The sequence below is a fragment of the Pelobates fuscus genome, chromosome 7 (assembly GCF_036172605.1).
Source record: "Pelobates fuscus isolate aPelFus1 chromosome 7, aPelFus1.pri, whole genome shotgun sequence".
Lineage (NCBI taxonomy): Eukaryota > Metazoa > Chordata > Amphibia > Anura > Pelobatidae > Pelobates > Pelobates fuscus.
In genome coordinates, this window is record NC_086323.1 from 176,843,171 (window position 1) to 176,987,349 (window position 144,179).

A 144,179-nucleotide genomic window follows, 5' to 3' on the forward strand; every position below is an offset into this window, starting at 1 on the left:
ACTGGTGTTAGGCCCATTTTGGACACGCCCCCTGAGTCCGAGATCCCTTTGCCGCCCCCTTACTTTCCGTTAAGAGGAAGTGACGCAAATGCAGGAAGTCCTGCAACCCTCCCCTCATTACCCTCATCCACTTCCGCTTCCTCCTCCAGTACAGGATCCACCCCCCCTCGTACTAAATCTCCCCTTCCGGAATCAGAACCAACCCCCATTAAAAACGAATATCCTGATTTGGCGCCACTTCAGACTTCCGGTCAAGCTTCATCTAGCTCGGCTCGAAGTGTTTTATTTACAACCTTTTCCCAAAACCAAGCTCCCACCTCCCCATACCCTATTTCTCCCCGACTGGAACCTATGACTGACGCCCCTCCACGTAGCTCCATACAGACCCGACAGCTGACCGGTGCCCAACAATTAAAACACTATCAGATGCCTCTTCGTCTGAATCCTGGGTCAGCCTATATCGATGCCGCAGGCCAAATGGCACATGCTGACCCAGTCTTTGTATATGTCCCATTCACGACAACCGATCTTTTAAATTGGAAGACCCACAATTCCTCGTATACTGAGAAACCACAAGCTATGACTGATCTGTTCACCTCAATAGTACAGACACATAACCCGACATGGGCTGATTGCCAGCAGTTATTAGTGACTTTATTCAACAATGAGGAAAGGACAAGGATTAACCAAGCGGCCATTAAAGCACTAGAGGATAAAGCCCGTACTTTAAACCAAGCTAATCCATCAGCATGGGCCGCAACACATTATCCCAACACTGATCCCGATTGGAATGTAAATGGTGCTGATATGGTTCAACTCAGAGCCTATAGAGACGCTATAATTGCTGGCATGAAAGCCGGAGGAAAGAAAGCTATTAACATGTCGAAGACAGTTGAGGTGATTCAGAAAAGTGATGAAGCGCCCAGTGTCTTTTATGACCGATTATTGGAGGCATACCGCTTGTATACCCCCTTTAATCCGGAAGACGCAGACAATTCCCGAATGGTGAACTCCGCCTTTGTCAGCCAAGCTTACGGAGATATTAAGCGCAAGCTACAAAAGTTAGAAGGGTTTGCAGGTATGTCAATCACCCAACTAATGGAGGTAGCGAATAAGGTTTATATGAATAGGGAAACAGAAAGTAAGAAAGAGGAAGAGCGCAAGATGCGTAGAAAGGCAGACATGCTAGCGGTAGCGATCGCAGGCGTAGATAGACGGGGCCCAGATAGAGGCGATAGTAGATGGAATGAGGAACCTCTAAGTAGAAATCAGTGCGCATACTGTAGGGAAGAAGGGCATTGGAGAAATGAGTGTCCTCGAAGAGAACAGTGTGAGAAAGACAGACCTAGGATAGGTTATGGAAACTTTAGAGGCAGAGCGAGAGGTAGAGGAGGCCCCGGAGGGAGTAATGGTAATAGAGGGAGTAATGGGAACAGAGGAAGTGTTAGGGAAGACAGGTATATTCCAGCAGCGCAAAGGTCCCGCGATAGAGAAGGTAGGGACTTTGTGGGATTGGCTGACACGGTCATGGAGGACTATTGATACCGACCGGGCTCCATCCCCCTTGGTCGAGCGGAGCCTATGGTCGATGTATCAATAGGGGGAAAAAGGAGTGCGTTCATGATCGACACTGGTGCTGAACATTCAGTGGTGACTAATCTAGTTGCTCCTCCATCTGGAAGGACTATTACTGTGATAGGAGCAACTGGAAGAAGTGCTGAAAAACCGGTTCTTAAAAGTCGACTCTGTACATTGGGAGGCCACGTAGTAAGACATCAATTCCTTTATATGCCTGAATGTCCAGTCCAATTGCTGGGACGTGATATGCTATCAAAATTACAAGCGCAGATTACGTTCCTACCAAATGGAACAACATCCTTAAAGTTTAATGGACCTTCAGGTATCATGACATTATCCGTACCAAAGGAAGAAGAGTGGCGACTTTATACAGTGTTGACTAGCCAAAACCCTAGGAGTGATGAGACATTATTTAACATACCAGGAGTTTGGGCAGAGAACAACCCACCAGGACTGGCCCGCAATATTCCACCTATAAAAATTGAACTAAAACTTGGGGTTTATCCAGTGAGCCTAAGACAATACCACATCCCGCAGAAGGCTATGAAGAACATCCAATCCTATCTGGATAAGTTCATACGGTATGGTATCCTAAAATTCTGTACTTCCCCCTGGAACACCCCATTGCTGCCTGTTCAAAAGCCCGGTACAGATGAGTATCGACCTGTGCAGGACTTGAGAGCAGTCAATGATGCGGTTGTTAGTATACATCCAGTTGTACCCAATCCATATAACCTGCTTGCTTTAATTCCGGGCGGGGTTACCTACTTTACAGTCTTAGACCTCAAAGATGCCTTCTTTTGCCTCCGAATTGCCGCAGAAAGTCAATGTATTTTCGCTTTCCAATGGGAGAACGCTGTAACGGGCTCAAAACGCCAAATGACTTGGACAAGACTGCCCCAAGGGTTTAAAAATTCACCTACCCTATTTGGTTCAGCCCTAAGTCAAGATCTACTGGATTTCGAGTCCATCCCAGGAGAGTGTGTATTGTTACAATATGTAGATGACTTGTTGATAGCAGCAGTTACAAAAGAAATCTGTCAGCAAGCAACGCACGATCTACTACACATTCTCTGGAAGGCAGGATACAAGGTGTCTAGAAAGAAGGCTCAGTTGTGTTTGCCAACTGTCAAATATATGGAATTCCATATCTCTGAAGGTCAAAGAATTATGGGGCCAGAGAGAAAAGAAGCTGTGTGCCAAATACCAATACCCAAGAATAGAAGACAAGTGCGAGAATTCTTGGGGGCAGCAGGCTTCTGTAGGATATGGATTCCCAGCTATGCGATACTGGCAAAACCTCTGTACGCAGCTATCAAAGGTACAGAGCACGACCCCTTCTTATGGACCCAAGAACAGCAAACGGCATTTGAAGATGTGAAGAAGGCTTTGATGAGTGCCCCAGCATTAGGTCTACCTGATCACACACGACCATTCTACCTGTATGTACACGAGCAAAGAAGAATGGCTGTGGGAGTATTGACACAGTACTTGGGATCATGGCAAAGACCTGTTGCCTACATGTCTAAGCAATTGGATGCAGTGGCCAGCGGACTTCCACCTTGTCTAAGAGCCGTAGCTGCAGCCGCCCTGCTAGTAGCTGAAGCCGATAAACTCACTCTGGGTCAAGAACTTTATGTACGAGTCCCACATGCAGTACAGACGTTGTTGGATTACAAATGAAATCATTGGTTTAGTAACAGCCGTATGACCAAGTATCAAGCAATGTTGTGTGAAAATCCCAGAGTGCATTTAGAGACTGTAAACACCTTAAATCCAGCTACCCTTTTGCCACAACCTACTGAAAGTCAACATGATTGTTTGGAAGTAATGGATGAAGTATTCTCAAGTAGACCAGATCTTCGTGATTTTCCCATCCAGAACCCCGATGTTCAATATTATACCGACGGCAGTAGTTATGTGAAAGAAGGGATCCGCTATGCAGGATATGCAGTAACAACAATAGACAAGGTGATAGAAGCTCGGCCACTGGCGAAAGGAACATCAGCACAAAAGGCAGAATTGATAGCACTGACACGAGCATTACAATTGGCTGAAGGTTTAAGAGTAAACATCTACACGGACTCCAAATATGCGTTTTTAACCACTCATGCCCACGGAGCTTTGTATAAAGAAAGAGGACTACTGAATTCAGAAGGCAAAGAAATCAAATACGCAGCTGAAATCTTACAACTATTGGAAGCAGTGTGGGAACCGAAAGAAGTCGGTATCATACATTGTCGAGCGCATCTGAGAGGAGATGGTGATGTAACCAAGGGAAATCGGATGGCAGATAGTGCAGCTAAGCGTGCTGCTGAATCAGGAAGACAGGAGTATGTGGGGCATATAGCTGCTCTTATACCAACTCCACTGTCCCAATGGACTCCAGCTTATACAGCTCAAGAAGAGGAGTGGTTAAAGACTGAACCAGGAAAGTATTTGGAGAACAAGTGGTATCAGCTAGAAGATGGAAGAATAGTCATACCAGCATCACTAGCGGTAGAAATTGTCCAAAATTATCACAACGGGACACATTCTGGGAGAGACAGTACTGAAGAATCTCTCAGAAAACATTTCTACATACCAAGATTGTCCAACTTGACTCAGGCCATTGTACGAAGATGTGTAACGTGTGCTAAAAATAATGCAAGACAAGGACCAGTAAAGCCACCAGGAGTCCAGTTTATGGGGGGACTCCCCATGTCCGATCTACAAATAGACTTTACAGTGATGCCTAAATCGGGTGGACATCGTTACCTGCTGGTAATTGTGTGCACCTATTCAGGCTGGGTAGAAGCATGTCCTACTCGTACAGAGAAAGCAGGAGAAGTTGTGAGATTCCTGCTACGAGAAATAATACCCCGATATGGACTACCCTGTTCTATAGGATCGGACAATGGTCCAGCTTTTGTTCATCAGTGCCTACAACAACTGACTCATATGCTTGGTATAAAGTGGAGGCTTCATACTGCATATAGACCCCAGAGTTCTGGTAAGGTAGAGAGAATGAATAGAACTATTAAGAATCAGTTGGCTAAAATGTGTCAGGAAACCCAACTTAAGTGGAACGTTCTCTTACCCATAGCAATATTGCGAATCCGCAGTACCCCTACCAGAAGGATGGGTCTCTCTCCTTTTGAAATCATGTATGGGCGACCACCTCCCGTACTTGGTAACTTAAGGGGGGATTTGAGTCAGTTGGGAGAAGGAATTACCCGGCAGCAGGTTGTAGAGTTGGGTAAGACTATGGAGGAGGTACAGAAATGGGTACAAGATAGATTACCTGTGAATATTTATCCCCCTGTTCATAGTTATCATCCAGGAGATCAAGTGTGGATTAAAGAGTGGAATAATGTACCGTTAGGGCCCAAGTGGAGAGGTCCTTATGTTGTTCTTTTGTCTACCCCTACAGCGATAAAAGTAGCCGAAGTGACTCCATGGATACATCACTCCAGGGTTAAACCAGCAGCAGTCGATTCTTGGCAAGTTACAGCAGATCCAGAGAATCCCTGCAAGATCCGGTTAAAATGCACTACTCAGTCGGAGTAACGAGGAACTATTGTGGATTACAAATGTTATTATTTTTGGGATTTGGTGCGTGAGTGAGAAGGCCATAATAAAGCCTGTCCGCCCACCGACGTATAGTTTATAAGCCAGGGAAAGTCTCGAAGGGACTCCTGTGAAGACGAGCAGAACTCCATTCCCTGCAGCCCTTACATCCTGGAAGCTGAGGTGCCTTCGCACGGACGAAGACTGAGGATGACGGCGAAAGATGTGTTTTTGATAGTGTTTATTTATATGTGTTTTTATATTCAGGAAGGTAGAGGTACCGACACTCCTAGCTGTGAGGTATGCATTAAGACTACGAGAACAGGTAACCATATTTCCCAAACCCTAATTTGGCATTCACAATACGAGTGTAAAGGAGATGTATCGAGATGTAGATACCTAAATATAGACTATAGTGTGTGCCATTTAGGAGTAGGAGAACCTAAGTGCTTCAGTCCGGAGTATCAACCTCGTACAATTTGGTTGACTCTCAGGAATGGAGATCCTCAGGGGACCCTAATTAATAAGACGGTGTTAGAATCCGTACATTCTTCGGGTGTTCTGCTATTTGATGCGTGTAAAGCGATATCGAGTGGTAGAAAGCCGTGGAATGTATGTGGGGATCTTAGATGGGAGAGGACGTATGGGTCTAATGATAAATATATTTGTCCCAGTAGCAAAAATAAATATGTGAGTCCTAGATGCCCAAATAAAGACTATAACTTCTGCCCATATTGGTCTTGTGTGGGGTGGGCGACTTGGGGACAGACAGTAGACAAAGACATGATAGTGACTAAGTTGCCTACCAGCCCATATTGTAAGTCTATGGAATGTAATCCCATCCATATACTTATAAATAACCCCGATAAGTTCTTAGACAAATATGGCAATTTATGTGGGTTTCAGATATACGGGACGGGTTTAGATCCTGGGACAGTATTGTTTATAGGGATTGAGACTGATACGGTATCCTCCCAAACTCATCAAGTATACCATTCCTTTTATGAAGAGATGAGTATAGATAATAAGATCCCCCATAATGCTAAAAACCTGTTCATTGACTTAGCTGAAAGTATTGCCGGTAGTCTTAATGTTACCAACTGCTATGTGTGTGGAGGTACTAACATGGGAGACCAATGGCCTTGGGAAGCAAAGGAGGTAATGTCCGGTTCTGAGGCAGTTGACCAACTAATATCTACACAAGCCGATTATCATATGAGTGTTAGAGGTAAATCTGAGTGGAGATTAAAGACCTCCATCATAGGTTATGTTTGCATAGCAAGGAAAGGAATAATGTATAACACTTCTGTAGGAGAATTAACTTGTCTAGGGCAAAAAGCTTATGATGATGATACAAAGAATACAACTTGGTGGTCGGCTTCAAATGTCTCAGAACCATCTAACCCGTTTGCTAGATACGCCAATTTAAAGGATGTGTGGTTTGATTTATCCATCACATCTACCTGGAGAGCCCCAGCAAATTTGTACTGGATCTGTGGTAAGAAAGCCTATTCGGAGTTGCCACAGGACTGGGAAGGGGCATGTGTGTTGGGTATGCTCAAACCATCCTTCTTCTTGTTACCGATTGAAACAGGTGAGACTTTAGGTGTTAAAGTGTATGATGTGAATCATAGGAAGAAAAGGGGACCCATAGAGATAGGCACCTGGGAAGATAATGAATGGCCTCCCCAGCGTATCATAGATTATTATGGGCCAGCCACATGGGCTGAGGATGGTACCTTTGGTTACAGAACCCCTATTTATATGCTCAACCGTATTATAAGATTACAGGCGGTGGTTGAGATTATCACCAACGAGACATCACAAGCGCTCAATCTTCTAGCGAAGCATAACACCAGGATGAGGACGGCAGTCTACCAAAATAGATTAGCCTTGGATTACCTTTTGGCAGTAGAGGGAGGTGTATGTGGGAAGTTTAACCTGAGCAATTGCTGTCTTCAAATAGATGACGAAGGGCAGGCAATAGCTGAGCTTACTAGCCATATGGTTAAACTAGCGCATGTGCCTACTCAGGTATGGAAAGGGTATAATCCAAGTAGTTGGTTTGGTAGCTGGTATGAGTGGTTTGGAGGGCTTAAGGCAGTGGTAGGTGGAGTCCTACTGATTTTAATGTTGTGTCTACTCCTGCCGTGTCTTATACCCTTAGTAGTTAGGTCTGTGCAAAGCCTGATAGAAAATATAGCAGAGAGGAAGGCTGCTGCACAGATAATGGCGATTTATAAGTATAAGGCTCTAGATCAGGGAGAACCAATGCAGGAAGATGAGTGTTGAAGATTCACATCATAAGATAAGTCTGGTCTGGTTCATGGTAACTTGCGGTGTATGCAAACCAAGGTTAAGTGATGCCTCAAGTAATTGTGAAATATCAAGAGGCATCAAAGGGGGGAATGTGGTGGAATCTCGGTAAAAATAAATTTAGTAGGCCGAGATTACCACGTGGCATGTGTACGTGCATATGCTGACGTATCGATCAGTTGGTTGCACGAGGCAAGATACGATCAGTAGTGTACGGAGCATGTGCAAGAATACAGGATGTAGTATTCCCCCTCCTCCATTGTGCTGGACAAGCCATGCGGTCAAGCAGGAAGTTAATTCTTATTTGTGTTGATTGGTTAAGAGAATGTGCGGGTGGAGCTTAATATGGGAGGAGTTATGTGCCTATATAAGGAGCCTGCACTATTGTCCGGGGCTCAGAACTTGCTGTATTTTGGTGACGCTAGTCCCTCTGAGTCCCGATCGGTGATCCAATAAAGAATCTCTTCCTTCCTGAAGAAACTTGTGTCCATCTCTCTGTGCTTGGCTTCCGTCAGTTTCTCCGGTATCATTAGGAGGGTGAATGGGCAGTGACGGGGGTAGGAGGGTGAATGGGCAGTGACAGGGGGTAGAGGGGATGGAGGAGCAGTGACAGAGGTTAGAGTGGGTTCATAAATACCTTACCTGCCCTAAGGCGATTTAGACAGTGCGAGGCCTTAGGCGGCCACCTAAATTGCCTAATTAGAGAGCCGCTTCTGCCTTCCAACATGTGTCCTCAACAAGTTGGGACACATGTGTGGAGTCCAAAAGAGTGACAGTACCGCTTTAATAAAAATCTGCATGTTCAACTAAAGTTTACCGGCATCATGAGCATGATTATACACCTCATATAAGAGCATAAATATTGCAGTAAGGAAGCGCTAAGGACCTCCTGGAGACATAACAGCTTTATTTTGATGAAGCTGATATGGTGCCCTAACAGTTTAGTTTTCTAATCTAAATTCCTTCTTCCCAGTTTACTTTAGAGAATGTATCTGTACTACTCCTATCCTCTCCCCCAACACCTGCCTCTTCATACCCATTCTCTTACTGGTTATCCAGTCTTTTCTTTTTTTTTTTTTTTTCTTTTGTGTGAGACAAAATGATGATAATCGTCTACTTCTGGACCCATCTTCTCTGTTTAACCACAACCCAAGATCCCTACTATTCTATAATAAGAGGGAAATTCTGATGGAAAGAAGGGACAGAGGGATAAGCTACATCTATAATACTGTCCCTTTACATTTAAAATTCACACGTTTTCTCTTTAGTAAATAACCTCATGTGAATTCCAAACAATGCTCACTTGGAGCAGATTTTCTAGCCGTTTTAACAGGACTGCTCCATTGACTCCTGTAAAACACAGAGAGAGAGTGGAGCCCAGTCCACAATACCCGGTACTAACTCTCACTTCAGTTTAAAAATAAATATATTTAATAAATAAAAGTGAATACAAGCCTAGCAAAGCGCTTGGGGAAAGCACTAACACTACGCATGTTGGGTGACATTCCCAGCGCACATGCGCTCCCCGGCCGAGCACACTGCGCACGCGCAGAGTCTTCCAGCTCCCTCACCGCTCCCCTTCACGGGTCGGAGCTACTGTCGCGATACAGAGCGAAACAAAGTACGACTGGGTTTTATATCGGAATAGCCGGACCTCGCCGCCCATTCGGGACGAGAGTTGGCGACAGCTGTAACGGGGCGCTGTGAGTATCCCCTTCTCGGTAGCCGGTTTACGAATTCAGTGCGGGCGGTGACGGCTAGAGCCCGGGGACTTGTTTGTGTGGAGGTGAAGATTCGGGCAGGGAGAGCGTGTTTATAAACCAAAACATTGCCGATTGGGAGGGAGCTAGTTACTTTTATTGTTTGCTTTCCAAGTGATGGAGGCCCAGTGTATTGCTGAACAGCCGTGTGTGGTGGGGGAAACCCTGACATGATGAAATCGGTAACATTGATAAACCTAACATGACGTGACGGCTGAGAGAGGCGTGCCATTACCTGAGTGACTGATCTGGAGGGAGGGGGTACCCTACACTGGGACCTGCCTTCCCCCCCATGTGGATCTAAATGGAAGAATAGTGGTAAAAAATATATTGTGTGTGTGTATATGTATATAATTTAGAACAATATATCATTATACACATTTTAGTTTTTTTTTTTTTTTTAGTATGCTTATCCTCTAAACTCTAAAGTTGTAACAATGTCATCTGAGAGGCTACATTTTGGTTAAGTAGCAGGTTTGGAAACATTTGTACAGAGTTCTAGCTTCCATTTCATCATTTTGATTTCTATTGTCCTAGCCTTGAAGTTTAGTGAATAGCCTAGTCCTCTCCGAATTGTCCATAATTACAATTAAAATTGCAAAATGTAAACTAGAATGGCAATTCATTCTTCATGTAACTTCTATTGGCTTTAAAGGGACACTATAGTCACCAAAACAACTTTAGCTTAGTGAGCAGTTTGGGTTTATAGATCATGCCTCTGCAATTCTCACTGCACAACTCTCTGCCATTTAGGAGTTAAATCACTGTTTATTCAGCCCTAGTCTCGTCTCCCTGCATTTTACTTACACAGCCTACCTAAATACTTCCTGTAAAGACTTGTAAAGTAAGTTAACAACCCATTGAAAATGAAACCTTTTTATCTCCATGCAGGCTGTGCTAGTCACAACCGGGGATGTATGGCCAGGGCTACATAAACCAACGGGATTTAACACCTAAATAGCAAAGAACTGAGCAGTGACCTATAAGAAGCATGATCTATATACAAAAACTGCTTCATTAAAGAGTGACACTATAGTCTACAGAACTACTAAAGCTTAATTTAGTGTTTCAGGAGTTTTCTATAGCCTGTCCCTGCATGCTTTTCAATGTACCGTATATACTCGAGTATAAGCCGACCCGAATATAAGCCGAGGCCCCTAATTTTACCCCAAAAAACTGGGAAAACTTATTGACTCGAGTATAAGACTAGGGTGGAAAATGCAGCAGCTACTGGTAAATTTCTAAATAAAATTAGATCCTAAAAAAGTTATATTAACTGAATATTTATTTACAGTGTGTGTATATAATGAATGCAGTGTGTGTGAATGAATGCAGTGTGTGTGTATGAATGCAGTGTGTGTGTATGAATGCAGTGTGTGTGTATGAATGCAGTGTGTGTGTATGAATGCTGTGTGTGTATGCAGTGTGTGTATGAATGCAGTGTGTGTATGAATGCAGTGTGTATATAATGAATGGAGTGCAGTGTGTGTATGAGTGCAGTGTGTGAGTGCAGTGTGTATATAATGAATGCAGTGTGTGTATATGAGTGCAGTGTGTATATAATGAATGCAGTGTAGTGTGTGTATGTATGAATGCAGTGTGTGTATGAATGCAGTGTGTATGCAGTGTATGTATGAATGCAGTGTGTATGAATGCAGTGTGTATATAATGAATGGAGTGCAGTGTGTGTATATGAGTGCAGTGTGTGTGTATGAGTGCAGTGTGTGTATGAGTGCAGTGTGTATATAATGAATGCAGTGCAGTGTGTGTATGAGTGCAGTGTTAATGCAGTGTGTATGTATGAATGCAGTGTGTGTATGAATGCAGTGTGTGTATATAATGAATGGAGTGCAGTGTGTGTGTGTGTGAGTGCAGAGCATTGGTGGGGGTGGGCATTTTATTAATTATTATTATTGTAATATATATATATATATTTGTTATGTTATTATTTTTTTTTGATTTTATTATTTTTATTTATTTATTTTTTCGTCCCCCCTCCCTGCTTGTTAGCTGGCCAGGGAGGGGGGCTCTCACTCCCTGGTGGTCCAGTGGATGGGCTGTAGGAGGGGGGCTGTCAGGAAGCTGTAACTTACCTTCACCGCAGCTCCTGTCAGCTCCCTTCTCTCTCCTCCGTCCGTGCAGCTCCCAGGTCAGCTTCCTCTGCAACTCTCGCGGCCGCGCGGAGTGTTGCCACGGTAACCCGTGGCAACGCTCTGACCCCGCGGCTCTCGCGAGAGTTGCAGAGGAAGCTGACCTGGGAGCTGCACGGACGGAGGAGAGAGAAGGGAGCTGACAGGAGCTGCGGTGAAGGTAAGTTACAGCTTCCTGACAGCCCCCGGTCCTTGTCTGTATTATGGCAATGAAAATTGCCATAATACAGACAACTGACTCGAGTATAAGACGAGTGAGTGTTTTTCAGCACAAAAAATGTGCTGAAAAACTCGTCTTATACTCGAGTATATACGGTAAATGCTGCCTTTATATAGAAACACAGAATTTAAATTGCTGCCTAGTAACACCTCTAAGGCAGTAACTCAGCCACTAGAGGTGCATCCTATTTTAGTGCTGCAGTGTCCAACACCTACGTTCAGCGTCTCCACACATGCAGTCGCTGAGAACTCCCCAGACAGATGCATTGATTCAATAGATCTCCATAAGGAGATGCTGATTGGCGCAGCACAGGGTTTTGCTACGCATGCCTTCCACTGCTTTCATATGAGAGCATCTGACTGAATGAGATTATCAAGATTAATGATCTTAGCCATGTAGGGAGGGATCAGCTTCTACGAGACCTGCGTGACGGTGGAGAAACGTTAAATAAACTACCTTTTTTCTCATACCTGAGAGGGGCCAATCACCTAAACAGCCACTCCAGGGTTATAGTGTTAGGAGTACATGTTTGCATTCCTAACACTAAAATGTTCCTTCAGCTAAAGCTGTTTTGGTGGCTACAGTGTCCCTTTAACCCCTTAAGACCGGAGGGCGTACTATTACGTCCTTTTAAAAGCGGCTCTAAACGCCGCAGGGCGTAATAGTACGCCCTCCGGTTTTTAGTAACTTACCCGGTCGCCGGCGGTCCCACGCCGGCGATCGCGGTTGGGGGGACTCCCAGGGAGCCCCCCCGCGGCACATCTTCCTCCTCCGGTCCCTCCCGGTCATGTGACAGTGAGGTCCTTGCGAGGACCTCACAATCACATGGCCGGTATAGCTGGCTGCAGCAATGCCAGCAGGGGGACCAACTGTAATGACAGTTGGTCCACCTGCTGGCTGAAATCAAATAAAATAAATGTTAAATAAGTGTAAAAAAAAAAATTTATACTTAGATCATATATATATTATATATATATATATATATATATATATGATCTAAGTATATATATACACATATACATACACACACATACACCGTCTAGGTGTATTTTAATATTAATATAATATATATTAATATCAAATTACACGTAGACTGATACTGATTAAATATATATATAATTATTGTTATATATATATTTATAAATAATATAAAAAAATAAATATGTAAATACGTAAAAAATAATTAAAAATAAAATATTAAAAAATATATAGATGTGTTTTATTTCCTTCTAACTGTATTGTGATATTAATATATATATATTTATATCAAAATACACGTAGAACGAAATAATATATATATCTATATACATAAATATATACGTATATATCACTATATACCTATATATAAATAAAAATATTAAAAGAAAAATATATATATATATATACGTATATATACACATATGTATATATATATACATATATTAATTCTACACATATATTTATGTAATAATTTTACATAATTAGGTATCCTAATTAATTACAATTAGCGGGACCTGCCTGACCACCCATGCCGAAAGTATAGGGAATTTAATTTGCTAGCACTATATTTAACCCTATAACTTTCCAAGACACCATAAAACCTGTACATGGGGGGTACTGTTTTACTCGGGAGACTTCGCTGAACACAAATATTAGTGTTTCAAAACAGTAAAATGTATTACAACCATGATATCGCCAGTAAAAGTGAAGTTTTTTGCATTTTTCACGCACAAACCGCACTTACAGGGACAATATTATTGCTGCAATACTTTTTACTGTTTTGAAACACAAATATTTGTGTTCAGCGAAGTCTCCTGAGTACAACAGTACCCTCATGTACATGTACTCATGTACAGGTTTTATGGTGTTTTCAAAAATTACAGCGTCAAATATAAGGCTTGTGTTTAATTTTTTTCACATTAAAATTCGCCAGATTGCTTACGTTGCCTTTATGACCCTATGGTAGCCCAAGAATGAAAATTACCCCTATGATGGCATACCATTTGCAATAGTAGACAACCAAAGGTATTGCAAATTGGGTATGTCCAGTCTTTTTTAGTAGCCACTTTTCACAAACACTGGCCAAAATTGGCGTTTTTTTGCATTTTTCACACACAAACAAATACGAACGCTAACTTTGGCCAGTGTTTGTGACCAAATGGCTACTAAAAAAGACTGGACATCGCTTATTTGCAATACCTTGGGTCGTCTACTATTGCAAATGGCATGCCATTATGGGTGTAAATTTATTTCCTGGGCTACTATACAGTCTCAAAGGCAACGTAACCAATCTGGCGAATTTCAATTTCAAATGTAACACGCTATATTTGACCCTGTAACTTCCCAAAACACCATAAAACCTGTACATAGGGGGTACTGTTTTACACGTGAGACTTTGCTGAATACAAATATGTGTATTTTATTGCAGTAAAAGCAAACAGTATTATGACATTGACAGTTAAAATGTCATGTAGAACGAAAAAAATCAAAGAAAAACTTATTTTCTCCCATTTTTTTCATATTAAATTATGTTTCATAGCTAAATGTTTGATATTAAATGAAAGCCCTGTTTCCCCTGAATAAAATGATATATAATAAGGGGGGGTGCATTTAATATGAAAGAGGTGAATTATGGTTGGACAGACATATAGCGCAAATGCCAGGTTTTGTTTACGTTTTGTTTCGTTCACAACTTGTACATTTGGCTGCAGTGTTAAGGGGTTAAGCAGGGCCGGACTGGCCCACCTGGAAATTTCCTGGTGGGCCGGCATACTATTGGGTCGCACAACTCTATTACACAGTGACCGGCAGGAGGGGATGCATGGAGCTCTGGGTGCTAATGCGACAAATGGGGGGGGGGGGGGGCCTCATGGGACACGTGGGGATGCTGCTGAGACACATGGGAGGCCTAATAAGACTGGGCTGGGAGAGGGCTAATGGGATGCCTGGAGGGCAGGAACCTCTTACTCTCACTTCCTGCTAGGAGTGTTGCCTTTGAACCTCAGGGAAAAGGTTAAGCTGTTACTAAAGGACCACTCTAGGCACCCAGACCACTTCAGCTTAATGAAGTGGTATGGGTGCCAGGTCCAGCTAGGGTTAACTAATTTTTTTATAAACATAGCAGTTTCAGAGAAACTGCTATGTTTATCAATTAGTTAAGCCTTCCCCTTTTTCCTCTAGTGGCTGTCTCACTGACAGCCGCTAGAGGCGCTTGCGTGCTTCTCACTGTGAAAATCACAGTGAGAGCACGCAAGCGTCCATAGGAAAGCATTATGAATGCTTTCCTATGCGACCGGCTGAATGCGCGCGCAGCTCTTGCCGCGCGTGCGCATTCAGCCGACGGGGAGGAACGGAGGCGGAGAGGAGGAGGAGAGCTCTCCGCCCAGCGCTGGAAAAAGGTAAGTTTTTACCCTTTTCCCCTTTCCAGAGCCGGGCGGGAGGGGGTCCCTGAGGGTGGGGGCACCCTCAGGGCACTCTAGTGCCAGGAAAACGAGTATGCTTTCCTGGCACTAGAGTGGTCCTTAACTGGTTTGGCTACTTACATTGGTAGATGCACCAGGACAATCCTGGCACCATAACAACTGGCAGTGGCTATGGTACTTGGAGTGTTCCTGTAGCATTTTGTTTCTGCCTAATTTTCAAGAGCTAGTTGAGCATATAGTTTTTGTTTTCTTCATTAAATTACTGCCAGTTTAGTTTGAAAAGAGCCAGAATGTGTAATGTGCTGTTTGAACCAGGTGGTTTGCAGGTTTACATAACAAAGTAATAAAGCCAGGCTTCTAGACTGCCTAGTTTTCAAGACTTCACTAGTTAGTACCAGTAGTGTGAATGCTGTGTTCTCCCAGAAATGGTTGGTTAAGAGTTGTAAGAATGAATAGGGAACGAGTTCACAAATAAAACTGGTATGGAAAATTATTATATAACCTAAGCAGTATAGCATATGTAATGGATATCGGCACTGAACAAATTTCCCAAACCTTAGGAAGCATATCTTTGTTACAAACCCACTGGCATATGTCCAAAATCAGGGCAGTGCACTTCAGTTATTGTGGGTACTATGGTAACTCACAGATAATTGTGATTACAAAGGCACTGTGTTAAAGGACCACTATCGGCTCCCAGCCCACTTCAGCTTAATGAAGTGGTCTGGGTGCCAGGTCCATCTAGGATTAACCCTTTCTGCTGTAAACATAGCAGTTTCTGAGAAACTGCTATGTTTACCTATGGGTGAATCTAGCCTCTAGTGGCTGTCTCATTGACAGCCGCTAGAGGCGCTTCCGCGCTTCTCACTGTGATTTTCACAGTGAGAAGACGCCAGCGTCCATAGGAAAGCATTGAGAATGCTTTCCTATGGACTGGCTGAATGTACGCTGGGCTCTTGCCGCGCATTCAGCCGGTGACGGCGAAAAGGAGGAGGAGCCCGGCGGGGGAAAACAGGTAAGAATTAACTCCTTCCACCTCCTAGAGCCTGGCAGGAGGGGGGCCCTGAGGGTGGGGGGGGACCTAGAGACCCTATAGTGCCAGGAAAACGAGTATGTTTTTCTGGCACTATAGTGGTCCTTTAAGATTAAGATTTTCTTTTGTTTCTTCTATTTTTTTTTTTTTTTACTAATTGCCAGATACAATGTTTAGCAACAAATATTAGTAAGGTTCAAACATAGGCATGGACACTTTATTCTGTTTTAATGGGACCTTTGTCCAAAATGTATGTACTTCATCTAGAAAAAGTCCCATCTTTTTGAATAGGAGTACAGCAATAGTTTTCAGATCATACATTTTTGGTTGTTAAATTCAAGAAAAAAAATAGCAAGCTCATTCTCTGTGGGCTTGGCTTCATAGACACTTTTCTTGTTTTTAAAGCATATAAAAGATAGTCATCTGTTTAATTCATTAGTGATCGTTTTGAAAGAGGTGGATTTCTTGGAAGTGTTTCATTTTTACTTATGTAAGTAGTGCTTGCATTGCTGTATTAGTGCTAAACAATAATCTATACATTGTGCTAGCACAGGGATGTGGAATTTATATCGCCTGAAACATGCAGTTCTGGGCAAGCATTTTTTATATCCTTTCACCTCTGGCGTGGACAAGAAACAGGGATGTGTATGAGTGGGGGATTTGTGCTGTAGAAGAACTGGACGCAGTATTTCAGAGGTGGCTGTGGGGCCCCCAGGAGACCACCAGTCAATGCACAGAGCTTATGGCCGCCAGTATGCAGCATGACGTCATAACCCAGTAGCCGACAAAGTGCATGGAGGAAAGAGAAGTGAAGAGGACAAGCTCCAGCCCGAGCGCTGGATCTTGAAAGCAGCTGGCAATATGAAAGATGCAGTGGGACTGTACTGTAGGTGTGTCAGATGTAGTTTGTGTGTAAATGGGTCAGTGTATGTCAGTTTGGAGTGTGACGTGTGTATTTGTGGTTATGTGTGTCAGTGTGTGTGTGTCTGAATGCACATTGTGTGTTAAAAAAAAAAAAAAGCGTGTGTAGGTCAGTCAGGACAAGTTTGATAAAAAAAAAAAAAAAAAAATGATACTTACATTTTTGAGAGTATTATACATATGTAGTTGCTTCAATGCTCCGAGGTCTGTAAGTTTTGCACTATTTGGTCCTGCCTCCTTGCCTGTCCCTCTGAACCGCGATTGTCCCCAAGAAGAGCAGTCCTCCATCACACAGACCTGCTGGCTTCACTGCCTGCACACCAGAGTTAAAGTCCTGTCTTAGTACTGCAATGTTAACATTGTTTTACATTGCAAGACTGAGAGGGACAGGGACACGTCATTAAGTCCACTTCAATGAGATGAAGTGGTCTGGGTGCCTATAATGTCCTTTAACCCCTTAAGACCACAGCCAAATGTACAAGTTGTGATCCAAAAAAAATGTAAACAAACCACAGAATTTTACTATATGTCTGTTCAACAATAATTTACCTCTTTCATACTAAGTGCACCCACACTTATTATATATAATTTTGTTCAGGGGAAACAGAGCTTTCATTTAATATCAAACATTCATATATGGAACTCCATTTTATATGAATAAAATCTAAAAAACTTGAAAAAATTATGAAATCTTATTTTTCAATTTCAGCATGGCAATTTAACTGTTAATGTCAGAATACTGTTCGGTTTTCCTGCAATAAAACATACATATTTTTATTCAGAAATGTCTCACGAGTAAAACAGTACCCCCCATGTATAGGTTTTATGGGGTTTTGGAAAGTTACAGGGTCAAATATACGGCTTGTCCATTATTTTATTTTCTGCATAGAAATTTGACAGATTGGTTTGAGTGACCTAGGTTGCCTTTGAGACCGTATGGCAGCCCAGAAATGAAAATTACCCCCATCATGGCATACCATTTGAAAAATTAGACATCCCAGGGTATTCAAAATGGGGTATGGCCAGTCTTTTGTAGTAGCCACCTGGGCACAAACCCTAGCCAAAGTTAGCGTTTTTTTTTTTTAACACATAAAATCTGTACTTTCACTGATAATATTATTGTTAGTATATCGTTTACTGCCCTGAAACACTCCTAGTTCTGTTCAGTGATGTCTCACGAACACCATGGTACCTCCCGTGTATAGGTTTTATGAGGTTTTGGATAGTTACAGGGTCATATATACGGCTTATCCATTTATGCTTTTTCACCTTGAAATTTGTTAGATTAGTTTGCAGTGTCAAGGCTGCCTTTGAGACCGTATGGCAGGCAAGAAATGAAAATTACCCCCATCATGGCATACCATTTGAAAAAGTAGACATCCCAGGGTATTCAAAATGGGGTATGCCCAGCCTTTAGTAGTAGCCACTTGGGCACAAACCCTAGCCAAAGTTAGCGTTTTTTTTTTTTTTGCATTTTTCACATAAAATCTGTACTTTTACCCTCCCTTGGTTTTCGACCTTTAGCTTAAAATAGTTTGTTGGTTTATAATTTCTTAAAGGTTTGATGCCAGGGTTGCCTTCTCCCAGATAGTGCAGACCGTCGCCCTATGATAGGCGCACAATACATACACATACGTTGACATTTCTTATTGCACTGGAACACTGCCTAACAGTACATGGTAGTGGACACTAAGGCAGGGAGTTTCGCACGACTATCTCTCATCGTGCTTTGCAGTCAAGACAGTAACTATGGAAGAGACACGGCACAGTTAATGTTTTCTCACTCGACACCTACACTGTGTACATCATGCCTGATACTGAGTGGGACCCTAATCCACTGTTATCTGTTATACGTAATATGAAGCTGAGACCTCTAGCTCGATGACCCATCAATCTCCTCACTATGTTTTTCAGACACTCATGCCGCACTACATACAAGCCACAATGACTTAACCTTAAGCGTGCCTAGCTTTGCTTAACCCGTAGTTAATGTCACATGTTATCTAAACGTTGTTTTAGCTTGTTAATTTTAATTTTGTAAATATAAAAAATGTGCCGACTTTACTGCCACAATGTGAAATGTTTTTAAAATATGCCGGTAGAAGCTGTTGTGGCTCTACCTGCTTGCTGTAACCATCTGCACAAGAAAAATAAAGAATACAATTTTTTTTATTTTTTTTTAAATCTGTACTTTTACTGATAATATTATTGTTAGTATATAGTTTACTGCCCTGAAACACTCCTAGTTCTGCTCAATGATGTCACATGAGTGCCATGGTACCCCCCATGTATAGGTTTTATGGGGTTTTGGAAAGTTTCAGGGTCATATATACGGCTTATCCATTTATGCTTTTTCACCTTTACATTTGTCAGATTAGTTTGCAGTGTCCAGGCTGCCTTTGAGACCGTATGGCAGCCAAGAAATGAAAGTTACCCCCATCATGGCATACCATTTAAAAAAGTAGACATCCCAGGGTATTCAAAATGGGGTATGCCCAGTCTTTTGTAGTAGCCACTTGGGCACAAACCCTAGCCAAATGTAGTGTTTTTTTTTTTTTTTTTTAATTTTTCACATAACATCTGTACTTTCACTGATAATATTATTGTTAGTATATGGTTTACTGCCCTGAAACACTCCTAGTTCTGTTCAGTGATGTCTCACGAGCGCCATGGTACCCCCCATGTATAGGTTTTATGGTGTTTTGGAAAGTTACACGGTCATATATACGGCTTATCCATTTAGGCTTTATTACATTGAAATTTGGCAAAGTGATTTTCTGGGCCTATATCTCATTTGAGAGAGCATGGCAGCCTGGGTAATAAAATTTCCACTATTATGGCAAACCATTTTCAAAAGTAGGCAACCCAGAGTATAAGAAATGGTGCATTGCAAGATGTTTGGTCTAACCACTTTATCAGAAATGAAAGGCCCACATAGCGGTTATAGCTTTATTTGTGCTTTTTCACACACATTAACTCAATTTTCACAAGACATTTCATATTCCTGATATGAGTTATTGCAACAAAGCCTCACTATTTGTATTTAACATTTTATTTTTAAATTAAAAGAAGAAAAAAGATACATCAAGGTAAAATACTTTGGTGCCTGCTAACAAATAATGGAAGGAAGCTTGCAAAGTACCCCCATGTACTAGATTTTCTGTTTTGGGGGGGAAGTCACGGGGACAAAAATATTAGATGTCCTTTTCAAAGTTGGCAATTTGACGAAGTGATTTTCTGGGTCTTTCTCGCCTTTGAGAGATCATGGCAGCCTGGGTAATAACATTCCCACCGTTATGGCAAACCATTTTCAAAAGTAGGCACCCCAGAGTATAACAAATGGCATAATTTGAGATGTTTGGTCTAGCCATTTTAACAGAAATGCTGGGCCCATGTTGCGATTTCTACTTTGATTTTTGTCTTTTTAATCAGATAAATAGCATTTTCACTGGAAATGTCATAATACATAATATTTTGATTTAACACTGTCTTCTGAATATAACGGTACCCCCACGTATTATTATTTCAGATTTTACTGATAAGTCACAGGGCGAAATATATTAGATGCCCTTTCAGCTTGTAAGTTTGCCAAAATAATTTTCTGGGCCTAGTTAGTGCACTAGAGACTTAGTATTTTGACTTAAGACTGTCTTTGGAATATAACAGTACCTACATGTACCATGTTTCCAGGTTTTTATTATATCACATGAATAGAACAGTACCCCACATACACTTTGATCTGAAGGCAGAGAGAGGCAGATAGATCTTTGATATCACATAGAGAGTCACTGTGTGAAAAGTTTGAGAAGTAAAAAAAAAAAAAAAAAAACCTATTTTTTGTAACCCTTTCAGTGCTAATCACAGCATTAAAGGGACACTCTAGGCACCCAGACCACTTCTGCTCATTGGAGTGGTCTGGGTGCCAACTCCCACTACTCTTAACCCTGCAAATGTAATTATTGCAGTTTTTTATAAACTGCAATAATTACCTTGCAGGGTTAACTCCACTTCTAGTGGCTGTCTATTAGCCACTAGAGGTCACTTCCTGGTTTCTAGCACAGGAAACCTGTGCTAGAGTGTCGCTGGACGTCCTCACGCTGTGTGAGGACCTCCAGCGTCGCTCAAAACCCCATAGGAAAGCATTGAAATGATTTTTCAATGCTTTCCTATGGGGAGACGTAATGCGCATGCGCATTAGGTCCCCTCGGCCGGTGGGCGAGATCAGTCTCGCCCACCGGCCGTCGCAATGGATAGGAGGAGCGTCGCGGAGGTGGAGACAGCGGCGAGGGACATCGCCGCTGCTTCAGGTAAGTCACTGAAGGGTTTTTTACCTTCAGTAACCGGGGATTGGGGGGTGGGAGGGAGAGGGACCCTCCAGTGCCAGGAAAACGGATCGTTTTCCTGGCACTGGAAATTCCCTTTAACCCTGTGATTAGTTTTTTATTGGGAAGTCACATTTCAAGTACTACAAATGTAGTATTTTGAGTTGTTTGGTGTAGCCACTTTAGAATGGCTAGCGTAAACAGGGACAGGCCAAGGTCAGGGGAATCCAGAATTCAGAGTAGTCGGTAAAACAAGCCAATGGGTCGGTATAGGCAGCTAACAAAGCGTAATCAGGACAAGCCGAGGTCAGAAATCCAGGTAAATCAAGCAAACAAACTGCCAAAGTCCCATACAGAGTGATTCAGAAGTTCAGCTCTGTATGGTAGACTTTGAAACAGTCTGTTATGCAGAGGGCGGGTAGAGATGGGCAGGTTGGACAATAATAACTGGAGTCCTTTCGGACTCCTTTCTTGTAGCAAACACGGCACTTTCTTTGGGGAGCTTTTTTACTAGGGGTGGGTGGGATTCGGCAAGGGAAGTGTTTGCCACAAAGTCTTTGGAGATCTCCTGATTCCAAAGTGGGATTGGGGGGCTGGGTAAATAACATACGGGACAAAAGGCTTAATGTGAATTCGAGGAAAGGGCAGGGCCTACCTATGACCTCTTTTGTATAGAGGACATAGGCATTGAAAATTGCAATCTGGCTCACGTAGATTGCAATTTTCTTGTACCAGGTCCTAGTTTTTCGGTTCACCGGATAGGGATGTATGCATTGGTCAGCCAAGTCTACTCCCCCCATAAACTTGCTATAGTCTACAATGCACTTCGGCTTTTCCAGATGCTCAGTGCTACCTCTCACAGACACTGTACTTTCGTCATGCATTGTAGACAGCATGTATACATCTTTCCTATCTCTGAAGCGAAGAGCAAGCAACTCATCCTGGCGGAGAGCTGAAGAGGAACCTCTACTGCTTCTGCCTATTGCCAGGGCTTGGGGGAAACCCCTGTGATTCTTACTCACTGTGCCACAGGCTAGGGTTTCAAAACAATATACATTTTTAAATAATTCTATAATGGTATAATAATTGTCAACCCATAGCCTATATCCCTTATTCAACAAGGGAAGGATTAGATCCCAAACAATCTTGCCACTTGTACCCACAGAATCAGGGCATCCTGGTGGGTCAAGATGGCTATCCTTCCCCTGGTAAATGCGAAACGCCCATGTGTAACCAGTACAGGATTCACATCATTTATAAAATTTAACGCCATATCGGGACCGCTTCGATGGAATATATTGCTTAAATAGCAGTCGACCTTTAAATTTCATAAGGGACTCGTCAATTGAAATATCTTTATCGGGGACATAATTTTCAGAAAATCTGTCTGACAGGAGTTGAATAAAGGGCCAAATTTTATATAGCCTGTCAAACAGTGGGTCATTTCTAGGGGGGGACAGTGAGTTATCATTAAAATGAAGGAATCGCAGCAGTTGCAGGTAGCGATCCCTCAACATAACCTCAGGGAAAAGAGGTGTAGCCAGGATGCGTTGCTTGCTCCAGTAGGACCTGATACTGGGCTTTTTAACAATACCCTTAGGGTTAAAGCCGAAACCGCTTCATCTCTGCGACATCCGTGGGTCTCCACATATTCCTGCGACCATAATGGGACCCCGGATGTGCAGAGAGATACTGCATAGCAAACAAATTCGTCTGACATAAAGAGCTCAAAAAAACGAATTGGCTCGCAGTCGTCCACTGTTACAGTGATGCCAGGTGTAACAGTGAACGGCGGTATTTCTGGGGCCATCATATTTAGAGGCACCCAGTCTCCGCCTGGCATTGGGCTTGCTGAGCGTCCTCTTGTGAGTGGTGGTGGGGCACCATCACTTGAGGTCTCACTCAGAGGCTCAATGTCAGAGGCAGTGATAGTGTCACTGTCTTGCAGAGTGTCACTATCATTGCCTGCCAGAATGGCATACGCCTCCTCGGCTGAGTAGCGACGTGCCATTCTAGGGTGACAAATTAATTAATTTATATACTAAAGTGGGTAATTAATTATCTACCTGCCTAACACCTACTACCCCCCCCCCCCCTAAAAAAAATAATATAAATGTACTGATCACAGTATAGGCAGCTGCAATCAGTACACTGAAAGGGTTGTTTTTAGATCTATAAAAATAACCCTAAAAAAAGTCAGTCTGATCAGAGAGCCCTCTGATCATAGTGATCACTGATACAGTACTGTACAGCAGATAAACTGTACAGTATAGTGATCACGGCAGCGGGGAAAGGGTAATGGAGATTTGGGTTGCTGCGACTGACACAAAGAGTAAAAAAAAATTAGAAATAATTTTTTTTGATCCAAAAAAAAAATAATAAATAAATGCCCTAATCAGGTTGATATGCTGTGATCAGCACTGAAAGGGTTAAATAAAATATACATTTTAAAACTTTAAAAAAAATTTAAAACTTTGTTTTTCCACAGGAGCTGCAAAAGCAACGATCTCTCTGCCTCTCTCTCTCAGATCGAAGTGAGGTGAGGAGAGGGGCAGAGACAATGTGTCAGCCAGTGATCTGAGATAATTGGCTGACACATGCTAACAGTGATCACAGTGACTGGCTGTCACTGTGATCACCTCCTACAGATCGCGGTAATTGGCCACAGGAGGAGTGCCTGGGTGGTACAGGCATGCCCCCCACCGCGATCTGTAGGGGGATAATGGCTGCAGTTACACGTGTCAGCCAATAGGCTGACACATAGTAACACTGATCGCACTGACAGGCTATGGCAGCCTGTCAGTGCGATCTGATTGCAGCCTGACTGCAGATCGCAGTCACTGACCCCAGGGGGGCTGCCTGGGGGGCCAGGCATGTCCCCCGACCGCGATCTGCTGCAGGAGAATGCGGCCGGCTCCATGTGTCAGCCGATTTCAAATTGGCTGACACATGGTAAATACCGATCGCAGTGACAGCCTGTCACTGCGATCAGAAGCTGCAGACCGCGGTCCCCAGGCACAGGGGGGCTGCCTGAGGGGCCAGGCATGCCCCCCCGACCGCGATCTGCAGCGGCCATGTGCCGCCGGCCACGTGGGGGGTAAGACCTCACAGGACGTTCTATGCCGTCCTGCGGCGTTTAGAGCCGGCCAATTAAGGACAGCATAGAACGTCCTGCGGTCTTAAGGGGTTAAAGGCAAAGCCAGGAAAAACAAACAAGGAGGAAAAATGTAAACATTGTTTTATTTCTCCTTCTCTTTATGCTTTATCTATGCTGACTGCCATACGCACTGACAATGCTCTTTGTCATTTTACACAGCGTGGGAAAATTCCAAAGAACTTTCCCACGCTGTGTAATTTGACTCATAACACTCTGATTGGATGGATATCAAGCCATCCAATCAGAGTGTTATGAGTGATTTTACACAGCATGGGGAAGTTCTTTGGAGTTTTCCCACGCTGTGTAAAATGACAAAGAGCACTCTGATTGGCTTAAACCAAGCAATCAGAGTGTTCTTAGCCTAATTGCAAGGCAAGGCTTTATAAGCCTTAGCCTAATTGCAAGGTTCAGCTTTATAAGCCTTCCCCCGCCCTGCAGAGCTCAGACTGCACGGAGCCCTCCATTGGTGAAGATGGATTCATTTTTTAACGTTGGGTTTTTTCTTTTTCGTCAGGGTTTTTTTTTTTTTTTTTAATGGGCGCTCTGTTTTTTTATTTTATTTTAAGTTCGGGTATTATGTTTTTTTTTTATTTGGCCTTTTTTGGGGCTGAAAAATGAAGATTTTAGAAGAAAGAAGACATCGAATGGTAAGTTTTCTTTTTCTTTACACGTTAGTTATTTTATTCCCCCCTCACTATTTTTAGGGTGAGATGAGGTAGGTAGGGGATAGTTTTTATTTGGGTAGGGGGGTGACTAGGGGCTTGGGGACCTCTAGTCACCTTTGAAGGGCAGGGGGATTTGTTATTTAGGGCCCACACCCGTTGCCCAGGGGTGGGGGCTGGGGGGGAGGACAGTAGGTCCCGTCCCCCTTTGTGATCTATGGCCCCCATCCATCACGCAGGGGGGGGGAGGACAGTAGGTCCCCCATACCCCATTGTGATTTATGGCCTCCACCCACCGCGCAGGCTGCTCACTGTTAAGTAGACATGCCCCTACTTACATACCATTATTTGTATCATGTCATATAATTCACTTTAAAAAAATTATAAAATATGGTGAAAAATCTAAATAAAAAACGTGTTTTTTGACTTAAACTTGAAAAATATTTTACTTATCTACAAAAGCTAATAAAAAAACTGCTAAATAGATTCAAAATGTTGTCCTGAGTTTAAAAACACCCAGAGTTTACGTGCTTTTTTGCAAGTTATAGGGCTATACGTACAAATAAGAAATAGCTGTTTAAAAATATATATTTTTACAATTTATCAATAGTGACATTGTAACACTGTTATCTGTCATAAATCTCTGAATCACTCCTCACATGTACATATATTTTTAAAGTAAACTACCCAGGGTATTCAATATGGGGTATGTCCAGTCTTTTTTAGTAGCCACTTAGCCACAAACACTGGCCATAGTTAGCATTTATATTTGTTTGTGTGTTAAAAATGTAAAAAAAACAATTATGAACGCTAACTTTGTCCAGTGTTTTTGACTAAGTGGCTACTAAAAAGACTGAACATACCCCATTTGCAATACTGTGGGTTGAATTATTTTGCAAATGGTATGCCATCATGAGGGTAATTCTCATTCCTGGGATACAATACGCTCTCAAAGGCAACGTAACCAACCTGGCAATTTTCAATGTAAAAAAATATGACCCTTATATTTGACCCTGATACTTTCAAAAACTCTATTAAACCTGTATATGGGGGTTACTGTTATACTCGGGAGACGTTGCTGAACACAAATATTAGTGTTTCAAAACAGTAAAATGTATTGATACTTTCACTGATGATGCCATTTGTGTGTGAAAAATGCAAAAAAAGTCACTTTCACTGACAATATAATCGCTGTGATATGCCTTACTGTTTTGAATCACTAATATTTGTGTTCAGCGAAGTCTCCCGAGTAAAACAGTACCCCCCATGTACAGGTTTTACGATGTCATAGAAAGTTACAGGGTCAAATAGAGTGCTAGCAAATTAAATTCTCTTGACTTTCAGCCTGGGTTGTCAGGCAGGTCCCTCAAATTGCAATCAATAAAATGACTTAATTATGTAAAAATATTACATAAATATGCACGTAGAATTTAAATATATATGCATATTTATATATTTGAAGTCTACGTGTATATTTATGAAATTATTAGTAATTTTGCATATGGATATATATATATATATATATATATCTCGTATAATTTTTATTTATATATACATAGATGTATATATAATTTAATTCTAGGTGTATTTATATATATCTTCTTGAAAAAAGTCCTACGGGGGACTGAAACGTCGACTTATATGTCTTTGAACTTTGGCACAATAAATTGTTTATATTTTTTTACGAAGACCTCTCGAGTGCACTCTTTCCACTGGTGTGTGTGTGTATATATATATATATATATATATATATATATATATACACACACAGAAGAAGACAGGAGCACTCACTTGGATTTCCAAAAATATATATTTCAATAAATCACCTCCACATCAACGTTTCGACCCTTCAGGGTCTTTATCAAGATAATAATAGTGTCCAACAATACCAATATATACATAGCTAATGAATAAGTAACTTACCCCATCTGTGTAAAAAGATTTCTATCCGATTCCATCTTTGGTGTCAGTGCGCATGTGCAAAAACGTGGTCCGGTGCGTGATGACGTAATCATTGTGCGCCCAACAAACCCAGCGTACTGACGTTGTAAGAAATTATGACCCTCTTACAAGGATATTCTTTTAGGGAATGTGTGACAAATAAGACACAAACACAAGTGTATAATAAAATGTATTGTTAATATTAATTTAAGGATACTGTTAGATTTTAAAAAGGATATACACATTACACATTATAACCATAGTCAGTCCAAAACCAAAAGATACATAATAAAAGGGCAATACTTAAACATTTCAATTGAGGTCTTCCCCTTGCGCCTTCATCCTGGGTAATCTGGAACAGACTCTATCAGTTCACCATGGCCCTGCTTGCTGCGCTGTCCTCTCCAAAGAGACAAAGAGAGGAGAGAGCCTTCCTTGGATGTTGTCCTTTTAAAGACTGATTCTTGGAGTAATAAACTACAAGTCCCAGAATTCCTTTTCCCTCCCAAAAGTGGTTTATCCCGCCCTCTTTCTCCAGAGAGTTCTGTCTTTACACAAGTCTTTCCCTTTGATCTCTTGGTTTGATCTCTTGGTTTCTGGGTAGGTAAGACAGAATTGCTTGGGGAAAACACACACTTCCATGGTTACACCTAGATGTTAAAACAGGTTGGCAGGAGAACTGCTGGAGGGATGTAAGCTTTTGTTTTAGCTGGATGTTGTAAAATGCAATTGAAAGCTTTGATCCTTATCACACTTTTATCATTTAAATGACCCCAACTTGTGAAACCAGTCACATACACAGAAAGGTATATACAATATTGCAGTTTGGCATATCAATTTCTTACAACGTGATACTTGCGCGTCCCAAAAAAGAAAAAGTGAATCGTTACCATGGAAACACCAACACCTCCGTGAAACCTCTACAAGGAGAACACTTCAATATTAAAAATAGAATAGTAGGACCAGATATAATCCGCTATACAAAGCGGACCAAGAGGACAGGATAGTATTACAGCGATAATACTGGGTTAACCTAGATAATGTACCTGATGGCTACCCCATATGGCATATGTAAAAATAAAAATAAAAGAAAGTGTGTGAGAAAAAAATATATATATATATAAAGATATGAAGATATAAAGTGCCTATGCTAACTAGAAAATAAAAATAATTCCTAACACAAACATGTTAAATCCTAAAAGTGAAGAACTAGCAGTGCTCATATAAAAAAGAAACCAGTGAATGGTTATAAAAAACACATAGTGATGTGCAAACCTGGTGTATGCGTCTATCTAACCTACCATCTGAACCTACAACAATGTCTAATCCAAATATATGCAATGCAACATCTAATCTAAATGTAGTGATGCCACACTGAGAAGAGGGGGTTCCGTCCTATCAAAAAATGTAAATAAACCTGTCATTTGGTAACAAATATATCAATAAATGTTTTCATAAATTTTTTTTTACCTACAAAAAAGTTTTTTTAAGGGTCCTAATCTATCCAAAAAACTTATGGACAGCAGACAATAACAAAAAAAGGGGGATCTTTCCTTAATAAAAAAAGAGAGGCTATCCCTACATCCATATATGCAGGCTAAACATAGTCATTGTAAATTATTACTGAACCATAAGAATATATACATATATACATTTATCGGGTGTCTAAAAATGAGTTAAATGATATATACTCATTGAGACCTTTGGGTTGAATAGTGTCCAGTTGTTTGATCCAGAACGTTTCTCTCCGTAATAACAGTCGAGAGCGGTCTCCACCTCTGGGTAAGACCGGAACTCTGTCTATCGCAATGAATTTCAGTGTAGGCAACCTGTGATTAAATTGTAGGAAATGTTTCGCCACAGGTTTTTCTGTCTTCCCATCTCTAAATGCTGTTGTGATAGCCGATCTATGGCCTCTGATCCTCTCCCTGAGGGTTAGGTCAGTCTTTCCAACATAAAATAAACCGCATGGACAAGAAATTAGATACACGACATGATCCGTTAATCATGATATATAATGAGAAATCTTGTACCGTTTGCCAGAATGTGGATGCACAAAGGATGTACCAGTTAGCATATGCCCACACGTCACACAGCCTGGACAGCGAAAACATCCCTTCCTCTCTGATATGTTAGGGACCAACTTCTCCCGTGGTAAATCTGTCTTCATCAACAAATCCTTCAGATTCCTGTTTCTGACATAGGATATTCTGGGTGGATTAGAGAAAATTCTACTCAGTGTCGTATCCGTTGATAAAACTTCCCAGTGTTTCCTGATGCTCTTTGTGATGTTATCACTAGAGGAATGAAACTTCATAGGTAAAGTGATTTGGGTCTTCGCTGTGCGGACCGTACCTTTATCAAAAACTTCAAACGCCCGGTCTAAAGCTTTCCTCAAAACATGTTTCTCATACCCTCTGTAACGGACCGTTTTGCACACAAGGGGATAAAACCCAGTTTAGGCGATAATCCCTTTTGGATAGACCAGCAGCTACTGTAAGAACCAATTTCCCGAACTCCCAAACTGCACGGATTCACCAACTCTAGGACAGCAGACACACGAACCCTGGAAGCAGCCGAACAGGAAAAGCAATACGAACAGCTTACACTCCTGGCAGTCGGCATACAGTCAAATTCCCCCCAAGAATGAGACAACACTTCAGCTTCAGGGTTAAGCAGGAACTCATTTACTCAGGGCTACCTGCCCGGTATTTATGCAGGTCTCCCACCTGGTGGACACTCCCCTAGGGGACCAAATGGAAGACTGTAACAAAGGACAGACATAAACCAATTACAGACACACAGCAGTAAACATTCCCACAATGCATCATGGCTTCCTCCCTTCTGCCCTGGAGATAATTGTAGAAGTAATCCAATTATCTCCCAGGACAAAGACAAGACTCCATTACACATGTGGGGACCTAAATACAGTATTATGCTTTAAAATATATAAAGTTACTTTTAATACATTAAACACAGACATGTAACATATCCCCAGATAGCTCAGGTCTGGGTGCACATTATTAGGTGAATGGCACCCAGACCACACGAATACAGTTTAATCGCCATGGAGCCAAAGTCTTTAATCACACGAATAGGCTCCATGGCATAGCTATCTGGGTTACCACAGTTCACATAGAAATACCGAATTCCGGTGTTCGGTTAATCTTGTACGATTAGGAACCAGGCGACGGACGGCTCAGCGGTGTTCGTGCAATTAAGTGTCCATTTACAGTTCCATAAGTTAGGTGCCGAACACCGCTGGCCGCACGGTACTTGCAAAATGGCCGCCGCCACGTGGTCGGCAAACGAACAAAGGCCACCCAGCGTTCATCAATTAAGCTGCGGTTAACCGCAGCTTCTGGGCGGTTAATTGACGGCACACTCCAGCTCCTAGGTGGTCCCTCACACGAAGATGCCTTTCTGCAGGGAACATAAAAGGTTTAACCTGCAGGGCCATAGTCACAGGGCAGGAGGCTAACAACCAGGCTCCTCCAGTTCACAGTGGCGAAGTTGGTTTCGCCACACCCTCTTTCCAGAAAAGCTTGGTTCATGCTTTCAATCTGTAGATTCCGCGTAGATTTGTCTGAATTGTTTCTCATTACCCTGAGAAACTGGGAAATCGGTAAAGATTTTTTTAGAGACAAGGGATGATAGCTGGTGTAGTGTAGTAAGGTATTTCGGTCAGCTGTTTTTTTTTTGTATAAGCGGTAACCCACCTGGTTACCAACCTTGTACACCTCCACGTCCAGAAATTGAATTGTGTCAGTATCATAGTTTAAAGTAAGGCAAATCGGAGATTCATCATTATTCAGTGTATTGATCATAGAGGTGAGCTCCGCTTCAGAGCCAGACCATATGATAAAAATATCATCCACAAATCTGTGGTATGAGATAATCTGCGAGCCGTATTGTTGGAGGATACTGGATCTTTCATAGATGTGCATAAAGCAATTCGCGTAGGAGGGTGCTATTGCTGATCCCATCGCTGTCCCCCTGAGTTGCATGTAGAAAATCTTTTCAAATCTGAAATAATTGTTGTATAGAAGGAATTCCAAACATTCTACCAAGAATTCTATAGGTGGGCCCTTGTACTTGTTACATTCACTTAGCCATATCCGTATAGCCTCAACCCCTAATTTATGGGGTATAATAGTAAACAAATTCTTAACATCAATTGTGGCAAAAATCACAGGGGAGTCAGGTAGCCTCAATCCTTGTACTTTGGAGATATAATCTTGGGTATCTTTCAAGCAAGTTGGAATATCCTCAATACAAGACTTGCAGTGGTGGTCCACATATTTGGCCAGGGGTTCCAATATCCCCCCACGGGCTGAGACTATGGGTCTCCCAGGTGGGTTTCTAGGGTCCTTGTGCACCTTGGGTAAGGTGTATAGTACCGGGATTTTAGGATTATCATTCACCAGATATGCCCCTGTGTACTCCTCAAGCCATCCAGCCGTCATTCCTCGTCCCACCAGCGCCCGTAATTTATTCAGAATAAGTGTGGTAGGATCATATGTTAATGGTTTGTATGTGATGACATCACTCAATTGATTCATCACCTCTTCCCTGTAATCCTTGTAATCCTGGATCACAATAGCACCACCTTTGTCCGCTGGCCTGATGGTGGTGATGTCATCATCTCTCAATTCTTTTAAAGCCACTCTTTCCCCTTTAGTAAGATTGTGTCCATTCTGCTTATGATTATTAAGGGTGTAATCTATATCATGTCGTAATAATTGTCCAAATGTTTTGATCGAAGGTTGTGCTATTTTAGGTTCTCGACTGTTATTACGGAGAGAAACGTTCTGGATCAAACAACTGGACACTATTCAACCCAAAGGTCTCAATGAGTATATATCATTTAACTCATTTTTAGACACCCGATAAATGTATATATGTATATATTCTTATGGTTCAGTAATAATTTACAATGACTATGTTTAGCCTGCATATATGGATGTAGGGATAGCCTCTCTTTTTTTATTAAGGAAAGATCCCCCTTTTTTTGTTATTGTCTGCTGTCCATAAGTTTTTTGGATAGATTAGGACCCTTAAACTTTTTTTTGTAGGTAAAAAAAAATTATGAAAACATTTATTGATATATTTGTTACCAAAGGACAGGTTTATTTAAATTTTTTGATGGAACCCCCTCTTCTCAGTGTGGCATCACTACATTTAGATTAGATGTTGCATTGCATATATTTGGATTAGACATTGTTGTAGGTTCAGATGGTAGGTTAGATAGACGCATACACCAGGTTTGCACATCACTATGTGTTTTTTATAACCATTCACTGGTTTCTTTTTTATATGAGCACTGCTAGTTCTTCACTTTTAGGATTTAACATGTTTGTGTTAGGAATTATTTTTATTTTCTAGTTAGCATAGGCACTTTATATCTTCATATCTTTATATATATATTTTTTCTCACACACTTTCTTTTATTTTTATTTTTACATATGCCATATGGGGTAGCCATCAGGTACATTATCTAGGTTAACCCAGTATTATCGCTGTAATACTATCCTGTCCTGTTGGTCCGCTTTGTATAGCGGATTATATCTGGTCCTACTATTCTATTTTTAATATTGAAGTGTTCTCCTTGTAGAGGTTTCACGGAGGTGTTGGTGTTTCCATGGTAACGATTCACTGTTTCTTTTTCGGGACGCGCAAGTATCACGTCAGTACACTGGGTTTGTTGGGCGCACAATGATTACGTCATCACGCACCGGACCACGTTTTTGCACATGCGCACTGACACCAAAGATGGAATCGGATAGAAATCTTTTTACACAGATGGGGTAAGTTACTTATTCATTAGCTATGTATATATTGGTATTGTTGGACACTATTATTATCTTGATAAAGACCCTGAAGGGTCGAAACGTTGATGTGGAGGTGATTTATTGAAATATATTTTTTTGGAAATCCAAGTGAGTGCTCCTGTCTTCTTCTTTGTCTATTTATTGCTGGGAAGCACCCGGGTTAAGTGACTGACTGTGAACTTGGAGGTTGAGTGCCAGAGGTTGGACATTTTTGTATATATATATATATATATATATATATATATATAATCTCTATCCAGGGTTTAGGAGATAGTCGGCACTCAAGGTCTTTAGAAAAGTAGAAGTTCTTTATTGAAGATTCCCTATAGTCAACGTTTCAGTTCACGCAGGAACTTTCATCAGGACAAAGTATCTTTGTCAAGGTGTGTGTGCCATTAAGAGAACACATACCTCACTGACATTGCACTTTCCCCCGACCCGGTCCCTCCCAGAGGAGTTCCAAGACCCTGCTTTTACTGTTCACCATTTTTTTTTTGTATGTTACCCAAGGATCCCAAATCTTGTCTAGTTTGTGCCGTTGTCGAACGTTGGTGGCCCCTATAAGTTCCATACTATGGTAAATATCCACTCTATCTTTCATTGTTTGTATTGAAGGAATATGGGTACTTTTCCAGTTTAAAACTATGAGATGGCATGCCGCTAGTGAAATGATTTTGCGTAATGCCTTTTGTGCAAAAGACCCTGCTTTAGTGGGCATAAATAAGAGGTAGTTTCTAGGAGTGAAGGGCACCCATGGGAGCTTCAGTGATGAGAGTAGGTTTTCCACCTCTCTCCAGAGGGAACCTATTTTCGCACATGACCGCCAGTTTTGAAGCATGGTGCCTTCTTCCAACCCACATCTCCAGCATGTTGAGGGCACTGAAGGGTAGATTTTGTGTAGGCGAGCTGGGATTAAGTACCACTGGTATACTAGTTTGCAGTGTGCTTCAACGTGGTGATAGCACTGTTACCCCCTTTAGGGCATTCAGAGACTCTAGCCAGGCCTCATCTGAGAAGGATATGCCGCAAGCTATTTCCCACCTTTCCTGGAAAGAGAATCTGTTTGAGTAGACCGCTACCCAGCAGGCTATAACATGTAGTAAGCACTTTAAGTTTTAAAGTTTTAGTGGAGTTTTCCAGCATTTTTATAAACTATTGCAATCAAGGTGGTATTCCCCTATGAGGTTGCTGAAGCGTCTCTAGATGTGAGAGGAGTAGGCCTTTTATCTGTAGGTACATAAGTATATAGTTGGGAGTTAAGTGAAATTAGGCCACTAGAGTTGGGAATGGAATAATGGTGTTGCCAACTATTAGTTGGGAAATTTGAGATATTCCAACCTCACGCTATTTCTGGAGTTGTAACCAGGGGGATATGGACTGTAGAGACTGTAGTGGGGTGTCTGGTAGAAATAATTTGCCTAGATTGTGGTTTCGGAGCAGTGTGTCCCACGTGTGTAACATAAGAGTGGTGGTGGGAAATGCGGCAGGCAACGTTGACCTAAGGTGTTTGGGTGTCCAGAGGTGCTCTGTTAGGTGTGCGTTGTTGCTCCATGTCCACCCATCCCAATGTGCCTTTTGGTGCATTAATGGTAGCGACAGCCTACAAGATGGATGCCTTGTAATATAAGGAAATGTTGGGTACGCCCATGCCTCTGTTTTGGGTTGGCAATTGTAGCAAGGTCAGTGGAAGTATGACTTTATTGTTGGCCCAGATGAACTGTGTAAGCACCCTCTGCAGCATTTTGCAGTAGGAAGGGGGTATACAAATGGTGAGCAGTCTGAATATATACAATATTCGTGGCAGTATCATCATCTTAGTTGTGTCGATTTTCCCTGCCCATGATAAAGATCCTGTTTTCCATTTATTAAGCTTGGTTCTACACTTCGAGATAAGTGGTGTATGGTTGTTTGAAAATATTTGACGTGGTCTTAATAAGATTTATTCCCAGGTAAGTGATGTAGGAAGCCAACCATTCCAGTGGTTTAACCTATAAAATTAAATTGTTCCATAAAAAGCCAAAAGAGAGAGACTAGCTGGCAGTGATAGGCTGGGATTACCCAAGGTGAGGATTATGTCATCGGCAAACAGTGAGAGCTTGTGCTCTGTGTTGCCTATGGTAATTCCACTGATGTCCAGACTGTTTCTTATTGTCTGTGCCAGGGGGCTCCAGGGATAGGATAAACAAGGGGGGGAACAGGGGGCATCCCTGATGGGTGCTGTTTGTGATCGGGAACGGCTGCAACACAAAGCCTGCCGATAGAACCTGGGTGGTTGTAGAATGCCATAATCCCTTTTATGGCATCCAAAGGGATCATACATTTTTCCAGGACCCTTGACATATAACCCCAGTGGAGCCTATCGAAGGCCTTCTCTGCGTTAAGCGCGACAAGAAGGCCTCCAGTTTTAGTTTTGTTCAAGTGGTCTATAACAGTGCTCCCCAACCTTTTTATCGCCGCGGACCGGTAAACGTTTGATAATTTTTCCGTGGCCCGCTTGTTTTGATTTAATAAGACAAAAAAAAACCAAACAGTCACATGTATTAAAAAAAACACGCAGTCACATACATAGTCAGAAAATCACAAACACAGTCACATAAAGACATAGACTCAAAATTGTGTGTATGTGTGTGTGAGCGGTGCAGTGTGTATGTGAGGGTGGCAGTGTGTGTGAGAGTTGCAGTGTGTGTGTGGGGGGCAGTGTTTGTGGGACAGTGTGTGTATGGGGGAAATGTTTGTGGTGCAGTGTGTGTATGGGGCAATGTTTGTGGGGCAGTGTGTGCAGTGTGTATGGGGGCAATGTTTGTGGGGCAGTGTGTGTATGGGGGCAGTGTTTGTGGGGCAGTGTGTGTAGTGTGTGTATGGGGCAGTGTGTGTAGTGTGTGTATGGGGCAGTGTGTGTAGTGTGTTTATGGGGCAGTGTTTGTGGGGCAGTGTGTGCAGTCTGTGTATGGGGCAGTGTTTGTGGGGCAGTGTTTGTAGTGTGTGTATGGGGCAATGTGTGTAGTGTGTGTATGGGGCAGTGTGTGTATGGGGCAATGTGTGTAGTGTGTTTATGGGGCAGTGTTTGTGGGGCAGTGTGTGCAGTCTGTGTATGGGGCAGTGTTTGTGGGGCAGTGTTTGTAGTGTGTGTATGGGGCAATGTGTGTAGTGTGTGTATGGGGCAGTGTTTGTGGGGCAGTGTGTGTATGGGGACAGTGTTTGTGGGGCAGTGTGTGTAGTGTGTGTATGGGGCAATGTGTGTATGGGGCAGTGTTTGTGGGGCAGTGTGTGTAGTGTGTGCATGGGGCAGTGTTTGTGGGGCAGTGTGTGTAGTGTGTGTATGGGGCAATGTGTGTAGTGTGTATGGGGCAGTGTTTGTGGGGCAATGTGTGTAGTGTGTATGGGGCAGTGTTTGTGGGGCAATGTGTGTAGTGTGTGTATGGGGCAGTGTGTGTAGTGTGTGCATGGGGGCAGTGTTTGTGGGGCAGTGTGTGTGTGGGGCAGTGTGTGTAGTGTGTGTATGGGGCAGTGTGTGCATGGGCAGTGTGTGCATGGGGGCAGTGTGTGCATGGGGGCAGTGTTTGTGGGGCAATGTGTGTAGTGTGTGTATGGGGCAGTGTGTAGTGTGTGCATGGGGCAGTGTTTGTAGTGTGTATGGGGCAGTGTTTGTGGGGCAGTGTGTGTAGTGTGTTTATGGGGCAATGTGTGTAGTGTGTGTGTGGGGGCAGTGTGTGTAGTGTGTGCATGGGGGCAGTGTTTGTGGGGCAGTGTGTGCATGGGGGCAGTGTTTGTGTGGCAATGTGTGTAGTGTGTGCATGGGGCAGTGTTTGTAGTGTGTATGGGGCAGTGTTTGTGGGGCAGTGTGTGTAGTGTGTGTATGGGGCAGTGTGTGTATGGGGCAGTGTGTGCATGGGGGCAGTGTGTGCATGGGGGCAGTGTGTGCATGGGGCAGTGTGTGCATGGGGCAGTGTGTGTAGTGTGTTTATGGGGCAATGTGTGTAGTGTGTGTGGGGGCAGTGTGTGTAGTGTGTGCATGGGGGCAGTGTTTGTGGGGCAGTGTGTGCATGGGGGCAGTGTTTGTGGGGCAATGTGTGTAGTGTGTGCATGGGGCAGTGTTTGTAGTGTGTATGGGGCAGTGTTTGTGGGGCAGTGTGTGTATGGGGCAGTGTGTGTATGGGGCAGTGTGTGTATGGGGCAGTGTGTGCATGGGGGCAGTGTGTGCATGGGGGCAGTGTGTGCATGGGGGCAGTGTGTGCATGGGGGCAGTGTGTGCATGGGGGCAGTGTGTGCATGGGGGCAGTGTGTGCATGGGGGCAGTGTGTGCATGGGGGCAGTGTTTGTAGTGTGTATGGGGCAGTGTTTGTGGGGCAGTGTGTGTAGTGTGTTTATGGGGCAATGTGTGTAGTGTGTGTGGGGGCAGTGTGTGTAGTGTGTATGGGGCAGTGTTTGTGGGGCAGTGTGTGTAGTGTGTTTATGGGGCAATGTGTGTAGTGTGTGTGGGGGCAGTGTGTGTAGTGTGTGCATGGGGCAGTGTGTGTAGTGTGTGCATGGGGCAGTGTTTGTGGGGCAGTGTGTGCATGGGGGCAGTGTTTGTGAGGCAATGTGTGTAGTGTGTGCATGGGGCAGTGTTTGTAGTGTGTATGGGGCAGTGTGTGTAGTGTGTGTATGGGGCAGTGTTTGTGGGGCAGTGTGTGTAGTGTGTGTATGGGGCAGTGTTTGTGGGGCAGTGTGTGTAGTGTGTGTATGGGGCAGTGTTTGTGGGGCAGTGTGTGTAGTGTGTGTATGGGGCAGTGTGTGTATGGGGGGTAAGGAGGCTTTTTTAAAATTTATTTAATTAAAATTAATATATTAATGTCCCCCCTCCCTTCTTACCTTTACTGGGAGGAGGGGGGACATTTCTTAGTCCCTGGTGGTCCGGTGGGTATTCCCTGGTGGTCCCAGCGGTGGTGAGATGAACTCTAGCCCAGTTACAGGGCTAGAGTTCACTCTCGCGAGATTTGGAGCGTTGCCGTGGTTACCGCGGCAACGCTCCAAATCTCGCGAGAGGTGGACCCGGAGGAGCTGCAGGTAAGAGCTCCCGGGTCCTCTCTCACTCCCTCCCCTGCCGGCTGTCAGCAATGTGCCTGCGGACCGGGGAGGGAGATCTCTGATCTCCCCTCCGGTCCGCAGGCACATTGCAGAGCTGGCACTTGGGCAATGCCAGCCCTGCATTAGCCGGCAGGCTCGCACACCCCTGGGCGGCCCGGTACCGTTTGATCCACGGACCGGTACCGGTCCGCGGCCCGGGGGTTGGGGAACACTGGTCTATAAGGTTAATCAGTTTCCTGGTATTATCCGAGTCTTGGCGGCCTCTCACAAAACCTGATTGGTCGTTGGTTATCAGTTTAGGCAATAGAGTGGAGAGTCTGTTAGCTATTAATTTAGCGTATAGTTTGGTGTCTCTGTTCAAACGAGATATGGGTTGGAAATTTGCGCACTGTGTGGCTGGTTTGCCAGGTTTTGGTAGGGTAGAAATGTGTGCTTTTAACATTTCTGCCGGTCGTTGTCCTGCCGAAAAACTGCCGTTAACCCCTTAAGGACACATGACATGTGTGATATGTCATGATTCCCCTTTTATTCCATAAGTTTGGTTCTTAAGGGGTTAAACAGGGTGACAATATGGGGGGAGAGCACAGCCAAGAATGATAATAAAAGTTGGTCACTCCGTCGGGTCTTGGGGATTTACCAGGCGTGAGTTTGGCAATGCTTTGCAGTGAATGAGACAAGCAGGCCAGCTGAGTCCTCTGTGGACAGTCCAGGGAGTTTTATCTTGTTCGGGAAGGTGTCTATATAGTGTAGGGTCAGGAGTGTGGGGATCTGAGTCAAGGTTATATAGGGTACTGTAGTAAGAGGCGAATTCGTCAGCGATTGCTTGAGGGTTTAACATTTTTGCCTTGTTTGGGGGGGCTAGGAAGGCTAATCTGGAGTTGGAAAAATAAGATTTACCTAAACACATAAACCGAATTGAGAAAAAACTCATAGGGAAGTAATGTTAATTAACAATTAGCCCCTTATTTCAATGTTGCACTCATAAAATTGAAGAAATATTCAGGCTCATCAATGATGCATGGACTCTCATGGATGCATCATTGTTTGGATGTCAAGTGATGCATGAAAAAGATAAACCTAATACAGCGCTGATATAAAATAAAATCATACGCTTTAATAAATGCACTTACAGTGTACAAGGAGTTAAAAAGCCCATCAATACAATTCTGCGTTCCCAATCTATGTTATTATTATTATTATTGTTATTATTATTATGATATTTATATAGCACCATCAAATTCCGCAGCACTTTACAATGGGTGGACGAACAGACATGCAGTTGTAACCAGACAAGTTGGACACACAGGACCAGAGGGGTTGAGGGCCCTGCTCAATGAGCTTACATGCTAGAGGGAGTGGGGTAAAATGACACAAAAAGGTAAGGATAGTATTGGACTAGTGACAGTTGCAGAAGAGAAATCAGTCAGGAGCTATTAACAGTTTAATTTATACGATTTTTTTGAAGGAGTGGAGACTGGGTGAGCATCTAACCGAGGAGGGAGCGAGTTCCACAGGAACGGTGCAGCCCTCGAGAAATCTTGAAGGCGAGCATCAGAGGTGGGAGTACGGACAGAATATAGACGTAAGTCTTCAGCAGATCATAAGGGCTTAGACGGTACATACTTGTGTATAAGGGAGGATAGATAGGTGGGAGCAGCATTATGTAGCGATTTGAAAGCAAGAACCAGAACTCTATATGGTGTAGAGTAGAAGGTTCTTCACAGAAGTAGTAGGCAAAAAGACCATATGTGTACAAAACAAAAGTTAAAAACAAACTCTACACGTTTCGTCTCATATATTTGACTTCATCAGGTGTAGAAAATTAAATGACATACAGATAAAGTGTTTAGGTATATCTTATATTTCCATGTACATTGAGAGGAATCCTTTGTTATACCAAATCAAAAGGAAGTACCGTATATACTCGAGTATAAGCCGAGTTTTTTAGCACATTTTTTGTGCTAAAAAACCCCAACTCGGCTTATACTCGAGTCAATTGTCTGTATTATGGCAATTTGCATTGCCATAATACAGACTGGGGGAGAGGGGTGCTGGCAGAGCTGTACTTACCTCTCCTGCAGCTCCTGTCAGCTCTCTCCTCCTCTGCGCCGTCCGTTCAGCACCTCGGTCAGCTCCCAGTGTAAATCTCGCGAGAGCCGCGGCTCTCGCGAGACTTACACTGTGAGCTGACAGAGGGAGCTGCACGGACGGCGCGGAGGAGGAGAGAGCTGACAGGAGCTGCAGGAGAGGTAAGTACAGCTCTGCCAGCACCCCTCTCCCCCCACTGAACTACCAATGCTGGACCACCAGGGAAGGAGCCCCCCTCCCTGCCATATATCAAGCAGGGAGGGGGGACGAAAAAAATAATAATGAATAATAAAAAAAAATAATAATTAAATAATAAAAAAAATACAATAATAATAATAATAATTAAATAAATAAAAATAATAATTAATAATAATAACAAAAATGTTTAAATAATACAAATTTAAATAATAAAAAAAAAAACACCCACCCCCACCAAGGCTCTGCAACTCTCACACTCTCACACTCTCACACTCTCACACACTCACTCACACACTGCACTCATACACTCACGCTGCACTCATACACTCACGCTGCACTCATACACTCACGCTGCACTCATACACTCACGCTGCACTCATACACTCACGCTGCACTCATACACTCACGCTGCACTCATACACTCACGCTGCACTCATACACTCACGCTGCACTCATACACTCACGCTGCACTCATACACTCACGCTGCACTCATACACTCACGCTGCACTCATACACTCACGCTGCACTCATACACTCACGCTGCACTCATACACTCACGCTGCACTCATACACTCACGCTGCACTCATACACTCACGCTGCACTCATACACTCACGCTGCACTCATACACTCACGCTGCACTCATACACTCACGCTGCACTCATACACTCACGCTGCACTCATACACTCACGCTGCACTCATACTCACACTGCATTCATACACACACACACACACTGCATTCATTATACACACACACACTGCATTCATTATACACACACACACTGCATTCATTATACACACACACACTGCATTCATTATACACACACACACTGCATTCATTATACACACACTGTAAATAAATATTCAATTAATATATTTTTTTTAGGATCTAATTTTATTTAGAAATTTACCAGTAGCTGCTGCATTTCTCACCCTAGTCTTATACTCGAGTCAATAAGTTTTCCCAGTTTTTTTGGGTAAAATTAGGGGCCTCGGCTTATATTCGGGTCGGCTTATACTCGAGTATATACGGTAATTATCTTTTTACATTCATTGTATATATACTGCACCTGGGTGGTCTGATCTTGCTATTCTGGAGTTGGCTAGTCTCTCCTTCAGTCTGGAGGCTAACCGTGCTCCAGAATTGTTGCCCTCTGCAAAGTATTTTTGTTTGAATCTTTTAGGTATATGGTTTCAGAGATTTCATATTCTCGCAATTGGTACTGTAGGGAGAGAAGTTTGGTCAGTTTGTCCTAGGAAGGTTGTAGTTTATTGTCATGAGTAAGACACGATAATACTGTGAAAATATTTAGATACTTCTCCATCCTTTCCTTTTTTGCATAACGAGGTTCATTTATTTTATTGCTAAGGTATGAACTCTAGCACGTATGGGAAACAAGCCATTTTGAGGATGATGCAATAGTGTTGCAAGATTACAAAAGTACACAGCACAGGATGGTGTATGTAGAATTTATTTATTGATGTCTCCAGAATTAAGAGGTTAAGTTGTTTTTTTTTCATAACACCTTTTTGCAACATTTATGCTGTACATAATTCAAAATTTTGTTACAGAGCTGCTACAGTGCCAGAGATACACCCCCCTTTCCTCCCTCCCTGCAGTTATTAAATTAGAGTATGCGCAATAGACTCCCAATGCTTTCCTAATCCAGCCGGCCACTCCAATCCGGCCATGGTGAGATTGCCAAGGGAAAAAGGTGGGGGGGGGGAAGGTAAGTAAAACACCTTTACATATGATCGGAGGGTTGCCGGTCACCTAAACATACACACTGACAGACATACTCACTGACAAACACACTTGCCCGTTTGACACACACACATACTGACAGACACTCAGACAGTTACATATATACATACACACACACACTCTCTCAGACACAGACATTTTCTCACACACTCACAAATTATAAGTACCGTATATACTCGAGTATAAGACTAGTTTTTTAGCACATTTTTTGTGCTGAAAACCCCCCACTCCGCTTATAATCGAGTGAGTGCCTGTATTATGGCAACTTACATTGCCATAATACAGACAAGGGGCTGTTGGTGGCTTACCTTTCATGCAGCTCCTGTCAGCTCCCTTCTCTCTCCTGTGTTCCGGTCAGCTCCCTCAGCAAGTCTCGCGAGAGCCGCGGGGTCAGAGCTCCGCGCGGCACTCACACCCACCCCCCACCAAGGCTCTGCACCACATACACTGCACTCATACACACACACACTGCACTCATATACACACACACACACACACACACACACACACACACGCACTGCACTCATATACACACACGCACTGCACTCATATACACACACGCACTGCACTCATATACACACACGCACTGCACTCATATACACACACAAACTGCACTCATACACACACACACACACACTGCGCTCATATACACACACACACACTGCGCTCATATACACACACACACACTGCGCTCATATACACACACACACACACACACACACTGCGCTCATATACACACACACTGCGCTCATCTACACACACACACACACACACATGCACTCATATACACACACACACTGCACTCATATACACACACACTGCACTCATATACACACACACTGCACTCATATACACACACACTGCACTCATAAACACACACACACACACACACACACACTGCACTCATATACACACACACTGCACTCTCACGCACTGCACTCATACACACACGCACTGCACTCATACACACACGCACTGCACTCATACCACACGCACTGCACTCATACCACACGCAGTGCACTCATACACGCACGCACTGCACTCATACACGCACGCACTGCACTCATACACGCACGCACTGCACTCATACCGCACGCATTACACTCATACCACACGCACTGCACTCATACCACACACACACACTGCACTCATACCCCACACACACACACACTACACTCATACCACACACACACACACGCACACACTGCACTCATACCACACACACACACACGCACACACTGCACTCATACCACACACACACACACGCACACACTGCACTCATACCACACACACACGCACACACTGCACTCATATTACACACACACACACTGCACTCATATTACACACACACACACTGCACTCATATTACACACACACACACACTGCACTCATATTACACACACACACACACTGCACTCATATTACACACACACACACACACACTGCACTCATATTACACTCACACACACACTGCACTCATATTACACTCACACACACTTCACTCATATTACACTCACACACACACACACACACACACTGCACTCATATTACACACACACACACACACACACACTGCACTCATATTACACACACACACACACACACACACACACTGCACTCATATTACACACACACACACACACACACACTGCACTCATATTACACACACACACACACTGCACTCATATTACACACACACACACTGCACTCATATTACACACACACACACTGCACTCATATTACACACACACACACACACACACACTGCACTCATATTACACACACACACTGCACTCATATTACACACACACACACACTGCACTCATATTACACACACACACTGCGCTCATATTACACACACACACACACACACACACTGCACTCATATTACACACACACACTGCACTCATATTACACACACACACTGCACTCATATTACACACACACACACACACACTGCACTCATTACACACACACACACACACACACACACACACACACATACACACTGCACTCATTACATACACACTGTAAATAAATATTCAATTAATATAATTTTTTGGGGATCTAATTTTATTTAGAAATTTACTAGTAGCTGCTGCATTTCCCACCCTAGTCTTATATTCGAGTCAATACGTTTTCCCATTTTTTGGGGGTAAAATTAGGGGTCTCGACTTATATTCGGGTCGACTTATACTCGAGTATATACGGTATATGAAATATAAGTTAAATATATTCCCTGAAAAAAAACTGCATGTACAGCAAATTATAGTGTTAAAAATAATACTGTGACAAAGGTATAATAAATCAGGGGGAGTATCTTTCAACCTTCAGTAAGTACCTTAAATGTGTAAAAGAAGATTCTATGTGTATTCTCTTCGCTGTGCTTGTTGGTTGTAGCCTTAAAAAAACTAAAGGACAAGCATTTATTTTGAATGCTTTAGTCTCGTGGCAACCCCTCCACCCTGCCATTCAGCATTAAAATAGATGTTTATTTGCTTTTTTCCAGTGCCAACACTCCCTTGGTACAGCTTACCTCTCCTCCTCCCACAACTTCATGGAGGTGGCATGGCCTCCTCCAGAGTTGGTCCAGTCAATGATCTTTACAGAGGACCTGATTGTCATGTGAAGCGAGTGCCAAGTACATAACATTTTCCCAAAGGAAATTCTTTTGTATGGGGCTGCAGTCTCGGGACAGTTTTACTTGGTCACTATATTATATACAATATTTTATGCAGAGTTGTGATGATGCCTGACCCTTTTGTGAAGCTCTTTTTCTATGGAGCCGCTTAAACGGAACACTATTGGGTCAGGAACACAAACCTGTATTCCTGAACCTATAGTGTTAAAACCAGCATATATCCTACCTTGCCTCCCTAAATATAGCCACATTAATTTGTATTCAAACCTGCAGCTGCTGGTTCTGCACCTGTCTGCCTCTGACGTGTCTACTGACATATAATCAGAAGTGGTGGTCTGAGCCAATCACAATGCTTCTGCTTAGGATTGGCTGAGACTGTTAAGAAGGCAGATCAGGTGCAGAGTCAACACAAGTCAAACACAGCCCTGGCCAATCCGCATCTCCTCAACAAGATGAATTAAATCAATGCATCTCTATGCGGAAAGTTCAGTGTCTGCATGCAGAGGGTGACACTGAACGGCAGTGCTGCACACTGTGCAGCACTGCCCCAGGAAGCACCCCTAGTAGCCATCTGAGGAGTGGCCAGGGGAGGTATCACTAGGGTCTAATGTAAACACTGCATTTTCTCTAAAAAGATAGTGTTTACTGCAAAAAAGCCAGAGGGGAATGATTCTACTCACCAGAACAAATGCAACAAGCTGTAGTTGTTCAGGTGACTATCGTGTCCCTTTAAATAAATTTCTGAAAATCATGAAATGTGAAAAAAAATCAGCTTTTTTAGGATAAAAAATTATGAATGCGCATAACGGGACTATCAATGGTATGCAGTAAAGCTAGAGAAGCAAGTGCGAATATGTATAGTACCCCTAACTGTTCTCAGTGCAAGCTACAGCACGGTAGTTGCATGTTTTATTTTACTACGAAAACACCAAGTGGGATGTCTTAAGATACTTAAAGGAGTTAATCACACCTTGGAAAATGCAGGCAAAAACGCATTTCATGATTGCGAATTCTGTAACATGTAAAAATTAGAATGTTCATTAGTGCGGATAATGTTGTAAGCTGAAAACTGCTGTGTATATGCCTATTTTGAAATTGTACTGATATTGTTAAGTTGTCCTGCTTTGAAACAAATAAAGAATTACATAAAAAAAAAAAAAAAAATGATGCGTACCAATTATTAAAATCGAACATTTATTGAATTGGTTCGCTCTTTATACACTGAATAAATACCACATCAAAACCAATGACAGGTGTAGTAAATACATGATTATATTGTTAGAATTGCACCTGTAAAAGGGTGGGATAGATTGGGCAGTGAGTGAACAGTCAGTTCTTGAATTTCTTGTGTTGGAAGCAGGAAAAATGGGCAAGCGAAAAGATCTGAGTGACTTTGACAAGGGCAAAGATAGTGATGGCTAGATGACTGGGTCAGGGCATCTTCAAAATGGCAAGTCTTGTGGGGTGTTTCTGGTATGCATTGGTTAATACCTGCCAAAAGTGGTGCAAGTAAGTACAAGCAGCGAACCGGCATTGGTGATATGGGCTTCAAAGGCTCATTGATGCACGCAGGGAGCCAATGCTAGCCTGTTTGGTCTGATCACAAAGACAAGTAGGCGGAGGCTTGCAAAGGCCAAAGACAAAAGATCCGCAGCTTTTGCAAGTTGTTTTTAGCTATACCCCCAATGAAAATTAATAAATAAATGTGTATTTTCATTTGGGGTACATCTACTAAACAGTGATTTTTAAATTTATTTTGTATTTTGGCAGTAGAATGCTCCTTTAACCCCTTAAGGACGGTGGGCGTTCTATGCAGTTTCTTTTGGGGTGGCTCTAACTGTCGAAGGGCGTCGTAGGTCCCCGCCGATCCCACGCCAGCGGTCGCGATCCTAGGGTGTGCCTGGGAGCTCAGGCAGACCCCCACTGCACGATCCCGCCCTCCCGGGCCATGTGATGGCGGGGTCCTCGCGATCACATGGCTGGAATAGCCAGCTTATGCAGTGCCTGCAGGGGGTCTCTCAGGCTGTCCACCTAATGCCTGCAAAAACGTTTATGAAGTTTAATAAAATGTAAAAAGTTTAATTAAGTAAATAAAAGTACTTGGAATATATATATATATTACATAGAATGCTGTAGATCCCTGCACTCCGATATAAAAAGAAAAAATCAGGGTATGTCCTGATGAAAGCTCCCTAGAGGAGCTGAAACGTCGATTTATCTTTGAGCAGTAAAAACTTTGACAAAATTCCTTGAGTGCTGGTTTTTTCCTATTTTCTCTCTCTCTCTGTCTCTCTCTCTCTCTCTCTCGATGGCTGCATTCACGATTTTATAAAAGTCCAAAGTTTAATGAAAAAAAGTAAAAAAAACAGCGATCAACGTTTCAGATCCTTTCATCAGGATCATAAAAACAAATGACAAACATACAAAGCTTTTATACATGACATTATTGAATGAATTAGATAAATTAGCTCACCCCCAGGTGAAGATCGCCGTCTAACTGGCGTCCCAGCGTGTCCTGTGCGCATGCGCGAACGTGCTCCGCCTCCTTTAGTGACGTCATGACGTTGCCGTTCGTTACCATAGCGACGTGGACACATAATGCGTCGCTATGGAGATAGAACGGACATAAGTGTGGGTGAATTTGGAGAGCACCGTGATGATAGCATATGATATAGATGAATAGGTCAAAGTGAACAAAATTAAGCTGTGTAGTATTCAGAGATAGTGAGCAATATATTATTGCCAACTAACAAATTACTATAAAGTGCTATAAAGTTACTATAAAGTGCATAATTCAAGTAGTAGTCCTAAAGTGCATAAGAATGGCAGGATGCCAATATAATATGAATAATATAAAGTGCATAATATGGGTGATAATACTGAAAAAAACTTAATCAGTAAGAGACCAAATAAACTTTGGTTCATATGTACAAAAGTGACTTAGAATAAAGCTAAGAATAAAGTGCCAAAAAAGTGACTAAAAATGCCTATAAAGTGCCATACCTGTAAAAAGACCCTTAGGGGTCGAAACGTCGATTGATTAGATGCGTTACACTTTGTTGTAAACTTTTTTTACCACATTAAAATCACTGAAAAAAGTCCTTTTGAGTGCTCCTACTTCATCTTTGACTATATATATATATATCTCCTAAAAAGGGCTAACTACATATATTGTAAATTACAAAATATACACAGATAAAAATTCTGAGATAAATGGTTTGTAACCACAAAGCGGCATAATTATACAGCAAAAAAAATATCTATTGCATATGCTTACCGGTATGTATATATTGTGGTATTACTCTAGACTAGATCACATGTCTTAGTCCAGTATCTTAGTATTAGTTTTGTTGTATACACAACTATTATAGCATTAATCTCAGAATGTATATATTAAAAAAATAATCCTAGCTAGAGCGCTGTTCCCATGTTTCTTCTGGGTACATTACAATTCAGAAAGCAGTATTATTCAAGATAGAGGTGACAGAGAGATTATTGCATACAAATTCATTTAAGAAAATAAACCATTTATGCGGTAAAGTCTTATACAAAAAAGGCTATGACATGAAAGACTGTTACAAAAGAGTCTCTTCAAATGAAACTTTTGAAAAAAAGAATTCTACAAAAAAGAATGGAAGGAGATATTCTCATTCAAGCCTTTTGGGGACACCATGTCCAATTCATAAATCCAGAAAGTTTCTCTGTTCAATAACAACAATTTTCCCCTGTCTCCAGCTCTATTTGATACTGGGATGTAATCAATAGCTATAAACTTCAACGTAGTTAACGGATGTTCCAACTCCAAAAAATCTTTAGCTACTGGTTTACGGGATATCCCGTCCCTGTATGCCAGTCTGATGCTGGAATGATGTCCTCTGATCCTCTCGCATAATGCGGTTTCGGTCTTCCCTATATAAACTAAGCCACACGGGCATGTTAGCTTATATATAATGTGTGTGGTTTTGCACGTAATAGTACACTTAATAGAGTATTGCTTACTTGTATGTGGATGTAAAAAGGTTCTCGATGGCGTCATATGTCCACACGTTACACAACCGAGACAGCGGACACTGCCCCGGTTCTGGATAGTGGTTTTGTCCATATAACTTGAAACAGGATCCGTATGGACCAAGAGGTCTTTTAAATTCTTATTCCTCTTGAAACAAATGAGCGGTTGTTCATGGAAGACCTTAGGGAAAGTGTCGTCTGCAGACAAAATTCTCCAGTTTTTTCTGATAGCTGAAGAAATTGACTTAGTAGATTGGTGGTACGTGGTAGGAAAAAACTGTCTCTGAACTGTCTTCCGAACTGTCGCTTCCTCCTTAGGTGCTCGAGGTTTCTTGGCTTCCTCTAGAGCTTTGTCTAGGATGGAGCGCTTGTACCCACGTTCCAAGAATTTCTCTGTCATTTCTGACAATTGTCTCTCTTTGGTAATGTCATCAGAGTTGTTTCTCATCACCCTTAAATACTGAGCCTTTGGAAGAGACTTTATTAGTGCTTGAGGGTGAGCACTATGCGCATGTAATAGTGTATTACGGTCAGTCATCTTCGTATACAAGCTATACTCTGTTTGTACCAACGGATAATTCAACATCCAGATACTGAACCCTTTCAGGGCTAATACTTGCCGTCAGTCTAATGGGTACTGGTAGCTTGTTAAGTTCCTCCACCGTGGTGTTTGCTTCTGATGCTGTGCCTTTCCATATAATTAGGAGGTCATCTATATAGCGATAGTACCCCTGTATTAAATGGCCATATGGTGTCAAGATATGTTGTTGTTCATATATGTACATGTATGCATTAGCATACATGGGGGCCATAGCTGCCCCCATTGATGTGCCGGATACTTGTAAATACCATTGGTTCTCGTAGCGGAAATAATTCCTTTCCAAAGTTAGTGCCAGAATTTCCAGAACAAACTCAATCGGAGGCCCTTTGTACACTGTTGAAGCTGAAAGAACTTGGCGCATGGCTTCTACCCCTCCTTCGTGTGGAACCACCGTATACAGACTCTTCACATCCATGGAGATTTTACTTAATAGTGTAGGTGTATCTTTAATGCAAGTCTCCAGTTGTCCTATTGGCTCCTTAAATAAAAAATCAAGCCATTTGGCTAGAGGCTCAAGGATTCCTTTAATTGCAGACACTATTGGACGTCCTGGAGGTCTTTGGCCGTTTTTGTGGATCTTCGGGATGCTGTAGATAATAGGACTACGTGGATTCTTTTGGTTAAGAAATTGAAATAGATCGATATCAATAAAGCCTGCTCTTAAACCCATAGAGAGTGTATCATAGATGATACGTTGGAATGCTACAGTGGGATCATGGTCCAAAAGTTGATAAGTATTTGTGTCTTGTAGTTGGCTTTTCAACTCATCAGCGTAGTCCGTGTAGTCCATTATAACTATGCCTCCTCCCTTGTCTGCAGAGCGTATAATGATGGATTGGTCCTCTGCCAAATTTTTAATAAGTTGGCGCTGATGTTTTGTGACATTTTGTCTCCTATTGATAGGTTTAGACATTGCTATATGTGCTTCTTTATTAGTCAACGATAAAAAGGTCTTGATTGAAGATTTGTTGGTCGATGAATCAAAAGTTGATTTGAGACGAAATTGATCCTTTATTTCATTATTGGCTGTGGTATTGATAGCCTCGCTTTTGTTGAAATATTCCTACCGGAGATTCCTACCAAACTTAAACCATTCCACTTCCCACTTAAATTGGTTAGCATTGGCAGATTCTCCAGATGTAGTATCTATGGTTACTATTCGAGGTTTAATGATTATTTTACGCGGCCTTCTTGGTCTTTGTGTATTGCTGCCTGATAGCCACCTATAAACTCGATGGTCCTGGTAGTCTTGATGGACTTTCTCAAATTTCTGTTTTTTGAACTTAATTAGTTCATTCTTGTACTTTAACAAGTCTTCTTGAAGTTTATGCAATAGTTTCTGCCCTTCTGTAGAGGCTAATAGTATAGCATGTTCAGTCTCAACTCTTTTTTTTTTTTTTTTTTTTTTAAATTTGAGATTTTTATTTTTCATATACTCAGGAGGGGTATGGGGTACAGAACAAAGAAAAGGGAAGGGTGGGGAATTGGGGGAAAGTTACCAAGGCAACAAATTATATCATCAGTACATGGTCATATACAGTGTATCAGATAATTCGCATTACATTGTCGTTTACAATATTCCGTGCATTGTACACAAAACTCAGTGAGCCACAATTAGCGGTTATACTTAGGCAATCAAACAACACCTTCCGTATTTGGGAGGTATTACCAATCTATAATGAATCCAACAGTTTAATAGTTTATGAAACAATATGTTAATTATATAGTCACTAGGTTGTATCGTGTAATACTTTCCCAGTTTGGCCTCTTTTTTTTTTTTTTGGTTGTTGGAGGTAAATAGCTGTTCTACGTGGTGGAGGCTGTATGAGTGAGATCGTAGGGGTTGTCCCTTTCCAAGAGGGTAACCCAGGGTCTCCATATCTGTTCTAACTGACTTTTCTTCGTATATGAGTCTGCAGTAAGCAGTTCATATTTGTAGAATAATTTTACCCTCTCTATTAGTTCCCTTCTAGAGGGACATACATTATTCTTCCAACCTTGGGATATTAGATGGCGTGCTGCTAAAAATATGATGGAAGCCATTTTTTTGTCTGCCTGATCCCAGTGTGCTGGATAGAGGAGCAAGAGTGCTAGCTCGGGTGTGATGGGTGTTTCATGTTGTAGGATTTGGTTCAGTATTTGTTGGACCTTTGACCATAGCGGCCAAATTCCTGTACACTCCCACCAAATATGTAGCATAGTGCCTATGTTGTTCGAACATCTCCAGCATATGGGACTCGTGTTAGGGTATATTTGGTTCAGTCTTTGGGGGGTAAGGTACCACCTATAAAGCACTTTTTTATGTGCTTCTACATGGGAGAAGCAGGATGTAATACCTTTTAGGGAATTTATAGCTCAGAGCCATGTGTCATCCGATAAGCTAGGGATGCCCTCTTTTTCCCCATTGATGTGTGAAGTGAAAAGAGTGGGGGGTATGATATTCTAGAATAGATTTATAACATATCGAAAGGGATTTGGGTTTTAAGGGTGCGTTTTGACACCTAGACATAATAGTGACTGTACTGTGTACTCGTTGGGGAAGCATCGAATGATGCCATGAATCCTGGGAGGTTATTATACTTTTCAATTGGAGATACTGAAATATCAGGGAGTTCGGCAGATTAAGTTGTTTCTGTAGATCGGGGAATGCTTTAATGGAGTGTGATGAGCACAGGTCCTTGATATGTCTAACCCCATATTTGGCCCAGGTTTTCAATGACAACCAAGGAGTCAGTTGTGCCAATGCTTCCATAGGGGCCTCAGCACAATATTTCCCCTTTTCTGATACGGTGGACAGTAATTTATCCCAATATTTCAACATTAATGCGGAGGTCGGGTATAACGAGAGTTTTGGAGGGCGATGTATTTTAGGGGACCACATGATGTGTAACAGCGAGTGTGGTTTGAGTTTTTCGTGTTCCATGTTCGCCCATTGGAACGTGTGCTTATTGGCGTGGATACGAATTGCCGATTCTAATATCGCAGCTTCATAGTAGGCGGATATTTTAGGCGCACCTAGCCCTCCCTCAGACGGGTTCTGTTGGAGTAAGGACATGGGTAAACGTGTTTTTTTTTCTTGTCCCATATGTAACGGGATATTATAGATTGAAGAGTTTTAAGCATTCGTGGTAGTACTTGGATTGGTAGCATACGAAATACATAGAGAATTTTTGGCAATAGGATCATTTTAATTACGTTAATACGACCCAACCAAGATAGGTGGACATGTTTCCATGATTGGAAGAAGGAAGTGCATATATGCGATAATGGTCCATAGTTGAGGGATAGGGTGGTGTGTGGATGTAACGCAAGCTTTACACCAAGATAAGTGACGTATTTCTGTCTCCAGTCAAATTGGTAAGTCCGTCTCAGTTTGTCAGCTATTGGTGCCTGGACATGGATGGGCAGAGCCTGCGTTTTATTTTGATTTAACTTGTAATATGATATCTTGCCATAATCTCGTAGGAGATGTGTAAGGCGTGGCATAGAGGTTTCTGGATTACTAATGGTAACTAAAATATCATCAGCAAACATTGCAAGTTTGAACTGTGAGTTTCCAATCTGTATCCCCGAGATGAGTGGGTCGTTCCTAATTTTTTGTGCTAGAGGTTCCAGCGCTATGATAAAGAGGAGAGGGGATAGCGGGCAACCTTGCCTGGAGCCATTTGAGATGCTAAATGGCAGTGAAGTAAATCCTGAGTTGGACACTTGAGCTGTCGGCTCTTTATAAAGAGCCATAACGCCTCGGGTCAACTCCCGTGGGAATCCAAATTTATGTAGAACTGAAATCATGTATTTCCAGTTGAGCCTGTCAAATGCCTTTTCCGCATCTAAAGCTAACAAAAGACTTTCTGTTTTTGTCGTGTTAATATGGGATAATATGTTAAGAATTTTTCTTGTATTGTCTGTGCCTTGCCTTCCTTTAACAAAGCCTGACTGGTCATTATGGATTATACGGGTGAGAATGGGGTTGATCCTATTTGCTAACAATTTTGCATAAATCTTCGTGTCACAGTTTAATAATGATATGGGCCTGAAGTTGGAGCATTGGGTTGGGGATTTCCCAGGTTTGGGTAGGGTTGAGATGAAAGCTTGCAACATAGCGGTAGGCATAGTTCCTTCCTGAAAGCAACGGTTGAACAGTTTTGTCTTTGGGGAGCCTGGAAAGTATAGTAGTATAGGTTAGTAAACCCATCCGGGCCCGGGGATTTATGTTTTGGTAGCTGTCTAATGACGCCTTTTATTTCTTGGGGCGTAAAGGGTTGTAGTAGGGTTTGACATTCTTCTGGGGTGAGGGTTGGTAGGTGGATATCGGACAGATATATGTCTATTTCAGTTGGTGTAGGAGAGCGGCAGTCAGGCTCTTTTGCTAAGTTGTATAGGCCGCTGTAGTAGCGGCTGAATTCTTCCACAATTGCTTGTGGATCAGTAATCTTTTCACCTTGGTTTGCAGAGAGATATGCAATTTTGGATGACAGCGTTTTGGTTTTGAGTTGTGCTGCCAACGTTTTCCCTGCCCTGTTCCCGTCTTTAAAGAATTTCTGTTTCGATTTTGACAGTAAATAAGTTGTTTTTTCCAGTTCCATGTCTTTCAGGTTCGACTGTAATTTATGAATCTGTTGTGTGATGGTGTGTGAAGGTGCGATTTTGTTAGTACGAGTGAGGGTAGCTAGTTTTTTGTGTATATCAATGTACGCCTGTGTCCGGAGTCTCTTATTGTGGCTAGCGTGTTTAATAAATTGGCCCCGTAAGTCCGCCTTATGGGCTTGCCAAATGGTCTCTATACCTACCTCTCCAGTATCATTTAAGCTAAAATAAGTGTTTAGTTCTTTAGTGATTTGCGTTACCAGTTTATGGTCAGCCAGGAGAGTATCAATCAATCGCCAGGTGCGGTTCCCACTAGTGGGGTGTTGTGTTGTAAGTTTCAGTATGATAGGGGCATGATCTGTCCAAGTGATAGTACCTATGTCTGTTGTAGCTATTTGCGGTGTGAGTGAGGGAGGAATGAGGAATCGATCAATTCTGGAGTACAAGCCGTGAACTAAGGATTGGTATGTATAGTCTTTGACTAAGGGATGTAGAGTTCTCCAGATATCGATGAACCCGTGTGTTTGTAAGGTGTTTTCAAGAAGGGAAATGGAGCGTGTTCTTTGCTTTTTAGTGTTGCCTGAAATCTTGGAGGAGGAGGTCGTGTCTAGGTTTTGGTCTAGAATGAAGTTTGTGTCGCCTCCGATTATAACAGTTCCGAATTTATGAGCATTTGCTAACGACAAAATTTGGTCTAGGAAAATATGATGGTTATCAGGCGGGCCATATATATTAACCAATGTATAATGAACGTTATTAATTATGCATTGCAACAGAAGATAGCGACCTTTCCTATCGCTTACTTTTTTTATCAACTGAAAGGAGATCTCTCTACTGAGTAGAATAGAGACACCTCTTTTATTTTTCTTATAGGTGCAGTGATACCCTATTGGGAAATGTCTGGAGAAGAATTTAGGAAGGTTATGAGTCTGGAAGTGTGTCTCCTGGTAAAATGCTATGTGCGTGTTCTGTTTCTGTGCTTCCAATAGTGCCATACGGCGTTTATGAGGTGAGTTGAGCCCTTTGGCATTTATTGAGAGTAAGTTAAGCGTCATTTAGGATCAGATGATGGGTTGATATATTAATACGGCTGTATGTGGTGAGATTAACTGGTTGGTGAAGATAGATGTCATACGCAGCTAAAGGCTCAAGTAAGTGCATGTATAGAACACGAGGCTCGCTTAAGTGAGTTTGTGTGTATAGGCTCCATATTGTCTGTGACCCGTGTTTTGGAGCAGAGGTCAATTCAATGTGGTGATATATATTCGCCTTGGAAGGGGTAAGGAGGTCATAGGGGGAAGGTACCAAACGGGAATTTAACCAACTATATACATAACAGAGGTCCTTAGTATAGGACCTGATTTTTCCGATGTTCATGGGCACTGAAGCCCTTACATGGGGGGTTGAGAAAACCCGCTAGCCGGCGTGAGAGAGGGCAACCCTGATGGGTCGAGAAGGTACGTTTTGTCCCATTCCGTGGTAGAGGGTTCATAACTTGGAGAGTGAGTAGGCCATGTCTGCTAGAGGAGCATGACAACACAATAATGTCTGTGATGACCGACTACGCATAGAAAGCCCTATGTGTAGGAATTCCCATATATTCTGTATTTAAAAAAGAATGAAAAAGAAAGTATAAAACCAACGATTTGAGGTACCCTTCCAGAGTGCACTGCAAGGTGGGTTCGCTATGTCCCTGGATATTTAACTGGAGTGAAGGGTACACAGTGTCTCTTGTGAAAATATTGCTATCAGTCTGAGGCATGTCGCATCTCCCCATATATTTACACATAAAACCTTTTAGTAGTCTGGGTTACAGTAGATACAATAGCGTGGTTCTACTGCTGACAACCTATTTGAGAGCGTCTTTAGTGTGTTCAGGATAGGGGCCGTGGGTCGGGTGGGGTCAAGTTTTGTCAGTGGCCAGACACATAGGTATGGGTGTTGCATCGGTGTGGCCTTAGAGGGGGGGGGTCTGGCCTCTTCTACCATCGTGGTGGCCCCCAACCATAGGTAAAAGCATCGGTAGATAGCCATCACATTTAGTTATGTTCTATATCTTGCGGGTCTGGGAGGGCAGATATATTGGTAGCCACCCCTGAGGATATGATGGGAAGAGGCGTCTATTGGCCTCGGGTAAATATAGTGCAGATGGGTACGGAACCGCTGTGCTTTTGCAACAGCTCCACACCCCCAACAGTATACGCCTCCGTTCTCCAGCTCAGAGAGGTCATTGAAGGCAAACACATACAACGGGGAGAGGCAACCAGTATCGACATTAAAAAAAAATAGGTAAAATAAAGAAAATAGGTAAAATAAAGAAAATAAAATGCAATAAGATAAGCATTAGAAAGTATAACATGTGACAAGGTACTTATCCCCAGAACCTGACTCCCTCGTGTCGTGGCTCCCTGCCGACAAGGTTGGCATATACAGTCCCAAATTGCAAATGTGGTGAGAGTCATTTGATTTTCGTGCGTGTGGCCCGTGAGTGACTTTCATCGGTGAGGTTGTCGCTGTGGTAGCGTGTTGTGGGGTGGATGTCGGTGGCGTGGTTCCCTCATTTTCAGTCATCGGTATGTTCCATACAGCCAAAGCGCGTTTCCCCTCTTCTAAGTTGGTGATGTGACTCTCAACGCCATTCCATCTGACGATAATGCGTGCAGGGAAGCCCCATTTGTAAAGAATATGCGCCGTTCTCAATGCGCTGGTTATGGGAGCGAAATTCCTCCGAGCATTCAATGTGTGTGCGGAGAGATCCGTGTATATCTGGATTTGGCTGTATTCTTCAGGGAGTGCGGGTTTTTTCCTGGCAGCCGCCATTATGATTTCCTTGGTGGTATAGTAGTGTATACGAGTTATAGTGTCTCTCGGGGCGGACTGAGGAAGGTGTTTAGGTCGGGGTAGTCTATGTGTTCTGTCCAGCAGTAATGCAGTGATCGGCAGGTCTGGCGCCAAGAGGTGAAAAATACGGCATACATAATTGCCCAGTTCGTTAGGGCCTACGCTGTCCAAAATGCCACGGATGCGTATGTTATTCCTCCTGTCTCTGTCTTCATGGTCGGCTATTTTGGCGTATATAGAGGTCAATCTAGCTTCCATGTTGTCATATGCGGTTACCACATTGTTATGTGCGGTTATGATTTCTTCCGTCTTGGTTTCTATGTAGTCCATTCTCTCCCCCAGCGCCCTGACATCATCTCTAATTTCTTTTGCTATTAGAGTAAAATCTGCTCTCGAGGATGTCTGGAGGCTGTTCAGCATTCTCTGTATGGCTGATTCTGTGGCCGGTATCTCCCGGTGAGATATAGATGTGACGTCGCTCCGTCCTGAACTCGAGGCCGGGGAGGTAGGCCTGTCGGCGCCATCTTGCGCGCGGCGTGGCGGCGAAGTCATGGCTGTAATTTGCAGCGATGGTGCTTCTTTAGGCTTAGTTTTTATGGACATACGTTGTGCCATAGAGTCTAGACTAGACGAGGCAGTTTCTTTTGGGTCGTTTCTCTCGATAGACGCTAAGTTATTCGCTGTATTGCGGGTGTTTCTCACAGAGCTGATCGTTCACACGTCCATTCCCTTGAACGGTCAGGCCACGCCACGTTCAGTCTCAACTTTTAAGATCTTTTTATGAACATCAATTAGGTCTTCTTTGACGTCTTTGATAATTAGCATCATATCCAATGATGCTTTGTTTAGAACCATGGTCCAATCTTTACAGACCTTAGCCTTGCCTCTGTCAATTGTAGATCTATTTAATATCCTGAATCCTCTGGAGAGTCTCTTGGCCTTGTAATAATCTGAAAGGAACAGTCCATGCATATCCAGATCAATCCTTTTCCTACGCAATTTAGAAAGTTTAGAGTAGACATCTTTGGCAGTAAGGCTATTGGGCAGTTCTAAACCAGTTTGATCCCACAATATACTCTCTTGCATAGTGTCTGCTTGCTCTGAATACGCTCCAGCTTGGAAAATAAATTCATCCATAATAATGGTTTAGTAGATAAGCCCAAAAAAAATAATTAAATAAATGATGTCTGGAAAGCCAAGTGGGTTAGGGATTATCACACCAATATATGGTGATTTTCCAGATATTGAAAAAGTGCTCGTGCAAGGAGAAGGTTATAGCCAATAACCTTAACATAAACAAAAAACAGAAATTGCTCCTGCACTCACGCTCAAATGTCCCTTAATGACCGGGTGCAAGCTACAAAACATCTATAGTATCCATAAATCCAAGTAGATGGCTGCACTCACGGTTTTATAAAAGTCCAAAGTTTAATGAAGAAAAGTTAAAAAACCAGCGATCAACGTTTCAGTCCTGCTTGGAGGACTTTCATCAGGATCATAAAAACAAATGACAAACATACAATGGGATTGGTTCGCCAGGATGAGAAAAGAGAATAAGTGAAAGGGGCCAAACATGAAGCCTGCTTTGGTTTCTTTGGACAGTAGGTGGTCCACCGTAAAAGGGGCATAATCAGCTTAGAACAGGTTAGGGCATTTTAGCGTGCCTGTGGGGATGGTGATGTGTGAAAACCCCGTGAGAAACCTGCCACCAGATAATCAACCAAAAGCCTTGCTGGGTGGGAGCGTAGTTAGAAAGTAGTAATGTGAATATGACCTAGATCAGTTATTTTTTAGGTGACAGTCGGGCCGGACACATAGCCTTAGTATGTGCTCTGAAGATGTGCTCCGACGTGTAACAACCGACATGCGCTGAAGCTGCATGCATCGGTATTAAAGTTGTTTTATACCTGCACCTTGCCCAGAAACACAATGGGTCTACCCAGCTTTCCTGTCTGGTGTGTGGGGTGAAGGAGTGGTGGGAAGTGCTTCGCAAGGGCACAAGTCTGTAGAGTGAGATGTGGAGCAAGCGGCATAGGATGGGGACCTCAATCCCGCAAAATGGCGGCAGAATAGTTCTGTGTCCATCTGGCACCAGTCTATTTTGATATTAAATTGGGCCAGATGTGTTCCCCCCTTGGCTGACACGGATTTGTGGTAAATCGTAGAAAGAGGACCCCCCATTCTTAATGCCTAAATCAACCACCTTGTCTTTCCTCCTGTTAGGATACACCGTGCAAATTACATCCCTGAATGGAATGCATAGTTTTTTTGTTAAGGCGTGGGTCTCTGGATTTAAGCTCCACTGAGATGTCCCCATAGTTGTAAGCACGGTTTTCAAGGACATCATGTGAAGAAGCTATGAGCAGGGAGACTAAGTTCACGTCCTTTCCATCCAGTATATATTTTTTAATGGATGCTGGGACGGAGTGTGCAGGTGAAACATATAGGGTAGTGGTTGTGGTTGGTGGAGGAGGTGAAGGGAGGGGGGCAAGTCGGCAAAATAGGGGTTACCAAGGGATGAACTGCATAGCCTGCTATGTCACCTGGAGTAGCTATTGCAGATTCCACCTTTTTTTTTTTTTTTCTCAATCCAAGGGTTTTTATTAAGCGTGTATGAATATTTTACAAACATGTTTAAGTATTTCTTCAGTTATTACAGAATTTTCATAACATTCATAAAACATAGTAGTCCAACGTTAATCGTTAGGTAAAGGAACATGTCATTATTGTATCGTTCTGTTCTTTTGTAGTAGCGTGTCATTGGAGAAGGTTTCACATTCCCAGGAGTGTTATGCATAGCTTCTCTGTGGTCTTGGTTACTAGGGGGTTGTGTAGGGAGAGCACCATTTGTTTGTTTAGGGGTCTCAGGTGATCGTCAGTGTCTTGGCTCTTTACATGCTCAACGGTGTAGTGAGGTTTTTGGGCTGTGCCTGTTTTGGTGTACTCGTATCTCTTTTCTTGTCTGGGGGTTGTTTCCCATTCTCTGGCTTGGTCTCTCTTGTTGTCTCTCCTAGTGTCTAGTGTGCTAGTGCCTCGAGCGTCCTAGACTTCCTTTTCACATGTTTCTTCTGGCGTCCTGTGTATTCTCTGTCAGAAGCTGTTGTATTGCCTATATCGCTATTTACTTTAGTTAGTCGTCTCTAGTCGTGTGTTTGCTTGCTTAGACCCCTTTGTCTCCCTTTTTCGTTATTCTTTCGTGTCCCTGTTTGAGGTTGCTCCCTGTGCTAGGGAGTGTGCTGTTAGTGGGTTGGCAGGGCGGCTGATGTAGCTATGTGGAGATGTCCTGGGTATTCTTGTCGTATGTCTCCTTATGTTTGGGAGAGCCATCCCTTGTTTGGGTGTGTAATGGGATAGTGGGGCACTATGGTGGGCATCAGGGTTATTCGGGGTCGGGCCCTGTTTCTCCCCTGGTGTGTGGCATGTGAGTCTCTGAGCTTTGGCTGCGGGCATGCGTGGGAGTGGTGTGGGTCAGCTTGTTGTTGCGAGGGGTTCCTGTGGTTGGCGCAGAGCTGGAGTTGGTCGCGCTAGGGTATGTGAGCTTTCCTGGCTAGTAGTTCACGGACCAAGGCCATATGGAGGGGGGAGGTACTCGAGGGTCCCCCCGCCCGCAACCCCTTCCCCCGGCCCGGGCCTCCACGGAGACACCCCCCATTCCCCCGTTGGTGGTCGATGGGGTCCTTGCGTCCGTTTCCGTTCATGTCCCTGGGTTTCTCCCTTGGTTCCCAGGGTTCTACCGCCGTTTTCTATTCTTCAGGAATGGGTATTTTATGGTTGTCTGGTCGTTAGCCATCGGAGCTAGTGGAACCATATATTTTGGTATCTCTGGGTTTGTCCTCTGGCTGTTAGGATTAGTTCTTCTAGGGTTCTCATGTCTTCAACCCTCGTCCGTCTATCCAGTCCGTCATGGATGGGGTTGCGCTCTTTTTCCAGAATGCTGGGATCAGGCAGCGTGCTGCATTAGGTACGGTGTGATTGTTTTTTTGTATGTAGCTATTGGTAGGGGTGTCAGGTGTAGCAGGTAGTTTTCTGGTATGAGTTCGACCGCGTTGTCTGTTAGCGTGCTGACTGCTTGATGAATCTCCCTCCAGAAAGGCTGGATCCGGGGGCATGTCCACCAGATATGGTATAGTGTGCCCAATTCGGTTCCGCATCTCCAACATTCCGGTGTGCTCGATGAGTGCATGGTCACGAGTTTCTCAGGGGTTTCATACCAGTGTGATATCATCTTGTACCCAGATTCCTGGTATTTAGTACTTATGGAGGTTTTGTGTGTCATTGTGACCATTGTGGTCCACTGGTCCTGGGTTAATGGGTGTCCAAGATCTCTCTCCCAGTATCTTACAAAGTATGGCGGTTGGGCGTTCCCTTCGGTGTGTTCAGCATTTGGTATAGTAGTGATATGGCGTGTGGCGCGGGTGCCGGTTGGGTGCATAAGTTCTCAAACGGCGTTGGTGGTCTTGCAGCAGTTTGGAGGTCGGGTATTGTTTTTAGTGCGCTTACTAGTGGTAGTACCTGAATTTAGTCATCGGGGTTGGGGGTTCGGGTCTGGGTAATTCCGTTAGTGGGGGGATGTTCCCGGTTGCCAGGAGATGTTGTAGCCTGCATGGGGTCGTTAGGCCTAGGCTCGTCATGGTTTGGTTGCTGTCAATCATGTGAAATCTAGGTCTGTCTGTGATATTATACGATGGGGATATCGGGGGGGACGAGGTCCTTGTTGTCTGCTATTTTCTTCCAGACCATTAGGGTGGCTGATATTGTGGGATGTCCCTTTCCGTGTCCCCTTATCTGTTGTTGGGGCATCCATGGTAGTGTGTGGAGTGGGAGTTGGGTGAAGCTTGCCTCTTTGACGATCCAGAGCTTATCTTCTGTCCTTAAGGTCCATTCGGCGATTCATTGGAGGTGGATGGTTCTGTGATATTTGTTAAAGGGACACTCCAGGCACCCAGACCACTTCTGCTCATTGGAGTGGTCTGGGTGCCAACTCCCACTACCCTTAACCCTGCATGTGTAATTATTGCAGTTTTTCATAAACTGCAATATTTACATTGCAGGGTTAACTCCACCTCTAGTGGCTGTCTATTAGACAGCCACTAGAGGTCACTTCCTGGGTTCTAGCACAGGTTTCCTGTGCTAGAGCGTCGCTGGACGTCCTCACGCTGTGTCAAAACCCCATAGGAAAGCATTGAAATGATTTTTCAATGCTTTCCTATGGGGAGACGTAATGCGCATGCGCGGCATTTCCGCGCATGCGCATTAGGTCTCCTCGACCGGTGAGCGAGATTAGTCTCGCCCACCGGCCGACGTAATCATTAGGAGGAGCGTCGCGGAGGCGGAGACAGCGGCGAGGGACATCGCCGCTGTCCCAGGTAAGTGACTGAAGGGGTTTTCACCCCTTCAGTAACCGGGCATTGGTGGGTGGGAGGGAGAGGGACCCTCCAGTGCCAGAAAAACGGATCGTTTTTCTGGCACTGGAGTTTCCCTTTAAGATCGGGGAGTCCTAGGCCCCCTTGTGGTTTGGGTTTTGTGAGGATGTCGTTTTTTATTCTAGCCGTTCTGTTCCGCCAGACATATCTCGTGAAGGCTGTGCGTATTTGGGCTAGGAAGGTCTGGGGGATGAAAATTGGGAGTGTTTGCATCAGGTATAGGAAGCGTGGTAGGGCGTTCATTTTGAGAGCGTTCACTCGTCCCAGCCAGGTGATATGCGGTATGTCCCATTCTTCTAGGTCTTTAAGTATGCGGTCAAGGAGGGGAGGGAAGTTGTGGTTGAACATGCGGTGTGGGTCTGCAGTGAGCCATATGCCCAAGTATTTTATTGCGTCTTTACACCAGTGGAATGAGTAGCGCGCTTTTAGGTTCGTGGTCAGGGCGCGTTCGCAGCCGAGGTTTAGTATTTCTGATTTTGTATAGTTGATGCTGAGATTGGAGAGTGCCTTGTAGTCCTCGAATTCTTGCATGATGGCTGGGAGTGAGCATTGTGGGTCTCGGACTATAAACAGTAGGTCGTCGGCGTGTGCCGATATTTTGCTTTCTCCCCACTGTCCTCGTATGCCTCTAATTTCCGGTCTGCTGCGTACCGCATTCAGGAATGGTTCCAGGCTGAGTACAAAAAGCAGGGGCGAGAGGAGGCATCCCTGTCGGGTGCCATTGTGTATCTGGAATGGTTTTGATAGTGTGCTATTGACATAGACACATGCCGTCGGTTTGTTGTAGAGAGCTGCGATCCACGTCCTCATGTTGGGGCCGAACCCTAGGTGTTGTAGCGTCGCGAATAGGAAGGTCCAGTCTACCCTATTGAGCGCTTTTTCCGCATCGGTGGAGATTATAAGTGCTGTTGTTGTCCTTATCCTGGCCGCATAAATTAGGTTGATTACTTTGGTGGTGTTGTCTCTGGCCTCTCTATTTTTGACAAATCCAACCTGGTCCGGGTGTATCAGGTTCGGCAGGGGGTTGGATGCGGAGTGCCAGAATTTTGGCGAAGAGTTTCAAGTCCGCATTCAACAGGGAGATTGGTCGGTAACTTGGACATTCTGTGGGGTCTTTGCCTTCTTTGGGTATCACTACAATGAGCGCCTTTAGGGTGTTCTGGTCGAGGTTCCCCCCTTCTTTGATGGCATTTAGCATATTAAGTAAGTGTGGAGCCAGTGTTTTATAGTAGGTTTTGTAGTATTTGATGGTGTAGCCGTAGGGGCCCGGGCTTTTCCCATTCTTGGCTGTTTTCAGTGCCAGGGCTAGTTCCTCTGGTGTTAATGGCTCTTCCAGTGTTTGAGCTGTTTCCGCGTCGATTTTAGTCGTGAGGTGTTTGGCGAGATATGCGTTTTAAGAACCAACAGGGTGTCAGCGCTATAGGATATAAAACATACAGTATGGCAGCACTCCAAACCAGTGATACAAAAGTACACACAGATTAAATAACAGATATTTACCAAAGAAAGCGCGCTAAACTGATCTGTAAATAGAGAATAACAACATATAGTGCAGACTATCTGGACAAGGTCCAAAATATGTGGAAAAAAAGGGGGGATATGGGGAAAAAAACTCACATTTACCAGAGCCCTATCACCCCAGGCTCTGGGTTTGCAATGCTCCACTTAAGAGGGAAAGTTCCCACACTGGTTAGGCTCCAAGCCCACTGGATACCGATAAAGCTGTGCAATATAGGACAGAGAGAGGCAGGACCTCCAATTGAATAGTATCAAAGACAATTTATTAAAAGTAAATGGTTAAAAACTCTTACTTTGCGAGTGGTGGGTTATGCTAACATAGCTACCCACATAAAAGCATGTAAACAGCAAGTATGAAAACACTTCCTGGTTTCGTCCGTCCCGATCACGTGATCACTTCCGGGTCCGCCTCTCTCGTGACGTGTGTGTGACGCGTTTCGCCCGCCTCCACAGGCTTCCTCTGACAACGTCATTGGTGTCCAGCCCTGTCTTTTAAGTGTCTCGCTCCTCCCCTTCTGCTGTTTCATTGGTCCGGGGGCGTGGTTTCCTCAGAAAGGCTGGTATTATGCATCTAATGGATTTTAAATCTCTAGTCCAGCATACTTATACGTATATACTTTTCAAACAGGTAACTCACATTAAAGGGCTAGTGTCCAACCTATTATTGCACATAACTACTCATACAGAATGTCATGTATAAATCATGTTAAGACTACATTGATACAAAGAATATGTAATAAAAATAAATAATAAAACTTATGACATAAAATACAGGATCAATACAGTATAATATACAGCTTATGTGGGCAGAACCTCACCTAGAGATCCAAGTGTAGGAAGCTGGATAATAATTATAAGAAATATTTAAATAGTGAAAAGATCTATACTGCTATATTACATACTTTGAAGTGGTATTCATTACAAATTATCACGCATTATTGTTACGTCCCGATATATAGCTCAATGCAATATAAGGATCTGTAGTTATCCATCCCAAAAGAGTGATGGATACCAGCTCTGATCCCTTTAGATCTATAGGAGAAGTTCTGCTGTCTTGGAGAAAAAGTTTTCTGCATAAATGCAGTCCCACTATGTTATATCTTTTCAAATCATATTTATACTAGAGGAGTGCTATAAATATAGCGAAAATGTGTACATTTAAAAGGAATTCATCCTATTTCAAAATCTATTATCAAAAGGTGTATATTATGCATACATCTAACTGACATATAAGTATTGGCAGCTTCTCTTCTAGAGAAAAAGGAGAAAGATGTTAAACATCATAACAAAAATACATAACAGGCTTTGCGATTTAATTATCCATTAGAGGAAATGGCAGACCTCAAAATCCCCATTTAAACCTCTAGGGAATAACGACTTCAATTTAAACACCCACCTCATCTCTTGTTTTGCTAGTTTATTGTCCAAATTCTCCCCCCTCCAATTTCTATTAACCCTTTCAATCCCAATAAACTGGAGTTTGGTCGCATCTCCTTGGTGCTTGTGTATGCGTTTTGTCTATCGGGTTTGGGTGCGGCAGGGTCTCCCGTCTCCTCTCCCTGGCTGCGGAGGTGGTACAGGGATTCGTAGTACAGTCTGAAGCCTTCCGCTATCTCCTTTGGGGTGTGGCGGGTAGCTCCGTTGAATTTGATCTCTGAAATAAAGCATTTTTGTCTGGTTTTCCTTAGGGCCTTTGCCAGGAGCTTGCCGCTCTTGTTGGCGAATTTATAGAAGGTCTTCTGGGCTTGTCTGTATTGGAAGGTGATGCATTGGGAGAGGTAGATGTTCAGTGCTGCTCTCGCCGCGACTAGTTGCGCATAGGTGTTGTTGTTGAGTGTGGTTTTGTGCTGTTTTTCCAAGTCCGCCACTTTCTGCGAAAGGTTTGCTGTGTCTTGCGCGCATTTTTTTTTTCCGTTGTGCGCCATGTCGAATCAGGATGCCGCGTATCACACATTTGTGTGCTTCCCACACCTTGTCCGAAGTGGATTCTGATGTGTTGTTTGTTCGAAAGAAGTGGTCTATGTGGGATTGTATCTCCGTCTGGAGTCACTTCTAACAGTGACTCATTTAGTCTCCAGGTCCATTGTTTCTGGTATGGTGTTGGCGAGGTTATCCTGATAATGACCGGGGCATGGTCCGACCAGGACATAGGGGCTATTGTTGCGGAGAGGAGGTCATCCAGGTGGCGGTGGCGGAGGAAGAAGTAGTCTATGCGTGAATACGAATTGTGAGGTGGGGAATAGTACGTGTAATCCTTCTCTGTGTGGTGCAAGGTGCGCCAGCAGTCTGACATTTGGAATTCATGCAGGGTGGTTCGCATGCCTCTGAGTACATGGTCTGGGAGGGTTGAGTGGCCTGCGGATGTGTCCAGTCTCGGATCCAACGGTGCGTTAAAGTCTCCGCCGAGAATTAGTATGCCGTCGCTGAAGAGGTCTAAGGCTGTCAGGGTTTTCCTTAGTAAGGGTTTTTATCCCTTGTTAGGGAGGTATAAATTGGTGAAGGTAAAGCATGTGGCATGGATTGTGCCCTTCAGGAAGAGGTATCTTCCATTGGGGTCTGATAGTTCTTCTTCCAGTTGGAACGGTACGTCGACGGAAAAAAGTATCGCCGTTCCTTTGGTTTTTGAGTCCAGGTTGGTGGCGTGGAAACTCAGCGGGAAATGTTTGTTCGAGAACTTGGGCCGCTTGTCAGTTTTGAAATGGGTTTCTTGGAAGAACGCTGTTACAAATCGCTATTTGTAACTGGCCCTTTAAATGGAAAATTGCCCTGCTTCCCTGGATTGTGGAGAAGCCTATCTGCCAGCCTCCTTCCTTCCATGACTATGGCCCCTGGAAGATTGTGCCCCTGAAAACTTAACTGTTATTGGGTGTGTATGGCCCTTTAAGAACCGTCTGGGGACATATTGTGACTTTGCTGAACAATGCCCCTTTAAGACTATGTCCCCAGACCTGTAAAATAACTTGCCCCTGGCTTTCTCCCACTTGGTTCCGTAAATAGGGCTTACTGAACCAAGTACCACACAGGCGGACCACCCAGAAGTGGAAGTGTGCAGGCAATTTACCTCCCAGGCTGTGAGGTTACTGCCGGTTAATTGCCGAGCGCTGGGTGGCCGGCATTCGACAGCCGAACACGTGGCGGCGGCCATTTTAGTTCATTCGAACGCGGTCAGCAGTGTATGCTAAAGATTCTGTGGAACTAAAATCGGATGCGCAAATACACGAACACCGCTGACCCTTACCTTTTCACATACGGAACTTTCAGCTCCAGAGACTAAGTCCCGTTCGAAGATGAAATTGTTTTTTCTGCATGAAATTGACCGACCGCACAGCCCAAATCTATGGAACTGTTTTGGGCAGGAAATTGTGCTTGCAGTCGGTCATAAAGGACTTCCACCTAACTTTTGATCCACTGGAGGGATTTGGCTGATTTTTGGAAGTGTTTATGTTTGATGTATGCTGAGTTTAAATATGTAAGTTATGGAGATTGAATGTATGGTTTTAAAGTTAGTGTATCTGTGAAAACTGTATTTTTACTGTATGTAATAATTATGTTAATTGCTTATCTGAGGGGAGGGGATGTGTGGGTTGAACCTTGTATGTAATTGGTTATTTTCAACCTCCCCCTGGGTGTGTTCTATTGGTACCTGACTGTAATAAAAAGCAGGCTGGGTATCCCAGTCCTCAGTTCTTCTTGACCCTTCAAAACGTAGCCTCGTCTCGTTCTTGGAAGGGGATTATTTGGGAATATTACTCTGATCTTTTTCAGCTGAACCTGACTCTCTCTTTGGATATCGTGGATGGGATTACACCAGCTTTACTTCTCCACAGCAGCTTGCAGGGAAAAGGACGTCTCCAACGGCAGATACCCCCTCTCTACCTGGGTAGCCGTTACAAACGTTATGGCTACATTTAGGGCTTTCAGTTCTCTCAATGCCCTTGCACGCTTCTGTGGGTAGTTGAGTCTTTTAGTGTTGATCATGAGGACTTTGAGGGTCAGTTGGGGCCGGGGGGACGCCATCCTGACACGGGCGGCCGCCCGGGAGAGAGGGGGAAGAAGAGGAAGGAGAAGAAGGAGGAGGAAGAGGGGAAACAAAAAGAGGGGGGTGGGAAGCGGGAAGGGCGGCTACGGGGGGGTCTAGTGGTCGCCCGCGTGCGCCCACCACGTCGTTTTAGTCTTCCACCACTGGGGGCACGCGGGGGAGCTATATATGCTGTGGTTGGTCCTCTGCGGTCGTGGAGTGTTTGTGTAGGGTGTTAGATTCGGGAGCGTGCCTTCTCTCCTCGCCTCTTGTGGGTATGGTTCTGTGTGTGGTCGTGTGTTGTTCCTCTTTGGTCGCTATCTCCCTCGAGATCGAGGGTGGAGGCCGTGTGGACAGCAATAAGGGGCAATCTGCCTCTGGGGTGTGGTCTCACGTGTATAGCGAGTTTTCAGTGATCCTGGCCAGTGGTTTGGCAGTAAGCCCGTGGGGAGGTGGGTGGCGGTTCTTTGCTCTCTAGCAAAGTTTGTTGGGTGGTTTGTTTGGTCAGATGGCCAGGTCATCCGAGCCCTGCTACTAGAGCTTTTATGTTATGTGGTGAGACCGTGGGTAATATTGCGGTGCAGTAGCGTCAACATGCAGCGTTCACATTCAACAAGTTTAAAACATTCGTATAACAAGTTTAAAACATTTGTATAGCAGGTTACTAGAGTAGAATTTCAAACTTATAACTTTTAGAGACATATCATGGAGGCCGCCAGCAGCAGTCTCTCTGCAACTACACTCATTATGTTTCCCCATTCCATGGTGTGGGTCGTTGGGGGTTGGGTCTTGTCTGTGTGTGGGAGTGGTGCGTCTTGGTGGTTGCAGGTGGTGTGTCGGTGTGTGTGTGTGTGGGAAGTTTGTCTTTCTGTGGAGGTAATGTGGTTATAGTCGTCTTTGGGATGGGGGGGTACTTTCGTGTACATAGTTCGTCACCGGGTCTGGTCGGTTTCCACCTTTAGTTCTGCGTCTGCGTCTGAGTGGGCGGGGGTGGGGTAGTCCTGTCGTTTGTGCGTTTGAATGCGTGACGGGTTGTGGGTTCTGTTAGCGGTGGGTGGTTTTCCTTTCCGCTTTGGGGGGTCGGGTCGTCTTGTCCGTGTCTTGTCCAGGTGGTGTTGTCGTCTGTGGAGTCTATGCATGTGGGTCCTCCCCCAGGGGGCCCCTAGTGCCAGGTCTAGGTTCGCCTGCCTGTGCCATCAAAAGCCTGTAAAGCTCCGCTTTCCTTGCAGTTGCTGGAAAGGGGATGCCCCTGAGTCTGAGTTCAGCTGCAATTTTAGGGATAGTCCAAGCTCTCAGGGACATGGGGCAAGGGATTCTTCTGGCGACCTGGGCCTGGCTGGCGTGATGAGTACTTTATCAGAAGGTAAGTCTTCGATGGGAATAGATTCCTGTGACATTCTGAAAAAGGAATAATGATGAAATTATATAGGGGAGTGTGGAGGTAAAGCGAGGCCTTCGTAGAACTGGCTTACTGACTAGTGCCGAGGCGAAGAACTTAACTATAGCCAAGTGACAGGTGAGGCCCTGCTAATGCCAAGCGGCGGTGAGAGGCTCTAACTATGATTTGGGCAGAGGGAATTCGTGGCCACTGATGTGGTGGCGGGATGTAGGCCTCTCGATGACCGTAAGAGATACAAAACGTGTGGCCGTGATATGGGAGGCCCTAACTGTAACCCCAACTTTAAAAAGGGCGAGTGAGGCGGCTAACTATGATTTTGGCCGTGTGGCTGAACCTCTGTGTTGAGGTGGGGAGTTGGCCTTGCAGGACCGGTAAAACTATTTTGGGTCAGCCAAGGCCAGCGCCTATCCCTGTATGCCAGTTCTCTAAACCTGCTGGGGCTTGTCTCCTAAAAGGTGTACTGACCACATGTGGATACTAACCTTGAGTATAATGTTTATCACTTTGTGCGTGATAGAGTGGTCTTGAGAATGAATAGTCTTTGACGAATCGCTGGTCCGGCCAAGGTTTTTCCTAGGGGTAAGATAGATGTAGGTGAGCCCAAGGCGTGCCACTGATATACCTTGATATGCAAATATGAGACATATGGATAGGTGTGTATCAGTGATACTGTAACGTAAGAACCCATGTTAGATGAGGGATCTGAACGTTGGTCCATTCAACAGAGATTACCAAAATATTGGAATGTAACGAAGGAAGGCTAAGTGAGGACTTGGGGAGAAAACGTAATCGTAGTGAGTAAGATTAACAATACCTGGTAATAGAACACAGGACGACACGAGGTTAGCAGTCAGTGGTAGAAGTGCAGGATGTTTGCTGGGACTGCGGTATAACGCAAGGCTACGTAGTAAGTGTAGAAATAACAAAAAAAATGATGTACAGTTATTTATCAAGCAGTGAGATTGGTTTGGAGTTTTATACGGGTAAAAATGTAGTGAAATGGTTACCATTTGTCCCATGCCGTAGTTTGCCGGTGGCTGAATGAGGCCTCGGGGCAAGATAGCTATAATTTGTAATACTATACCTGATGCTGTAGGACAGGATACCGGGTTAGCCACTTCCTGGAGTAATTGAGGAGCCTAGAAACATGACATATAACTAAGTACTTTAATAAGTATAAAGGCTGAGAGAAATAGTGAATGAGTGATCGTGCTTTTGGTAAAAAATTGTGATTGATCTAACAATGAACCGTGGTAGTTAAATTGGGTTATAGATGTATAATTAGCATGTGCATAGTACTGGAGTGAAAAACGTATGACCTTGTAGCAGTCAAATTGCCATTTAGATGAACAGGTTTTAATATATGCAGTTAAAAGAAAGTATAAGTAAATAACAGCGTATCCCAATTAGTGTCACTTAAAACATCAGAAGCATATTTCTATGTAGTGCTTTGTACATTCGAATGAACGAACGTCGTCATAGAAACAAAGCAATACATAAGAAGAAAGGGGGCTGGCGTTCGGCTACATTTTTTATATTACATGAAGAACTGCAATACAAACATAGAGACTGTGTTCGGCTGCTTAGCCATACTAGAAAATTTGATGAACTTAAGTTTAATAAAAAATAGTGATGTTTGTTCGTTTGAACGAACGGTATGATTGGTTAACATACTTGGAAAAGGAGAAATTATAGCAGTGAGACATGATGGCGTTCGGCAAACTAAACGAATGGTGAGACAGATTGCAAACATGTTTTGAGTGGTCGGTAGTTTAACCGCGCGGACGATTGAATGAACGTAAGTATGCCTGTGGTTGACTGTTTAGCCGTATGAACCACAGGGGTGTACGAACGGGTAAGTATATATGAATTGCCTTGTATGATAGTGAAATGGATCCTACCCCTACGTTTTTAGGCCCTGAACGTGGGAAATAGCCGAACGCTATTTCCCACGTTATGCTTACGTGGATGTGCTGGTCACGTGACCAGAAGCCGGGTGGCAGGATCGGAGGTCAGAGGCAGAGGATACTGCAGCGACAGGACTCCTGGTAGCGATGGAAACTTTTTTCTGTGGTGAAATCGGATCGGAAGGTCTGGTTGCCAAGGTGAGTCAATCAGCTTGCACGGCAAAGGTGAGTAGGGGCCTTAACTCCTCCCACAATTTCGAGCCTAATGGCCTTTTAACATATGATCTAAGTACTTTTATATGCACATACACATACAAAAACCTTTATTCTAAGTGTATTTTAATATACAGTGGGACCTCGGTTTACAAACGCTTCGGTTAACATCATTTTCAGTTTACAAATGAAAATCCATTGAAAATAATGCCTCGGTTTACAAAACATTTTCGCAATACAAAGCAAGTTTCCCCAGGATGCATTGCACTTGGGAGGTTTATAGCACTGCCCCCTGCATGCTGGAGCCTGTGGGTAGCATGTGGCATCGAGTGTGGAGTTGTTGGAGCGACTTTTGCATCTAGTTTTGGAGCTATTCTGGAAATTGTTTGAAGTTGTTTTGGGACGTTTTGGTGTATTTCTCAAGCGGTAGAAAGGTAGGGAGCTGAGCTTTGTCGTTTGCATGCCTTTTACTGTGTGTTCTGCATTGTGGGTTGGTTTCCATGCCAGCTCATTTTGACTTTTTTTCTGACCTCCAGAACGGATGAATTGGTTTTCAATGCATTCCTATGGGAAACCACGTTTCGGTTTACAAATGTTTCGCTATTAGAAACATCACGGAGAATGCAATAAATTCGTAAACCGAGGTCCTACTGTGTAACCGAGGTCCTACTGTGTATTTATTTATGTATGTATGTATGTATATGTGTGTGTGTGTGTGTGTGTATGTATGTATATGTGTATATATATATATATATATATATATATATATATATATGTGTGTGTATATATATATATGTGTGTATATATATATATGTGTGTATATATATATATATGTGTGTATATATATATATATGTGTGTATATATATATATGTGTGTATATATATATATATGTGTGTATATATATATATATATATATATATATATATATATATATATATATATATTAACCCCTTCAGGACCGGCCTGTTTTGGCCATGTTGTACGTTAAGGACCAGGGCTCTTGTAACAATTTTGTGGTGTTTGTGTTTAGCTGTAATTTTCCTCTCTCTTATTTGCGGTCCCCATACAAGTTATGTTTTTTTACTTTTGCTTGAAAAATCTTTTACTTACCTACGAAAGCTAATGGGGGAAAAAAACTGCTAAATAGATTCAAAATTGTGTCCTGAGTTTAAAAACACTGTGTTTACATGCTTTTTTTGCAAGTTATAGGGCTATACGTACAAATAGGAAATTGCTGTTTCTAAATATATATTTTTAAAATGTATCAATAGTGACATTGTAACACTATTATCTGTCAGAAATCTCTGAATCACACCCCACATGTATATATTTTTTTAACATAGACAACCCAGGGTGTTCAATATGGGGTATGTACAGTCTTTTTTAGTAGCCACTTAGTCCCAAACACTGGCCAAAGTTAGTGTTCATTTTTGTTTGTGTGTGAAAAAAGTAAACTAAATTGAACGATAATTTTGGCCAGTGATGGTGACTAAGTGGCTACTAAAAAAGACTGGACATACCCCATTTGCAATACCTTGGGTTGTCTTCTTTTGCAAATGGTATGCCATCATGAGGGTAATTCTCATTCATGTGATACAATACGCTCTCAAAGGCAACATAACCAACCTGGCAATTTTCAATGTAAAAATATTTGACCCTGTAACTTTCAAAAATGCTATAAAACCGGTACATGGGGGGTACTTGTTATACTCGGAAGACTTTGCTGAACACAAATATTAGTGTTTCAAAACAGTAAAATGTATCACAACAATTTTATCATCAGTGAAAAATGTTGTGTGTGAAAAATGCAAAAAAAGTCACTTTCACTGACAATATAATCGCTGTGATATGCCTTACTGTTTTGAATCACTAATATTTGTGTTCAGCGAAGTCTCCCGAGTAAAACAGTACCCCCCATGTACAGGTTTTACGGTGTCATAGAAAGTTACAGGGTCAAATACATTGCTAAAAAATTAAACCACGTGCCTGTATGACCTCCCTACAACGCCTGTGCATGCTCCTGATGAGGTGGCGGATGTTCTCCTGAGTGATCTTCTCCCAGACCTGGACTAAAGCATCTGCCAACTCCTGGACAGTCTGTGGTGCAACGTGACGTTGGTGGATGGAGCGAGACATGATGTCCCAGATGTGCTCAATTGGATTCAGGTCTGGGGAATGGGCGGGCCAGTCCATAGCATCAATGCCTTCATCTTGCAGGAACTGCTGACACACTCCAGCCACATGAGGTCTAACATTGTCTTGCATTAGGAGGAAACCAAGGCCAACCGCACCAGCATATGGTCTCACAAGGGATCTGAGGATCTCATCTCGGTACCTAATGGCAGTCAGTCTACCTCTGGCGAGCACATGGAGGGCTGTGCGACCCCACACCATTACTAACCCACTGCCAAACCGGTCATGCTGGAGGATGTTGCAGGCAGCAGAACATTCTCCATGGCGTCTCCAGACTCTGTCACGTCTGTCACATGTGCTCAATGTGAACCTGCCTTCATCTGTGAAGAGCACAGGGCGCCAGTGGCGAAGTGGCCAAACGTTCTGCACAGTGTTGGGCTGTAAGCACAACCCCCACCTGTGGACGTCAGGCCCTCATGGAGTCTGTTTCTGACCATTTGAGCAGACACTGAGGGACCTGCCCGACAACCCAGGCAGAAAGTTCAGAGAATTAGGCTTGCAAGCCCTATATTTAACCCTGTAACTTTCCAGGACACCATAAAACCCTTACATGGTTTACTGTACATGTACATGATTGGAATTAATACATTTACCCAGTTTTACTCGGGAGACTTCACTGAACACAATTATTAGTGTTTCAAAACAGTAAAAGATATCACAACGATGATATCGTCAGTGAAAATGCTGTTGTTGTTTTTTTTTTTGCATTTTTCACACACAAACTGTACTTTCACTGACTATATCATTGTTGTGATACGTTTTACTGTTTTGAAACACTAATATTTGTGTTCAGCAAAGTCTCCCGAGTATAACAAAACCCCCCATGTACAGGTTTTATGGTGTTTTCAAAAGTTACTAAGTCAAGTAAAAGGCTTGAATTTCTTTTTTTATTTACCGTATATACTCGAGTTTAAGCCGAGTTTTTCAGCCCATTTTTTGGGCTGAAAAACCCCAACTCGGCTTATACTCGAGTCATAGTCTGTATTATGGCAATTTACATTGCCATAATACAGACAGGGGGGAGAGGGGTGCTGGCAGAGCTGTAACTTACCTGTTCTGCAGCTCCTGTCAGCTCTCTCCTCCTCCGCGCCGTCCGGTCAGCACCTCGGTCAGCTCCCAGTGTAAATCTCGCGAGAGCCGCGGCTCTCGCAAGACTTACAGTGTAAGCTGACAGAAGGAGCTGCACGGACGGCGCAGAGGAGGAGAGAGCTGACAGGAGCTGCAGGACAGGTAAGTACAGCTCTGCCAGCCCCCCTCTCCCCCCCCACTGAACTGCCACTGGACCACCAGGGAAGGAGAGACCCCCTCCCTGCCATATATCAAGCATGGAGGGGGGACGAAAAAAAAAATTATAAATAAAATAAGAAATCATAATAAAAAATAATAATAATAAAAAAAAAATTAATAACAAAAAAAGGGGTATAAGGACCACTATGGGAGGGGGGGGGGTATAAGGACCACTATGGGAGGGAGGGGGGGGGATAAGGACCACTATGGGAGTGAGGGGGGGATAAGGACCACTATGGGAGGGAGGGGGGTATAAGGACCACTATGGGAGGGAGGGGGGGGGATAAGGACCACTATGGGAGGGAGGGGGGGGGATAAGGACCACTATGGGAGGGAGGGGGGGGGGGGATAAGGACCACTATGGGAGGGAGGGGGGGGGGGATAAGGACCACTATGGGAAGGGAGGGGGAAGTAAGGACCACTAGGGGAGGGGAGGGTAAGGACCACTAGGGGAGGGGTGAGTCAGGACCACTGGGGGGGGGGAGAGTGAAGGAACACGGGGGTGGGGAGGTAAGGACCACTGAGGGAGGAGGAGGGGAAGTCAAGACATATGGGGGGGAGGGGGCGGCAAAAAATGTTTTGCCTACGGCGGCAAATATCCTTGCACCGGCCCTGCACACACTGCATTCATACACACACACACTGCATTCATGCACACACACACTGCACTCATACACACACGCTGCACTCATACACACACGCTGCACTCATACACACACACATACGCACACACTGCATTCATTATACACACACTGTAAATAAATATTCAATTAATATATTTTTTTTTAGGATCTAATTTTATTTAGAAATTTACCAGTAGCTGCTGCATTTCCCACCCTAGTCTTATACTCGAGTCAATAAGTTTTCCCAGTTTTTTGGGATAAAATTAGGGGCCTCTGCTTATATTCGGGTCGGCTTATACTCGAGTATATACGGTATTTATTTTTTTAATTTGACCGATCGGTTATGTTGCCTTTGAGAGCGTATGGTAGCCCATGAATGAGAATTACCCCTATGATGGCATGCCATTTGCAAAAGTAGACAACTCAAGGTATTGCAAATGGGGTATGTCTAGTCTTTTTTAGTAGCCACTTAGTCACAAACACTGGCCAAAATTAGCGTTCAATTTAGTTTGCATTTTTCACACACAAATATGAACGCTAACTTTGGCCAGTGTTTGTGACTAAGTAGCTACTAAAAAAGACTGGACATACCCCATTTGTAATACTTTGGGTTGACTACTATTGCAAATGGTATGCCATCATGGGGGTAATTTTCATTCCTGGGCTACCATTTGGTCTCAAAGGCAACAAAACCAGTCTGGCAAATTTCAATGTGTATAAACTGAAAAATGTAATGTGCTATATTTGACCCTGTAACTTTCCAAAACACCATGAAACCTGAACATCGGGGGTACTGTTTTACTCGTGAGTAGTGATGTCACGAACATAAAATTTTCCGTTGGCGAACGCGAACTTCGCAAATGTTCGCGAACGGGCGAACCGCCATAGACTTCAATAGGCAGGCGAATTTTAAAACCCACAGGGACTCTTTCTGGCCACAATAGTGATGGAAAAGTTGTTTCAAGGGGACTAACACCTGGACTGTGGCATGCCAGAGGGGGATCCATGGCAAAACTCCCATGGAAAATTACATAGTTAATGCAGAGTCTGGTTTTAATCCATAAAGGGCATAAATCACCTAACATTCCTAAATTGTTTGGAATAACGTGCTTTAAAACATCAGGTATGATGTTGTATCGATCAGGTAGTGTAAGTGTTACGCCCGCTTCACAGTGAGAGACCAAACTCCCCGTTTAACGCACCGCAAACAGTCCATTTGCACAACCGCAAACTCCCCATTTGCACAAGGTTGGATACCAAGCTAGCCATGTCCCGTTCCGTGTCCTCACTGATGTCATTGAAGGTCTCTTCCTCCACCCAGCCACGTACAACACAAAGGGTCCCCGAAAGGTGACAACAAGCCCCCTGTATTTTTTTTTTTTAAATGTACACTACTGTTACACCAGATAATGTATAATAAACACAGGTTACTGGCTATGGAGGGGATAATGTATAATAAACACAGGTTACTGGCTATGGGAGGGATAATGTATAATAAACACAGGTTACTGGCAATGGGATGATAATGTATAATAAACACAGGTTACTGGTTGTGGGGGGATAATGTATAATAAACACAGGTTACTGGTTGTGAGGGGATAATGTATAATAAACACAGGTTACTGGCTATGGGGGGGATAATGTATAATAAACACAGGTTACTGGCTATGGGAGGATAATGTATAATAAACACAGGTTACTGGTTGTGGGGGGATAATGTATAATAAACACAGGTTACTGGTTGTGGGGGGATAATGTATAATAAACACAGGTTACTGGTTGTGGGGGATAATGTATAATAAGCACAGGTTACTGGCTATGGAGGGGATAATGTATAATAAACATAGGTTACTGGCTATGGAGGGGATAATGTATAATAAACACAGGTTACTGGCTATGGAGGGGATAATGTATAATAAACACAGGTTACTGGCTATGGGGGGGATAATGTATAATAAACACAGGTTACTGGCTATGGGAGGATAATGTATAATAAACACAGGTTACTGGCTATGGGAGGATAATGTATAATAAACACAGGTTACTGGCTATGGGAGGATAATGTATAATAAACACAGGTTACTGGTTGTGGGGGAATAGTGTATAATAAACACAGGTTACTGGTTGTGGGGGATAATGTAATAAACACAGGTTACTGCTATGGGGGAGATAATGTATAATAAGCACAGGTTACTGGCTATGGGGGAGATAATGTATAATAAGCACAGGTTACTGGCTATGGGGGGATAATGTATAATAAACACAGGTTACTGGCTATGGGAGGATAATGTATAATAAACACAGGTTACTGGATATGGGAGGATAATGTATAATAAACACAGGTTACTGGCTATGGGGAGGATAATGTATAATAAACACAGGTTACTGGATGTGGAGGCATAATGTATAATAAACACAGGTTACTGGCTATGGGAGGATAATGTATAATAAACACAAACACAAAAAATAAAAATAAAAAAATAATACCCCCCCCCAAAAAAAGAATGCAGCTTCAGAATTAATCTAAATTGGTTGTGGGGGAGGTGGGAGGGTCTGGGAGGGACGGTCTGCTGCTGATTGGCTGGAATTTGTCTGCTGACTGTGAGGTACATGGTCAAAGTTTACTCAATGATGACGAATAGGGGGCAGACCGAACATCGCATATGTTCGCCGTCCGTGGCGAACGCGAACAAGCTATGTTCGCTGGGAACTATTCGCCAGCGAACCGTTCGGGACATCACTACTCGTGAGACATCGCTGAATACAAATATGTGTACTTTATTGCAGTAACAGCTTGTATTGTGACATTCACAGTTAAAATGCCATGCAGAACTAAAAAATATTTTCTAAAATTCTATTTTTTTGTATTTTATTCATATTAACTTTTGTTTATTATACAAATATTTGATGTGACATGAAAGCCCTGCGTCTCCTGAACAAAATGATATACGATAAGTGTGGGTGCACATAATATGAAAGAGGTGAATTACGCCTGAACAGACATATAGCACAAATTCAAGGTTTTGTTTACGTTTTGTTTTGATCACAACTTGTACAACTGCCTCAGTCCTTAAGAGGTTAAGCGTTACATGGATTAGCATACGGTTAAAGGACCACTCTAGGCACCCAGACCACTTCAGCTTAATGAAGTGGTCTGGGTGCCAGGTCCAGCTAGGGTTAACCCATTTTTTTTATAAACATAGCAGTTTCAGAGAAACTGCTATGTTTATCAATGGGTTAAGCCTTCCCCCAAATCCTCTAGTGGCTGTCTCATTGACAGCCGCTAAAGGCGCTTGCGTGATTCTCACTGTGAAAATCACAGTGAGAGCACGCAAGCGTCCATAGGAAAGCATTGCTAATTCTTTCCTATGCGACCGGCTGAATGTGCGCGCAGCTCTTGCCGCGCGTGCGCATTCAGCCGACGGGGCGGAACGGAGGAGGATCGGAGGCAGAGAGCTACCCGCCCAGCGCTGTAAAAAGGTAAGTTTTACCCCTTTTCCCCTTTCCAGAGCCGGGCGGGAGGGGGACCCTGAGGGTGGGGGCACCCTCAGGGCACTATAGTGCCAGGAAAACGAGTATGTTTTCCTGGCACTATAGTGGTCCTTTAAGAAGGTGTTGCAGAACTCTGGCCACTGTTACCTCTTTATTTTTTTTAATAATTCTTTATTTTTTTCGTGCATGAGTTAAGTTAACAAGCATTCATGTCATGCCCCAACAGCAGTGACAAGCATTGAAACTGACAAAGTATAACAGTTGTGGCATATGGAATCGATGCACATTTTTGTTTGAGGGTTATCAAAGGAAACCAGGTGATAGCCAGTGGTGTGACATGTCAATTAATAAAAAAGATCAGACTATTCCTGCTCACTGTATGAGTATAGCTTGCGAGATTAAACAATGGTTGTTCATATGAAACAGAATATGGTGAGTGTAATAACTGACTGACTATTCTAATTATGTATGTCTTAACAAACAGTTGTGTGGCTAGTTATATCAGGGAATCGAATCTAAAGTAGGTCCCCAGCAAACAGAACTTACGAAAAGCAGCCTTGATACAGTGAGTGAAATTGACAGATTAATGTTGCGGTCGAAGAGTGGGGGCAACATCTTTTTCTAAATAGCGGAGTCCACTGGGTAAGACCGTGTTTGAGGGAAAGAGAGAAAAAAAAAAAGTCATACCTCCCGTTGCTGCGTGGTCTAGACTGTATTAGTCAATTATCAACATGCTTAACCTCTGTCATTGGGCTGGTGAGTTAACCACGGAAGCAAGCCTCTCGTTGTGGCTGCAATAACCTAGTGGAGGGCCGTGTGGGCTTGGACGACAGAGCTAACATTGTCTAGGCAGCTACCTGACTAATAAAGACAAGAAAACAATAGTAAAATAGGGAAATATAGGCAAACTTCGGCTTCGATCTCAGCTGTGAGGCACGGCAAGTCCCCCTGCTCGGCACAACCAATCTCTCTGGATTGCGGGTCTGGAGAGCGTCCTTAGAGTGGTATGGGTGGTCATCTGCTGTCTTTGTTCCAGCAACATATAGGGAGCGACAGTCATGAAGGGTGACAGACAGCCGATGCCTTTAATGGGCCATTTTAAGCAGTCTCTGTCCAGGTGAGCCATGGGGTATGCAGGATGGACCGGACCACTGTGAGTTTCAGTTCCCATTGCTTTTGTCCATCTCCGACGGTTTAAAAAAAAAAAAAAAAAAAAAAGTGAACCCCTTGTATAAAACGGTTTGCAGCACTTCATGTTCCCATATGGCAAGTGGGTGCTGCTTATCGTTCCTGGTTAGGTGGTGATTGAGGCGTAGGTGTCAGGCGTGGAGCCTCGCGGGAGGAACGGGATGATTCTCGCTGGATCCCAATTTCGGGAGGGCGAGTTTAGCTCGTGGGCTCTGTCTTGGGCAAGTGAGTCCTGTGGTAGGCCTAGCGACCATAAGAGCTCTGCTATGTCCTGGGTGCCTTGTATCCGAGGTGTGTTGGCTCCATGTTGTACTAGGAGTATTCGGGAAGGCCATTTGTAGCTTATTTTTTGTCGTTGGAGAAGGGAGGTAAGAGGGTGGAGTGACCTGCGCCATGCTAGGGTTCCACTGGATATGTCGGCGAAAAAGGTGAGTGCCATATTTTCCAGCTGGAGGGGGGTTTTATCCCGGAGAGCTGAGAGGACTGCCATTTTGTCCTTCTCGGTCCGGAAGGTAATTATTGTGTCTCTTGTGGCTGTAGCTGGGGCTCTGGTGGGTTTGGGGACGCAGAAGAGGTCTGTGGGGATGATAGCTTTAGCCTGTCCGGGTGGTAGGATGGTTGTAAGTATGCACCTGAGTACCTGTGGCAGCTCAGCTTCTGGCACCTCCTCAGGGATCCCTCTGATTTTTAGGTTGTTTCTTCTTCTGGCATCTTCTTGGGCTGCAAAGCGGTGTTTGTGTATTGTGTTCTGATGTTGCAAGTCCTGCACGGCTTTTTGCAATGAGGAAATGTCCCTTAGGTGGTTTTTGGAGGAGTCTTCCAAGGAGTTTATGCGGCCTGTCAGGCCCTGCAGTTCACCCCAGAGAGCTGTGACATCCGCCAGAATGTTCTTCTGCAGATCTGCCAGTAATGATTTTAAGATCCCTGTGGTGACCGGGTCAGAATCCGCTCCTGTTTTTATTATTTTTCGCCTTCTGCATCAGGATTGAGGCTGTGGGGTAGTCTTCCCCTGAGCAGCCGTCCGAGAAGTCTGAGCAGCCTCCGTGGAGAGCCGCCATATTGGAGCCGCTGGTGCTGCATGCCTGCCTCTACATATCTCCGATTGTCAGCCCCGGAGCAGGCTTGTCAGTCGCTGTTTTTTTATTTTTCCGTCCCATGCACCTTGGTAAGTTCCCACAGCTGTGCAGGGGTCGGTGAGGGTTATTTTGGGTCCAGTTTCCCCGTTTTGTGCTCGGAGCTTCAATTTGGTGCGTCTGCTCACTTCGGCAGTTAGGCTCCGCCCCCTGTTACCTCTTTATTGATATGAAGTGGTTTTAACATCCAGAGTGTTCCTTTAACTTTTTGGAGCAAAGCTATGTATTCATCAGGGCCTAAATTCCGTTCTCTAGTCCAGAGTAGAACTTTTTATATAAATGATGTGCCATATATGTAAAAAGAACACATTTTCAAACCTTACAGGATGAAATGAATAGTTTCCCATAATTCACAGAAGTTTATTAAAGTTCCTAAACCATGAAGTTAGTAGCAGAACTCATGGTAGCTCCGTGTGATATGCACTTATACCCAACATTGATAGGTTTAGATTTATAAACCCTTTCCCGACATTAGGGTGTGCTATGCCGTCCTACGAAAGGAGGACTTTAACACACCCTATCAATTGGGCCCTCCCTCCAGCCCAAATACTCGTCAACGGATCCGATTGGGGTACACTGCCTGACAGTCCAGTCAGTCCCCTTCCATCCGATCCGAGTCATGTGAACTGCCTGGGTTGTCAGGCAGATCACACAACATTCAACTAATAAAATCCCTTAATTATGTAAAAATATTACAGAAATATACACTTATAGAATTAAACTATGTATACACACATTTAAGTCTAAGTGTATATTTCTGTATTATTTTTACAAAATTAAGTGATTTTAATAAATGTATGTTGGAATCTGCCTGACAACCCAGGCAGAAAGTCCAGAGAATTTAATTTGCAAGCCTTATATTTGACTCTGTAATTGTGCAGGGGGGTTATTTATTGTACTCGTGAGATTTCACTGAATACAAATATTAGTGTTTTTAGAGCAGCAAAACATATAATTGCAATAAAGTCAGTGAAGGGACATTTTTTGCGTGAAAAATGCAAAAAGACAAATGTGAACACAAACTTTGGCCAGGGTTTGTGACTAAGAGGCTACTAAAAAGACTGGACATACTCCATTTTTAATAATCTAGGTAATTTACTTTTGAAAATTGTATGCCATGATGGGGGTAATTTTCATTCATGGGCAGCCATACAGTCTCAAAGGCAACCTAGGCTCAGCAAATCCCAATCTGGCAAAGTGTATGAACTGAAAAGGGGGAAGCCCTCTTATATTTGACCCTGTAACTTTCCAGAATCCTATAAAACCTGCACATATGGGCTACTTTTGTACCAGCGAGACATCACTGATCACAAATGTGTATTTTATTGCAGTAAAAGCTAACAGTATTATTATATTAACAGTTAAAATACCATGCAGAACTAAGATAATAACACGTCTTAATTTCTTACACATTTTTAGATTTTATTCATATTAAATTATATTTCATACATACATATTTGATGTGAAATTTATAGTAAGTGTGGATGCACTTAATATGAAATAAATAAATTATGGTTAAAAAGACATATAGCTCAAATTCCAGGTTTTGTTTTGATCAGAACTTGTCCAATTGCCCCCATCCTTAAGGGGTAATAGGTATCTTATTATTGATATGTCTTTAAAATATATATTTTTTTACTTTTTTTGCAGTGCGTAGTTCCTTGTCACACAGCTGTTGCAAGAAAAAGTGAACTTCAATGAACCTATCTCCATCCACAACCTCAGAGGGCCTGAGTGATGCCCAGCCAGGGAGCCCAAGCTCACATCAGTTTGTACCACTAAACCCTGGAGGAGCAAAAGCAAATGGCCCAAATAAGAACAGCAAAAAAGGGCAACGCATGGACCGCAGCAGCGAAGAGTATCGACTGCGGCGGGAACGCAACAATATGGCTGTAAAAAAAAGTCGATTGAAGAGCAAACAAAAAGCTCAAGACACACTGCAAAGAGTCAACCAGTTAAAAGAGGAGAATGAAAGACTGGAGGCCAAAATCAAGCTTCTTACCAAAGAGCTGAGTGTGCTTAAAGACCTTTTCTTAGAGCATGCGCACAACCTTGCAGACAATGTGCAACCAGAAACTTCTGCATCCGGGCAGGAGAGTGCAGGACAGTAACAATCAAACATGACTGCCATTCACTTATGGTCAAATGAAAGACTTGCTGCACTCAGTTTATATCCTGATACTTAGTGTAGTTGAGGCCAGAAACAACAATGTGTGTATGGTTTGGGATCTTATTTATGCAGGAAGATGACAGTGGTGCCATTAGTGGTCCTTCAGTAACAAGTACACTTGCCTTTTTGAAACTATCATAAGATATGGCTTTACTTGCCAGTGAAAAGGAGTTTGCAAAAAACAAAGTTAATATTTCAGTGTAATCTCAACATGACTCTATTTAAAATCTCACAATATTGGTTTACCCCCGAATATTCTACCTAATCAAGTTTTATATTTGTAGAATGAATGTGGTTTTAATGTCTCCCCTCCCCCCCTCCCCCCCTCCCCCTACCCCCTTTCTTTATTGTACAAATATATGGCAGTGCTACAATTGACTGTAAACCTTCAACTTGGGTTCAATTTATACAAAAGCACATTCAACAAATATCAAATGGATAGTAATGGTTATGGGGGACATGCCTGGTTTTACTTTTATTGCTCAAAGAAGTCTGCATTTTTCCTGCAGATAAAGGACATCTCTGCATTGTCTGGTCCATAACCATGGAATAAATATTATTGACGCTTGTGATAGTTTATTTCTGTCGTTGTACAGCACTCATTACTTTGTTCCTCGAAGTGTTTGACTTCTTCTGCAATAAAATACATAATGGACACATCCCATAACTTTACATATGTATTTGAATCATGTGCTATTTCATAAAAAAAAAAAAAAAAATCATGCAAATGCATTACTGGCCATGTTGAAATACTTTCCTTTCATTTGGATGTCTTGTTATTCTGTGGAACATTGGATTTTATATGTAAGGTTATAATAACTTCATGTTAGTTGGTGTCGGTAACTAATGTAAGTTTTAGCATAATAGAAATATGACAATGTGGTGATCTATTTTTCCTTTTTTTTTTTTTTTTTTTTTTTTTTTTTTTTACACATTCCATATATATATATATATATATATATATATATATATATATATATGTATATGTATTAATAATATCTTTGTCTAAAACATGTTTTGGTTGTAACTCTTAAGTTGTGTTAGTAATAACATTTCATGAGGGGGAAAAAAAAATCAACCAATCTTCTTTATTTAAAAAAAAAACAAAAACAATTATTGATCGTTACAGGCTGCCGTATCATAGATATGACTGTTGGCAGCTTGGAACATTTAAAGGGCTTTTTAGTTTTGTTTGCAGCTACATGCAAGAGACTTGAAAATCCATCTAGATGATAAACCTGTGTATTGATTTTGTATTTTAAACTTCATGTAGTTGCTGTAAATGGGCTGACCTGAACATAATTGTCCATATGGACCTGTGTTGTGGAGAACATCTAAGGTGTCAGTTGCCATGCCTTGTGTATAGCATCACAAACAAAATAGGGTTTAAAAAATCTAAACAAAAAACAGGACAAACCAAAACAGTTTTTTTATTTTTTTTTATTTTTTTTTCAAATTAAAAGTAAGCCTGCTTTCAGACTTGAGAACTTGCTATATTGAGTAGAATTTCATTATAGACTGCCTGAGAACTGTCTATTTGTAGGAACTGATCACTGTGCCTTAATATAAAATTGATAATGTTGAACCAATTTTAAATTTAATTTTGAATGAAATAAAATGTTTGAAGATAAGTGTAACTAATGAACTAGTAATTTATTTCCACCCCACCTTCCCCGCCCTTCTTTTTTGTGGTTTCTTAGGGGAGGGAAGGGGTGGGGGGGGGGGGGGGAGTGAGGTATACACACCCAAATACACCAGATTATAGCAGTATGCAATGATACTTTTTTTTTTTTATTGTACCAACATAACTTAAAAGACAAGCTTTCAAGAGCTTTCCTCTCTTCCTCAGGTCCATAGGAATACTGGCCAATATTTATAAAATATTTTACTAGGATGGATACATTGAGATTTCTCTCATTTTCAAGTATGTCCTGGGTCCACAAAACATTGCATTGTTACAGTAAGATACAATAATACAATATACAAACTATATATGTATATCTATCTATATATAACACTTGAACACTATATATTTATATATATATATATATATATATATATATATATACATATACACACAAAATCCAAAGATGCTTGCACTCCTGGTAAAGATACTATTGCCCGATGTATTTTTTTTATTTTTAACATGAATTAAAATTTACATTTTATTTTCATCTGAAAGACCCTGGCGTGCTATCCATTTATTGGAATTAATATATATATATATATATATATATATATACACACACATATATGAATTTAATAAATATATTCAACCATGACAGGTGCATTCTGTGCTGAGCTATATTGCCATAGATCTCTTAGAAGATTTTAGATTAAAGATTTGACTGTGTTCCTGAGGTTATTCCATAATTGCGGTGCTCTGTAGGAAAAGAGGATTGAGTCACTTTTTTTTTTTTTTATTGCGGTATGCTAAATATCATGCTAGTACTGGATCGAAGGTTATAGGAGGTGGGAACAGCTGGGGAGAGATTTCTACTCAGGTAGGGTGGGAGCTTCCCAGAAATGCTCTGCACAAGGCTGGAAAGATGAAGAATGTGAATGAGACAGCCAGTTTAGCTCTCTTTACATGTCACAGTGGTGGGTAAAGTAATTACATTCTAGTACAAAGCGGCAGAACGAATTATATAATGTATTACGTATATTAAGGTGGGTTTGCAGTGTGGGTCCATACACAACATCCCCGTAATCAATGATCGGCATTAGCATTTGTTGCACTATCTGTTTCCTTACTGTAGTGCTTAGGCAGGATTTGTTTCTGTACAGGGCACCTAGTTTTGGGTAAAGTTTTGAAGAGATTTTTTTCAATGTAAAGGCCAAAGGATAGATTGGGGTCTAGTAACATACATAGATATTTAAAAAGAGCAGACTGCTGTCAGTGGGCTATTTGAATTTGTTCTGATACACCGTTGATAATTTTATAGTTTACGTAATTTAGCTACGTCCCAAAGATCATTGTAACAGTTTTGTCAGTGTTTAGGAAGAGTTTGTTATCCGCTATCCACTTTTCTACATCTGTGAATTGGTTTTGGAGCACAACCTCAATCTGCGGGAGCTTGGGTTTATTTGCATAGATTACTGTGTCGTCTGCATTCATGTGTACAGTTGAGGATTTGCAGACAATTTATAAATAATGTGAATAGCAGGGGGCCGAGTATGGAGCCTTGGGGAACACCACACGTGACTGGAAGAGGGAGGGAAGCGCTATCAGAAATGGCCACATATTGCAATGGGTCTGAAACATACAATCAAAACCAGATTAGTGGAAGATCACCAATGCCTGAGTTTTTAAGTTTTTGCAAAAGAATGATTTTGTGTCAAAGGCCTTGGCAAAATCAAGGAAAATAGCTCCAGTTAAGTCTCCTTGTTCCATGCCAATTTGGATGTCATTGCAAACTTTTAAGAGGGCAGTCGAAGTTGACTGATTTGGACTAAAGCCTGATTGATCAGGGGTCAGATAATTTGATAGTTGATAATATTCACATAGTTGCATGTGTGTAGCGGACTGGACCCTGCACCAGAGTCTGACCCAGTTTCCTGGAGGGGACTGCTTGCTCGCCTCCTGCCCAGTGATTATGGTCCCGGGAAGATGGGACCCGTTAAAGAACTGCATTTGGACATATTGTACTTTATTGTACTGTGCTGGCCTTTTTTTTTTTTTTTTTAAATTCTGTATTTTATTTGTGCATGAAGATATACATATAGAACACCGTGCCACAACAGCTAGAGTATGCATAATGAAATACAGGTGTACATCAGATAGGCAGTGGAAAAACTTTGCACATTTTTTTAAATTTTTAAATGCGTAACAATGAATTATGTCTAGGCTGAATTTTGAAAAAATTACAAAACTGGATTAACTTAAGGCAGGTTATAAAAGTGATAGATAACAGTGCATGTAGTTTGTTCAAGCTTACGTATCTATGTAGTGATTATCTGTGTCTGGCTAAACATGCTGTGCAGCTTAATTCTGGTAGTTACAACCTGTCTATGCTATACATTTCAACGACAGTGTTAATAGATTTAGACAAAAAATAAACATGAAATAAAATAAAATTTAGCATTGATAGATCACGTTATAAGCTTGGTTTGCTTCAGGTACACCTTCCCCTACAGCTGTCCCAGCTTCTTCGGTGGCAGGAGTTTAGAGTAGTGTCAGGATCTACAAGGTTGGGCTGCTTGAGGAAGCAAGGGAATAGTTCTGTGTGGTACATGTGCGGTTCATTTAGCATGGCGTATAATAAGTCCTAGATCAAGGGGGGGCGATAGTCTGTTACTACTGGAGGCTGTGTGTCCCAGTCTTCCTGATGTCCCACAGAGTTCTCCTTAGCCTATGCCTTTAAGGGTTGGACCCAGGTTCGGTAATCCGTTCAGGGACTCACCCGTTCCGACCACCAGGCCTGTGTGCTTCATGTGCTTTGCTGCCCGTTTGCTGAGATTTGGACAGATCATCTTTTTCCCCGGTATATTTGCAGGTGTGGTGTGGACCCCTCTCGGGTGTGAGTGCAGGCTCTTCCCAGCTCTCATGGTTAGCAGCTCTGTTTTCATCTGCTGGAGTGCGGCTTGCTGTACTTTGTGCCGTGCTGTCGGGCGCCGCCTCGTGTGTGTCCCTGCCTGCAGGAGAGAGCGTCTTCTTCTCCGCCATATTTTTTTGGCGCGCTTGGCCTGACTAGGTGTACGCTTTGGACGGGAGCGGAATGGCGGTGCCTTAGGTGGGTCTGAAGCTTTAGCCTTACTTGTGCTCAGCCGGTCTGCTAATTTGTCCCAAAACGCTGTAAATGTGGCGTCCAGCCGGGCTAGGATGTCAGTCACCTTTGTTGGGCCTGTTGGCTCGAGTGTAGTCTCCGCCATTTTATTTACAGGTCGGTCCCGTTGGGGTTTCTGCCACAGCTTCTGGGGAGGTCCTACTGGGACCGGGATGACCCCCACCGGTCCATAGGGGGGGGGGGTTAGGGCCCGTAATCATGCTTATCTCTGTTGGAGGCATCAGGGAAGCGGCCGTCTCCCCTGTGCCGGCCATGCAGGCAGGCCTTGAGGGGTACTTCGAGGGTTTCTGCTTGGTATGCCACATATTTGGTATCGGTAGGCAGCCCCCGGTCTCGCCTTTCTGCTGGGTACTCGTTTGAGGAATTTATGGTAAGTTTTAGGCGTTTAACCCGAGGTTTCTGTCCCGAGGTGCAGGAGCAGCTCTTTTCTGCGACCTCTCGGCTCTGCGGTTAGGCCCCACCCCCTGTGCTGGCCTTTTAACAACAGTGAAGGGAAATACTGAAACTTTTGGGACACTTCCTCTTCCCCTCCCCCGGGTTCCATTGTTCTCCAGCAGGGTGTTGTCCCAGGAACACTGCCAGACTCTTGTGAAACTGCTTTGGGCCGGAAAGCCATGCTTGCAAGTGAAAACAAAGGACTTCGACCTAACCATTAACCCCTTAAGGACACATGACGTGTGTGACACGTCATGATTCCCTTTTATTCCAGAAGTTTGGTCCTTAAGGGGTTAAACCCCTGAACCTATTCAAGTGAATTTTGGATATGTTTGTCCCCAAGTTATACTGGTTAAAATAATACAAGTTTTATGTATGTACGATGTTAACTCACAAAGTTATAAAAATGTACAAAAAGTAACTTTTCAGCTTGGAGATAATTGAGTAGATACAGTAATTGACTCAATTATCTCCTAAGCAGAGGGGAGGAATATGCTGGGTGTGTTTCTATTGTCCCATTGTGTCTGATTGGCTGCTGTACTTGCATTGTATGTGTTGTAATGTGTTTATTGGTTGTTCTGCAAAACCCTGTGGGCAGTACTATGTTTTGTGGATTGTGAATAAAAGAGGCTGTATGTGCCATTACAGGGAGTTCCTGTTTTAACCCTCAAAGTGAAGTGTCGTCTCATTCTTGGGGCAGGATTTATTGTATGCTGTTCCAGTTTGACTGCTAGGAGTGTAAACCTATTCGTATGGTTTCCTATTCAACTGTCTACCGCATTCATATGCTTGAGAGGATTTATATGCTTCTTCGGTTCGGTGATTGTGGTGTCTGCCAGAGTGCTTGGAGTCCTCAGGAAACGCTAGGAGCATCCTTCAACGGAGGTACCCAGTCGGGGTGCCAGGCGATCCGTTACATTGGTGGCAGCGGTGGGATGGCGTCCTAGTGCGAGGTAAAGCAGCTCAGAGACACCGTTCGTGGATTTACAAAGTGAGGGTAACGCTAGTACCCGTACAGCGGCCCTATCTACAAAGGAACCAACGTCGGCAGAGTAAGCATGGCACCTGGCTACACTCAGGAGCTGTTTGACAAAGAGGTTGCCTGGCGGTTGGCTTTCTTTGGACCCAACCCCGCTGAGGAATACGTGCAGTTCGTGAGGAAAATAGTGGCAGAGTTCCTGCAGTGCCTAGCAGATTTGGACAAAAAGGAGCGCCAGGGAGCTGAAGGGGTCGTCCTTCCTCCCCTGCGGCAGTATGTATCCAAGGGAGCTAAAGGTGCCGTCCTTCCTCCCCAGCGGCAGTGTGTATCCCAGGGAGCTGAAGGTGCCGTCCTTCCTCCCCAGCGGCAGTGTGTATCCCAGGGAGCTGAAGGTGCCGTCCTTCCTCCCCAGCGGCAGTGTGTATCCCAGGGAGCTGAAGGTGCCGTCCTTCCTCCCCAGCGGCAGTGTGTATCCCAGGGAGCTGAAGGTGCCGTCCTTCCTCCCCAGCGGCAGTGTGTATCCCAGGGAGCTGAAGGTGCCGTCCTTCCTCCCCAGCGGCAGTGTGTATCCCAGGGAGCTGAAGGTGCCGTCCTTCCTCCCCAGCGGCAGTGTGTATCCCAGGGAGCTGAAGGTGCCGTCCTTCCTCCCCAGCGGCAGTGTGTATCCCAGGGAGCTGAGACCATCGGTCTCGCACCCCAGCCGCAGGACAAACTATTGAAAGGGGAGACCGTTGGTCCCCCTCGCCACCAGCAGAGAGTGTCCGGGAGAGGAGCTTGTTACCCCCTCTCCCCAGCGGCAGTCTACGATTCAGGAAGAGGAGCTTTTTACTCCCTCTCCCCAGCGGCAGTCTACGATTCAGGGAGAGGAGCTTGTTACCCCCTCTCCCCAGCAGCAGCAGCCTAACTCACCAAGGGGGGATGTGGAGCCCCACAACCGTGCAGATGGGACCATAGTCTCTGCACTTACAGCACAATGGGTAGGGACGGTCGGTCCTGTCCCCCAGCCACAGAGTAGTGTATCCAGAGGGGAGACGCTGGCACCAGGGCAGAGTACCGCTGGTCTCTGCCCACTCAGCAACTCACCAAGGTAGCCTGCCAGTTTCCTGCACAGCCGTGGTGAGGCACCTGGACAGGGACAAGTTTCCACGTTATCCAGGTGGAGTAACCATTTATTGTGGGTGGGCTGTACTACTGTTTGTGCTTCGTGTGTGGGTTGCTGGACTAACCAGGGCACTGACCGACAGGAGATCAGATACCCTGTTAGTCTGGATGGTAATGGGGAGAAATGTGGCGAAACCGACCTCGCCACGTGTCCTTGGAGGGGGCTGCTTGGGACCAGACTTTATGTGAATGTGTTAACCCAGATAGCTATGCCATGGAGCCCATTCGTGTAGTTAAAGACTTCGGCTCTATGGCAATTGAACTGTGTGAATAGGATCTGAGCGCTATTCGGTAGTTTTGTGCGCTCAGATCCCAGCTATCTGGGGATATGTGACATGTCTGTGTTTTATGTATAAAATGTGACTTTGTGTATTTTATAGTATTTTAATGCTTTGTGCTCACCATGTGCATAATGGAGTCTTGTGTCTGTTCTGGGAGATAACTGAATAACTTCTCAATTATCTCCAGGATAGAAGACTCTGAAACTGGTTTGGGCCGGAAAGCCATGCTTCATTTGGTCACAAAGGACTTTCCCTTAACTTTTGAACCCCTGGTCTGATTCGTGCCATTTTTTAATATGTTGTTCCCCTGAATGGATTGATTATGAAAATGTATGTTTTATGTTTGTGACATGTATATTTTAGAAGTTATAAATATTGTGTAAAAACTGTATTCCTTTGCCGGTGATAATGAGATTACCCATTGTGTTCAGTAATCATATCACAGGCAGAGGAGAGGATATTGTGTGGGAGTGTCTGTGTGTATTGTACGGATTGATTGTTTTGTAACGCCCTGTGGGCTGTACTATGTTTGTGGATTGGGAATAAAAGAGACGGTATGTGACAGTACAGAGAGTTCCTGTTTTAACCCTCAAAGTGAAGTGTCGTCTCATTATTGGGGGAGGGATTTATTGTATGCTGTTCCAGTTTGACTGCTAGGAGAGTAAACCTATTCGTATGGTTCCTATTCAACTGTCTACAGCATTCATATGCTTGGGATAATTTAAATGTTTCTCCGGTTCGGTGATTGTGGTGTCTGCTGCAGTGCTTGGAGTCCTCAGGAAGCGCTAGGAGCATCCTTCAACGGAGGTACCCAGTCGGGGTGCCAAGCGCTCCGTTACAGCGGGCCCCCCGTGCGCTTGAAGTGCGGATCGGCCGAAACGCGGGCTTGAAGGGCGGATTGGCTGGGCGCTGGCCCCCTGCGCGCTTGAAGGGCGGATCGCCCGAACGCGGGCCCCCTGTGGCTCCGTTGCCCCCCCCCTGCACGTTTGAAGGGTGGATCGGCCGGACGTGCCCCCCCCCCCGCGCGCTTGACGGGCGGATCGGCCGGACGCAGGCCCCCTGTGGCTCCGTTGCCCCCCCCGCACGTTTGAAGGGTGGATCGGCCGGACGTGGCCCCCCCGCGCGCTTGAAGGGCGGATCGGCCGGACGCGGGTCCCCCGTGGCCCCCCGCGCGCTTGAAGGTTGGATCGGCCGGACGCGTGGCCCCCCGTACGCTTGAAGGGTGGATTGGCCGGACGCAGGCCTCCCGTGCACTTGAAGGGCGGATCGGCCGGACGCGGCCCCCCGCGCTTGAAGGGTGGATCGGCCGGACGCGGGCGTCCCGTGCCCCCCCGCGCGCTTGAAGGGCGGATAGGCCGGACTCGGGGGCCCCCCCCGCGCGCTTGAAGGCCGGATCGGCCGGACGCGGGCCCTTCGCGCGCTTGAAGGGCCGATCGGCCGGACGCGGGCCCCCCGTGACCCCCCCGCGCGCTTGAAGGGCAGATCGGCGGGACGCGGGTCCCCCGTGCGCTTGAAGGGCGGATCGCCCGGACGCGGGCCCCCTGTGGCTCCGTGTGGCCCCCCACCGCACGTTTGAAGGGTGGATCGGCCAGACGAGGCCCCCCGCGCGCTTGAAGGGCGGATCGGCCGGACGCGGGTCCCCCGTGGCGCCCTGCGCGCTTGAAGGGCGGATCGGCCGGACACGGGCCCCCTGTGGCTCTGTTGCCCCCCCCCCCCCGCACGTTTGAAGGGTGGATCGGCCGGACGTGGCCCCCCCGTGCGCTTGAAGGTTGGATCGGCCGGACGCGGGCCCCCCGGACGCGGGTCACCCGTGGCCCCCGCGCGCTTGAAGGGCAGATCGGCTGGACGTGGCCCCCCCACGCGCTTGAAGAGCGGATCGGCTGGACGCGGGCCCCCCGCGCGCTTGAAGGGCGGATCGGCCAGACGCGGGTCCCCCGTGGCCCCCCCCTGCGCGGTCCCTGTGCCTCACGGTCAACAGACCCTCCCTTCCAGACCCTCCTACCTCCTGGACAGCATCCATTTTAGATTCATTCTCAAGCTGCATTCTTAGATAGAGGAGGGAAAGTGTAGCTGCTGCTCATTTGATAGGGAAATTGATAGCTAGGCTAGGGTATTCAGTGTCCACTACAGTCCTGAAGGACTCATCTGATCTCTGCTGTAAGGACAGCACCCCAAAAAACCCTTTTTAGGGCTAGAACATCAGTCTGCTTTTTTTTTTCTGTTTAATGTAATTGCTGTTGCCTGCCTGCCAGCTTCTGTGCCAGGCTCACAGTGGATACTGTGCCAACTTGCCCCGTGCCACTACTCATATCTGGTGTCACAATAGCTTAAGCTTGCATTTAAAAACAAAAAAAAAAATGTCACTGTAATAGATTGAATAGCAGTTAGTTGTCTGCAAGCGTCTGGGTGTCAGGCCTTCAGCATTTGCTCTGACAACCTCAGCAAGTGTACTTTGCCACTCATAGCTGGTGTCTCTATAGCGTGCCTTTAAAAATAAAAAAAGTTTTTCACTGTAAGCTGATAGCAGTCAGTGTCCTTAAAGTGGGTGTCAGGCCTTCAGCGTGTGCTCTGCCAACCTCTGCAAGTGCACTTTGCCACTCATAGCTGGTGTCTCTATAGCGTGACTTTTAAAAGAAAAAAAGGTTTTCACTGTAAGCTAATAGCAGTCAGTGTCCTTCATAACTGTGTGTCAGGCCTACAGCGTGGACTCTGCCAACCTCTGCCAGTGCACATTGCCACTCATATCTGGTGTCACAATAGCGTGCATATAAAACCCAAAAACTTTTTTTACTGTTATAAATTGAATAGCAGTTAGTTGTCTTCAAGCGGGTGTGTCAGTCCTACAGCGTCTACTCTGCCAGTGCACAGTGCCACTCTTATCTGGTGTCGCAATAGATTGCATTTAAAAACCAAAAAACATTTTTCACTGTTATAGATTGAATAGCAGTTAGCTGTCTGCAAGCGGGTGTCAGGCCTACAGCGTGTACTCTGCCAACCTCTGCCAGTGCACGGTGCCACTCTTATCTGGTGTCGCAATAGAATGCATTTAAAACAAACAAAAAAAAATTTCACTGTTGTAGATTGAATAGCAGTTAGTTGTCTGCAAGCGGGTGTCAGGCCTACAGCGTGTACTCTGCCAACCTCTGCCAGTGCACAGTGCCACTCATATTTGGTGTCACAATAGCTTGCATTTAAAAACAAAAAAGTTTTTGACTGTAATATAATAGCAGTCAGTGTCCTTCATAAGTGTGTGTCAGGCCTAGTTATGTACCGAACTGTTCGCCGGCGAATAGTTTCTGACGAACATAGCGTGTTCGCGTTCGCCGCCGCGGGCGAACATATGCGCGGTTCGATCCGCCCCCTATTCATCATCATTGAGTAAACTTTGACCCTGTGCCTCACGGTCAGCAGACACAATTAGCAGCAGACCCTCCCTTCCAGACCCTCCCACCTCCTGGACAGCATCCATTTTAGATTCATTCTGAAGCTGCATTCTTAGATAGAGGAGGGAATATGTAGCTGCTGCTCATTTGATAGGGAAATTGATAGCTAGGCTAGGGTATTCAGTGTCCACTACAGTCCTGAAGGACTCATCTGATCTCTGCTGTAAGGACAGCACCCCAAAAAGCCCTTTTTAGGGCTAGAACATCAGTCTGCTTTTTTTTTTCCTGTGTAATGTAATTGCTGTTGCCTGCCTGCCAGCTTCTGTGTCAGGCTCACAGTGGATACTGTGCCAACTTGCCCAGTGCCACTACTCATATCTGGTGTCACAATAGCTTAAGCTTGCATTTAAAAACAAAAAATTATTTTTCACTGTAATAGATTGAATAGCAGTTAGTTGTCTGCAAGCGTCTGGGTGTCAGGCCTTCAGCGTGTACTCTGCCAACCTCAGCATGTGTACTTTGCCACTCATATCTGGTGTCTCGATAGCGTGCCTTTAAAAAGAAAAAAAGTTTTTCACTGTAAGCTAATAGCAGTCAGGCCTTAAAGCGGGTGTCAGGCCTTCAGCGTGTGCTCTGCCAACCTCAGCACGTGTACTTTGCCACTCATAGCTGGTGTCTCTATAGCGTGCCTTTAAAAAGAAAAAAAGGTTTTCACTGTAAGCTAATAGCAGTCAGTGTCCTTCATAACTGTGTGTCAGGCCTACAGCGTGGACTCTGCCAACCTCTGCCAGTGCACATTGCCACTCTTATCTGGTGTCGCAATAGATTGCATTTAAAAACCAAAAAACATTTTTCACTGTTATAGATTGAATAGCAGTTAGCTGTCTGCAAGCGGATGTCAGGCCTACAGCGTGTACTCTGCCAACCTCTGCCTGTGCACAGTGCCACTTATATCTGGTGTCACAATAGCGTGCATTTAAAGACAAAAAACTTTTTTACTGTAATATAATAGCAGTCAGTGTCCTTCATAAGTGTGTGTCAGGCCTACAGCGTGTACTCTGCCAACCTCTGCCAGTGCACGGTGCCACTCTTATCTGGTGTCGCAATAGAATGCATTTAAAAAAAAACCAAAAAATGTCACTGTTGTAGATTGAATAGCAGTTAGTTGTCTGCAAGCGGGTGTCAGGCCTACAGCGTGTACTCTGCCAACCTCTGCCAGTGCACAGTGCCACTCATATCTGGTGTCACAATAGCTTGCATTTAAAAACAAAAAAGTTTTTGACTGTAATATAATAGCAGTCAGTGTCCTTCATAAGTGTGTGTCAGGCCTAGTTATGTACCGAACTGTTCGCCGGCGAATAGTTTCTGACGAACATAGCGTGTTCGCGTTCGCCGCCGCGGGCGAACATATGCGCGGTTCGATCCGCCCCCTATTCATCATCATTGAGTAAACTTTGACCCTGTGCCTCACGGTCAGCAGACACAATTAGCAGCAGACCCTCCCTTCCAGACCCTCCCACCTCCTGGACAGCATCCATTTTAAATTCATTCTGAAGCTGCATTCTTAGATAGAGGAGGGAATATGTAGCTGCTGCTCATTTGATAGGGAAATTGATAGCTAGGCTAGGGTATTCAGTGTCCACTACAGTCCTGAAGGACTCATCTGATCTCTGCTGTAAGGACAGCACCCCAAAAAGCCCTTTTTAGGGCTAGAACATCAGTCTGCTTTTTTTTTTTCCTGTGTAATGTAATTGCTGTTGCCTGCCTGCCAGCTTCTGTGTCAGGCTCACAGTGGATACTGTGCCAACTTGCCCCGTGCCACTACTCATATCTGGTGTCACAATAGCTTAAGCTTGCATTTAAAAACAAAAAAAAAATTTTCACTGTAATAGATTGAATAGCAGTTAGTTGTCTGCAAGCGTCTGGGTGTCAGGCCTTCAGCGTGTACTCTGCCAACCTCAGCATGTGTACTTTGCCACTCATATCTGGTGTCTCGATAGCGTGCCTTTAAAAAGAAAAAAAGTTTTTCACTGTAAGCTAATAGCAGTCAGGCCTTAAAGCGGGTGTCAGGCCTTCAGCGTGTGCTCTGCCAACCACAGCACGTGTACTTTGCCACTCATATCTGGTGTCTCAATTGCGTGCCTTTAAAAAGAAAAAACGTTTTTCACTGTAAGCTAATAGCAGTCAGTGTCCATAAAGCGGTTGTCAGGCCTTCAGCGTGTGCTCTGCCAACCTCTGCAAGTGTACTTTGCCACTCATATCTGGTGTCTCTATAGCGTGCCTTTAAAAAGAAAAAAAGGTTTTCACTGTAAGCTAATAGCAGTCAGTGTCCTTAAAGCGGTTGTCAGGCCTTCAGCGTGTGCTCTGCCAACCTCTGCAAGTGTACTTTGCAACTCATATCTGGTGTCTCTATAGCGTGCCTTTAAAAAAAAAAAAAAGGTTTTCACTGTAAGCTAATAGCAGTCAGTGTCCTTAAAGCGGTTGTCAGGCCTTCAGCGTGTGCTCTGCCAACCTCTGCAAGTGTACTTTGCCACTCATATCTGGTGTCTCTATAGCGTGTCTTTAAAAAGAAAAAAAGGTTTTCACTGTAAGCTAATAGCAGTCAGTGTCCTTAAAGCGGGTGTCAGGCCTTCAGCGTGTGCTCTGCCAACCTCTGCAAGTGCACTTTGCCACTAATATCTGGTGCCACTATAGCGTGCCTTTAAAAAGAAAAAAAGTTTTTCAATGTAAGCTAATAGCAGTTAGTTGTCTGCAAGCATCTGGTTGTCAGGCCTTCAGCGTGTGCTCTGCCAACCTCAGCAAGTGTACTTTGCCACTCATATCTGGTGTCTCTATAGCGTGCGTTTTCAAATAAAACATTTTTTCACTGTAAGCTAATAGCAGTCAGTGTCCTTAAAGCGGGTGTCAGGCCTTCAGCGTGTGCTCTGCCAACCTCTGCAAGTGCACTTTGCCACTCATATCTGGTGTCTCTATAGCGTGCCTTTAAAAAGAAAAAAAGGTTTTCACTGTAAGCCAATAGCAGTCAATGTCCTTAAAGCGGGTGTCAGGCCTTCAGCGTGTGCTCTGCCAACCTCTGCAAGTGCACTTTGCCACTAATATCTTGTGTCACTATAGCGTGCCTTTAAAAAGAAAAAAAGGTTTTCACTGTAAGCCAATAGCAGCCAGTGTCCTTAAAGCGGATGTCAGGCCTTCAGCGTGTGCTCTGCCAACCTCTGCAAGTGCACTTTGCCACTCATATCTGGTGTCTCTATAGCGTGCCTTTAAAAAGAAAAAAAGGTTTTCACTGTAAGCTAATAGCAGTCAGTGTCTTTAAGCAGGTGCCAGGCCTTCAGCGTGTGCTCTGCCAACCTCTGCAAGTGCACTTTGCCACTCATATCTGGTGTCTCTATAGCGTGCCTTTAAAAAGAAAAAATGGTTTTCACTGTAAGCCAATAGCAGCCAGTGTCCTTAAAGCGGGTGCAAGGCCTTCAGTGTGTGCTCTGCCAACCTCTGCAAGTGCACTTTGCCACTCATATCTGGTGTCACTATAGCGTGCCTTTAAAAAGAAAAAAGTTTTTCACTGTAAGCTAATAGCAGTTAGTTGTCTGCAAGCATCTGGGTGTCAGGCCTTCAGCGTGTGCTCTGCCAACCTCAGCAAGTGTACTTTGCCACTCATATCTGGGGCCTCTATAGTGTGCCTTTACAAAGAAAAAACGTTTTTCACTGTAAACTGATAGCAGTCAGTGTCCTTAAAGCGGTTGTCAGGCCTTCAGCATGTGCTCTGCCTACCTCTGCAAGTGTACTTTGCCACTCATATCTGGTGTCTCTATAGCGTGCCTTTAAAAAGAAAAAATGGTTTTCACTGTAAGTCAATAGAAGCCAGTGTGCTTAAAGCGGATGTCAGGCCTTCAACGTGTGCTCTGCCAACCTCTGCAAGTGTACTTTGCCACTCATATCTGGTGTCTCTATAGCGTGCCTTTAAAAAGAAAAAAAGGTTTTCACTGTAAGCTGATAGCAGTCAGTGTCCTTAAAGTGGGTGTCAGGCCTTCAGCGTGTGCTCTGCCAACCTCTGCAAGGGCATTTTGCCACTCATATCTGGTGTCTCTATAGCGTGTCTTTAAAAAGAAAAAAAGGTTTTCACTGTAAGCTAATAGCAGTCAGTGTCCTTAAAGCGGGTGTCAGGCCTTCAGCGTGTGCTCTGCCAACCTCTGCAAGTGCACTTTGCCACTCATATCTGGTGTCACTATAGCGTGCCTTTAAAAAGAAAAAAAAGTTTTTCAATGTAAGCTAATAGCAGTTAGTTGTCTGCAAGCATCTGGTTGTCAGGCCTTCAGCGTCTGCTCTGCCAACCTCAGCAAGTGTACTTTGCCACTCATATCTGGTGTCTCTATAGCGTGCGTTTACAAAGAAAAAAAGTTTTTCACTGTAAGCTAATAGCAGTCAGTGTCCTTAAAGCGGGTGTCAGGCCTTCAGCGTGTGCTCTGCCAACCTCTGCAAGTGCACTTTGCCACTCATATCTGGTGTCACTATAGCGTGCCTTTAAAAAGAAAAAAAGGTTTTCACTGTAAGCCAATAGCAGCCAGTGTCCTTAAAGCGGGTGTTAGGCCTTCAGCTTGTGCTCTGCCAACCTCTGCAAGTGCACTTTGCCACTCATATCTGGTGTCACTATAGCGTGCCTTTAAAAAGAAAAAAAAGTTTTTCAATGTAAGCTAATAGCAGTTAGTTGTCTGCAAGCATCTGGGTGTCAGGCCTTCAGCGTGTGCTCTGCCAACCTCAGCAAGTGTACTTTGCCACTCATATCTGGTGTCTCTATAGCGTGCGTTTACAAAGAAAAAAAGTTTTTCACTGTAAGCTAATAGCAGTCAGTGTCCTTAAAGCGGGTGTCAGGCCTTCAGCGTGTGCTCTGCCAACCTCTGCAAGTGCACTTGGCCACTCATATCTGGTGTCTCTATAGCGTGCCTTTAAAAAGAAAAAAAGGTTTTCACTGTAAGCTAATAGCAGTCAGTGTCCTTAAAGCGGGTGTCAGGCCTTCAGCGTGTGCTCTGCCAACCTCTGCAAGTGTACTTTGCCACTCATATCTGGTGTCTCTATAGAGTGCCTTTAAAAAGAAAAAAAATTTCCTTTTAAGCTAATAGCAGTTAGTTGTCTGCAAGCATCTGGGTGTCAGGCCTTCAGCGTGTGCTCTGCCAACCTCAGCAAGTGTACTTTGCCACTCATATCTGGTGTCTCTATAGCGTGCCTTTACAAAGAAAAAAAGTTTTTCACTGTAAGCTAATAGCAGTCAGTGTCCTTAAAGCGGGTGTCAGGCCTTCTGCGTGTGCTCTGCCAACCTCTGCAAGTGTACTTTGCCACTCATATCTGGTGTCTCTATAGCGTGCCTTTAAAAAGAAAAACGTTTTTCACTGTAAGCTGATAGCAGTCAGTGTCCTTAAAGTGGGTGTCAGGCCTTCAGCGTGTGCTCTGCCAACCTCTGCAAGTGCACTTTGCCACTCATATCTGGTGTCTCTATAGCGTGCCTTTAAAAAGAAAAACGTTTTTCACTGTAAGCTGATAGCAGTCAGTGTCCTTAAAGTGGGTGTCAGGCCTTCAGCGTGTGCTCTGCCAACCTCTGCAAGTGCACTTTGCCACTCATATCTGGTGTCTCTATAGCGTGCCTTTAAAAAGAAAAAAAGTTTTTCAATGTAAGCTAATAGCAGTTAGTTGTCTGCAAGCATCTGGTTGTCAGGCCTTTAGCGTGTGCTCTGCCAACCTCAGCAAGTGTACTTTGCCACTCATATCTGGTGTCTCTATAGCGTGCGTTTACAAAGAAAAAAAGTTTTTCACTGTAAGCTAATAGCAGTCAGTGTCCTTAAAGCGGGTGTCAGGCCTTCAGCATGTGCTCTGCCAACCTCTGCAAGTGCACTTTGCCACTCATATCTGGTGTCACTATAGCGTGCCTTTAAAAATAAAAAAAGGTTTTCACTGTAAACTGATCGCAGCCAGTGTCCTTAAAGTGGGTGTCAGGCCTTCAGCGTGTGCTCTGCCAACCTCTGCAAGTGCACTTTCCCACTCATATCTGGTGTCTCTATAGCGTGCCTTTAAAAAGAAAAAAAGGTTTTCACTGTAAGCTAATAGCAGTTAGTTGTCTGCAAGCATCTGGGTGTCAGGCCTTCAGCGTGTGCTCTGCCAACCTCTGCAAGTGCACTTTGCCACTCATATCTGGTGTCTCTATAGCGTGCCTTTAAAAAAAAAAAAGGTTTTCACTGTAAGCTAATAGCAGCCAGTGTCCTTAAAGCGGTTGTCAGGCCTTCAGCGTGTGCTCTGCCAACCTCTGCAAGTGTACTTTGCCACTCATATCTGGTGTCTCTATAGCGTGCCTTTAAAAAGAAAAAATGGTTTTCACTGTAAGTCAATAGAAGCCAGTGTCCTTAAAGCGGGTGTCAGGCCTTCAGCGTGTGCTCTGCCAACCTCTGCAAGTGCTCTTTGCCACTCATATCTGGTGTCACTATAGCGTGCCTTTAAAAAGAAAAAAAGTTTTTCACTGTAAGCTAATAGCAGTTAGTTGTCTGCAAGCATCTGGGTGTCAGGCATTCAGTGTGTGCTCTGCCAACCTCAGCACGTGTACTTTGCCACTCATATCTGGTGTCTCAATAGCGCGCCTTTACAAAGAAAAAACGTTTTTCACTATAAGCTAATAGCAGTCAGTGTCCTTAAAGCGGATGTCAGGCCTTCAACGTGTGCTCTGCCAACCTCTGCAAGTGTACTTTGCCACTCATATCTGGTGTCTCTATAGCGTGCCTTTAAAAAAAAAAAAAAAGGTTTTCACTGTAAGCTAATAGCAGTCAGTGTCCTTAAAGCGGTTGTCAGGCCTTCAGCGTGTGCTCTGCCAACCTCTGCAAGTGTACTTTGCCACTCATATCTGGTGTCTCTATAGCGTGTCTTTAAAAAGAAAAAAAGGTTTTCACTGTAAGCTAATAGCAGTCAGTGTCCTTAAAGCGGGTGTCAGGCCTTCAGCGTGTGCTCTGCCAACCTCTGCAAGTGCACTTTGCCACTAATATCTGGTGCCACTATAGCGTGCCTTTAAAAAGAAAAAAAGTTTTTCAATGTAAGCTAATAGCAGTTAGTTGTCTGCAAGCATCTGGTTGTCAGGCCTTCAGCGTGTGCTCTGCCAACCTCAGCAAGTGTACTTTGCCACTCATATCTGGTGTCTCTATAGCGTGCGTTTTCAAATAAAACATTTTTTCACTGTAAGCTAATAGCAGTCAGTGTCCTTAAAGCGGGTGTCAGGCCTTCAGCGTGTGCTCTGCCAACCTCTGCAAGTGCTCTTTGCCACTCATATCTGGTGTCACTATAGCGTGCCTTTAAAAAGAAAAAAAGTTTTTCACTGTAAGCTAATAGCAGTTAGTTGTCTGCAAGCATCTGGGTGTCAGGCCTTCAGTGTGTGCTCTGCCAACCTCAGCACGTGTACTTTGCCACTCATATCTGGTGTCTCAATAGCGCGCCTTTAAAAAGAAAAAAAGGTTTTCACTGTAAGCCAATAGCAGTCAATGTCCTTAAAGCGGGTGTCAGGCCTTCAGCGTGTGCTCTGCCAACCTCTGCAAGTGCACTTTGCCACTAATATCTTGTGTCACTATAGCGTGCCTTTAAAAAGAAAAAAAGGTTTTCACTGTAAACTGATAGCAGTCAGTGTCCTTAAAGTTGGTGTCAGGCCTTCAGCGTGTGCTCTGCCAACCTCTGCAAGTGCACTTTGCCACTCATATCTGGTGTCTCTATAGCGTGCCTTTAAAAGAAAAAAAGGTTTTCACTGTAAGCTAATAGCAGTCAGTGTCCTTAAAGCGGTTGTCAGGCCTTCAGCGTGTGCTCTGCCAACCTCTGCAAGTGTACTTTGCAACTCATATCTGGTGTCTCTATAGCGTGCCTTTAAAAAGAAAAAAAGGTTTTCACTGTAAGCTAATAGCAGTCAGTGTCTTTAAGCAGGTGCCAGGCCTTCAGCGTGTGCTCTGCCAACCTCTACAAGTGCACTTTGCCACTCATATCTGGTGTCTCTATAGCGTGCCTTTAAAAAGAAAAAATGGTTTTCACTGTAAGCCAATAGCAGCCAGTGTCCTTAAAGCGGGTGCAAGGCCTTCAGTGTGTGCTCTGCCAACCTCTGCAAGTGCACTTTGCCACTCATATCTGGTGTCACTATAGCGTGCCTTTAAAAAGAAAAAAAGTTTTTCACTGTAAGCTAATAGCAGTTAGTTGTCTGCAAGCATCTGGGTGTCAAGCCTTCAGCGTGTGCTCTGCCAACCTCAGCAAGTGTACTTTGCCACTCATATCTGGGGCCTCTATAGTGTGCCTTTACAAAGAAAAAAGTTTTTCACTGTAAACTGATAGCAGTCAGTGTCCTTAAAGCGGTTGTCAGGCCTTCAGCATGTGCTCTGCCAACCTCTGCAAGTGTACTTTGCCACTCATATCTGGTGTCTCTATAGCGTGCCTTTAAAAAGAAAAAATGGTTTTCACTGTAAGTCAATAGAAGCCAGTGTGCTTAAAGCGGATGTCAGGCCTTCAACGTGTGCTCTGCCAACCTCTGCAAGTGTACTTTGCCACTCATATCTGGTGTCTCTATAGCGTGCCTTTAAAAAGAAAAAAAGGTTTTCACTGTAAGCTGATAGCAGTCAGTGTCCTTAAAGTGGGTGTCAGGCCTTCAGCGTGTGCTCTGCCAACCTCTGCAAGTGCATTTTGCCACTCATATCTGGTGTCTCTATAGCGTGTCTTTAAAAAGAAAAAAAGGTTTTCACTGTAAGCTAATAGCAGTCAGTGTCCTTAAAGCGGGTGTCAGGCCTTCAGCGTGTGCTCTGCCAACCTCTGCAAGTGCACTTTGCCACTCATATCTGGTGTCACTATAGCGTGCCTTTAAAAAGAAAAAAAAGTTTTTCAATGTAAGCTAATAGCAGTTAGTTGTCTGCAAGCATCTGGTTGTCAGGCCTTCAGCGTCTGCTCTGCCAACCTCAGCAAGTGTACTTTGCCACTCATATCTGGTGTCTCTATAGCGTGCGTTTACAAAGAAAAAAAGTTTTTCACTGTAAGCTAATAGCAGTCAGTGTCCTTAAAGCGGGTGTCAGGCCTTCAGCGTGTGCTCTGCCAACCTCTGCAAGTGCACTTGGCCACTCATATCTGGTGTCTCTATAGCGTGCCTTTAAAAAGAAAAAAAGGTTTTCACTGTAAGCTAATAGCAGTCAGTGTCCTTAAAGCGGGTGTCAGGCCTTCAGCGTGTGCTCTGCCAACCTCTGCAAGTGTACTTTGCCACTCATATCTGGTGTCTCTATAGAGTGCCTTTAAAAAGAAAAAAAATTTCCTTTTAAGCTAATAGCAGTTAGTTGTCTGCAAGCATCTGGGTGTCAGGCCTTCAGCGTGTGCTCTGCCAACCTCAGCAAGTGTACTTTGCCACTCATATCTGGTGTCTCTATAGCGTGCCTTTACAAAGAAAAAAAGTTTTTCACTGTAAGCTAATAGCAGTCAGTGTCCTTAAAGCGGGTGTCAGGCCTTCTGCGTGTGCTCTGCCAACCTCTGCAAGTGTACTTTGCCACTCATATCTGGTGTCTCTATAGCGTGCCTTTAAAAAGAAAAACCTTTTTCACTGTAAGCTGATAGCAGTCAGTGTCCTTAAAGTGGGTGTCAGGCCTTCAGCGTGTGCTCTGCCAACCTCTGCAAGTGCACTTTGCCACTCATATCTGGTGTCTCTATAGCGTGCCTTTAAAAAGAAAAAAAGTTTTTCACTGTAAGCTAATAGCAGTCAGTGTCCTTAAAGCGGGTGTCAGGCCTTCTGCGTGTGCTCTGCCAACCTCTGCAAGTGTACTTTGCCACTCATATCTGGTGTCTCTATAGCGTGCCTTTAAAAAGAAAAACGTTTTTCACTGTAAGCTGATAGCAGTCAGTGTCCTTAAAGTGGGTGTCAGGCCTTCAGCGTGTGCTCTGCCAACCTCTGCAAGTGCACTTTGCCACTCATATCTGGTGTCTCTATAGCGTGCCTTTAAAAAGAAAAAAAGTTTTTCAATGTAAGCTAATAGCAGTTAGTTGTCTGCAAGCATCTGGTTGTCAGGCCTTTAGCGTGTGCTCTGCCAACCTCAGCAAGTGTACTTTGCCACTCATATCTGGTGTCTCTATAGCGTGCGTTTACAAAGAAAAAAAGTTTTTCACTGTAAGCTAATAGCAGTCAGTGTCCTTAAAGCGGGTGTCAGGCCTTCAGCATGTGCTCTGCCAACCTCTGCAAGTGCACTTTGCCACTCATATCTGGTGTCACTATAGCGTGCCTTTAAAAATAAAAAAAGGTTTTCACTGTAAACTGATCGCAGCCAGTGTCCTTAAAGTGGGTGTCAGGCCTTCAGCGTGTGCTCTGCCAACCTCTGCAAGTGCACTTTCCCACTCATATCTGGTGTCTCTATAGCGTGCCTTTAAAAAGAAAAAAAGGTTTTCACTGTAAGCTAATAGCAGTTAGTTGTCTGCAAGCATCTGGGTGTCAGGCCTTCAGCGTGTGCTCTGCCAACCTCTGCAAGTGCACTTTGCCACTCATATCTGGTGTCTCTATAGCGTGCCTTTAAAAAAAAAAAAAGGTTTTCACTGTAAGCTAATAGCAGCCAGTGTCCTTAAAGCGGTTGTCAGGCCTTCAGCGTGTGCTCTGCCAACCTCTGCAAGTGTACTTTGCCACTCATATCTGGTGTCTCTATAGCGTGCCTTTAAAAAGAAAAAATGGTTTTCACTGTAAGTCAATAGAAGCCAGTGTCCTTAAAGCGGGTGTCAGGCCTTCAGCGTGTGCTCTGCCAACCTCTGCAAGTGCTCTTTGCCACTCATATCTGGTGTCACTATAGCGTGCCTTTAAAAAGAAAAAAGTTTTTCACTGTAAGCTAATAGCAGTTAGTTGTCTGCAAGCATCTGGGTGTCAGGCCTTCAGTGTGTGCTCTGCCAACCTCAGCACGTGTACTTTGCCACTCATATCTGTTGTCTCAATAGCGCGCCTTTACAAAGAAAAAACGTTTTTCACTATAAGCTAATAGCAGTCAGTGTCCTTAAAGCGGATGTCAGGCCTTCAACGTGTGCTCTGCCAACCTCTGCAAGTGTACTTTGCCACTCATATCTGGTGTCTCTATAGCGTGCCTTTAAAAAAAAAAAAAAGGTTTTCACTGTAAGCTAATAGCAGTCAGTGTCCTTAAAGCGGTTGTCAGGCCTTCAGCGTGTGCTCTGCCAACCTCTGCAAGTGTACTTTGCCACTCATATCTGGTGTCTCTATAGCGTGTCTTTAAAAAGAAAAAAAGGTTTTCACTGTAAGCTAATAGCAGTCAGTGTCCTTAAAGCGGGTGTCAGGCCTTCAGCGTGTGCTCTGCCAACCTCTGCAAGTGCACTTTGCCACTAATATCTGGTGCCACTATAGCGTGCCTTTAAAAAGAAAAAACGTTTTTCAATGTAAGCTAATAGCAGTTAGTTGTCTGCAAGCATCTGGTTGTCAGGCCTTCAGCGTGTGCTCTGCCAACCTCAGCAAGTGTACTTTGCCACTCATATCTGGTGTCTCTATAGCGTGCGTTTTCAAATAAAACATTTTTTCACTGTAAGCTAATAGCAGTCAGTGTCCTTAAAGCGGGTGTCAGGCCTTCAGCGTGTGCTCTGCCAACCTCTGCAAGTGCACTTTGCCACTCATATCTGGTGTCTCTATAGCGTGCCTTTAAAAAGAAAAAAAGGTTTTCACTGTAAGCCAATAGCAGTCAATGTCCTTAAAGCGGGTGTCAGGCCTTCAGCGTGTGCTCTGCCAACCTCTGCAAGTGCACTTTGCCACTAATATCTTGTGTCACTATAGCGTGCCTTTAAAAAGAAAAAAAGGTTTTCACTGTAAGCCAATAGCAGCCAGTGTCCTTAAAGCGGATGTCAGGCCTTCAGCGTGTGCTCTGCCAACCTCTGCAAGTGCACTTTGCCACTCATATCTGGTGTCTCTATAGCGTGCCTTTAAAAAGAAAAAAAGGTTTTCACTGTAAGCTAATAGCAGTCAGTGTCTTTAAGCAGGTGCCAGGCCTTCAGCGTGTGCTCTGCCAACCTCTGCAAGTGCACTTTGCCACTCATATCTGGTGTCTCTATAGCGTGCCTTTAAAAAGAAAAAATGGTTTTCACTGTAAGCCAATAGCAGCCAGTGTCCTTAAAGCGGGTGCAAGGCCTTCAGTGTGTGCTCTGCCAACCTCTGCAAGTGCACTTTGCCACTCATATCTGGTGTCACTATAGCGTGCCTTTAAAAAGAAAAAAAGTTTTTCACTGTAAGCTAATAGCAGTTAGTTGTCTGCAAGCATCTGGGTGTCAGGCCTTCAGCGTGTGCTCTGCCAACCTCAGCAAGTGTACTTTGCCACTCATATCTGGGGCCTCTATAGTGTGCCTTTACAAAGAAAAAACGTTTTTCACTGTAAACTGATAGCAGTCAGTGTCCTTAAAGCGGTTGTCAGGCCTTCAGCATGTGCTCTGCCAACCTCTGCAAGTGTACTTTGCCACTCATATCTGGTGTCTCTATAGCGTGCCTTTAAAAAGAAAAAATGGTTTTCACTGTAAGTCAATAGAAGCCAGTGTGCTTAAAGCGGGTGTCAGGCCTTCAGCGTGTGCTCTGCCAACCTCTGCAAGTGCTCTTTGCCACTCATATCTGGTGTCACTATAGCGTGCCTTTAAAAAGAAAAAAATGTTTTTACTGTAAGCTAATAGCAGTTAGTTGTCTGCAAGCATCTGGGTGTCAGGCCTTCAGCGTGTGCTCTGCCAACCTCAGCACGTGTACTTTGCCACTCATATCTGGTGTCTCAATAGCGTGCCTTTACAAAGAAAAAAGTTTTTCACTGTAAGCTAATAGCAGTCAGTGTCCTTAAAGCGGATGTCAGGCCTTCAACGTGTGCTCTGCCAACCTCTGCAAGTGTACTTTGCCACTCATATCTGGTGTCTCTATAGCGTGCCTTTAAAAAGAAAAAAAGGTTTTCACTGTAAGCTGATAGCAGTCAGTGTCCTTAAAGTGGGTGTCAGGCCTTCAGCGTGTGCTCTGCCAACCTCTGCAAGTGCATTTTGCCACTCATATCTGGTGTCTCTATAGCGTTTCTTTAAAAAGAAAAAAAGGTTTTCACTGTAAGCTAATAGCAGTCAGTGTCCTTAAAGCGGGTGTCAGGCCTTCAGCGTGTGCTCTGCCAACCTCTGCAAGTGCACTTTGCCACTCATATCTGGTGTCACTATAGCGTGCCTTTAAAAAGAAAAAAAAGTTTTTCAATGTAAGCTAATAGCAGTTAGTTGTCTGCAAGCATCTGGTTGTCAGGCCTTCAGCGTCTGCTCTGCCAACCTCAGCAAGTGTACTTTGCCACTCATATCTGGTGTCTCTATAGCGTGCGTTTACAAAGAAAAAAAGTTTTTCACTGTAAGCTAATAGCAGTCAGTGTCCTTAAAGCGGGTGTCAGGCCTTCAGCGTGTGCTCTGCCAACCTCTGCAAGTGCACTTTGCCACTCATATCTGGTGTCACTATAGCGTGCCTTTAAAAAGAAAAAAAGGTTTTCACTGTAAGCCAATAGCAGCCAGTGTCCTTAAAGCGGGTGTTAGGCCTTCAGCTTGTGCTCTGCCAACCTCTGCAAGTGCACTTTGCCACTCATATCTGGTGTCACTATAGCGTGCCTTTAAAAAGAAAAAAAAGTTTTTCAATGTAAGCTAATAGCAGTTAGTTGTCTGCAAGCATCTGGGTGTCAGGCCTTCAGCGTGTGCTCTGCCAACCTCAGCAAGTGTACTTTGCCACTCATATCTGGTGTCTCTATAGCGTGCGTTTACAAAGAAAAAAAGTTTTTCACTGTAAGCTAATAGCAGTCAGTGTCCTTAAAGCGGGTGTCAGGCCTTCAGCGTGTGCTCTGCCAACCTCTGCAAGTGCACTTGGCCACTCATATCTGGTGTCTCTATAGCGTGCCTTTAAAAAGAAAAAAAGGTTTTCACTGTAAGCTAATAGCAGTCAGTGTCCTTAAAGCGGGTGTCAGGCCTTCAGCGTGTGCTCTGCCAACCTCTGCAAGTGTACTTTGCCACTCATATCTGGTGTCTCTATAGAGTGCCTTTAAAAAGAAAAAAAAATTTCCTTTTAAGCTAATAGCAGTTAGTTGTCTGCAAGCATCTGGGTGTCAGGCCTTCAGCGTGTGCTCTGCCAACCTCAGCAAGTGTACTTTGCCACTCATATCTGGTGTCTCTATAGCGTGCCTTTACAAAGAAAAAAAGTTTTTCACTGTAAGCTAATAGCAGTCAGTGTCCTTAAAGCGGGTGTCAGGCCTTCTGCGTGTGCTCTGCCAACCTCTGCAAGTGTACTTTGCCACTCATATCTGGTGTCTCTATAGCGTGCCTTTAAAAAGAAAAACGTTTTTCACTGTAAGCTGATAGCAGTCAGTGTCCTTAAAGTGGGTGTCAGGCCTTCAGCGTGTGCTCTGCCAACCTCTGCAAGTGCACTTTGCCACTCATATCTGGTGTCTCTATAGCGTGCCTTTAAAAAGAAAAAAAGTTTTTCAATGTAAGCTAATAGCAGTTAGTTGTCTGCAAGCATCTGGTTGTCAGGCCTTTAGCGTGTGCTCTGCCAACCTCAGCAAGTGTACTTTGCCACTCATATCTGGTGTCTCTATAGCGTGCGTTTACAAAGAAAAAAACTTTTTCACTGTAAGCTAATAGCAGTCAGTGTCCTTAAAGCGGGTGTCAGGCCTTCAGCATGTGCTCTGCCAACCTCTGCAAGTGCACTTTGCCACTCATATCTGGTGTCACTATAGCGTGCCTTTAAAAATAAAAAAAGGTTTTCACTGTAAACTGATCGCAGCCAGTGTCCTTAAAGTGGGTGTCAGGCCTTCAGCGTGTGCTCTGCCAACCTCTGCAAGTGCACTTTCCCACTCATATCTGGTGTCTCTATAGCGTGCCTTTAAAAAGAAAAAAAGGTTTTCACTGTAAGCTAATAGCAGTTAGTTGTCTGCAAGCATCTGGGTGTCAGGCCTTCAGCGTGTGCTCTGCCAACCTCTGCAAGTGCACTTTGCCACTCATATCTGGTGTCTCTATAGCGTGCCTTTAAAAAAAAAAAAAGGTTTTCACTGTAAGCTAATAGCAGCCAGTGTCCTTAAAGCGGTTGTCAGGCCTTCAGCGTGTGCTCTGCCAACCTCTGCAAGTGTACTTTGCCACTCATATCTGGTGTCTCTATAGCGTGCCTTTAAAAAGAAAAAATGGTTTTCACTGTAAGTCAATAGAAGCCAGTGTCCTTAAAGCGGGTGTCAGGCCTTCAGCGTGTGCTCTGCCAACCTCTGCAAGTGCTCTTTGCCACTCATATCTGGTGTCACTATAGCGTGCCTTTAAAAAGAAAAAAGTTTTTCACTGTAAGCTAATAGCAGTTAGTTGTCTGCAAGCATCTGGGTGTCAGGCCTTCAGTGTGTGCTCTGCCAACCTCAGCACGTGTACTTTGCCACTCATATCTGTTGTCTCAATAGCGCGCCTTTACAAAGAAAAAACGTTTTTCACTATAAGCTAATAGCAGTCAGTGTCCTTAAAGCGGATGTCAGGCCTTCAACGTGTGCTCTGCCAACCTCTGCAAGTGTACTTTGCCACTCATATCTGGTGTCTCTATAGCGTGCCTTTAAAAAAAAAAAAAAGGTTTTCACTGTAAGCTAATAGCAGTCAGTGTCCTTAAAGCGGTTGTCAGGCCTTCAGCGTGTGCTCTGCCAACCTCTGCAAGTGTACTTTGCCACTCATATCTGGTGTCTCTATAGCGTGTCTTTAAAAAGAAAAAAAGGTTTTCACTGTAAGCTAATAGCAGTCAGTGTCCTTAAAGCGGGTGTCAGGCCTTCAGCGTGTGCTCTGCCAACCTCTGCAAGTGCACTTTGCCACTAATATCTGGTGCCACTATAGCGTGCCTTTAAAAAGAAAAAACGTTTTTCAATGTAAGCTAATAGCAGTTAGTTGTCTGCAAGCATCTGGTTGTCAGGCCTTCAGCGTGTGCTCTGCCAACCTCAGCAAGTGTACTTTGCCACTCATATCTGGTGTCTCTATAGCGTGCGTTTTCAAATAAAACATTTTTTCACTGTAAGCTAATAGCAGTCAGTGTCCTTAAAGCGGGTGTCAGGCCTTCAGCGTGTGCTCTGCCAACCTCTGCAAGTGCACTTTGCCACTCATATCTGGTGTCTCTATAGCGTGCCTTTAAAAAGAAAAAAAGGTTTTCACTGTAAGCCAATAGCAGTCAATGTCCTTAAAGCGGGTGTCAGGCCTTCAGCGTGTGCTCTGCCAACCTCTGCAAGTGCACTTTGCCACTAATATCTTGTGTCACTATAGCGTGCCTTTAAAAAGAAAAAAAGGTTTTCACTGTAAGCCAATAGCAGCCAGTGTCCTTAAAGCGGATGTCAGGCCTTCAGCGTGTGCTCTGCCAACCTCTGCAAGTGCACTTTGCCACTCATATCTGGTGTCTCTATAGCGTGCCTTTAAAAAGAAAAAAAGGTTTTCACTGTAAGCTAATAGCAGTCAGTGTCTTTAAGCAGGTGCCAGGCCTTCAGCGTGTGCTCTGCCAACCTCTGCAAGTGCACTTTGCCACTCATATCTGGTGTCTCTATAGCGTGCCTTTAAAAAGAAAAAATGGTTTTCACTGTAAGCCAATAGCAGCCAGTGTCCTTAAAGCGGGTGCAAGGCCTTCAGTGTGTGCTCTGCCAACCTCTGCAAGTGCACTTTGCCACTCATATCTGGTGTCACTATAGCGTGCCTTTAAAAAGAAAAAAAGTTTTTCACTGTAAGCTAATAGCAGTTAGTTGTCTGCAAGCATCTGGGTGTCAGGCCTTCAGCGTGTGCTCTGCCAACCTCAGCAAGTGTACTTTGCCACTCATATCTGGGGCCTCTATAGTGTGCCTTTACAAAGAAAAAACGTTTTTCACTGTAAACTGATAGCAGTCAGTGTCCTTAAAGCGGTTGTCAGGCCTTCAGCATGTGCTCTGCCAACCTCTGCAAGTGTACTTTGCCACTCATATCTGGTGTCTCTATAGCGTGCCTTTAAAAAGAAAAAATGGTTTTCACTGTAAGTCAATAGAAGCCAGTGTGCTTAAAGCGGGTGTCAGGCCTTCAGCGTGTGCTCTGCCAACCTCTGCAAGTGCTCTTTGCCACTCATATCTGGTGTCACTATAGCGTGCCTTTAAAAAGAAAAAAATGTTTTTACTGTAAGCTAATAGCAGTTAGTTGTCTGCAAGCATCTGGGTGTCAGGCCTTCAGCGTGTGCTCTGCCAACCTCAGCACGTGTACTTTGCCACTCATATCTGGTGTCTCAATAGCGTGCCTTTACAAAGAAAAAAGTTTTTCACTGTAAGCTAATAGCAGTCAGTGTCCTTAAAGCGGATGTCAGGCCTTCAACGTGTGCTCTGCCAACCTCTGCAAGTGTACTTTGCCACTCATATCTGGTGTCTCTATAGCGTGCCTTTAAAAAGAAAAAAAGGTTTTCACTGTAAGCTGATAGCAGTCAGTGTCCTTAAAGTGGGTGTCAGGCCTTCAGCGTGTGCTCTGCCAACCTCTGCAAGTGCATTTTGCCACTCATATCTGGTGTCTCTATAGCGTTTCTTTAAAAAGAAAAAAAGGTTTTCACTGTAAGCTAATAGCAGTCAGTGTCCTTAAAGCGGGTGTCAGGCCTTCAGCGTGTGCTCTGCCAACCTCTGCAAGTGCACTTTGCCACTCATATCTGGTGTCACTATAGCGTGCCTTTAAAAAGAAAAAAAAGTTTTTCAATGTAAGCTAATAGCAGTTAGTTGTCTGCAAGCATCTGGTTGTCAGGCCTTCAGCGTCTGCTCTGCCAACCTCAGCAAGTGTACTTTGCCACTCATATCTGGTGTCTCTATAGCGTGCGTTTACAAAGAAAAAAAGTTTTTCACTGTAAGCTAATAGCAGTCAGTGTCCTTAAAGCGGGTGTCAGGCCTTCAGCGTGTGCTCTGCCAACCTCTGCAAGTGCACTTTGCCACTCATATCTGGTGTCACTATAGCGTGCCTTTAAAAAGAAAAAAAGGTTTTCACTGTAAGCCAATAGCAGCCAGTGTCCTTAAAGCGGGTGTTAGGCCTTCAGCTTGTGCTCTGCCAACCTCTGCAAGTGCACTTTGCCACTCATATCTGGTGTCACTATAGCGTGCCTTTAAAAAGAAAAAAAAGTTTTTCAATGTAAGCTAATAGCAGTTAGTTGTCTGCAAGCATCTGGGTGTCAGGCCTTCAGCGTGTGCTCTGCCAACCTCAGCAAGTGTACTTTGCCACTCATATCTGGTGTCTCTATAGCGTGCGTTTACAAAGAAAAAAAGTTTTTCACTGTAAGCTAATAGCAGTCAGTGTCCTTAAAGCGGGTGTCAGGCCTTCAGCGTGTGCTCTGCCAACCTCTGCAAGTGCACTTGGCCACTCATATCTGGTGTCTCTATAGCGTGCCTTTAAAAAGAAAAAAAGGTTTTCACTGTAAGCTAATAGCAGTCAGTGTCCTTAAAGCGGGTGTCAGGCCTTCAGCGTGTGCTCTGCCAACCTCTGCAAGTGTACTTTGCCACTCATATCTGGTGTCTCTATAGAGTGCCTTTAAAAAGAAAAAAAAATTTCCTTTTAAGCTAATAGCAGTTAGTTGTCTGCAAGCATCTGGGTGTCAGGCCTTCAGCGTGTGCTCTGCCAACCTCAGCAAGTGTACTTTGCCACTCATATCTGGTGTCTCTATAGCGTGCCTTTACAAAGAAAAAAAGTTTTTCACTGTAAGCTAATAGCAGTCAGTGTCCTTAAAGCGGGTGTCAGGCCTTCTGCGTGTGCTCTGCCAACCTCTGCAAGTGTACTTTGCCACTCATATCTGGTGTCTCTATAGCGTGCCTTTAAAAAGAAAAACGTTTTTCACTGTAAGCTGATAGCAGTCAGTGTCCTTAAAGTGGGTGTCAGGCCTTCAGCGTGTGCTCTGCCAACCTCTGCAAGTGCACTTTGCCACTCATATCTGGTGTCTCTATAGCGTGCCTTTAAAAAGAAAAAAAGTTTTTCAATGTAAGCTAATAGCAGTTAGTTGTCTGCAAGCATCTGGTTGTCAGGCCTTTAGCGTGTGCTCTGCCAACCTCAGCAAGTGTACTTTGCCACTCATATCTGGTGTCTCTATAGCGTGCGTTTACAAAGAAAAAAACTTTTTCACTGTAAGCTAATAGCAGTCAGTGTCCTTAAAGCGGGTGTCAGGCCTTCAGCATGTGCTCTGCCAACCTCTGCAAGTGCACTTTGCCACTCATATCTGGTGTCACTATAGCGTGCCTTTAAAAATAAAAAAAGGTTTTCACTGTAAACTGATCGCAGCCAGTGTCCTTAAAGTGGGTGTCAGGCCTTCAGCGTGTGCTCTGCCAACCTCTGCAAGTGCACTTTCCCACTCATATCTGGTGTCTCTATAGCGTGCCTTTAAAAAGAAAAAAAGGTTTTCACTGTAAGCTAATAGCAGTTAGTTGTCTGCAAGCATCTGGGTGTCAGGCCTTCAGCGTGTGCTCTGCCAACCTCTGCAAGTGCACTTTGCCACTCATATCTGGTGTCTCTATAGCGTGCCTTTAAAAAAAAAAAAGGTTTTCACTGTAAGCTAATAGCAGCCAGTGTCCTTAAAGCGGTTGTCAGGCCTTCAGCGTGTGCTCTGCCAACCTCTGCAAGTGTACTTTGCCACTCATATCTGGTGTCTCTATAGCGTGCCTTTAAAAAGAAAAAATGGTTTTCACTGTAAGTCAATAGAAGCCAGTGTCCTTAAAGCGGGTGTCAGGCCTTCAGCGTGTGCTCTGCCAACCTCTGCAAGTGCTCTTTGCCACTCATATCTGGTGTCACTATAGCGTGCCTTTAAAAAGAAAAAAAGTTTTTCACTGTAAGCTAATAGCAGTTAGTTGTCTGCAAGCATCTGGGTGTCAGGCCTTCAGTGTGTGCTCTGCCAACCTCAGCACGTGTACTTTGCCACTCATATCTGGTGTCTCAATAGCGCGCCTTTACAAAGAAAAAACGTTTTTCACTATAAGCTAATAGCAGTCAGTGTCCTTAAAGCGGATGTCAGGCCTTCAACGTGCGCTCTGCCAACCTCTGCAAGTGTACTTTGCCACTCATATCTGGTGTCTCTATAGCGTGCCTTTAAAAAGAAAAAAAGGTTTTCACTGTAAGCTGATAGCAGTCAGTGTCCTTAAAGTGGGTGTCAGGCCTTCAGCGTGTGCTCCGCCAACCTCTGCAAGTGCACTTTGCCACTCATATCTGGTGTCTCTATAGTGTGTCTTTAAAAAGAAAAAAAGGTTTTCACTGTAAGCTAATAGCAGTCAGTGTCCTTAAAGCGGGTGTCAGGCCTTCAGCGTGTGCTCTGCCAACCTCTGCAAGTGCACTTTGCCACTCATATCTGGTGTCACTATAGCGTGCCTTTAAAAAGAAAAAAAAGTTTTTCAATGTAAGCTAATAGCAGTTAGTTGTCTGCAAGCATCTGGTTGTCAGGCCTTCAGCGTCTGCTCTGCCAACCTCAGCAAGTGTACTTTGCCACTCATATCTGGTGTCTCTATAGCGTGCGTTTACAAAGAAAAAAAGTTTTTCACTGTAAGCTAATAGCAGTCAGTGTCCTTAAAGCGGGTGTCAGGCCTTCAGCGTGTGCTCTGCCAACCTCTGCAAGTGCACTTTGCCACTCATATCTGGTGTCACTATAGCGTGCCTTTAAAAAGAAAAAAAAGGTTTTCACTGTAAGCCAATAGCAGCCAGTGTCCTTAAAGCGGGTGTTAGGCCTTCAGCGTGTGCTCTGCCAACCTCTGCAAGTGCACTTTGCCACTCATATCTGGTGTCACTATAGCGTGCCTTTAAAAAGAAAAAAAGTTTTTCAATGTAAGCTAATAGCAGTTAGTTGTCTGCAAGCATCTGGGTGTCAGGCCTTCAGCGTGTGCTCTGCCAACCTCAGCAAGTGTACTTTGCCACTCATATCTGGTGTCTCTATAGCGTGCGTTTACAAAGAAAAAAAGTTTTTCACTGTAAGCTAATAGCAGTCAGTGTCCTTAAAGCGGGTGTCAGGCCTTCAGCGTGTGCTCTGCCAACCTCTGCAAGTGCACTTTGCCACTCATATCTGGTGTCTCTATAGCGTGCCTTTAAAAAGAAAAAAAGGTTTTCACTGTAAGATAATAGCAGTCAGTGTCCTTAAAGTGGGTGTCAGGCCTTCAGGGTGTGCTCTGCCAACCTCTGCAAGTGCACTTTCCCACTCATAGCTGGTGTCTCTATAGCGTGCCTTTAAAAATAAAAAAAGTTTTTCACTGTAAGCTGATAGCAGTCAGTGTCCTTAAAGTGGGTGTCAGGCCTTCAGCGTGTGCTCTGCCAACCTCTGCAAGTGCACTTTGCCACTCATATCTGGTGTCTCTATAGCGTGACTTTTAAAAGAAAAAAAGGTTTTCACTGTAAGCTAATAGCAGTCAGTGTCCTTCATAACTGTGTGTCAGGCCTACAGCGTGGACTCTGCCAACCTCTGCCAGTGCACATTGCCACTCTTATCTGGTGTCGCAATAGATTGCATTTAAAAACCAAAAAATTTTTTTCACTGTTATAGATTGAATAGCAGTTATTTGTCTGCAAGCGGGTGTCAGGCCTACAGCGTGTACTCTGCCAACCTCTGCCTGTGCACAGTGCCACTTATATCTGGTGTCACAATAGCGTGCATTTAAAGACAAAAAACTTTTTTACTGTAATCTAATAGCAGTCAGTGTCCTTCATAAGTGTGTGTCAGGCCTACAGCGTGTACTCTGCCAACCTCTGCCAGTGCACGGTGCCACTCTTATCTGGTGTCGCAATAGAATGCATTTAAAAAAAAACCAAAAAATGTCACTGTTGTAGATTGAATAGCAGTTAGTTGTCTGCAAGCGGGTGTCAGGCCTACAGCGTGTACTCTGCCAACCTCTGCCAGTGCACAGTGCCACTCATATCTGGTGTCACAATAGCTTGCATTTAAAAACAAAAAAGTTTTTGACTGTAATATAATAGCAGTCAGTGTCCTTCATAAGTGTGTGTCAGGCCTAGTTATGTACCGAACTGTTCGCCGGCGAATAGTTTCTGACGAACATAGCGTGTTCGCGTTCGCCGCCGCGGGCGAACATATGCGCGGTTCGATCCGCCCCCTATTCATCATCATTGAGTAAACTTTGACCCTGTGCCTCACGGTCAGCAGACACAATTAGCAGCAGACCCTCCCTTCCAGACCCTCCCACCTCCTGGACAGCATCCATTTTAGATTCATTCTGAAGCTGCATTCTTAGATAGAGGAGGGAATATGTAGCTGCTGCTCATTTGATAGGGAAATTGATAGCTAGGCTAGGGTATTCAGTGTCCACTACAGTCCTGAAGGACTCATCTGATCTCTGCTGTAAGGACAGCACCCCAAAAAGCCCTTTTTAGGGCTAGAACATCAGTCTGCTTTTTTTTTTCCTGTGTAATGTAATTGCTGTTGCCTGCCTGCCAGCTTCTGTGTCAGGCTCACAGTGGATACTGTGCCAACTTGCCCCGTGCCACTACTCATATCTGGTGTCACAATAGCTTAAGCTTGCATTTAAAAACAAAAAAAATTTTTTCACTGTAATAGATTGAATAGCAGTTAGTTGTCTGCAAGCGTCTGGGTGTCAGGCCTTCAGCGTGTACTCTGCCAACCTCAGCATGTGTACTTTGCCACTCATATCTGGTGTCTCGATAGCGTGCCTTTAAAAAGAAAAAAAGTTTTTCACTGTAAGCTAATAGCAGTCAGGCCTTAAAGCGGGTGTCAGGCCTTCAGCGTGTGCTCTGCCAACCTCAGCACGTGTACTTTGCCACTCATATCTGGTGTTTCAATTGCGTGCCTTTAAAAAGAAAAAACGTTTTTCACTGTAAGCTAATAGCAGTCAGTGTCCATAAAGCGGTTGTCAGGCCTTCAGCGTGTGCTCTGCCAACCTCTGCAAGTGTACTTTGCCACTCATATCTGGTGTCTCTATAGCGTGCCTTTAAAAAGAAAAAACTTTTTCACTGTAAACTGATAGCAGTCAGTGTCCTTAAAGTTGGTGTCAGGCCTTCAGCGTGTGCTCTGCCAACCTCTGCAAGTGCACTTTGCCACTCATATCTGGTGTCTCTATAGCGTGCCTTTAAAAGAAAAAAAGGTTTTCACTGTAAGCTAATAGCAGTCAGTGTCCTTAAAGCGGTTGTCAGGCCTTCAGCGTGTGCTCTGCCAACCTCTGCAAGTGTACTTTGCAACTCATATCTGGTGTCTCTATAGCGTGCCTTTTAAAAAAAAAAAAGGTTTTCACTGTAAGCTAATAGCAGTCAGTGTCCTTAAAGCGGTTGTCAGGCCTTCAGCGTGTGCTCTGCCAACCTCTGCAAGTGTACTTTGCCACTCATATCTGGTGTCTCTATAGCATGCCTTTAAAAAAAAAAAAAAAGGTTTTCACTGTAAGCTAATAGCAGTCAGTGTCCTTAAAGCGGGTGTCAGGCCTTCAGCGTGTGCTCTGCCAACCTCTGCAAGTGCACTTTGCCACTCATATCTGGTGTCTCTATAGCGTGCCTTTAAAAAGAAAAAAAGGTTTTCACTGTAAGATAATAGCAGTCAGTGTCCTTAAAGTGGGTGTCAGGCCTTCAGGGTGTGCTCTGCCAACCTCTGCAAGTGCACTTTCCCACTCATAGCTGGTGTCTCTATAGCGTGCCTTTAAAAATAAAAAAAGTTTTTCACTGTAAGCTGATAGCAGTTAGTGTCCTTAAAGTGGGTGTCAGGCCTTCAGCGTGTGCTCTGCCAACCTCTGCAAGTGCACTTTGCCACTCATATCTGGTGTCTCTATAGCGTGACTTTTAAAAGAAAAAAAGGTTTTCACTGTAAGCTAATAGCAGTCAGTGTCCTTCATAACTGTGTGTCAGGCCTACAGCGTGGACTCTGCCAACCTCTGCCAGTGCACATTGCCACTCTTATCTGGTGTCGCAATAGATTGCATTTAAATACCAAAAACATTTTTTCACTGTTATAGATTGAATAGCAGTTATTTGTCTGCAAGCGGGTGTCAGGCCTACAGCGTGTACTCTGCCAACCTCTGCCTGTGCACAGTGCCACTTATATCTGGTGTCACAATAGCGTGCATTTAAAGACAAAAAACTTTTTTACTGTAATATAATAGCAGTCAGTGTCCTTCATAAGTGTGTGTCAGGCCTACAGCGTGTACTCTGCCAACCTCTGCCAGTGCACGGTGCCACTCTTATCTGGTGTCGCAATAGAATGCATTTAAAAAAAAACCAAAAAATGTCACTGTTGTAGATTGAATAGCAGTTAGTTGTCTGCAAGCGGGTGTCAGGCCTACAGCGTGTACTCTGCCAACCTCTGCCAGTGCACAGTGCCACTCATATCTGGTGTCACAATAGCTTGCATTTAAAAACAAAAAAGTTTTTGACTGTAATATAATAGCAGTCAGTGTCCTTCATAAGTGTGTGTCAGGCCTAGTTATGTACCGAACTGTTCGCCGGCGAATAGTTTCTGACGAACATAGCGTGTTCGCGTTCGCCGCCGCGGGCGAACATATGCGCGGTTCGATCCGCCCCCTATTCATCATCATTGAGTAAACTTTGACCCTGTGCCTCACGGTCAGCAGACACAATTAGCAGCAGACCCTCCCTTCCAGACCCTCCCACCTCCTGGACAGCATCCATTTTAGATTCATTCTGAAGCTGCATTCTTAGATAGAGGAGGGAATATGTAGCTGCTGCTCATTTGATAGGGAAATTGATAGCTAGGCTAGGGTATTCAGTGTCCACTACAGTCCTGAAGGACTCATCTGATCTCTGCTGTAAGGACAGCACCCCAAAAAGCCCTTTTTAGGGCTAGAACATCAGTCTGCTTTTTTTTTTCCTGTGTAATGTAATTGCTGTTGCCTGCCTGCCAGCTTCTGTGTCAGGCTCACAGTGGATACTGTGCCAACTTGCCCCGTGCCACTACTCATATCTGGTGTCACAATAGCTTAAGCTTGCATTTAAAAACAAAAAAAATTTTTTCACTGTAATAGATTGAATAGCAGTTAGTTGTCTGCAAGCGTCTGGGTGTCAGGCCTTCAGCGTGTACTCTGCCAACCTCAGCATGTGTACTTTGCCACTCATATCTGGTGTCTCGATAGCGTGCCTTTAAAAAGAAAAAAAGTTTTTCACTGTAAGCTAATAGCAGTCAGGCCTTAAAGCGGGTGTCAGGCCTTCAGCGTGTGCTCTGCCAACCTCAGCACGTGTACTTTGCCACTCATATCTGGTGTTTCAATTGCGTGCCTTTAAAAAGAAAAAACGTTTTTCACTGTAAGCTAATAGCAGTCAGTGTCCATAAAGCGGTTGTCAGGCCTTCAGCGTGTGCTCTGCCAACCTCTGCAAGTGTACTTTGCCACTCATATCTGGTGTCTCTATAGCGTGCCTTTAAAAAGAAAAAACTTTTTCACTGTAAACTGATAGCAGTCAGTGTCCTTAAAGTTGGTGTCAGGCCTTCAGCGTGTGCTCTGCCAACCTCTGCAAGTGCACTTTGCCACTCATATCTGGTGTCTCTATAGCGTGCCTTTAAAAGAAAAAAAGGTTTTCACTGTAAGCTAATAGCAGTCAGTGTCCTTAAAGCGGTTGTCAGGCCTTCAGCGTGTGCTCTGCCAACCTCTGCAAGTGTACTTTGCAACTCATATCTGGTGTCTCTATAGCGTGCCTTTTAAAAAAAAAAAAGGTTTTCACTGTAAGCTAATAGCAGTCAGTGTCCTTAAAGCGGTTGTCAGGCCTTCAGCGTGTGCTCTGCCAACCTCTGCAAGTGTACTTTGCCACTCATATCTGGTGTCTCTATAGCATGCCTTTAAAAAAAAAAAAAAAGGTTTTCACTGTAAGCTAATAGCAGTCAGTGTCCTTAAAGCGGGTGTCAGGCCTTCAGCGTGTGCTCTGCCAACCTCTGCAAGTGCACTTTGCCACTCATATCTGGTGTCTCTATAGCGTGCCTTTAAAAAGAAAAAAAGGTTTTCACTGTAAGATAATAGCAGTCAGTGTCCTTAAAGTGGGTGTCAGGCCTTCAGGGTGTGCTCTGCCAACCTCTGCAAGTGCACTTTCCCACTCATAGCTGGTGTCTCTATAGCGTGCCTTTAAAAATAAAAAAAGTTTTTCACTGTAAGCTGATAGCAGTTAGTGTCCTTAAAGCGGATGTCAGGCCTTCAACGTGTGCTCTGCCAACCTCTGCAAGTGTACTTTGCCACTCATATCTGGTGTCTCTATAGCGTGCCTTTAAAAAGAAAAAAAGGTTTTCACTGTAAGCTAATAGCAGTCAGTGTCCTTAAAGCGGTTGTCAGGCCTTCAGCGTGTGCTCTGCCAACCTCTGCAAGTGTACTTTGCAACTCATATCTGGTGTCTCTATAGCGTGCCTTTTAAAAAAAAAAAAGGTTTTCACTGTAAGCTAATAGCAGTCAGTGTCCTTAAAGCGGTTGTCAGGCCTTCAGCGTGTGCTCTGCCAACCTCTGCAAGTGTACTTTGCCACTAATATCTGGTGCCACTATAGCGTGCCTTTAAAAAGAAAAAAAGTTTTTCAATGTAAGCTAATAGCAGTTAGTTGTCTGCAAGCATCTGGTTGTCAGGCCTTCAGCGTGTGCTCTGCCAAACTCAGCAAGTGTACTTTGCCACTCATATCTGGTGTCTCTATAGCGTGCGTTTACAAATAAAACATTTTTTCACTGTAAGCTAATAGCAGTCAGTGTCCTTAAAGCGGGTGTCAGGCCTTCAGCGTGTGCTCTGCCAACCTCTGCAAGTGCACTTTGCCACTCATATCTGGTGTCTCTATAGCGTGCCTTTAAAAAGAAAAAAAGGTTTTCACTGTAAGCCAATAGCAGTCAATGTCCTTAAAGCGGGTGTCAGGCCTTCAGCGTGTGCTCTGCCAACCTCTGCAAGTGCACTTTGCCACTAATATCTTGTGTCACTATAGCGTGCCTTTAAAAAGAAAAAAAGGTTTTCACTGTAAGCCAATAGCAGCCAGTGTCCTTAAAGCGGATGTCAGGCCTTCAGCGTGTGCTCTGCCAACCTCTGCAAGTGCACTTTGCCACTCATATCTGGTGTCTCTATAGCGTGCCTTTAAAAAGAAAAAAAGGTTTTCACTGTAAGCTAATAGCAGTCAGTGTCTTTAAGCAGGTGCCAGGCCTTCAGCGTGTGCTCTGCCAACCTCTGCAAGTGCACTTTGCCACTCATATCTGGTGTCTCTATAGCGTGCCTTTAAAAAGAAAAAAAGGTTTTCACTGTAAGCCAATAGCAGCCAGTGTCCTTAAAGCGGGTGCAAGGCCTTCAGTGTGTGCTCTGCCAACCTCTGCAAGTGCACTTTGCCACTCATATCTGGTGTCACTATAGCGTGCCTTTAAAAAGAAAAAAAGTTTTTCACTGTAAGCTAATAGCAGTTAGTTGTCTGCAAGCATCTGGGTGTCAGGCCTTCAGCGTGTGCTCTGCCAACCTCAGCAAGTGTACTTTGCCACTCATATCTGGGGCCTCTATAGTGTGCCTTTACAAAGAAAAAACGTTTTTCACTGTAAACTGATAGCAGTCAGTGTCCTTAAAGCGGTTGTCAGGCCTTCAGCATGTGCTCTGCCAACCTCTGCAAGTGTACTTTGCCACTCATATCTGGTGTCTTTATAGCGTGCCTTTAAAAAGAAAAAATGGTTTTCACTGTAAGTCAATAGAAGCCAGTGTCCTTAATGCGGGTGTCAGGCCTTCAGCGTGTGCTCTGCCAACCTCTGCAAGTGCTCTTTGCCACTCATATCTGGTGTCACTATAGCGTGCCTTTAAAAAGAAAAAAATGTTTTTACTGTAAGCTAATAGCAGTTAGTTGTCTGCAAGCATCTGGGTGTCAGGCCTTCAGCGTGTGCAATGCCAACCTCAGCACGTGTACTTTGCCACTCATATCTGGTGTCTGAATAGCGTGCCTTTACAAAGAAAAAAGTTTTTCACTGTAAGCTAATAGCAGTCAGTGTCCTTAAAGCGGATGTCAGGCCTTCAACGTGTGCTCTGCCAACCTCTGCAAGTGTACTTTGCCACTCATATCTGGTGTCTCTATAGCGTGCCTTTAAAAAGAAAAAAAGGTTTTCACTGTAAGCTAATAGCAGTCAGTGTCCTTAAAGCGGGTGTCAGGCCTTCAGCGTGTGCTCTGCCAACCTCTGCAAGTGCACTTTGCCACTCATATCTGGTGTCACTATAGCGTGCCTTTAAAAAGAAAAAAAAGTTTTTCAATGTAAGCTAATAGCAGTTAGTTGTCTGCAAGCATCTGGTTGTCAGGCCTTCAGCGTCTGCTCTGCCAACCTCAGCAAGTGTACTTTGCCACTCATATCTGGTGTCTCTATAGCGTGCGTTTACAAAGAAAAAAAGTTTTTCACTGTAAGCTAATAGCAGTCAGTGTCCTTAAAGCGGGTGTCAGGCCTTCAGCGTGTGCTCTGCCAACCTCTGCAAGTGCACTTTGCCACTCATATTTGGTGTCACTATAGCGTGCCTTTAAAAAGAAAAAAAAGGTTTTCACTGTAAGCCAATAGCAGCCAGGGTCCTTAAAGCGGGTGTTAGGCCTTCAGCGTGTGCTCTGCCAACCTCTGCAAGTGCACTTTGCCACTCATATCTGGTGTCACTATAGCGTGCCTTTAAAAAGAAAAAAAGTTTTTCAATGTAAGCTAATAGCAGTTAGTTGTCTGCAAGCATCTGGGTGTCAGGCCTTCAGCGTGTGCTCTGCCAACCTCAGCAAGTGTACTTTGCCACTCATATCTGGTGTCTCTATAGCGTGCGTTTACAAAGAAAAAAAGTTTTTCACTGTAAGCTAATAGCAGTCAGTGTCCTTAAAGCGGGTGTCAGGCCTTCAGCGTGTGCTCTGCCAACCTCTGCAAGTGCACTTTGCCACTCATATCTGGTGTCTCTATAGCGTGCCTTTAAAAAGAAAAAAAGGTTTTCACTGTAAGATAATAGCAGTCAGTGTCCTTAAAGTGGGTGTCAGGCCTTCAGCGTGTGCTCTGCCAACCTCTGCAAGTGCACTTTGCCACTCATATCTGGTGTCTCTATAGCGTGTCTTTAAAAAGAAAAAAAGGTTTTCACTGTAAGCTAATAGCAGTCAGTGTCCTTAAAGCGGGTGTCAGGCCTTCAGCGTGTGCTCTGCCAACCTCTGCAAGTGCACTTTGCCACTCATATCTGGTGTCACTATAGCGTGCCTTTAAAAAGAAAAAAAAGTTTTTCAATGTAAGCTAATAGCAGTTAGTTGTCTGCAAGCATCTGGTTGTCAGGCCTTCAGCGTCTGCTCTGCCAACCTCAGCAAGTGTACTTTGCCACTCATATCTGGTGTCTCTATAGCGTGCGTTTACAAAGAAAACATTTTTTCACTGTAAGCTAATAGCAGTCAGTGTCCTTAAAGCGGGTGTCAGGCCTTCAGCGTGTGCTCTGCCAACCTCTGCAAGTGCACTTTGCCACTCATATCTGGTGTCACTATAGCGTGCCTTTAAAAAGAAAAAAAGGTTTTCACTGTAAGCCAATAGCAGCCAGTGTCCTTAAAGCGGGTGTTAGGCCTTCAGCGTGTGCTCTGCCAACCTCTGCAAGTGCACTTTCCCACTCATAGCTGGTGTCTCTATAGCGTGCCTTTAAAAATAAAAAAAGTTTTTCACTGTAAGCTGATAGCAGTCAGTGTCCTTAAAGTGGGTGTCAGGCCTTCAGCGTGTGCTCTGCCAACCTCTGCAAGTGCACTTTGCCACTCATATCTGGTGTCTCTATAGCGTGACTTTTAAAAGAAAAAAAGGTTTTCACTGTAAGCTAATAGCAGTCAGTGTCCTTCATAACTGTGTGTCAGGCCTACAGCGTGGACTCTGCCAACCTCTGCCAGTGCACATTGCCACTCTTATCTGGTGTCGCAATAGATTGCATTTAAAAACCAAAAAATTTTTTTCACTGTTATAGATTGAATAGCAGTTATTTGTCTGCAAGCGGGTGTCAGGCCTACAGCGTGTACTCTGCCAACCTCTGCCTGTGCACAGTGCCACTTATATCTGGTGTCACAATAGCGTGCATTTAAAGACAAAAAACTTTTTTACTGTAATCTAATAGCAGTCAGTGTCCTTCATAAGTGTGTGTCAGGCCTACAGCGTGTACTCTGCCAACCTCTGCCAGTGCACGGTGCCACTCTTATCTGGTGTCGCAATAGAATGCATTTAAAAAAAAACCAAAAAATGTCACTGTTGTAGATTGAATAGCAGTTAGTTGTCTGCAAGCGGGTGTCAGGCCTACAGCGTGTACTCTGCCAACCTCTGCCAGTGCACAGTGCCACTCATATCTGGTGTCACAATAGCTTGCATTTAAAAACAAAAAAGTTTTTGACTGTAATATAATAGCAGTCAGTGTCCTTCATAAGTGTGTGTCAGGCCTAGTTATGTACCGAACTGTTCGCCGGCGAATAGTTTCTGACGAACATAGCGTGTTCGCGTTCGCCGCCGCGGGCGAACATATGCGCGGTTCGATCCGCCCCCTATTCATCATCATTGAGTAAACTTTGACCCTGTGCCTCACGGTCAGCAGACACAATTAGCAGCAGACCCTCCCTTCCAGACCCTCCCACCTCCTGGACAGCATCCATTTTAGATTCATTCTGAAGCTGCATTCTTAGATAGAGGAGGGAATATGTAGCTGCTGCTCATTTGATAGGGAAATTGATAGCTAGGCTAGGGTATTCAGTGTCCACTACAGTCCTGAAGGACTCATCTGATCTCTGCTGTAAGGACAGCACCCCAAAAAGCCCTTTTTAGGGCTAGAACATCAGTCTGCTTTTTTTTTTCCTGTGTAATGTAATTGCTGTTGCCTGCCTGCCAGCTTCTGTGTCAGGCTCACAGTGGATACTGTGCCAACTTGCCCCGTGCCACTACTCATATCTGGTGTCACAATAGCTTAAGCTTGCATTTAAAAACAAAAAAAATTTTTTCACTGTAATAGATTGAATAGCAGTTAGTTGTCTGCAAGCGTCTGGGTGTCAGGCCTTCAGCGTGTACTCTGCCAACCTCAGCATGTGTACTTTGCCACTCATATCTGGTGTCTCGATAGCGTGCCTTTAAAAAGAAAAAAAGTTTTTCACTGTAAGCTAATAGCAGTCAGGCCTTAAAGCGGGTGTCAGGCCTTCAGCGTGTGCTCTGCCAACCTCAGCACGTGTACTTTGCCACTCATATCTGGTGTTTCAATTGCGTGCCTTTAAAAAGAAAAAACGTTTTTCACTGTAAGCTAATAGCAGTCAGTGTCCATAAAGCGGTTGTCAGGCCTTCAGCGTGTGCTCTGCCAACCTCTGCAAGTGTACTTTGCCACTCATATCTGGTGTCTCTATAGCGTGCCTTTAAAAAGAAAAAACTTTTTCACTGTAAACTGATAGCAGTCAGTGTCCTTAAAGTTGGTGTCAGGCCTTCAGCGTGTGCTCTGCCAACCTCTGCAAGTGCACTTTGCCACTCATATCTGGTGTCTCTATAGCGTGCCTTTAAAAGAAAAAAAGGTTTTCACTGTAAGCTAATAGCAGTCAGTGTCCTTAAAGCGGTTGTCAGGCCTTCAGCGTGTGCTCTGCCAACCTCTGCAAGTGTACTTTGCAACTCATATCTGGTGTCTCTATAGCGTGCCTTTTAAAAAAAAAAAAGGTTTTCACTGTAAGCTAATAGCAGTCAGTGTCCTTAAAGCGGTTGTCAGGCCTTCAGCGTGTGCTCTGCCAACCTCTGCAAGTGTACTTTGCCACTCATATCTGGTGTCTCTATAGCATGCCTTTAAAAAAAAAAAAAAAAGGTTTTCACTGTAAGCTAATAGCAGTCAGTGTCCTTAAAGCGGGTGTCAGGCCTTCAGCGTGTGCTCTGCCAACCTCTGCAAGTGCACTTTGCCACTCATATCTGGTGTCTCTATAGCGTGCCTTTAAAAAGAAAAAAAGGTTTTCACTGTAAGATAATAGCAGTCAGTGTCCTTAAAGTGGGTGTCAGGCCTTCAGGGTGTGCTCTGCCAACCTCTGCAAGTGCACTTTCCCACTCATAGCTGGTGTCTCTATAGCGTGCCTTTAAAAATAAAAAAAGTTTTTCACTGTAAGCTGATAGCAGTTAGTGTCCTTAAAGTGGGTGTCAGGCCTTCAGCGTGTGCTCTGCCAACCTCTGCAAGTGCACTTTGCCACTCATATCTGGTGTCTCTATAGCGTGACTTTTAAAAGAAAAAAAGGTTTTCACTGTAAGCTAATAGCAGTCAGTGTCCTTCATAACTGTGTGTCAGGCCTACAGCGTGGACTCTGCCAACCTCTGCCAGTGCACATTGCCACTCTTATCTGGTGTCGCAATAGATTGCATTTAAATACCAAAAACATTTTTTCACTGTTATAGATTGAATAGCAGTTATTTGTCTGCAAGCGGGTGTCAGGCCTACAGCGTGTACTCTGCCAACCTCTGCCTGTGCACAGTGCCACTTATATCTGGTGTCACAATAGCGTGCATTTAAAGACAAAAAACTTTTTTACTGTAATATAATAGCAGTCAGTGTCCTTCATAAGTGTGTGTCAGGCCTACAGCGTGTACTCTGCCAACCTCTGCCAGTGCACGGTGCCACTCTTATCTGGTGTCGCAATAGAATGCATTTAAAAAAAAACCAAAAAATGTCACTGTTGTAGATTGAATAGCAGTTAGTTGTCTGCAAGCGGGTGTCAGGCCTACAGCGTGTACTCTGCCAACCTCTGCCAGTGCACAGTGCCACTCATATCTGGTGTCACAATAGCTTGCATTTAAAAACAAAAAAGTTTTTGACTGTAATATAATAGCAGTCAGTGTCCTTCATAAGTGTGTGTCAGGCCTAGTTATGTACCGAACTGTTCGCCGGCGAATAGTTTCTGACGAACATAGCGTGTTCGCGTTCGCCGCCGCGGGCGAACATATGCGCGGTTCGATCCGCCCCCTATTCATCATCATTGAGTAAACTTTGACCCTGTGCCTCACGGTCAGCAGACACAATTAGCAGCAGACCCTCCCTTCCAGACCCTCCCACCTCCTGGACAGCATCCATTTTAGATTCATTCTGAAGCTGCATTCTTAGATAGAGGAGGGAATATGTAGCTGCTGCTCATTTGATAGGGAAATTGATAGCTAGGCTAGGGTATTCAGTGTCCACTACAGTCCTGAAGGACTCATCTGATCTCTGCTGTAAGGACAGCACCCCAAAAAGCCCTTTTTAGGGCTAGAACATCAGTCTGCTTTTTTTTTTCCTGTGTAATGTAATTGCTGTTGCCTGCCTGCCAGCTTCTGTGTCAGGCTCACAGTGGATACTGTGCCAACTTGCCCCGTGCCACTACTCATATCTGGTGTCACAATAGCTTAAGCTTGCATTTAAAAACAAAAAAATTTTTTTCACTGTAATAGATTGAATAGCAGTTAGTTGTCTGCAAGCGTCTGGGTGTCAGGCCTTCAGCGTGTACTCTGCCAACCTCAGCATGTGTACTTTGCCACTCATATCTGGTGTCTCGATAGCGTGCCTTTAAAAAGAAAAAAAGTTTTTCACTGTAAGCTAATAGCAGTCAGGCCTTAAAGCGGGTGTCAGGCCTTCAGCGTGTGCTCTGCCAACCTCAGCACGTGTACTTTGCCACTCATATCTGGTGTCTCAATTGCGTGCCTTTAAAAAGAAAAAACGTTTTTCACTGTAAGCTAATAGCAGTCAGTGTCCATAAAGCGGTTGTCAGGCCTTCAGCGTGTGCTCTGCCAACCTCTGCAAGTGTACTTTGCCACTCATATCTGGTGTCTCTATAGCGTGCCTTTAAAAGAAAAAAAGGTTTTCACTGTAAGCTAATAGCAGTCAGTGTCCTTAAAGCGGTTGTCAGGCCTTCAGCGTGTGCTCTGCCAACCTCTGCAAGTGTACTTTGCCACTCATATCTGGTGTCTCTATAGCATGCCTTTAAAAAAAAAAAAAAAGGTTTTCACTGTAAGCTAATAGCAGTCAGTGTCCTTAAAGCGGTTGTCAGGCCTTCAGCGTGTGCTCTGCCAACCTCTGCAAGTGTACTTTGCCACTCATATCTGGTGTCTCTATAGCGTGCCTTTAAAAAAAAAAAAAAGGTTTTCACTGTAAGCTAATAGCAGTCAGTGTCCTTAAAGCGGTTGTCAGGCCTTCAGCGTGTGCTCTGCCAACCTCTGCAAGTGTACTTTGCCACTCATATCTGGTGTCTCTATAGCGTGTCTTTAAAAAGAAAAAAAGGTTTTCACTGTAAGCTAATAGCAGTCAGTGTCCTTAAAGCGGGTGTCAGGCCTTCAGCGTGTGCTCTGCCAACCTCTGCAAGTGCACTTTGCCACTAATATCTGGTGCCACTATAGCGTGCCTTTAAAAAGAAAAAAAGTTTTTCAATGTAAGCTAATAGCAGTTAGTTGTCTGCAAGCATCTGGTTGTCAGGCCTTCAGCGTGTGCTCTGCCAAACTCAGCAAGTGTACTTTGCCACTCATATCTGGTGTCTCTATAGCGTGCGTTTACAAATAAAACATTTTTTCACTGTAAGCTAATAGCAGTCAGTGTCCTTAAAGCGGGTGTCAGGCCTTCAGCGTGTGCTCTGCCAACCTCTGCAAGTGCACTTTGCCACTCATATCTGGTGTCTCTATAGCGTGCCTTTAAAAAGAAAAAAAGGTTTTCACTGTAAGCCAATAGCAGTCAATGTCCTTAAAGCGGGTGTCAGGCCTTCAGCGTGTGCTCTGCCAACCTCTGCAAGTGCACTTTGCCACTAATATCTTGTGTCACTATAGCGTGCCTTTAAAAAGAAAAAAAGGTTTTCACTGTAAGCCAATAGCAGCCAGTGTCCTTAAAGCGGATGTCAGGCCTTCAGCGTGTGCTCTGCCAACCTCTGCAAGTGCACTTTGCCACTCATATCTGGTGTCTCTATAGCGTGCCTTTAAAAAGAAAAAAAGGTTTTCACTGTAAGCTAATAGCAGTCAGTGTCTTTAAGCAGGTGCCAGGCCTTCAGCGTGTGCTCTGCCAACCTCTGCAAGTGCACTTTGCCACTCATATCTGGTGTCTCTATAGCGTGCCTTTAAAAAGAAAAAAAGGTTTTCACTGTAAGCCAATAGCAGCCAGTGTCCTTAAAGCGGGTGCAAGGCCTTCAGTGTGTGCTCTGCCAACCTCTGCAAGTGCACTTTGCCACTCATATCTGGTGTCACTATAGCGTGCCTTTAAAAAGAAAAAAAGTTTTTCACTGTAAGCTAATAGCAGTTAGTTGTCTGCAAGCATCTGGGTGTCAGGCCTTCAGCGTGTGCTCTGCCAACCTCAGCAAGTGTACTTTGCCACTCATATCTGGGGCCTCTATAGTGTGCCTTTACAAAGAAAAAACGTTTTTCACTGTAAACTGATAGCAGTCAGTGTCCTTAAAGCGGTTGTCAGGCCTTCAGCATGTGCTCTGCCAACCTCTGCAAGTGTACTTTGCCACTCATATCTGGTGTCTCTATAGCGTGCCTTTAAAAAGAAAAAATGGTTTTCACTGTAAGTCAATAGAAGCCAGTGTCCTTAATGCGGGTGTCAGGCCTTCAGCGTGTGCTCTGCCAACCTCTGCAAGTGCTCTTTGCCACTCATATCTGGTGTCACTATAGCGTGCCTTTAAAAAGAAAAAAATGTTTTTACTGTAAGCTAATAGCAGTTAGTTGTCTGCAAGCATCTGGGTGTCAGGCCTTCAGCGTGTGCAATGCCAACCTCAGCACGTGTACTTTGCCACTCATATCTGGTGTCTCAATAGCGTGCCTTTACAAAGAAAAAAGTTTTTCACTGTAAGCTAATAGCAGTCAGTGTCCTTAAAGCGGATGTCAGGCCTTCAACGTGTGCTCTGCCAACCTCTGCAAGTGTACTTTGCCACTCATATCTGGTGTCTCTATAGCGTGCCTTTAAAAAGAAAAAAAGGTTTTCACTGTAAGCTAATAGCAGTCAGTGTCCTTAAAGCGGGTGTCAGGCCTTCAGCGTGTGCTCTGCCAACCTCTGCAAGTGCACTTTGCCACTCATATCTGGTGTCACTATAGCGTGCCTTTAAAAAGAAAAAAAAGTTTTTCAATGTAAGCTAATAGCAGTTAGTTGTCTGCAAGCATCTGGTTGTCAGGCCTTCAGCGTCTGCTCTGCCAACCTCAGCAAGTGTACTTTGCCACTCATATCTGGTGTCTCTATAGCGTGCGTTTACAAAGAAAAAAAGTTTTTCACTGTAAGCTAATAGCAGTCAGTGTCCTTAAAGCGGGTGTCAGGCCTTCAGCGTGTGCTCTGCCAACCTCTGCAAGTGCACTTTGCCACTCATATTTGGTGTCACTATAGCGTGCCTTTAAAAAGAAAAAAAAGGTTTTCACTGTAAGCCAATAGCAGCCAGGGTCCTTAAAGCGGGTGTTAGGCCTTCAGCGTGTGCTCTGCCAACCTCTGCAAGTGCACTTTGCCACTCATATCTGGTGTCACTATAGCGTGCCTTTAAAAAGAAAAAAAGTTTTTCAATGTAAGCTAATAGCAGTTAGTTGTCTGCAAGCATCTGGGTGTCAGGCCTTCAGCGTGTGCTCTGCCAACCTCAGCAAGTGTACTTTGCCACTCATATCTGGTGTCTCTATAGCGTGCGTTTACAAAGAAAAAAAGTTTTTCACTGTAAGCTAATAGCAGTCAGTGTCCTTAAAGCGGGTGTCAGGCCTTCAGCGTGTGCTCTGCCAACCTCTGCAAGTGCACTTTGCCACTCATATCTGGTGTCTCTATAGCGTGCCTTTAAAAAGAAAAAAAGGTTTTCACTGTAAGATAATAGCAGTCAGTGTCCTTAAAGTGGGTGTCAGGCCTTCAGGGTGTGCTCTGCCAACCTCTGCAAGTGCACTTTCCCACTCATATCTGGTGTCTCTATAGCGTGCCTTTAAAAAGAAAAAAAGGTTTTCACTGTAAGCTAATAGCAGTCAGTGTCCTTAAAGTGGGTGTCAGGCCTTCAGCGTGTGCTCTGCCAACCTCTGCAAGTGCACTTTGCCACTCATATCTGGTGTCTCTATAGCGTGTCTTTAAAAAGAAAAAAAGGTTTTCACTGTAAGCTAATAGCAGTCAGTGTCCTTAAAGCGGGTGTCAGGCCTTCAGCGTGTGCTCTGCCAACCTCTGCAAGTGCACTTTGCCACTCATATCTGGTGTCACTATAGCGTGCCTTTAAAAAGAAAAAAAAGTTTTTCAATGTAAGCTAATAGCAGTTAGTTGTCTGCAAGCATCTGGTTGTCAGGCCTTCAGTGTCTGCTCTGCCAACCTCAGCAAGTGTACTTTGCCACTCATATCTGGTGTCTCTATAGCGTGCGTTTACAAAGAAAACATTTTTTCACTGTAAGCTAATAGCAGTCAGTGTCCTTAAAGCGGGTGTCAGGCCTTCAGCGTGTGCTCTGCCAACCTCTGCAAGTGCACTTTGCCACTCATATCTGGTGTCACTATAGCGTGCCTTTAAAAAGAAAAAAAGGTTTTCACTGTAAGCCAATAGCAGCCAGTGTCCTTAAAGCGGGTGTTAGGCCTTCAGCGTGTGCTCTGCCAACCTCTGCAAGTGCACTTTGCCACTCATATCTGGTGTCACTATAGCGTGCCTTTAAAAAGAAAAAAAGGTTTTCACTGTAAGCCAATAGCAGTCAGTGTCCTTAAAGCGGGTGTCAGGCCTTCAGCATGTGCTCTGCCAACCTCTGCAAGTGCACTTTGCCACTCATATCTGGTGTCACTATAGCGTTGTCAGGGTACCTGAGGCCTCTACCTCTAAGGGGGGTAGAGACTTGGTGGTGTATCCGTCCAGGCGAGCTGTCTCCTCCGTTCCTCGCGGTTCATCCAGTCACTTAAACACCGGCCGCGAGGAATCCACGTCCTTTTCTAGCAGGACGCTCAATACGTGACGTCATGACGCTAGCACGAGCAATCTGTCACTCAAGTGTCCGATATCCAATCGGTACTTTTCAGAGGCGTGATTTCCATCCAGAACCAGGGTATTTAAGCTTACTCCTTACTTCAGCTCATTGCCCTGTCGTGGTTCTAGCGTGTCTAGTCACTCAGTGCTCTGGTATTCTAGTTTGCTCTTTTGGTTTTGACTCGGCTCGTTGTACTACCCTGTTTCTCTGTTATCCCTTGACCCGGCTTGTCTCTCGCTTATCTGTCTTCTCGTTCCCTCGACCTCGGCTTGCCTCTGACTATTACTATTACTCTCGGTACGTTAGTCCGGCCATTCTAAGGCCCGGTATACGTACCTTTCCACTCTTTGTACTCTGCGTGTTGGATCCCTGTCCCGATCCTGACATTACGACAGGGCCAATGGATCCTGCAGGTACAAACAGTCAGCTTGGTTCTTCGGATCCCAGGTTTGACGCCATGGAACATAGGATGGATCAGATGGCTTTGGCACTACAGGCACTTTTGTCTCGTGCTAGTAATCCACCTGAGGAGACACGTACTCCTTCTATCTCTCCTGCAGTCTCAGGTCTAGAGGTAGCCACTGTAGGTGCTTCTTCCCGTATTACCCCACCAGTACGTTATGGCGGGTCACCGGAGAAGTGTCGTGGCTTTCTAAACCAGATTAGCATCCATTTCGAACTACAACCCCGCTCTTATCCTACAGATAGAGCAAAGGTTGGATTTATTATTACTCTGCTCATTGAAAAAGCTTTGAGATGGGCCAATCCTTTATGGGAGAATGATAATCCACTCGTCTATAATTATAATGCCTTTGTAGCTGCGTTTAGAAGAACTTTTGACCCTCCTGGCAGAAAGGTCAATGCAGCTAGATTAATGTTGCGCCTTAAACAGGACAATCGAACACTTGTGGATTATGCACTAGAGTTCAGATCCTTGGCGGCAGAAGTTAAGTGGAACGAACAGGCTTATATAGATGTGTTTCTGAATGGGTTATCAGATGTAATTCTTGACGAGGTCGCTACTAGAGAACTCCCTGAAAATTTGGAGGATTTAATTTCTTTTATATCTCGTATTGATGAACGCTTAAGAGAGAGGCAGAACACTCGAGATAGGACCCGTAGACCCTCCTTTAAACTAGCGCCTACCTTTCAAATCTCTGAGTTCGAAGACTTACGTATTCCTGAACCTATGCAGATAGGCAGTACTCATCTCACTGAAAGGGAGAGACAGTACAGGAGAAGGGAGGGTTTATGTATGTATTGTGGAGTCAGGGGTCATTTACGCCTAAATTGTCCCAATCGTTCGGGAAACGCTCGCACCTAAGTTCCTCTAGAGGACAGGCCTTGGGTGTTTCTACTTTGTCCTCTATTCACAACTACAAGGAGCTCAGGCTTGTGTTACCCGCTTCTTTAAAGTGGGAGAAGGGAGTAGTTAAGACTATGGCACTAATCGATTCTGGAGCTGCTGAGAGCTTTATAGATCAGGGTTTTGCTGCCAAGCATGCTATTCCATCCCAGTTAAAAGAGACACCTCTGGCTGTTGAGGCCATCGATGGTAGACCGTTACTTGAGCCTGTTATTTTTCATGAGACCATACCGATTAACTTGACTGTTGGCATCCTGCATAAAGAGGATATATCCTTGATGCTCATTTCTTCTCCGTCTATTCCCATAGTTCTGGGGTACTCCTGGCTGAGGAGACACAACCCTATTATTAATTGGGAATCAGGGGAGATAGTTTCATGGGGAGAGAATTGTCAAGAAAAATGCTTGCGGAAGGTCTTACCTCTTGGATTAACTAATACATCGAATACCTCTGACAATCCTACAGAGACACAAATTCCGCCTCAGTATCTAGATTTAAAGGCAGTATTTGACAAAAAGAAAGCCGATACCTTACCCCCACACAGGTCCTTTGATTGCAAAATTAACCTACTCCCTGGTACCATGCCTCCCAGAGGTCATGTATACCCATTATCTATAAAGGAGAACTCAGTCCTAGAGGAATATATTCACGAGAATTTAGACAAGGGATTCATCAGGAGGTCCTCCTCCCCTGCCGGGGCTGGATTTTTTTTTGTTAAAAAGAAAGATGGTTCTTTGAGACCTTGTATTGATTATCGAGGCCTGAATAAGATAACCATTAAAAATGCCTACCCGATTCCCTTGATCACCGAACTCTTCGATCGTTTGAAGGGCTCTACAATTTTCACCAAGTTAGACCTCAGAGGGGCATATAACTTGGTGAGAATCCAGCAGGGACATGAGTGGATGACGGCATTCAATACTCGATATGGCCACTATGAATATACCGTCATGCCTTTTGGGTTATGCAATGCACCAGCAGTATTCCAAGATCTGATTAATGAGGTTCTTAGGGAATTTCAGCAAGAGTGCGTCATTGTATACCTAGATGATATACTCATTCATTCTAGTGACATTGAGATTCATCACAAACAAGTCAGGAGGGTTTTGCACAAGCTTCTCCAGCATGGCTTGTACTGCAAGTTGGAGAAATGTAGCTTTGATCAAACCCAGGTAACCTTTCTCGGCTATGTGATCTCTGGGGAGGGATTTAAGATGGATCCGGATAAGCTCCAATCCATTCTAGAGTGGCCTTTACCCACAGGTCTTAAAGCCATACAGAGATTTATTGGTTTTTCCAATTATTATAGGCGCTTTATTAAGGGCTATTCTTCCATTATTGCACCTATCACTAACATGACCAAACAGGGGGCTGACACTAAGAATTGGACTACTGAAGCTCTCCTTGCGTTCAAGACTCTCAAGGAGCTTTTCGCTTCCGCTCCAATTTTAGTTCACCCTGACACTTCTCTGCCATTTTTGCTCGAGGTAGACGCATCAGAGACTGGTTTAGGTGCTGTTCTATCTCAAAGGTTGGGTGTTGATAAACCATTACATCCATGTGGATTTTTCTCTAAAAAATTGACCGGTACTGAAAGCAGGTATGACATTGGTGACAGAGAATTACTAGCGGTTATCAAGGCTTTGAAAGAATGGAGACATTTATTGGAAGGTACATTACATCCTGTTACCATCCTGACAGACCACAAAAACTTGTCTTATATCGGAGAGGCCAAGCGTCTGTCCTCCAGGCAGGCTCGTTGGTCGTTGTTTCTTACCCATTTCAATTACGTTCTGACTTACAGACCTGGGTCAAAGAATTCTAAAGCCGATGCGCTATCTCGCCAATATGAACCCTCTGCTTCAGTTGAACCACTTTTGTCTTCCATTGTACCCAAATGCAATATTATTGCTAATACCAGTCTCAAAATTCATTCCCCGCTACTTGACCAGATCTTGAAGTCACAACATCTAGCTCCCGGAAACACTCCTGAGGGAAGAAACTTTGTTCCTCCTGAACTTCAACTGGAGCTCTTACAATGTTTTCATGAAAGTAAAATAGCTGGTCATCCTGGTATTCGCAAGACGTACTCTCTGATATCCAAGGATTTCTGGTGGCCTTCACTTCGTAAGGATATTGAGGAGTTCGTTGCAGCTTGTGAGACTTGTGCCAAGACTAAACTATCTCATGCATCCCCATGTGGCCTGTTACACCCCTTGGACATTCCTGAGAAACCTTGGTCCTGTTTGTCCATTGACTTTATCGTTGATTTGCCTGCTTCCAAAAGACAGACTGTTATTCTCACGGTGGTGGATAGATTTACCAAGATGGCCCATTTCGTGCCATTACCTAAACTTCCGACTTCCCCTGAATTGGCGGAGATTTTTGCGAGAGAAGTTTTTCGCCTACATGGGATCCCTTCAGAGATTGTTTCTGATAGAGGTTCTCAATTTGTCTCACGTTTCTGGAGATCCTTTTGTTCTCAAATGGGCATCAAATTGAACTTTTCCTCTGCCTATCACCCTCAGTCTAACGGAGCTGCTGAACGTACTAATCAAAAGATCGAACAGTATCTGCGTTGCTTTGTTTCCGAACACCAGGACGATTGGGTCGGTCTGATTCCTTGGGCGGAGTTCGCACACAATAACCTTGTTTGCGATTCAACTCGCTCTAGCCCTTTCTTCATGAACTATGGCTTTCATCCTTCGATTTTTCCTTCGGTTTCCTCTTCTCAGGGGATACCGTCGGTTGATGATCATGTCGCCAACCTGAAGAAATTATGGGATCAAACTCGACAAATTCTTTTACATAGTTCCTCGCTGTTCAAGAAACACGCTGACAAACATAGAAGAGCGGCTCCTGTTTTTGTTCCTGGGGATAGGGTATGGTTGAGTACTAAGAATATTCGCCTAAAAGTTCCGTCCATGAAATTTGCTCCTCGTTACATAGGTCCTTACAGGGTTCTCACTCGTATCAATCCGGTTGCGTATCGCCTTGCTCTGCCACCTGCCTTACGCATTCCTAACTCTTTTCATGTCTCCTTGTTGAAACCCCTCATTTGCAACAAATTCTCCTCTAAGGTCTCCTCGCCTCGTCCTGTTCAGGTGGAGGGTCGGGAGGAGTACGAGGTCAGCTCCATCATTGACTCCAGAATTTCAAGGGGAAAATTGCAATATCTGGTCAACTGGAGGGGATATGGTCCTGAGGAGAGGAGTTGGGTACCTCAGGAGGACGTCCATGCTTCTCGCCTTCGCAGAGCATTTCACCTCCGCTTTCCATCTCGCCCCGGTTCATTCCGCCCGGTGGGCGTATCTGAGAGGGGGGGTACTGTCAGGGTACCTGAGGCCTCTACCTCTAAGGGGGGTAGAGACTTGGTGGTGTATCCGTCCAGGCGAGCTGTCTCCTCCGTTCCTCGCGGTTCATCCAGTCACTTAAACACCGGCCGCGAGGAATCCACGTCCTTTTCTAGCAGGACGCTCAATACGTGACGTCATGACGCTAGCACGAGCAATCTGTCACTCAAGTGTCCGATATCCAATCGGTACTTTTCAGAGGCGTGATTTCCATCCAGAACCAGGGTATTTAAGCTTACTCCTTACTTCAGCTCATTGCCCTGTCGTGGTTCTAGCGTGTCTAGTCACTCAGTGCTCTGGTATTCTAGTTTGCTCTTTTGGTTTTGACTCGGCTCGTTGTACTACCCTGTTTCTCTGTTATCCCTTGACCCGGCTTGTCTCTCGCTTATCTGTCTTCTCGTTCCCTCGACCTCGGCTTGCCTCTGACTATTCTTTACTCTCGGTACGTTAGTCCGGCCATTCTAAGGCCCGGTATACGTACCTTTCCACTCTTTGTACTCTGCGTGTTGGATCCCTGTCCCGATCCTGACAAGCGTGCCTTTAAAAATAAAAAAAGGTTTTCACTGTAAACTGATCGCAGTCAGTGTCCTTAAAGTGGGTGTCAGGCCTTCAGCGTGTGCTCTGCCAACCTCTGCAAGTGCACTTTCCCACTCATATCTGGTGTCTCTATAGCGTGCCTTTAAAAAGAAAAAAAGGTTTTCACTGTAAGCTAATAGCAGTTAGTTGTCTGCAAGCATCTGGGTGTCAGGCCTTCAGCGTGTGCTCTGCCAACCTCTGCAAGTGCACTTTGCCACTCATATCTGGTGTCTCTATAGCGTGCCTTTAAAAAAAAAAAAAAGGTTTTCACTGTAAGCTAATAGCAGTCAGTGTCCTTAAAGCGGTTGTCAGGCCTTCAGCGTGTGCTCTGACAACCTCTGCAAGTGTACTTTGCCACTCATATCTGGTGTCTCTATAGCGTGCCTTTAAAAAGAAAAAATGGTTTTCACTGTAAGTCAATAGAAGCCAGTGTCCTTAAAGCGGGTGTCAGGCCTTCAGCGTGTGCTCTGCCAACCTCTGCAAGTGCTCTTTGCCACTCATATCTGGTGTCACTATAGCGTGCCTTTAAAAAGAAAAAAGTTTTTCACTGTAAGCTAATAGCAGTTAGTTGTCTGCAAGCATCTGGGTGTCAGGCCTTCAGCGTGTGCTCTGCCAACCTCAGCACGTGTACTTTGCCACTCATATCTGGTGTCTCAATAGCGTGCCTTTACAAAGAAAAAACGTTTTTCACTATAAGCTAATAGCAGTCAGTGTCCTTAAAGCGGATGTCAGGCCTTCAACGTGTGCTCTGCCAACCTCTGCAAGTGTACTTTGCCACTCATATCTGGTGTCTCTATAGCGTGCCTTTAAAAAGAAAAAAAGGTTTTCACTGTAAGCTGATAGCAGTCAGTGTCCTTAAAGCGGGTGTCAGGCCTTCAGCGTGTGCTCTGCCAACCTCTGCAAGTGCACTTTGCCACTCATATCTGGTGTCACTATAGCGTGCCTTTAAAAAGAAAAAAAAGTTTTTCAATGTAAGCTAATAGCAGTTAGTTGTCTGCAAGCATCTGGTTGTCAGGCCTTCAGCGTCTGCTCTGCCAACCTCAGCAAGTGTACTTTGCCACTCATATCTGGTGTCTCTATAGCGTGCGTTTACAAAGAAAAAAAGTTTTTCACTGTAAGCTAATAGCAGTCAGTGTCCTTAAAACGGGTGTTAGGCCTTCAGCGTGTGCTCTGCCAACCTCTGCAAGTGCACTTTGCCACTCATATCTGGTGTCACTATAGCGTGCCTTTAAAAAGAAAAAAAGTTTTTCAATGTAAGCTAATAGCAGTTAGTTGTCTGCAAGCATCTGGGTGTCAGGCCTTCAGCGTGTGCTCTGCCAACCTCAGCAAGTGTACTTTGCCACTCATATCTAGTGTCTCTATAGCGTGCGTTTACAAAGAAAAAAAGTTTTTCACTGTAAGCTAATAGCAGTCAGTGTCCTTAAAGCGGGTGTCAGGCCTTCAGCGTGTGCTCTGCCAACCTCTGCAAGTGCACTTTGCCACTCATATCTGGTGTCTCTATAGCGTGCCTTTAAAAAGAAAAAGGTTTTCACTGTAAGCTAATAGCAGTCAGTGTCCTTAAAGTGGGTGTCAGGCCTTCAGCGTGTGCTCTGCCAACCTCTGCAAGTGCACTTTCCCACTCATATCTGGTGTCTCTATAGCGTGCCTTTAAAAAGAAAAAAAGGTTTTCACTGTAAGCTGATAGCAGTCAGTGTCCTTAAAGTGGGTGTCAGACCTTCAGCGTGTGCTCTGCCAACCTCTGCAAGTGCATTTTGCCACTCATATCTGGTGTCTCTATAGCGTGTCTTTAAAAAGAAAAAAAGGTTTTCACTGTAAGCTAATAGCAGTCAGTGTCCTTAAAGCGGGTGTCAGGCCTTCAGCGTGTGCTCTGCCAACCTCTGCAAGTGCACTTTGCCACTCATATCTGGTGTCACTATAGCGTGCCTTTAAAAAGAAAAAAAAGTTTTTCAATGTAAGCTAATAGCAGTTAGTTGTCTGCAAGCATCTGGTTGTCAGGCCTTCAGCGTCTGCTCTGCCAACCTCAGCAAGTGTACTTTGCCACTCATATCTGGTGTCTCTATAGCGTGCGTTTACAAAGAAAAAAAGCTTTTCACTGTAAGCTAATAGCAGTCAGTGTCCTTAAAGCGGGTGTCAGGCCTTCAGCGTGTGCTCTGCCAACCTCTGCAAGTGCACTTTGCCACTCATATCTGGTGTCACTATAGCGTGCCTTTAAAAAGAAAAAAAGGTTTTCACTGTAAGCCAATAGCAGCCAGTGACCTTAAAGCGGGTGTTAGGCCTTCAGCGTGTGCTCTGCCAACCTCTGCAAGTGCACTTTGCCACTCATATCTGGTGTCACTATAGCGTGCCTTTAAAAAGAAAAAAAGGTTTTCACTGTAAGCCAATAGCAGTCAGTGTCCTTAAAGCGGGTGTCAGGCCTTCAGCATGTGCTCTGCCAACCTCTGCAAGTGCACTTTGCCACTCATATCTGGTGTCACTATAGCGTGCCTTTAAAAATAAAAAAAGGTTTTCACTGTAAACTGATCGCAGTCAGTGTCCTTAAAGTGGGTGTCAGGCCTTCAGCGTGTGCTCTGCCAACCTCTGCAAGTGCACTTTGCCACTCATATCTGGTGTCACTATAGCGTGCCTTTAAAAAGAAAAAAAAGTTTTTCAATGTAAGCTAATAGCAGTTAGTTGTCTGCAAGCATCTGGTTGTCAGGCCTTCAGCGTCTGCTCTGCCAACCTCAGCAAGTGTACTTTGCCACTCATATCTGGTGTCTCTATAGCGTGCGTTTACAAAGAAAAAAAGCTTTTCACTGTAAGCTAATAGCAGTCAGTGTCCTTAAAGCGGGTGTCAGGCCTTCAGCGTGTGCTCTGCCAACCTCTGCAAGTGCACTTTGCCACTCATATCTGGTGTCACTATAGCGTGCCTTTAAAAAGAAAAAAAGGTTTTCACTGTAAGCCAATAGCAGCCAGTGTCCTTAAAGCGGGTGTTAGGCCTTCAGCGTGTGCTCTGCCAACCTCTGCAAGTGCACTTTGCCACTCATATCTGGTGTCACTATAGCGTGCCTTTAAAAAGAAAAAAAGGTTTTCACTGTAAGCCAATAGCAGTCAGTGTCCTTAAAGCGGGTGTCAGGCCTTCAGCATGTGCTCTGCCAACCTCTGCAAGTGCACTTTGCCACTCATATCTGGTGTCACTATAGCGTGCCTTTAAAAATAAAAAAAGGTTTTCACTGTAAACTGATCGCAGTCAGTGTCCTTAAAGTGGGTGTCAGGCCTTCAGCGTGTGCTCTGCCAACCTCTGCAAGTGCACTTTGCCACTCATATCTGGTGTCTCTATAGCGTGTCTTTAAAAAGAAAAAAAGGTTTTCACTGTAAGCTAATAGCAGTCAGTGTCCTTAAAGCGGGTGTCAGGCCTTCAGCGTGTGCTCTGCCAACCTCTGCAAGTGCACTTTGCCACTCATATCTGGTGTCACTATAGCGTGCCTTTAAAAAGAAAAAAAAGTTTTTCAATGTAAGCTAATAGCAGTTAGTTGTCTGCAAGCATCTGGTTGTCAGGCCTTCAGCGTCTGCTCTGCCAACCTCAGCAAGTGTACTTTGCCACTCATATCTGGTGTCTCTATAGCGTGCGTTTACAAAGAAAAAAAGCTTTTCACTGTAAGCTAATAGCAGTCAGTGTCCTTAAAGCGGGTGTCAGGCCTTCAGCGTGTGCTCTGCCAACCTCTGCAAGTGCACTTTGCCACTCATATCTGGTGTCACTATAGCGTGCCTTTAAAAAGAAAAAAAGGTTTTCACTGTAAGCCAATAGCAGCCAGTGTCCTTAAAGCGGGTGTTAGGCCTTCAGCGTGTGCTCTGCCAACCTCTGCAAGTGCACTTTGCCACTCATATCTGGTGTCACTATAGCGTGCCTTTAAAAAGAAAAAAAGGTTTTCACTGTAAGCCAATAGCAGTCAGTGTCCTTAAAGCGGGTGTCAGGCCTTCAGCATGTGCTCTGCCAACCTCTGCAAGTGCACTTTGCCACTCATATCTGGTGTCACTATAGCGTGCCTTTAAAAATAAAAAAAGGTTTTCACTGTAAACTGATCGCAGTCAGTGTCCTTAAAGTGGGTGTCAGGCCTTCAGCGTGTGCTCTGCCAACCTCTGCAAGTGCACTTTGCCACTCATATCTGGTGTCACTATAGCGTGCCTTTAAAAAGAAAAAAAAGTTTTTCAATGTAAGCTAATAGCAGTTAGTTGTCTGCAAGCATCTGGTTGTCAGGCCTTCAGCGTCTGCTCTGCCAACCTCAGCAAGTGTACTTTGCCACTCATATCTGGTGTCTCTATAGCGTGCGTTTACAAAGAAAAAAAGCTTTTCACTGTAAGCTAATAGCAGTCAGTGTCCTTAAAGGGGGTGTCAGGCCTTCAGCGTGTGCTCTGCCAACCTCTGCAAGTGCACTTTGCCACTCATATCTGGTGTCACTATAGCGTGCCTTTAAAAAGAAAAAAAGGTTTTCACTGTAAGCCAATAGCAGCCAGTGTCCTTAAAGCGGGTGTTAGGCCTTCAGCGTGTGCTCTGCCAACCTCTGCAAGTGCACTTTGCCACTCATATCTGGTGTCACTATAGCGTGCCTTTAAAAAGAAAAAAAGGTTTTCACTGTAAGCCAATAGCAGTCAGTGTCCTTAAAGCGGGTGTCAGGCCTTCAGCATGTGCTCTGCCAACTTCTGCAAGTGCACTTTGCCACTCATATCTGGTGTCACTATAGCGTGCCTTTAAAAATAAAAAAAGGTTTTCACTGTAAACTGATCGCAGTCAGTGTCCTTAAAGTGGGTGTCAGGCCTTCAGCGTGTGCTCTGCCAACCTCTGCAAGTGCACTTTGCCACTCATATCTGGTGTCTCTATAGCGTGTCTTTAAAAAGAAAAAAAGGTTTTCACTGTAAGCTAATAGCAGTCTGTGCCCTTAAAGTGGGTGTCAGGCCTTCAGCGTGTGCTCTGCCAACCTCTGCAAGTGCACTTTGCCACTCATATCTGGTGTCACTATAGCGTGCCTTTAAAAAGAAAAAAAAGTTTTTCAATGTAAGCTAATAGCAGTTAGTTGTCTGCAAGCATCTGGTTGTCAGGCCTTCAGCGTCTGCTCTGCCAACCTCAGCAAGTGTACTTTGCCACTCATATCTGGTGTCTCTATAGCGTGCGTTTACAAAGAAAAAAAGTTTTTCACTGTAAGCTAATAGCAGTCAGTGTCCTTAAAGCGGGTGTCAGGCCTTCAGCGTGTGCTCTGCCAACCTCTGCAAGTGCACTTTGCCACTCATATTTGGTGTCACTATAGCGTGCCTTTAAAAAGAAAAAAAAGGTTTTCACTGTAAGCCAATAGCAGCCAGTGTCCTTAAAGCGGGTGTTAGGCCTTCAGTGTGTGCTCTGCCAACCTCTGCAAGTGCACTTTGCCACTCATATCTGGTGTCACTATAGCGTGCCTTTAAAAAGAAAAAAAGTTTTTCAATGTAAGCTAATAGCAGTTAGTTGTCTGCAAGCATCTGGGTGTCAGGCCTTCAGCGTGTGCTCTGCCAACCTCAGCAAGTGTACTTTGCCACTCATATCTGGTGTCTCTATAGCGTGCGTTTACAAAGAAAAAAAGTTTTTCACTGTAAGCTAATAGCAGTCAGTGTCCTTAAAGCGGGTGTCAGGCCTTCAGCGTGTGCTCTGCCAACCTCTGCAAGTGCACTTTGCCACTCATATCTGGTGTCTCTATAGCGTGCCTTTAAAAAGAAAAAAAGGTTTTCACTGTAAGATAATAGCAGTCAGTGTCCTTAAAGTGGGTGTCAGGCCTTCAGGGTGTGCTCTGCCAACCTCTGCAAGTGCACTTTCCCACTCATATCTGGTGTCTCTATAGCGTGCCTTTAAAAAGAAAAAAAGGTTTTCACTGTAAGCTAATAGCAGTCAGTGTCCTTAAAGTGGGTGTCAGGCCTTCAGCGTGTGCTCTGCCAACCTCTGCAAGTGCACTTTGCCACTCATATCTGGTGTCTCTATAGCGTGTCTTTAAAAAGAAAAAAAGGTTTTCACTGTAAGCTAATAGCAGTCAGTGTCCTTAAAGCGGGTGTCAGGCCTTCAGCGTGTGCTCTGCCAACCTCTGCAAGTGCACTTTGCCACTCATATCTGGTGTCACTATAGCGTGCCTTTAAAAAGAAAAAAAAGTTTTTTAATGTAAGCTAATAGCAGTTAGTTGTCTGCAAGCATCTGGTTGTCAGGCCTTCAGCGTCTGCTCTGCCAACCTCAGCAAGTGTACTTTGCCACTCATATCTGGTGTCTCTATAGCGTGCGTTTACAAAGAAAAAAAGTTTTTCACTGTAAGCTAATAGCAGTCAGTGTCCTTAAAGCGGGTGTCAGGCCTTCAGTGTGTGCTCTGCCAACCTCTGCAAGTGCACTTTGCCACTCATATCTGGTGTCACTATAGCGTGCCTTTAAAAAGAAAAAAAGGTTTTCACTGTAAGCCAATAGCAGCCAGTGTCCTTAAAGCGGGTGTTAGGCCTTCAGCGTGTGCTCTGCCAACCTCTGCAAGTGCACTTTGCCACTCATATCTGGTGTCACTATAGCGTGCCTTTAAAAAGAAAAAAAGGTTTTCACTGTAAGCCAATAGCAGTCAGTGTCCTTAAAGCGGGTGTCAGGCCTTCAGCATGTGCTCTGCCAACCTCTGCAAGTGCACTTTGCCACTCATATCTGGTGTCACTATAGCGTGCCTTTAAAAATAAAAAAAGGTTTTCACTGTAAACTGATCGCAGTCAGTGTCCTTAAAGTGGGTGTCAGGCCTTCAGCGTGTGCTCTGCCAACCTCTGCAAGTGCACTTTCCCACTCATATCTGGTGTCTCTATAGCGTGCCTTTAAAAAGAAAAAAAGGTTTTCACTGTAAGCTAATAGCAGTTAGTTGTCTGCAAGCATCTGGGT

General features: G+C 44.2%; 1 protein-coding gene across 1 annotated transcript; it reads left to right on the forward strand.

Annotated features, from left to right (window-relative positions):
- Nucleotides 1-8,973: 8,973 nt before the first annotated feature.
- Nucleotides 8,974-83,523, forward strand: CEBPG (CCAAT enhancer binding protein gamma). Its single transcript, XM_063427585.1, has 2 exons — nt 8,974-9,146; nt 82,684-83,523. Exon 2 carries the CDS (start codon nt 82,731-82,733, stop codon nt 83,142-83,144), a length of 414 nt encoding a protein of 137 aa, XP_063283655.1. The 5' UTR covers nt 8,974-9,146; nt 82,684-82,730; the 3' UTR covers nt 83,145-83,523.
- The last annotated feature ends 60,656 nt before the right edge of the window (nt 83,524-144,179 follow it).

Coding starts and splice junctions, on each gene's coding strand:
- CEBPG (XM_063427585.1), top strand. CDS start 82,731: ATGAACCTATCTCCATCCACAACCTCAGAGGGCCTGAGTGATGCCCAG.